Source organism: Triturus cristatus, chromosome 2_1 (genome assembly GCF_964204655.1).
Source record: "Triturus cristatus chromosome 2_1, aTriCri1.1, whole genome shotgun sequence".
NCBI lineage: Eukaryota > Metazoa > Chordata > Amphibia > Caudata > Salamandridae > Triturus > Triturus cristatus.
Window position 1 is genome coordinate 63,387,570 of NC_140581.1, and position 135,697 is coordinate 63,523,266.

Here is a 135,697-nt window from a genome sequence, read left to right on the forward strand (position 1 = left end):
AACACTACCCCAGCATGACTCCTTACACTACCCAAACACCACTGCACCACCTTTAAATGTTATACCGGTCATTGCACTTTGCACATTAAGTCCTTTTCCATTGATAGACTGGTGAAGTTTTTTACTGTGTTTTGAAGTTCTATTAATTACTGTTTTTATGCTAAGGTTCTGTTTTTAAAATGTTTTGCTGTGTAACTTTGAGGTGATCTTTTAATAGATATTTTTATATCTAAAATAAAGTAAAGCATAACCAGATAACCACTGCACAACCCTAAACCCTAAAACAGTACTGCAGCACGACTCCCTACACTACTCAAACATCACAGCACTGCCCAAAACCATAAACACTACCCCAGCACGACTCCTTACACTATCCAAACACCACTGCACTACCCTTAACCCTAAAACACTACCCCGAGCATGACCCCCTTCAGTAGCCAAACTCCACTGCACTACCCTAAACCCTAAAACACTACCCACAGCACTATAACCTACACTACGAAAACACTGCTGCACTACAGTAAACCCTAAAACACTACTCCAGCATGACACCCTACATGACACAAACACCACTGCACTGCCCTAAACCTTAAAACACTACCCCCTACACTACACAAACACCACTGCATTACCCAACACCCTAAAACACCGCCCCCAGCATGACCCCCTACAGTACTCAAACACCACTGCACTATCCTAAACCCTAAAACACTACCCCAGTACAACCACCTAAACTACACAAGCACCACTGCACTAACCAAACCCTAAAACACTACCCCAGCATGACTCCTTACACTACCCAAACACCACTGCACAACCCTAAACCCTAAAACACTACTGCAGCACGACTCCCTACACTACTTAAACATCACAGCACTGCCCAAAACCATAAACACTACCCCAGCACGACTCCTTACACTATCCAAACACCACTGCACTACCCTTAACACTAAAACACTACCCCGAGCATGACCCCTTCAGTAGCCAAACTCCACAGCACTACCCTAAACCCTAAAACACTAACCCCAGCACTATAACCTACACTACGAAAACACTGCTGCACTACAGTAAACCCTAAAACACTACCCCAGCATGACACCCTACATGACGCAAACTCCACTGCAGTACCCTAAACCCTAAAACACCACACCGAGCACAACCCCTGCACTACACAAACACCACTGCACTACCCTAAACCCTAAAATGCTACCCCCAGCACGACCCCCTACAATACACAAACACCACTGCATTACCCTAAACCCTGAAACACTACCCCTAGCACGACCCCCTATATTACCCAAACACCACTGCAATACGCATAAACCCTTAAACACTACCCCCAGCACGACACCCTATACTACACAAACACCACTGCACTGCCCTAAAACCTAAATCTTCCCCCAGGACGGCCCCCTACACTACACAAACACTACTGCACTACCCTAAACCCTAAAACACTACCCCCAGCACGACTCCCTATACTACACAACCACCACTGCACTGCACTAAACCCGAAAACAATATCCCCAGCAATACCCCCTACATTACAAAAACCACACATCACTACTCTAAACCCTAAAACACTACCCCCAGCAATACCCCTACACTACACAAACACCACTGCACTACCCTAAACCCTAAAACAACACCCCAGCACGTCCCCCTACCCTACCCAAACACCACTGCACTACCCTAAACCCTATAACACGCCCCCCTACACTACACAAACACCTCTGCACTACCCTAAACCCTAAAACACTACCCCAGCATGACCCCCTTCAGTAGACAAACTCCACTGCACTACCCTAAACCCTAAAACACTACCCCCAGCACTATACCCTACACTACCCAAACACTGCTGCACTACACTAAACCCTAAAACGCTACCCCAGCACGACCCCCTACAATACACAAACACCACTGCATTACCCTAAACCCTGAAACACTAACCCTAGCACAACCCCCTATATTACCCAAACACCACTGCAATACGCATAAACCCTTAAACACTACCCCAAGCACGACATTCTATACTACACAAACACCACTGCACTACCCTAAAACCTAAATCTTCCCCCAGGACGATCCCCTACACTACAAAAACACCACTGCACTACCCTAATCCCTAAAACACAACCCCCAGCAAGACGCCCTTCACTACACAACCACAACTGCACTACACTAAACCCTAAATCACTCTCCCCGGCACTACCCCCTACATTCCAAAAACAACACATCACTACTCTAAACCCTAAAACACTACCCCCAGCAATACCCCTATACTACACAAACACCACTGCACTACCCTAAACCCTAAAACACTACCCCAGCACGTCCCCCTACCCTACCCAAACACCACTACACTACACTAAACCCTAAAACATGCCCCACTACACTACACAAACACCACTGCACTACCCTAAACCCTAAAACACTACCCCCAGGAAGACGCCCTACACTACCCAAAGACCACTGCACTATCCTAAGCCCTAAAACATGACTCCCTATATGACACAAACACCACTGCACTACCCTAAACCCTAAAACACTACCCCCAGCACAACCCCCTACACTACACAAACACCACTGCACTACCCTAAACCCTAAAACACTACCTCCTACACTACACAAACACGACTGCACAATCCTAAACCCTAAAACACTACCCACAGCACAAATACCTAAACTACACAACCACCACTGCATTAACCTAAACCCTAAAGCACTACCCCCAGCACGTCTCCCTACACTACCCAAACATCACTGCACTACCCAAAACCCTAAAACACTACCCCCAGCACGACCCCCTACAATACACAAACACCACTGCATTACCCTAAACCCTGAAACACTACCCCTAGCACGACCCCCTATATTACCCAAACACCACTGCAATACGCATAAACCCTAAAACACTACCCCCAGCACGACTCCCTATACTACAGAACCACCACTGCACTACACTAAACCCTAAAACACTATCCCATCCCCAGCACTACCCCCTACATTACAAAAACAACACATCACTACTCTAAACCTTAAAACACTACCCCCAGCAATACCCCTACACTACACAAATACCACTCCACTACCCTAAACCCTAAAACACTACCCCAGCACGTCCCCCTACCCTACCCAAACACCACTGCACTACCCTAAACCGTAAAACACGCCCCCTACACTACACAAACACCTCTGCACTACCCTAAACCCTAAAACACTACCCCCAGCATGACCCCCTTTAGTAGACAAACTCCACTGCACTATCCTAAACCCTAAAACACTACCCCCAGCACTATACTCTGCACTACCCAAACACTGCTGCACTACACTAAACCCTAAAACACTAACCCATCATGACACCCTACATGACACAAACACCACTGCAGTACCCTAAACCCTAAAACACTACACCGAGCACAACCCCTACACTACACAAACACCACTGCACTACCCTAAACCCTAAAACGCTACCCCCAGCACGACCCCCTACAATACACAAACACCACTGAATTAGCCTAAACCCTGAAACACTACCCCTAGCAGGAACCTCTATATTACCCAAACACCACTGCAATACGCATAAACCCTTAAACACTACCCCCAGCACGACACCCTATTCTACACAAACACCACTGCGCTACCCTAATCCCTAAAACACAACCCCCAGCACGACGCCCTTCACTACACAACCACCACTGCACTACACTAAACCCTAAAACACTACCCTAGCACGTCCCCCTACCCTACCCAAACACCACTGCACTACCCTAAACTGTAAAACACGCCCCCTACACTACACAAACACCTCTGCACTACCCTAAACCCTAAAACACTACCCCCAGCATGACCCCCTTCAGTAGACAAACTCCACTGCACTACCCTAAACCCTAAAACACTACCCCCAGCACTATACTCTACACTACCCAAACACTGCTGCACTACACTAAACCCTAAAACACTAACCCAGCATGACACCCTACATGACACAAACACCACTGCAGTACCCTAAAACAGTACACCGAGCACAAACCATACACTACACAAACACCACTGCACTACCCTAAACCCTAAAACGCTACCCCTGGCACGACCCCCTACAATACACAAACACCACTGCATTAGCCTAAACCCTGAAACACTACCCCTAGCAGGAACCCCTATATTACCCAAATACTACTGCAATACGCATAAACCCTTAAACACTACCTCCAGCATGACACCCTATTCAACACAAACACCACTGCACTACCCTAAACCCTATAACACGCCCCCCTACACTACACAAACACCTCTGCACTACCCTAAACCCTAAAACACTACCCCAGCATGACCCCCTTCAGTAGACAAACTCCACTGCACTACCCTAAACCCTAAAACACTACCCCCAGCACTATACCCTACACTACCCAAACACTGCTGCACTACACTAAACCCTAAAACGCTACCCCCAGCACGACCCCCTACAATACACAAACACCACTGCATTACCCTAAACCCTGAAACACTAACCCTAGCACAACCCCATATATTACCCAAACACCACTGCAATACGCATAAACCCTTAAACACTACCCCCAGCACGACACCCTATACTACACAAACACCACTGCACTACCCTAAAACCTAAATCTTCCCCCAGGACGATCCCCTACACTACAAAAACACCACTGCACTACCCTAATCCCTAAAACACAACCCCCAGCACGACGCCCTTCACTACACAACCACAACTACACTACACTAAACCCTAAAACACTATCCCCGGCACTACCCCCTACATTCCAAAAACAACACATCACTACTCTAAACCCTAAAACACTACCCCCAGCAATACCCCTACACTACACAAACACCACTGCACTACCCTTCACCCTAAAACACTACCCCAGCACGTCCCCCTACCCTACCCAAACACCACTACACTACACTAAACCCTAAAACATGCCCCCCTACACTACACAAACACCACTACACTACCCTAAACCCTAAAACACTACCCCTAGGAAGACCCCCTACACTACCCAAAGACCACTGCACTATCCTAAGCCCTAAAACATGACTCCCTATATGACACAAACACCACTGCACTACCCTAAACCCTAAAACACTACCCCCAGCACAACCCCCTACACTACACAAACACCACTGCACTACCCTAAACCCTAAAACACTACCTCCTACACTACACAAACACGACTGCCCTATCCTAAACCCTAAAACACTACCCACAGCACAAATACCTAAACTACACAACCACCACTGCATTAACCTAAACCCTAAAGCACTACCCCCAGCACGTCTCCCTACACTACCCAAACATCACTGCACTACCCAAAACCCTAAAACACTACCCCCAGCACGACCCCCTACAATACACAAACACCACTGCATTACCCTAAACCCTGAAACACTACCCCTAGCACGACCCCCTATATTACCCAAACACCACTGCAATACGTATAAACCCTTAAACACTACCCCCAGCACGACACCCTATACTACACAAACACCACTGCACTACCCTAAAACCTAAATCTTCGACAGGACGGCCCCTACACTACACAAACACCACTGCACTACCCTAAACCCTAAAACACTACCCCCAGCACGACTCCCTATACTACAGAACTACCACTGCACTACACTAAACCCTAAAACACTATCCCCAGCACTACCCCCTACATTACAAAAACAACACATCACTACTCTAAACCCTAAAACACTACCCCCAGCAATACCCCTACACTACACAAATACCACTCCACTACCCTAAACCCTAAAACACTACCCCAGCACGTCCCCCTACCCTACCCAAACACCACTGCACTACCCTAAACCGTAAAATACGCCCCCTACACTACACAAACACCTCTGCACTACCCTAAACCCTAAAACACTACCCCCGGCATGACCCCCTTCAGTAGACAAACTCCACTGCACTATCCTAAACCCTAAAACACTACCCCCAGCACTATACTCTGCACTACCCAAACACTGCTGCACTACACTAAACCCTAAAACACTAACCCAGCATGACACCCTACATGACACAAACACCACTGCAGTACCCTAAACCCTAAAACACTACACCGAGCACAACCCCTACACTACACAAACACCACTGCACTACCCTAAACCCTAAAACGCTACCCCCAGCACGACCCCCTACAATACACAAACACCACTGCATTAGCCTAAACCCTGAAACACTACCCCTAGCAGGAACCCCTATATTACCCAAACACCACTGCAATATGCATAAACCCTTAAACACTACCCCCAGCACGACACCCTATTCTACACAAACACCACTGCGCTACCCTAATCCCTAAAACACAACTCCCAGCACGATGCCCTTCACTACACAACCACCACTGCACTACACTAAACCCTAAAACACTATCCCCAGCACTACCCCTACACTACACAAACACCACTGCACTACCCTAAACCCTAAAACACTACCCCAGCATGTCCCTCTACCCTACCCAAACACCACTGCACTACACTAAACCCTAAATCATGCCCCCTACACTACACAAACACCACTGCACTACCCTAGATCCTAAAACACTACCCCCAGGAAGACCCCCTACACTACCCAAAGACCACTGCACTATCCTAAACCCTAAAACATGACTCCCTATATGACACAAACACCACTGCACTACCCTAAACCCTAAAACACTACCCCCAGCTTAACCCCCTACACTACACAAACACCACTGCTCTACCCTAAACCATAAAACACTACCTCCTACACTACACAAACACCACTGCATTACCCTAAACCCTAAAACACCACCCCTAGTATGACACCCTACAATACTAAAAACACAACTGCACTATCCTAAACCCTAAAACACTACCCCCAGCAAAAAATACATAAACTACACAACCACCACTGCATTAACCTGAACCCTAAAGCACTACCCCCAGCACGTCTCCCTACACTACCCAAACATCACTGCACTACCCAAAACCCTAAAACACTACCCGCAGCACGACTCCTTACACTACCCAAACACCACTGCACTACCCTAAACCATAAAACACTACCCCAGCACGACTCCCTACTCTACCCAAACACCACTGCACTACCCTAAACCCTAAAACACTACTCCAGCACGACTCCCTACACTACCCAAACACCACTGCACTACCCTAAACCCTAAAACACTACCCCCAGCATGACCCCCTTCACTAGTCAAACTCCACTGCACTGCCCTAAACCCTAAAACACTACCCCCAGCACTATACTCTGAACTACCCAAACACCAATGCACTACACTAAACCACAGAACACTACCCCAGCATGACCCCCTACACTACACAAACACCACTGCACTACCATAAACCCTAAAACACTACCCCCAGCATACCAAAACCCATTCTCTGCTACTCCAAAACAATTCAATACAGCATCCATTTTAGATACAGCATCCATTTTAGAATTCACTTCAGCTTGCCCAGGATCAGCCAGTTCACGTATCTCCTCAAGTTGCACAAGTTTTTGGTCAGTTACACCCACACATTTTTGTGGTTAAGCCGATTCTGAAAAAGGGCCCACCAGCCTTCTCTTTTCATAGATTGTCACATATTTCAGCTCCCTCCAAGATTGTCTGTTCATGACGCACGCACCACTCCCTTATCTCTCAGGCACACCAGCTCCCCCACCCTCTGATAAACAAAAACCCAAGCTGTTTCCTTGAAAAGTACGTGTGTGTCTGTGTTTTGCTTATGTGCCTTGAGCAATGCTAATTTGCAACGTCTTTCTGCTGTGGACTTTGAGGGCTCCTCCCAATGACTTGCAATGTACTGTGAAATGTATATAAACTGTATTCAGTGAATAAAGTGTCAGACCACTCCTGACCCTTCAAGAGGTAAAGAAGCTCTCCCTGAACTCGAGTTAATGAATAAAGGCCCATTTAACTCTTACACCACGGACTCCTCAGTTCATTATTTCATTTATATTGATAATTTATAGAAATTCAGACCTGGTAATTAATTTATTTACCACATTAACTGGTGCCCGAAACAGGGACGCTCCCCCTTCCCCACACGCCGGAGATCTAGGTCCAGTCCTTGCCCCTTCCAGACCTCCCGACGGACTCTCAAGTGCACAAGAAGCGGGGTATTCCTGCTGACTCCCTCGCGGTGAGGAGGAGACAGACTGAGACTGAACATCCACATGAGGCGGTGAGGAAGATTGGCGGAGCGTTCCAACCCAGAGCCCGACCAGTGAACTTGTCGAGTCCGAGGTTTCCAGAGTCCCGTTGTTCCTCATTCCACTGCGCAGCGCTCCAGTCCGATGACCAGGTCTTCAAGTTCTGCTTCTCGGTGAGTACTACTGGGAATGTATAAAGACGTGTTCTGTGATAGAACACGGTAAAGTTGCACTGATTCTTCAGTGTATAAAGATATCAAATATACTGTTTTCGTAATTTTCATCTTTATAAGGCCTAGTTAAAAACAAAAAACTTTAAAATGCCTTGATTTTCTAATTAGCGCGGGGATGCCTTCGGGTCACCAGGCGCTCTACAAATCGTTAAATAAATAAATAAATAAATAAATTACGAGGATTAAGTACCAATAAAAAATTATTAGAACAGGCCGTTCCGGTCCCACCTAGAGATACACCTGGACATTTCATGTATACTAAACAAGATCTAGAACTCAGACTTAGGTGGCCCCTACAGGTACATGGCACATGGAGTGTATTATGGCAGTAGAAGAACAGTTGTGGAAAAAGAAAGTAAGGCCTACACAAAAGAAGGCAATTGAATTATGGCGCAAGGAAGCGCACAGAAGGTATCAGAAAGAATAAACAAAAGTTGAAAAGGGTAAGAGAATGTCGGAACAGGCTAAGGAAAAGAAATTACAGGAGGAAGGCGAGAGAGTTATTACTGAACAACAAGAAAGAGAAAAAAATGCACTTTTTGAAGGGATTTATCCCGTTCTACCTACTGAAACAATGAGCGAGGACACAGATCTGGAGAAAAAGATAGGAAAGGTAAAAATAACTCAAACAGAGGATTTCGTGTCCTCTTACTTAATAGAAAGTCCCCCGCCTTATGTGATTCAACAACAAGTCCTGCAACAAAGGCCACCAGTACCGATAGGTGGCCAAATAGCCACCGCTCCTCCCCCAGAAGATGTTAAAGACAGGACAGAGGATAAAATCGATATCCTGCTTTTAGAATGTCCCTATGATGAATGCCCCGGGGAGGGTAGAATGGCCATAATACCTTATAGATTGAGTCAGGCCCTGGAAACACTCCAGAAAATTCCCAACAGCAAACCCCAATTGGACGCAGTTTGCGAATTCGTCCGGACGGGTAAAAATGAACAGGCATTGTTAACAACGATAGCAAATAGAAAAATAGTGACCAAACAGACCATGTTACAATTTGCGGTGACCTGTTTCTTAAGGATATTGGACTCCAGTAATAACAAGGTGCCTAACCATTTGTTGGACCTAAGTGACTCACTTGAACGGTCCAAGTTCACTAAACACAAACAGCTAGATAAATTGGTAGTACGATTGATAACGGGCATCCATACTATCCATCAAGATAGGGAAGGACAGGAGAACGTCTCGGAAGAGACGAGTGAGGAATAAGAGGAAGGGAGAACTACTGTCGTAGGACTGGCCCGTAGCCATCGCTGTCCCGGATTCCCTCCCCCTCCCCCTCCCCCTCACTGCTCAACTGAATCCAAAAATGCTAGAACGGACACCGTTTCCAATAAAATGTTCCAGTGCACTGTCCAGTCATGAGAGCGCTGGCTTGAGGACGACCCACCCTTCACCCCACACGAAAAAGAAATAGCACGATCAGCTACTGATTGGATTGCCCAGCACCAACTTTATGACCCTGATATAATAGGACAGATCTTCCTCTCCCTCTCCCTGTCTGATCAAAGAATAGCGGGTATGTTCATGTTACAGCATTTGGCAACACTATATGAAAAAAGATGTCCCCCACCAAGGACAATATATCACTTATTACGTGACTGTGCAGACGGTTTTTGGTCCACAAGGGATGAAGAATTCATTACTAAAGTTTTGGATCTGAGACAACGTTATGTACAGTTCGAAACTGAAATGTCCGGTATAAGGACTTATGACAAGGGACAATATCCCCTGCGAGAAGTACACCCAAGGGCAGGCGCGGCTGGCGTTTTTGAGCGGGTACACATATACACCCCTCTTACGAAGTTAGAGATATTGGAAATGAAGAAAATAGTACCACCGCATGAAAGGGATCCCGCAGGGTTCCATAAAGAAATAAGGGACATTCTGAGTCTATGAAATTATACTTTCCCGGATATAAAAATATTACTGAAGGTTCTCCTTCCCGAAGGGATATACGAAAAATTGATGGAAAAAGATTGGAACTTAGATGGGGGAGCAGCTATAAATTGGACAGCACTGGGAAATGAGGATCAAGCCCGCCAACCAGGGGATGGGTTGGGACCCCTAATACGCGCATTCCCCGATGTCCTTATGCAAGTATTACCCAAATTATTAACGACGAAGGAAGAGGATTGGGACGCAATATCAGCGTGTAAACAAAAGTTAGATGAAGAAATAGGAGATTATTTTGTAAGACTACAGAAATGTTTCGCCATTTACAGCGGCCTCTCCTCAGGCAGTGATGCATACCAACGTCTTTTTGTAGCAAAATTTGTAAAAAATGCCCTTCACCCAATAGAACACAGTCCAAAAAGTTGAGAGTACCTGGCAAGCAAATACCTCTCAACAGATGTAACAAATGCTACAGTATCACCACAATAGAATTAAAGAAGAAGAAGAACAAGATAAAAGGCGTGTCAAGGACACCAAAATGAAAGCCCTGGTAGCCCAGACAACAACTGTATCCAATACAGGGAAAAATAACAAATCCACTGAAAAAGGGTCATGTAATTATTGCAAGAAACCTGGCCAGTTCGTCAGGGAGTGTCCCGTATTAAAACACAATATAGCAACAGGAAAAACGCAAGCCCGTCCTTATGCCTCTCGAAATAATGAGGCCCCAGCCCCTACGGCCCAGGCCCGACCCCCTGATAACGCCCCCACACAAACTCAAATGTACCAGCGCAATGATGAAATATACCCCGAATATCCTGAATACTCATGAAAGGGCCTAGAGCAGAGGTCTTCAAACTTTTGGATGCCGAGACCCCCCTGTCAAAAAATTTCAGGCATGAGGACCCCCTCCTTCAGAAATTTCTAGAACTTAATACTCCTCATAATTGGTGCTCCCTGTTTTCCATTTTCACAGATTTTTACAGATAACTACAGACAGAAATCATTGTATATCCTGTCTGTATCTACTTTTGAAAGTGGAAAAATGCTGATAATTGGCTTCTTTTGGGTGACTATGCTGAGTTTATTGACTTTCAGGCCAGTAGTTGCACACATTGCCAGCATAGGGAGTTATAAAGCTCACTGAGATTTGCTTAAATTAATTGTTGCATTTCTCAACAGGTATTTGTGCTATCATGCCAATTGTTTGATGTGTGTATTATATTATTTTGGCAGTGTAATTTGCTAAACCGCGACAGGCATGAAAGTATGAGTGCACGTCTATCTGTTAAGTAAATGTGGAAATATACGGGTTATCATATCTATTCACAAAACAAAATAAATATGGATAAATACAGACAGCAAGAGACTGGTTTGAGGAGAAAATGTTTCTCAGCAATTCTTTTTAAGCATGGCCCACTCTCCTACTACCCTCCTTTAGCCTCACTGCTGCAGGTGAAACCTGCCTCCTAGTCCTTACTTTCTCTGTCTCAGGGTTGCTACCCTCAGAGATCAGGACCTGGACCACAGCCCACAAGGCAACCACAGACAATGCAGTATCTAGGATAGACTCACCAACCCATCTCTGTTTCTCAGGGTCCATGCCAACTGCCACTGCTTCTTGCCCTCCCCAGGTTTCATTCTGCCCCATCAATAAAAATTGGGATGCAAACCACCACCTGCTTACTCCTCATGGACAACCTCCATACTACCAGGGGGTGCTATGGAGCAGACCACCCAGTCCTGCCTCTTCAGTGTCACACCTTACTTACCTTTTCCAGGGAACCACATTGCATCCCTCTTTACCGAGAGGCCAGGCTCTGAAGCCAGTCTTAGAGCGCCGCAAAGAACCCTAGTTTGCATAGGGACGCTATATTACACTATGCTACCAGGTCACTATGGATCTAGATCTCAGAATAAAGGCCAAACACCATGGCATTTATTTACTAAAGTATATATTGGAGGGTGCATAACAATGCAATAAAGCATACAGGCCTTTCAAAAGTAAGTAGATTGACACTAACGTTTGTGTAGCCTTTCAGAGTGCAAGCGCCCATGCAAAACATTAGTAAAAGAGGGTCCATGCATCCACTCTCAGGCTTTCATTTTTACAAATTATTGTTAACAGGTGCAGCAATCCAACTGATCTTAAACATTGGAGGACTACCATTCCCAGAAAGCAATACTTTGTTCAAATAAACAGGCAGAACAGGAAACACAGTGTTCCTCTCTACAGAGAGACCAGGTTCTACAGGAGGTTTGAGGCAAATTAAAAAATGGTTAATTCCACCTGTTCTCCAGAAAACCACTAATGTCAAAACATAGTATCCCTGGTTAATAGGTTGGATAATAATGGAAGGGAGACCTTGTAGAACAGAGCCAGGGCATGGCAGTCCCACTGGAGGGGTGAGAGGGCAGCACTCACCCAAGAGAGCCCCAGTGTGGGAGAGACATCCCTTACTCACAACAGAGGGAGACCTTGTGGCACAGAGCGCAAGGCCTTGCCATGCCAGATGGAGGATGAGAGAACAGGACCCACCGAGAGACCCCAACTGTGGAAGACACCGGAGGGAGACCTTGTGGAATAGAGAGTTAGGCCCTGGCAGACCCATTGGAGGGGTGAGAGGGCAGGACCCACCTGAGAGAGCTCCAGTGTGGGAGAGACACTCCTTACTCAGAACAGAAGGATAGACCTTGTCTAAGACAGAGCTAGGTCTTGACCACTGGAGAGATGAGGGGACAGGACCCACATGATCCTGATGGAGGGAATTGCACTTATATAGCGAAACAGAGAGCCATGCCTGCCCTGGACATGATGGCAGCGGGGGGAGTGGGAAGACAGGTGTAGAGAAAACAAAAACGGACGTGATGAAGCCACCTGAAGGATTTTAAGGGAGAGGAGATAGGAAGAGAGACAGGAAGTTTGACAAGGAGGTGAGGGCGTAATACACCCCCCACACCCCTGCCATGGACAATCTTCCAAACAGAAATACAGCGAAGGGACCACCTGGGCTTTTTATGGTGGTAGCTGCACATTTGACATTATATGGGTGACGTCAGCAGCAGGACAAAAGTGAAAGAAAAGAAATGAGATTAAAAGACAAAGATGTGTGTAAGGAGAGATGAGGTTTCAAGCAGAGGATGGAAGAGAATGGGAATGTGTGAAAATTGTACTTTAACATAGAAACACAGTATCAGCTCATGTACTAATAACATATTTAGAGAATGTTTAAATAGTCATGAAACACAGTGCAGAGTTTTTGGTGATATCAAGCAAAGTATAAAAGATCTGAAAGCACAGCCAAGGCATGTCGGCAGGTGCCTGGCTGAACCTATGAGAAATGCTATCCAGCCTGCGTTCACTATTCCAACCTCGTGTTATTGTTGTGTGACTTACTTTAGCAGAGGAATCCCAAAGACAGCAGTGGGGAAAGGGTGGGTGTAAATTTTTGGAGTTAAGAATGTGTGTGTGCGCGTGCGTGTATGCTTGTGTGTAGGTCTGAGGGGTAAAAAGCCAGGGAATGGTGGAGGAGGTGGGGCAGAGGCAACCTACTTACAAGTTACAGGAAGTTCCGGTTGCCGCGGAAACCAGGAAACAGCCACGGGATCGTATTTCAGAGGCAGCGGCGAAGAAGAAGCACGAAAAGGACACCAGCTGCTGGAAAAACACAGCAGCAGCAAGTACAACAAGGAAGTCCAGGAGATGCAGCAGGAGTGCAAGGCAGCAGCAATGACAAAAACATTGAAGCACTCCAGATGCTTCGCCAGAGCATATTTATGGCCCCAGTTCCCGGCATTTCCTGATGTTAAATCTGCAATTTTTCTGATTGGAGGACAATCACCGATGACGCTGTATGCTTTCACGATGTCCTCCAATCAGAAAGCGCCTGAAGATGCCACTATTTGGAATCCAAAACGAAGAGCAAACGTTTTGGATTGCAGCTTCAGGCAGTTCCAGGCAAAAGTGCGATGGGAATGCGCGACCCCCTTTCTAGGACTCCACGCCCCCCCTGGGGGTTGCGCCCCACAGATTAAAGACCCCTGCTCTAGAGGTACTCAGAAAGAAATAATTCAGGGATACCTGTGTGAAATCATTTACGAACTCTCTCCACTTTTTCATTATTTGATAGTCAGCACATGGATGCACCTTCGCCCACTGCTCACTTTTCTCTTCCGCTATCCCTCTCTATCCATGTGCTTATCACGCCTCCTGTATCCTCTCTCCATCCCTGGTTTTGTCTTTCTTTGTCCTGATTGATCTCCCTGTTTCCTCTCACCTTCAGTCTCGCTCTCTCTTTCTCCCCGTTTCTGTTCCTCCCACTCTTTCATTCATATAAACACTTGGGCCTAAAATATCTTTGTGGTTAATACAAGAAAAAATTGAAATACAAGGAGTAATGAAGAAAGATATTAGATGGAAACAAGAACGGGGAGAGAAAGTAAGAATGGACTTGATTTAGGGGAGAGAGAAACTATTTAATAGCAAAGGACACGATATGTGATCTAAAAACACTGGCAGCGTTGCTTGCTTGTGAGGCACCCGATCTCAATAAAACATCTGCTCTCGTTAGTTGTGTATTTGTCAAGGTTTTACTGTAACTACTGGCAGTGTACATGCCATATAAATCCTGTTTGTTAGTGCCTCCAAATCCAGACATGCCAACACTCCAGATTCAGGCGGGAGACTACCGATTTCAAGGCTAGTCTCCCGCTCCCGATTCCTGCAAGCAAAAACCCGATTCCTCGGGGTTTCAGCTGACAGGGCTTGGTATTGTGTAACATGCTAATTCTTCCAGCAATAGTCAGAGTGGCGCGACAGGGGCTCTAGAAGGGGTGAAGTACCAACATAGCCTCGTAAGCAAGTAAATGGTCTTTTAAAGACCTGTGAAGTCTTTAAAACCGTTTCCAGGGCTGTGTGTGTGCCCTGGAAACGGTTTCAGCCCAAGCTACCAGGGGGGGGGGGGGGTGTATGCACTGCCAGCAAAATGCTAGGCCAGTGCCAAACACTTGCATCACCCTCTCTCTGCCTACCAATGCGCTCCATGCTTCTGAAAGTTAAGAAAAAACACGTGCATTTCAAATGTCCGATCCTGCAGCAGCACACTTCCAAAGCCCATACATGACAGAAACCCGATTCACGGCCCCATTCTCCCGATTTTTTTTTTTTAAATCTCCCACTTTGCTTTTCTGAAATGTTCGCATGTATGTCCAAATCAAATAATTGTGAAAGAGAAACATTGTTCTCTAAAGAAAATCCTATTATCTAACACAAAGTTCCGGTTGCCGCGGAAACCAGGAAACAGCCAAGGGATCCTATTTCAAAGGCAGCCACGAAGAAGCACGAAAAGGACACCAGCTGCTGGAAAAACACAGCAGCAGCAAGGACAACGAGGAAGTCCAGGAAATGCAGCAGGAGTGCAAGGCAGCAGCAGCAACAACAAACATTGAAGCACTTCAGACGCTTCGCCAGAGCAGTTCCCGGCCGGCATTTCCTGATGTTAAATCTGCAATTTCTCTGATTGGAGGACAATCACCGATGACGCTGTATGCTTTCACGGTGTCCTCCAATCAGAGAGCGCCTGAAGCTGCCACTATTCGGAATCCAAAACAAAGAGCGAACGTTTTGGAATACAGCTTCAGGCAGTTCCAGGCGAAAGTGCGATGGGAATGCGCGACCCCCTTTCTGGGACTCCACGCCCCCCCTGGGGGTCGCGCCCCACAGATTGAAGACCCCTGGCCTATAGAGAGAAAAAGACTTGCCCCTGATCCCTGTCACGGTGGACCAACGTGGCCCCTATGTACAAGCACACATTCTGGGGCAGGACAGAAAATTCCTCCTTGACACAGGGGACAGTAGGACAACAATAACTCGAGTTAATGAATAAAGGCCCATTTAACTCTTACACCACGGACTCCTCAGTTCATTATTTCATTTATATTGATAATTTATAGAAATTCAGACCTGGTAATTAATGTATTTACCACAGCACAACCCCCTATACTACACAAACACCACTGCACTACCCTAAACTCTAAAACACTACCCCTAGCACGACCCCCTATGTTACCCAAACACCACTGCAATACGCATGAACCCTAAAACACTACCCCCAGCATGACCCCTATACTACACAAACACCACTGCTCTACCATAAAACTTGAATATTCCCCCAGGACGACCCCCTGCACTACACAAACACCACTGCACTACCCTAATCCCTAAAACACTACCCCCAGCACAACCCTCAACACTACACAAACACCACTGTACTAGAATAAACCCTAAAACACTACCCCAGCATGACCCCCTACACTACCCATACACCACTGCACTACCCTAAACCCTAAAACACAACCACCAGCACAACCCCCTACACTTCCCATACACCACTGCACTACCCTAAACCCTAAAACAATACCCCCATCACGACCCCCTACACTATACAAACACCACTGCACTACCTAAACCCTAAAACAATACCCCCAGCACGACACTCTGCACTACACAAAAACCTCTGCACTACCGTCAACTCTAAAACACTACCTCTAGTACGACTCCTACACTACCCAAACACCAGTGCACTACTCTAAGCCCTAAATCTACTGCCAGCATGACCCCTATATTACCCATACACCAATGCAATACCCTAAACCCTAAAACACTATCCCAGCATGACCCCCTACACTACACAAACACCACTGCACTACCCTAAACCCTAAAACACTACCCCCAGGAAGACCCCCTACACTACCCAAAGACCACTGCACTATCCTAAACCCTAAAATATGACTCCCTATATGACACAAACACCACTGCACTACCCTAAAGTCTAAAACACTACCCCCAGCACAACCCACTACACTACACAAACACCAATGCTCTACCCTAAACCCTAAAACACTACCTCCTACACTACACAAACACCACTGCATTACCCTAAACCCTAAAACACCACCCCCAGTATGACACCCTACACTACTAAAAACACAACTGCACTATCCTAAACCTTAAAACACTACCCCCAGCACAAATACCTAAACTACACAACCACCACTGCATGAACCTAAACCCTAAAGCACTACCCCCAGCACGTCTCCCTACACTGCCCAAACATCACTGCACTACCCAAAACCCTAAAACACTACCCGCAGCACGACTCTTTACACTACCCAAACACCACTGCACTACCCTAAACCATAAAACACTACCCCAGCACGACTCCCTACTCTACCCAAACACCACTGCACTACCCTAAACCCTAAAACACTACCCCAGCACGGCCCCTACCCAACTCAAACACCACTGCAGTATGCTAAACCCTTAAACACTACACCGAGCACAACCCCTACACTACACAAATACCACTGCACTGCTCTAAGCCCTAAAACACTACCCCCAGCACAACCCCCTATATTACCCAAACACCACTGCTATACGCATAAACCCTAAAACACTACCCCCAGGACAACCCCTTACACTATACAAATACCACTGCACTACCCTAAACCCTAAAACACTACCCCCAGCACGACACCCTACACTACACAAACAACACTGCACTACACTAAACCCTAAAACACTACCCCCGGCACAATTCCGTACATTACAAAGACACCACTGCACTACCCTAAACCCTAAAACACTACACCCAGCATGACCCCCACACTACAAAAACACCACTACACTACCCTAAACCCTAAAAAAAAAAACAGCACGACCCCCTACACTACCCAAACCCTACAGCACTACCCTAAACCCTCCCCCAGCATAAGCCCCTACACTACACAAACGCCACTGCACTACCTAAACCCTAAAACACTACCCCCAGCACGAACCCCTACACTACACAAACACCACTGCACTACCATAAACCCTAAAACACTACCCCAGCACAATCCCCTACACTACACAAACACCACTGCACTGCCCTAAACCCAAACACTACACCCAGCATGACCCCTACACTACACAAATACCACTGCACTACCCTAAACTCTAAAACACTACCCCCAGCACTATACCCTACACTACCCAAACACCACTTCACTACCCTAAACCCTTAAAAACTACCCCAGCATGACCCCCTACCCAACAAAACACCAATGCAGTACGCTAAACCCTTTAACACTACACCGAACACAGCACCTACACTACACAAACACCACTGCACTACCCTAAACCCTAAAACCCTACCCCAGCACAACCCCCTATACTACACAACCACTGCACTACCCTATCCCTAAAACACTACCCCTAGCACGACCCCCTATATTACCCAAACACCACTGCAATACGCATAAACCCTAAGGGCCCGATTCACAGAACTAACTTAAGACAAAATCCTAAACTTACTACCATTTTGGTATTCACAGAAGGCACTTACTCATTTTGGTATTCACAGAAGGCACTTACTCATTTCGGTATTCACAGAAGTTAGGAGTCCTAACTTTAGGACTCCTAAATGCCTTCTGTGAATACCGAAAGTCTTAAAATTAGGATTTTTCTCAGTTTAGTAGTAGTATAGTTAGGACTCCTAACTTTAGGACTCCTAAATGCCTTCTGTGAATACAGAAAGTCTTAAAATTAGGATTTTTCTCAATTTAGTAGTCCTAAATTTAGGACTCCTAACTTTAGGACTCCTAAATGCCTTCTGTGAATACCGAAAGCCTTAAAATTAGGATTTTTCTCAGTTTAGTAGTAGTATAGTTAGGACTCCTAACTTTAGGACTCCTAAATGCCTTCTGTGAATACTGAAAGTCTTAAAATTAGGATTTTTCTCAATTTAGTAGTCCTAAATTTAGACTTAGGACTACTAAATTGAGAAAAATCCTAATTTTAAGACTTTCGGTATTCACAGAAGGCATTTAGGAGTCCTAAAGTTAGGAGTCCTAACTATACTACTACTAAACTGAGAAAAATCCTAATTTTAAGACTTTTGGTATTCACTCCTAACTTCTGTGAATACCGAAATGAGTAAGTGCCTTCTGTGAATACCAAAAAGAGTAAGTGCCTTCTGTGAATACCAAAATGGTAGTAAGTTTAGGATTTTGTCTTAAGTTAGTTCTGTGAATCGGGCCCTTAATCACTACCCCCATCACGATCCCCTATACTACACAAACACCACTGCTCTACCATAAAACTTAAATCTTCCCCCAGAACGACCCCCTACACAACACAAACACCACTGCACTACCCTAAACTGTAAAACACTACCCCCAGCACGACCCTCAACACTACACAAACACCACTGCACTACCCTAAATCCTAAAACACAACCCCCAGCATGACCCCCTATTCTACCCATACACCACTGCACTACCCTAAACCCTAAAACACAACCCCCATCACAACACCCTACACTACCCAAACACCACTGCACTACCCTAAACCCTAAACCTTCACCCAGCATAACCCCCTATACTACACAAACACCACTGCACTACCTAAACCCTAAAACACTACCCCCAGCATGACCCCCTGCACTACACAAACACCTCTGCACTACCGTCAACTCTCAAACACTACCTCTAGCACGACCCCTACACTACCCAAACACCACTGCACCACCCTAAACCCTAAATCTACCCCCAGCACGACCCCTATATTACCCAAACACCACTGCAATACCCTAAACCCTAAAACACTACCCCAGCGCGACCCCCTACACTACAAAAACACCACTGCACTACACTAAACCCTAAAATAATAATAATAATAATCCACATTTGTAAAGCGAGAACAATCACCCGTAACGGTCTCTAGGTGCTGGGGGCCGTCGGGAAGATTAAGCAAGCTATTGCCCAGAGTCACATGGTGCTGGGCTAATCTGCCGCCGGCACCGGGGATCGAACCGTGATCCCCAGATGCCGGAGTCAGTCACCCTGGCCGCGGTGCCACACCTCTTCCCCTACACTACACAAACACCACTGCTCTGCCCTAAACCCTAAAACACTACCCCCTACACTACACAAACACCACTGCATTACCCAAAACCCTAAAACACCGCACCCAGCATGACCCCCTACACTATTCAAACACCACTGCACTATCCTAAACCCTAAAACACTACCCCAGCACAACCACCTAAACTACACAAGCACCACTGCACTAACCAAACCCTAAAACACTACCCCAGCATGACTCATTACACTACCCAAACACCACTGCACAACCCGAAACCCTAAAATACTACTACAGCACGACTGCCTACAATACCCAAACATCACAGCACTGCCCAAAACCCTAAAACACTACCCCAGCATGACTCCTTACACTACCCAAACACCACTGCACTACCCTAAACCCTAAAACACTACCCCCAGCATGACCCCCTTCAGTAGCCAAACTCCACTGCACTACCCTAAACCCTAAAACACTACCCCCAGCACTATACCCTACACTACACAAACACTGCTGCACTACATTAAACCCTAAAACACTACCCCAGCATGACACCCTACACTACCCAAACCCTACAGCACTACCCTAAACCCTCCCCCAGCATAAGCCCCTACACTACACAAACGCCACTGCACTACCTAAACCCTAAAACACTACCCCCAGCACGAACCCCTACACTACACAAACACCACTGCACTACCATAAACCCTAAAACACTACCCCAGCACAATCCGCCAACACTACACAAACACCACTGCACTGCTCTAAACCCAAACACTACACCCAGCATGACCCCCTACACTACACAAATACCACTGCACTACCCTAAACCCTAAAACACTACCCCCACCACTATACCCTACCTTACCCAAACACCACTTCACTACCCTAAACCCTAAAAAACTACCCCAGCATGACCCCCTACCCAACAAAACACCAATGCAGTACGCTAAACCCTTTAACACTACACCGAACACAGTACCTACACTACACAAACACCACTGCACTACCCTAAACCCTAAAACACTACCCCAGCACAACCCCCTATACTACACAACCACTGCACTACCCTATCCCTAAAACACCATCCCTAGCACGACCCCCTATATTACCCAAACACCACTGCAATACGCATAAACCCTAAATCACTACCCCCATCACGATCCCCTATACTACACAAACACCACTGCTCTACCATAAAACTTAAATCTTCCCCCAGAACGACCCCCTACACAACACAAACACCACTGCACTACCCTAAACTGTAAAACACTACCCCCAGCACGACCCTCAATACTACACAAACACCACTGCACTACCCTAAATCCTAAAACACAACCCCCAGCATGACCCCCTATACTACCCATACACCACTGCACTACCCTAAACCCTAAAACACAACCCCCATCACAACACCCTACACTACCCAAACACCACTGCACTACCCTAAACCCTAAACCTTCACCCAGCATAACCCCCTATACTACACAAACACCACTGCACTACCTAAACCCTAAAACACTACCCCCAGCATGACCACCTGCACTACACAAACACCTCTGCACTACCGTCAACTCTCAAACACTACCTCTAGCACGACCCCTACACTACCCAAACACCACTGCACCACCCTTTCAGTTTAAAGAAAGGTTTATTGGATATAGAAAGGAAATATAACAATTCAAAATACATCATATAATATAATATAAATCCAAAATTGGTTATAAAACAAGAGAGGTGAAAGAAAGGAAGGGAAAGAAAGAAAAGAAAGAAAGGAAAGGAGAAGCGGGAAAAAGAGGGAGATCATATGATAAACACTGGTATCATAACTAGAATACAGCATGTAAACATTTCGGCGAATGATAAAAATAGCATGAATAACAAACGTACATTGTATATTAAAGTATTAACAGTAAATAGACTAAGACTTTTCTATTAATTTCACGGAGGCTTGGATACTTCTTCATTACAAGGAGTATGCAAAGGTATAGCACAAGCAGAAGTATTTAGGAAATTAGTGACTGGTAACCATAACAAATCTCGTTTAATAGCCAAAGCAATTGGGTAAACATAAGCTCGGTCTAATCTATGGTTATAGCAGACGCCGTACCACCAGGCCTGAAATGAAATGTTAGAGGCATTTTTCCACGATTTTGTAATTTGTTGAAATGCAACGGCCAAAAGTAAGTCCACAATAGAAGTGGAAGAGCTGAAAGAAGACCATACCTCTGAGATACTACCTAGGAAAATATGAACATGAGAAAAAGGGATACCACTGCACCACCCTAAACCCTAAATCTACCCCCAGCACGACCCCTATATTACCCAAACACCACTGCAATACCCTAAACCCTAAAACCCTACCCCAGCACGACCCCCTACACTACACAAACAGCACTGCACTACCCTAAACCCTAAAACACTACCCCAGCGCGACCCCCTACACTACAAAAACACCACTGCACTACACTAAACCCTAAAATAATAATAATAATAATCCACATTTGTAAAGCGAGAACAATCACCCGTAACGGTCTCTAGGCGCTGGGGGCCGTCGGGAAGATTAAGCAAGCTATTGCCCAGAGTCACATGGTGCTGGGCTAATCTGCCGCCGGCACCGGGGATCGAACCGTGATCCCCAGATGCCGGAGTCAGTCGCCCTGGCCGCGGTGCCACACCTCTTCCCCTACTCTACACAAACACCACTGCACTGCCCTAAACCCTAAAACACTACCCCCTACACTACACAAACACCACTGCATTACCCAAAACCCTAAAACACCGCCCCCAGCATGACCCCCTACACTACTCAAACACCACTGCACTATCCTAAACCCTAAAACACTACCCCAGCACAACCACCTAAACTACACAAGCACCACTGCACTAACCAAACCCTAAAACACTACCCCAGCATGACTCCTTACACAACCCAAACACCACTGCACAACCCGAAACCCTAAAATACTACTACAGCACGACTCCCTACAATACCCAAACATCACAGCACTGCCCAAAACCCTAAAACACTACCCCAGCACGACTCCTTACACTACCCAAACACCACTGCACTACCCTAAACCCTAAAACACTACCCCCAGCATGACCCCCTTCAGTAGCCAAACTCCACTGCACTACCCTAAACCCTAAAACACTACCCCCAGCACTATACCCTACACTACGCAAACACTGCTGCACTACATTAAACCCTAAAACACTACCCCAGCATGACACCCTACATGACACAAACTCCACTGCATTACCCTAAACCCTAAAACACCACACCGAGCACAACCCCTACACTACACAAACACCGCTGCACTACCCTAAACTCTAAAACACTACCCCCAGCACAACCCCCTACAATACACAAACACCACTGCATTACCCTAAACCCTGAAACACTACCTGCAGCACGACACCCTATACTACACAAACACCACTGCACTACCCTAAAACCTAAATCTTCCCCAGGACGGCCCCCTACACTACACAAACACCACTGCACTACCCTAAACCCTAAAACACTACCCCCAGCATGACTCCCTATACTACAGAACCACCACTGCACTACACTAAACCCTAAAACACTATCCCCAGTACTACCCCCTACATTACAAAAACAACACATCACTACTCTAAACCCTAAAACACTACTCCCAGCAATACCCCTACACTACACAAATACCACTCCACTACCCTAAACCCTAAACCCTAAAACACTAACCTAGCACTTCCCCCTACCCTACCCAAACACCACTGCACTACCCTAAACTGTAAAACACGCCCCCTACACTACACAAACACCTCTGCACTACCCTAAACCCTAAAACACTACCCCCTGCATGACCCCCTTCAGTAGACAAACTCCACTGCACTACCCTAAACCCTAAAACACTACCCCCAGCACTATACTCTACACTACCCAAACACTGCTGCACTACACTAAACCCTAAAACACTAACCCAGCATGACACCCTACATGACACAAACACCACTGCAGTACCCTAAAACAGTACACCGAGCACAACCCATACACTACACAAACACCACTGCACTACCCTAAACCCTAAAACGCTACCCCTGGCACGACCCCCTACAATACACAAACACCACTGCATTAGCCTAAACCCTGAAACACTACCCCTAACAGGAACCCCTATATTACCCAAAAACTACTGCAATACGCATAAACCCTTAAACACTACCTCCAGCATGACACCCTATTCAACACAAACACCACTGCACTACCCTAAAACCTAAATCTTCTCCCAGGATGATCCCCTACACTACAAAAACACCACTGTGCTACCCTAATCCCTAAAACACAACCCCCAGCACGACGCCCTTCACTACAAAACCCCCACTGCACTATACTAAACCCTAAAACACTATCCCCAGCACTACCCCCTACATTACAAAAACAACACATTAATACTCTAAACCCTAAAACACAACCCCCAGCAAATCCCCTACACTACACAAACACCACTGCACTACCCTAAACCGTAAAACACTACCCCAGCACGTCCCCCTACCCTACCCAAACACCACTGCACTACACTAAACCATAAAACATGCCCCCCTACACTACACAAACACCACTGCACTACCCTAAACCCCAAAACACTACCCCCAGGAAGACCCCCTACACTACCCAAAGACCACTGCACTATCCAAAACCCTAAAACATGACTCCCTATATGACACAAACACCACTGCACTACCCTAAAGTCTATAACACTACCCCCAGCACAACCCCCTACACTACAGAAACACCACTGCTCTACCCTAAACCCTAAAACACTACCTCCTACACTACACAAACACCACTGCATTACCCTAAACCCTAAAACACCAACCCCAGTATGACACCCTACACTACTAAAAACACAACTGCACTATCCTTAACCTTAAAACACTACCCCGAGCACAAATACCTAAACTACACAACCACCACTGCATTAACCTAAACCCTAAAGCACTACCCCCAGCACATCTCCCTACACTACCCAAACATCACTGCACTACCCAAAACCCTAAAACACTACCCGCAGCACGACTCCTTACACTACCCAAACACCACTGCACTACCCTAAACCATACAACACTACCCCAGCACGACTCCCTACTCTACCCAAACACCACTGCACTACCCTAAACCCTAAAATACTACCCCAGCACGGCCCCTACCCAACTCAAACCCCACTGCAGTATGCTAAACCCTTAAACACTACACCGAGCACAACCCCTACACTACACAAACACCACTGCACTGCCCTAAGCCCTAAAACACTACCCCCAGCACAACCCCCTATATTACCCAAACACCACTGCTATACGCATAAACCCTAAAACACTACCCCAGGACGACCCCTTACACTACACAAATACCACTGCACTACCCTAAACCCTAAAACACTACCCCCAGTACGACACCCTACACTACACAAACAACACTGCACTACACTAAACCCTAAAACACTACCCCCGGCACAATTCCGTACATTACAAAAACACAACTGCACTACCCTAAACCCTAAAACACTACACCCAGCATGACCCCTACACTACACAAACACCACTGCACTGCCCTAAACCCTAAAACATTACACCTAGCACGACCCCCTATATTATCCAAACACCACTGCAGTACCCATAAACCCTAAAAAACTACCCCCAGCACGACCTCCTATACTACATAAACACCACTGCACTACCCTAAAACCTAAATCTTCTCCCAGGACGACCCCCTACACTACACATACACCACTGCACTACCCTAAACCCTAAAACACTACCCCCAGCACGACACCCTACGCTACACAAACACCACTGCACTACACTAAACCCTAAAATAATAATAATAATAATCCACATTTGTAAAGCTAGAACAATCACCCGTAACGGTCTCTAGGCGCTGGGGGCCGTCGGGAAGATTAAGCAAGCTATTGCCCAGAGTCACATGGTGCTGGGCTAATCTGCCGCCGGCACCGGGGATCGAACCGTGATCCCCAGATGCCGGAGTCAGTCGCCCTGGCCGTGGTGCCACACCTCTTACCCTACACTACACAAACACCACTGCACAGCCCTAAACCCTAAAACACTACCCCCTACACTACACAAACACCACTGCATTACCCAAAACCCTAAAACACCGCCCCCAGCATGACCCCCTACACTACTCAAACACCCCTGCACTTTCCTAAACCCTAAAACACTACCCCAGCACAACCACCTAAACTACCCAAACACCACTGCACAACCCAAAACCCTAAAATACTACTCCAGCACGACTCCCTACAATACCCAAACATCACAGCACTGCCCAAAACACTAAAACACTACCCCAGCACGACTCCTTACACTACCCAAACACCACTGCACTACCCTAAACCCTAAAGCACTACCCCCAGCATGACCCCCTTCAGTAGCCAAACTCCACTGCACTACCCTAAACCCTAAAACACTACCCCCAGCACTATACCCTACACTACGCAAACACTGCTGCACTACATTAAACCCTAAAACACTACCCCAGCATGACACCCTACATGACACAAACTCCACTGCAGTACCCTAAACCCTAAAACACCACACCGAGCACAACCCCTACACTACACAAACAACGCTGCACTACCCTAAACCCTAAAACGCTACCCCCAGCACGACCCCCTACAATACACAAACACCACTGCACTACCCTAAACCCTAAAACACTACCCCAGCACGACTCACTATACTACAGAACCACCACTGCACTACACTAAACCCTAAAACACTATCCCCAGCACTACCCCCTACATTACAAAAACAACACATCACTACTCTAACCCCTAAAACACTACTCCCAGCAATACCCCTACACTACACAAATACCACTCCACTACCCTAAACCCTAAAACACTACCCTAGCACGTCCCCCTACCCTACCCAAACACCACTGCACTACCCTAAACTGTAAAACACGCCCCCCTACACTACACAAACACCTCTGCACTACCCTAAACCCTAAAACACTACCCCCAGCATGACCCCCTTCAGTAGACAAACTCCACTGCACTACCCTAAACCCTAAAACACTACCCCCAGCACTATACTCTACACTACCCAAACACTGCTGCACTACACTAAACCCTAAAACACTAACCCAGCATGACACCCTACATGACACAAACACCACTGCAGTACCCTAAAACAGTACACCGAGCACAAACCATACACTACACAAACACCACTGCACTACCCTAAACCCTAAAACGCTACCCCCAGCACGACCCCCTACAATACACAAACACCACTGCATTAGCCTAAACCCTGAAACACTACCCCTAGCAGGAACCCCTATATTACCCAAAAAACCACTGCAATACGCATAAACCCTTAAACACTACCCCCAGCATGACACCCTATTCTACACAAACACCACTGCACTACCCTAAAACCTAAATCTTCCCCAGGATGATCCCCTACACTACAAAAACACCACTGCGCTACCCTAATCCCTAAAACACAACCCCCAGCACTACCCCCTACATTACAAAAACAACACATCAATACTCTAAACCCTAAAGCACTACCCCCAGCAAAACCCCTACACTACACAAACACCACTGCACTACCCTAAACCGTAAAACACTACCCCAGCATGTCCCCCTACCCTACCCAAACACCACTGCACTACACTAAACCCTAAAACATACCCCCCTACACTACACAAACACCACTGCACTACTATAAACCCTAAAACACTACCCCCAGGAAGACCCCCTACACTACCCAAAGACCACTGCACTATCCTAAACCCTAAAACATGACTCCCTATATGACACAAACACCACTGCACTACCCTAAAGTCTAAAACACTACCCCCAGCACAACCCACTAAACTACACAAACACCACTGCTCTACCCTAAACCCTAAAACACTACCTCCTACACTACACAAACACCACTGCATTACCCTAAACCCTAAAACACCACCCCCAGTATGACACCCTACACTACTAAAAACACAACTGCACTATCCTAAACCTTAAAACACTACCCCCAGCACAAATACCTAAACTACACAACCACCACTGCATTAACTTAAACCCTAAAGCACTACCCCCAGCACGTCTCCCTACACTGCCCAAACATCACTGCCCTACCCAAAACCCTAAAACACTACCCGCAGCACGACTCTTTACACTACCCAAACACCACTGCACTACCCTAAACCATAAAACACTACCCCAGCACGACTCCCTACTCTACCCAAACACCACTGCACTACCCTAAACCCTAAAACACTACCCCAGCACGGCCCCTACCCAACTCAAACACCACTGCAGTATGCTAAACCCTTAAACACTACACCGAGCACAACCCCTACACTACACAAATACCACTGCACTGCTCTAAGCCCTAAAACACTACCCCCATCACAACCCCCTATATTACCCAAACACCACTGCTATACGCATAAACCCTAAAACACTACCCCCAGGACAACCCCTTACACTACACAAATACCACTGCACTACCCTAAACCCTAAAACACTACCCCCAGCACGACACCCTACACTACACAAACAACACTGCACTACACTAAACCCTAAAACACTACCCCCGGCACAATTCCGTACATTACAAAAACACCACTGCACTACCCTAAACCCTAAAACACTACACCCAGCATGACCCCCACACTACAAAAACACCACTGCACTACCCTAAACCCTAAAAAAAAAACCAGCATGACCCCCTACACTACCCAAACCCTACAGCACTACCCTAAACCCTCCCCCAGCATAAGCCCCTACACTACACAAACGCCACTGCACTACCTAAACCATAAAACACTACCCCCAGCACGAACCCCTACACTACACAAACAGCACTGCACTACCATAAACCCTAAAACACTACCCCAGCACAATCCCCTACACTACACAAACACCACTGCACTGCCCTAAACCCAAACACTACACCCAGCATGACCCCCTACACTACACAAATACCACTGCACTACCCTAAACCCTAAAACACTACCCCCAGCACTATACCCTACACTACCCAAACACCACTTCACTACCCTAAACCCTAAAAAACTACCCCAGCATGACCCCCTACCCAACAAAACACCAATGCAGTACGCTAAACCCTTTAACACTACACCGAACACAGCACCTACACTACACAAACACCACTGCACTACCCTAAACCCTAAAACACTACCCCAGCACAACCCCCTATACTACACAACCACTGCACTACCCTATCCCTAAAACACTACCCCTAGCACGACCCCCTATATTACCCAAACACCACTGCAATACGCATAAACCCTAAATCACTACCCCCATCACGATCCCCTATACTACACACACACCACTGCTCTACCATAAAACTTAAATCTTCCCCCAGAACGACCCCCTACACAACACAAACACCACTGCACTACCCTAAACTGTAAAACACTACCCCCAGCACAACCCTCAACACTACACAAACACCACTGCACTACCCTAAATCCTAAAACACAACCCCCAGCATGACCCCCTATACTACCCATACACCACTGCACTACCCTAAACCCTAAAACACAACCCCCATCACAACACCCTACACTACCCAAACACCACTGCTCTACCCTAAACCCTAAACCTTCACCCAGCATAACCCCCTATACTACACAAACACCACTGCACTACCTAAACCCTAAAACACTACCCCAGCATGACCCCCTGCACTACACAAACACCTCTGCACTACCGTCAACTCTCAAACACTACCTCTAGCACGACCCCTACAATACCCAAACACCACTGCACCACCCTAAACCCTAAATCTACCCCCAGCACGACCCCTATATTACCCAAACACCACTGCAATACCCTAAACCCTAAAACCCTACCCCAGCACGACCCCCTACACTACACAAACAGCACTGCACTATCCTAAACCCTAAAACACTACCCCAGCGCGACCCCCTACACTACAAAAACACCACTGCACTACCATAAACCCTAAAACACTACCCCCAGCACAACCCATTACACTACACAAACACCACTGCACTGCCATAAACACTAAAACACTACACCCAGCACGACCCCAAACACTACACAAACACCACTGCACGACGCTAAACCCTAAATCTACCCCAACACGAACCCCTATACTACCAAAACACCAATGCACTACCCTAAATCCTAAATCTACCCCAGCACGACCCCTATATTACCCAAACACCACTGCAATAAACTAAACCCTAAAACACTACCCCCAGCACAACCCCCTACACTATACAAACACCACTGCACTACCCTAAACCATAAAACACTACCCCAGCACTATCCCCTACACTACCCAAACACCACTGCACTACCCTACACCCTAAAACACTACCCCAGCATGACACCCTACAAGACACAAACACCACTGCAGTACGCTTAACCGTAAAACACTTATCCGAGCACAAACCCTACACACCACAAAAACCACTGCAATACCCATAAACCCTAAAACACTACCACTAGCACAACCCCCTATATTACCCAAACACCACTGCACTACCCTAAAAACCCTATAACACTACCCCCAGCACGACCTCCTTTACTACATAAACACCATTGCACTACCCTAAAACCTAAATCTTCCACCAGGACGACCCCCTACACTACACAAACACCACTGCACTACCCTAAACCCTAAAACACTACTCCAGCACGACTCCCTACACTATCCATACACCACTGCACTACCCTAAACCCTAAAACACTATACCAAGCATGAACCCCTTCACTAGCCAAACTCCACTGCACTACCCTAAACCCTAAAAGACTACCCCAGCACTATACCCTACACTACCCAAACACTACTGCACTACACTAAACCCTAAAACACTACCCCAGCATGACACCCTACATGACACAAACAGCACTGCAGTACCCTAAACCCTAAAACACTACACTGAGCACAACCCCTACACTACACAAACACCACTGCACTACCCTAAACCCTAAAACGCTACCCCCAGCACGACCCCCTACAATACACAAACACCACTGCATTACCCTAATCCTAAAAACACTACCCCTAGCACGACCCCCTATATTACCCAAACACCACTGCAATACATATAAACCCTAAAACACTACCCCCAGCATAACAAACCCTATACTACACAAACACCACAGCACTATCCTAAAACCTAATTTTTCCCCCAGGACGACCCCCTACACTACACAAACACCACTGCACTACCCTAAACCCTAAAACACTACCCCCAGCACGACCCCCTATACTACACACACAACACTGCACTACACTAAACCCTTAAACACTACCCCCAGCACAATTCCATACATTACAAAAACACCACATCACTACTCTAAACCCTAAAACACTACCCCCAGCAATAGCCCTACAGTACCCAAAGACCACTGCACTATAATAAACCTTAAAACATGACTCCCTATAAGACACAAACACCACTGCACTACCCTAAACCCTAAAACACTACCCCCTACACTACACAAACACCACTGCATTACCCTAAACCCTAAAACACCACCCCCAGTGTGACACCCTACACTACTACAAACACCACTGCACTATCCTGAACCCTAAAACAGTACCCCCAGCACAAATACCTAAACTACACAAGCACCACTGCACTAACCTAAACCCTAAAACACTACCCCCAGCACGTCTCCCTACACTACCCAAATATCACTGCACTACACAAAACCCTAAAACACTCTCCGCAGCACGACTCCTTACACTGCCCAAAAACCACTGCACTACCCTAAACCCTAAAACACTACCCCATCATGACCCCCTACCCAACCCCAACACCACTGCAGTACGCTAAACTCTTAAACACTACACCGAGCACAACCCCTACACTACACAAACACCACTTCACTGCCCTAAACCCTAAAATACTACCCCCAGCACAACCCCCCTATATTACCCAAACACCACTGCAATACGCTTAAACCCTAAAACACTACCCCCAGCACGACCCTGTTAGACCTGGCACCATTGGCGTGGGTCACCCTTCCATTTTTGTCTGTGCCTCAATGTGTTTTTGTGTTGATGTTAGCTGCTCAGGGCACTGTGCCACTGCCATCCAGTGCCACAGTGCAAGTGCTCCCTATGGTAAAATGTATTATGTGAATTGACTTCCACGTTTGGTTTATTTGGTTTACTATCAGTCCCTAGTAGAGTGCACCAGGGGTGCCAAGGGCTCGTATATCCAAATGCTGCTAGTGGGCTTGCAGCACTGGTTGTGCCACCCACCGAAGCAGCGGGGTAAAATGTGTCTAGGGTCTGCCACTGCAGAACCTGCGCGCGGTCTGGTACCGTCGCGCTGACTGAGCAAGTGTCCCCACTTACCAGTCCCTAAACCTTCCCTTAACTACATGTTAGTCACCCCTCTGGTAGGCCTGAGCGCAGGGTGCATTGTAGGTGTAAGGTAGGACATGCCCTGATGTGGGTGGCATGTCTTAATAGTGAATTACAGCCATTTTCGTTTTTCACTATTGAAGGCTACCTGCTCTCCATAGGCCAGAATGGGCTGCTGGGATCGCTACACGCTGTGACCCCAGTGGACTCAGAGAGCATGGTAGAAAGTCATGTTTAGTATGCCTGAACTCAGGATAATAAAATACGTCTTTTAGTAAGGGTTATTTTAATATCCTGGGTTTGCAAATGCTACTTTTAGAAAGTTAGCCTTTGCGTGCCTAACCATCTCAGTCTGCCTCTGCTGTGTGTGTGTGTTCTGCCTAGCAACAGTACAGGAGCAGGGCTGGGGGATTCCAGGAGACAGGTTGGCTGCCAGGTGGTGGGTAGGGAGATTACCCCAGGATGGGTGGGAGGAGTGCACCCTGACTCTTGAATAGACCTGTGCTCTGCCATCACAAAGCCGGCGCCGCCCCCTGTGGAGCGGCTGATGTCTCTGCCCTGCTGCTGAAAGGAACAAGCCAAGTCACCACCACAGGGTGCTCCAAAACTGGACTGAGCCAGGCCCAGGCCCCCTGGCGCTAAAGAACAAAAGAATCCCTGTATAAAAGTAGGAGCCTGGCTCCTAAGAAATCAGATCCAGATTGAACCACGAAGGAACTCTGCCTGACTAGAAGGACCTGGAAGAAGCTGAAGGAGGAGTAACTTTCCCTGACCTGAGGGACTGGCCTGCAGTAGGTGCCTTGCTAAGGAAGGAGAGGAAAAAAGACTGAAAGAGACTTTTGCACTTTGTTCTTCAACTATCTCCAAGGGCTTGGAAGAAGAGCTTGCCCCCTGAACTGAACCCCAGGACCAGTGGGTTCACCGTGTCTCCGCTCGTCTGAGAATTCGAGCCGTGTGCTTTCTCCCGCCGGAGTGCCCTGCGCACCTTCGCATCCCTCCTAGGGCCGTGACACCCAGAAGCCTGGCCGCCTCCACTCGCCGAGAGCCCCGCTCTACCTGAGTCGCTCTGGACCCATCGAGTCTGGCCGTCCCGCTTCCCTGTCACCTGCCTGCTACTGGAGCGCGCTTGGTGCCCTCTCGCCCTCCCGCCGGATTTCTAGTGGGGAAGTGAAATCCAGCCTCGGACGGCCGCCCGTACGTCGTAACGTATCCGGCCGCCCCGCTTCACCTCCCAGCCGGAGTCTGACCGTGCCGCCCTCCGCAGTGACCTCCCGCACAGTCCGTGTCGGAGGCCCTGGGCCGCACCTGTCTACCGAAAGCCGCCCGCTGAATTCTTGATCCGGAAGACCCACGAGGTGCAGAACCTGCATCTCTCCTGAAGACTCGTCCAAGCACACCGCACGTTCCCAGGTACGGTGAACTCTCTATCGGACTCGGGGTCCGCAACGTTCTGATTTCCCCGTATCACTGTACCCTGGGTGCACTGCGCATCATCGTGACTGGACCGACTCAACCGAGCCCTGTGAAGCGCTCGTGATCGAATAAGTTACCAAAGACAAGAACAGTGCCTAATTATCATCTTGTGGCTTCCATTTCGCAACCGTTATTGATGGTCTTGTACATGCCTGCGTAACAAAGAATCTTTTATATAAAGCATCCGTATTTTTGATACAACTTACGCCTGGTGTCCGTTTGTGGGGGATCATTGTGGTTTACTGTGTGTGATCATAAATGCTTAACTGACTAGCGCCCTGAAGTTTAGCCCTGACTGCTCGCGCCACACTACCTATAGGGTGAGCAGGGGTTGTTCTGAAGGGGTAACTCTCTCGCCCTGAATAGAAGAAGGGACCACTGCTTGTCACAAGTACCTACCTGTGCCAACTAGGGGTTCCCCATTCTAACATTGGTGGCAGCGGTGGGATTTCGAATTTGCATTTATGATTTACATACAGTGAATTATTGATCACCACGTAGAGCAGACCTAGAACGCAGCCACAGATTGAGTGACAGTTGTTGCTAAAGAAAAATCTCCACCTTAAGGAACCATGCCTAGCTCAGTCAACGGAGGCGGAGCGCCCTCTGTATTCTCTGGAGTAGATGACATCGATTGGGAGCCCGAGGCACTGAGGAAGTGCACAAATGATGTCCTGAAGGGATATCTCTCCAAGTACAGAATCAAGCAAAGTGGACTAAGCAACAAGGATCAGTACGTGACAGCACTGAGAGCCTGGCACGAATCAAAGTTCCCAGAGAATGCCCGGGAGGTGATACCCCCCGAAGGTGTGTTTGAGCCTAGCAGAGGCCTGTCGCCAGAGGAGTTGGCCGACAGGAGTGCCGCCCGAGCACACGAGGTGGAGATGGCAAAACTGCAAATGGAGAGAGAAAGGCAGAAACTGGCCATGGAGCATGAGGTAAAAATGAGGGAGTTGGATCTCAAGGCCAGGAGTTTAGACAACTCACCCTCTGGTGGCAGCAATTCAACAGAGTCAAGGGTGCACATTCCTAAAGATGTAGTCAAAGAATATTATAAGCAGGATGATATTGGGCAGTGGTTTAGGGCCTATGAAGTAGCCATGTCCTCCCACCGGGTCCCTGAGAAGGATTGGGGAGCGGGGTTGTGGGGAAGGTTCCTGAGTGAGGGGCGGGACACACTGCTAGACCTCCCCTCTGATGTCCACACATCCTATCCACACATGAAGGAGGCTCTTATGACAAGGTATGGGTTGACTCCTGAATTGTACAGACAGAGATTTAGGGATTGCACCAAGAAACCTGGTACCACTTATGTAGAATATGTGACCTTTTTTTGCAGAGCGCTGGATGGTTGGGTAAAGGGTAGCAAGGTGGATGATTACCAAGGGCTGTTTGATTTAATCGCATGGGAGCACTTGTCGGATAATTGTTTTCCTGAGCTACGCCAACACCTGATCGATAGCAAGCTGTCCAACCCGAGGAAGCTTGCTGAGGAGGCGGACCGCTGGATCAGCACCAGGGTCCACAAGGGTCCCGTGGGAGGCCCCGCCAAAGGTGTTCAGGGTCCCCAGCAGAAGAGTGGGGGGGACAAGGGTAAACAGAGGGAGTTCTACCAAGGGCCCCAACGTAATTCCCAAGGGAACCAAGGGAAAGGTTCTCAGCCACCCCCACCCCCGAAGCAGACCGGGGCCCCGACAGGTAACCCTGTTCAAAGAGGGCCCCTCAGATGTTACAAGTGTAACAACCTGGGGCACATTTCCGTGGATCCCAAGTGCCCCCTGTATGGTAAACCAGCACCCTCTGGTGCTCCACCCCCCAAGCAGGTGAATAGTGTAGCCTTGGGGAGGGAGATAGACGTCCAAGGGGCGGGGGATCCCGTACAGATGACCCTAGTCTCATTAGGAGACCGTGCGATGGTCGCTGAGGCCCAGCTGCCCCCCAATACTCAAAAGTATGGGCAGTGGGTGACCATAAATGGCAAAAGGGTGGGGGCTCTTAGAGATACTGGAGCCAGTGTGACTGCTGTCAAGCAGCACCTGGTGTCTCAAGAGCAGGTTGTCCCGCACGCATTCTGCCGTGTTGTCAACGCTGACAACACAGAGAGTCAGTGTCCAATGGCTCAGGTTCCCTTTGAGTGGGGGGGGGTCTCTGGTACTCTGCAAGTGGCTGTGAGAGAGGCCATGCCTGTTGATTGTCTCCTAGGTAACGATTTGGAGAGCTCCCCTTGGGAAAAGGTGGAGAAGACGACTCACCTGCGGATGGTGGGCTTGCCTGATTGGGCGTGTGTGACCACCCGGTCGATGGCAGCCGGTAGGGGTGTTGAAGGAACCCTGGAGCCTGAGGGAGAGGCCCAGGAACCGGCCTTAGAGAGAGGGCAAGGGAGGCACGGGAATCCGGCTCCTGACGTTCCCCCGGCCCAGGAGGAAGCAGACCTTGAGGGGGATGCCCTGGAGCCTACCGGGGAACAGATAGCCGAACTGGGGGACCTGCCTGAGCTGACCCATTGGCAGCAAGAAGGAGGCCCCACCAGGGAGGAATTCTGCAGGGAGCAGAAAGAGTGCCCCTCTCTAGAGGGTATGCGGCAGCAGGCTGCAGCCCAGGCCAATGGTGATCAGTCCGGAACTCACTTGATCTACTGGGAGAACGACCTCCTATACTCCGAGCCTAAGGTTGCTGAACCTGGGTCAGCCCGTGCGCTGGTGGTACCCCAGAGGTTCAGAGCCTTCCTACTGGGGCTGGCTCACGACGTACCGTTAGCAGGACATTTGGGGCAGGACAAGACCTTTGAAAGGCTTGTCACCCACTTTTATTGGCCCCAAATGCGCAGGAGTTCTGACACTCACTGCAGGACATGCCAGACTTGCCAGGCAAGTGGCAAGAGTGGAAGGAAGCTGAGAGCTCCACTCCAACCTTTCCCTGTGGTCAGTACCCCATTCCAGCGGGTGGGGATTGACATTGTGGGGCCACTGGACCCCAAGACAGCCATGGGCAACAGGTTTATCCTGGTCTTGGTGGACCATGCCACCCGGTACCCTGAAGCCATCCCTCTGAGGACAGTGACGGCCCCCGTGGTGGGACGGGCACTGATGGGAATTTTCTCACGAGTAGGATTCCCTCTAGAGGTGGTGTCTGACAGGGGGACCAACTTCATATCGAAATATATGAAGTCCCTTTGGCAAGAGTGTGGTGTAACCTACAAGTTCACCACACCTTACCATCCCCAAGGAAACGGGTTGGTTGAGCGCTTCAACCGAACCCTGAAGGGCATGATTATGGGTCTCGAGGAACCCATGAGGCGTAAGTGGGACGTCCTCTTACCATGCCTTCTCTTTGCGTACCGCGAGGTGCCACAAAAGTCTCTAGGGTTCAGTCCCTTTGAGCTTTTGTATGGCCACCCAGTACGAGGACCTCTTAGTCTGGTCAAGGAAGGCTGGGAGCAATCTCCCAGGAAACCTCCCCAGAATGTATACAGCTACATGCTGGCTTTCCGGAACCAGACTAGGCGTTTCAGGCAACTTGCTGAGGCAAACCTGGAAGCCAGCCAGGAGGAAATGAAGCGGTGGTACGACCAGAATGCCACTCTGGTTGAGCTTCAACCTGGCCAAAAAGTGTGGGTCCTGGCCCCTGTGGAGCCTTGTGCACTCCAGGACAAGTGGACAGGACCCTTTGAGATTGTGGAGCGCAAGAGTTCTGTCACCTACTTGGTGGACTTGCGGTCTCCGAGGAACCCCTTAAGGGTCCTACATGTCAATCGACTGAAGCCCCACTTGGAGAGGTCCGAAGTGGGCATGCTCTTGGCCACCGATGATGGGATGGAAGAGGAGTCCGAGCCTCTTCCTGACCTCTTGGTAGCCTCAGAGCGAGACGGGTCAGTGGATGGAGTTAACCTCTCACCCACCCTGACCCCTGAGCAACAGGGTGACTGCCGCCAGCTGCTGGGGCAGTTTCCCGACCTGTTCTCCCTGGTTCCCGGTATCACAAATTGGTGCGTCCATGACGTGGATACGGGAGACAGCTTACCTGTGAAGCACAAGGCCTACCGGGTAACTGACAGGGTCAGGGCCTGCATCAAAGAGGAGGTCTCGAAGATGCTTGCCCTAGGGGTGGTTGAGTCCTCCAGCAGTCCTTGGGCCAGCCCAGTGGTCTTGGTCCCAAAGGCTGCAGCGCCGGGTGCCACGCCCGAACTCCGGTTCTGTGTGGACTACCGAGGACTCAACTCAGTCACGCGGACTGACGCGCACCCCATCCCCAGAGCTGATGAGCTCATCGATCGGTTAGGGGCTGCACGGTACCTCAGCACGTTTGACTTAACGTCTGGGTACTGGCAGATCGCCTTGACTGATGGGGCCAAAGAGAGGTCCGCATTCTCTACGCCAGATGGGCATTACCAGTTCCGGGTGATGCCCTTTGGGATGAAGAATGCCCCTGCCACCTTCCAGAGGTTGGTCAACCAGGTGTTGGCTGGGCTGACCGAGTTCAGCGCCGCCTACCTGGACGACATCGCAGTGTTCAGCGGCACATGGGAAGAACACCTGCAACATCTCTGGGAAGTGTTGATGGCGCTGCGCAAAGCAGGCCTCACGATCAAGGCAAGCAAGTGTCAGATCGGGCAGGGGTCAGTGGTGTACTTGGGACACCAAGTGGGGAGCGGCCAGGTGGCGCCCCTCCAACCCAAAGTTGAAACCATCCTGGCTTGGGAGCCCCCAAAGACCCAGACGGAGGTGAGGGCCTTTTTAGGACTCACCGGGTACTACAGGAGGTTTGTCAAGGGGTATGGCAGCATCGTTGCCCCCTTGACAGAGCTGACTTCGAAGAAGCAGCCCAGAAAAGTGATATGGACTGACACCTGTCAGAAAGCCTTCGACACCCTGAAAACTGCCATGTGCACGGCGCCCGTGCTCTTGGCTCCTGACTTCTCCAAAGAGTTCCTGGTGCAGACGGATGCATCAGAGCATGGTGTAGGGGCTGTTCTCTCACAGATCACTGAGGAGGGCTTTGACCAACCCGTAGCCTTTATTAGCAGGAGGCTACTTCCCCGGGAACAAAGGTGGAGTGCGATAGAACGAGAAGCATTTGCTGTGGTCTGGGCGCTGAAGAAGCTAAGACCCTACTTGTTTGGGTCTCACTTCCGGGTTCAGACCGACCACAGGCCCCTCAGATGGTTGATGCAAATGAGGGGTGAGAACCCAAAACTGTTGAGGTGGTCCATCTCCCTACAGGGTATGGACTTTACGGTGGAGCATCGCCCTGGCACAGATCACGCCAATGCTGACGGTCTGTCCAGGTTTTTCCGCCTTAGTGATGCAGAACTCCCTGGGGTAGGGTAGTTCTCCCCACTTTTCAGCTGGAGGGGACACGTGTTAGACCTGGCACCATTGGCGTGGGTCACCCTTCCATTTTTGTCTGTGCCTCAATGTGTTTTTGTGTTGATGTTAGCTGCTCAGGGCACTGTGCCACTGCCATCCAGTGCCACAGTGCAAGTGCTCCCTATGGTAAAATGTATTATGTGAATTGACTTCCACGTTTGGTTTATTTGGTTTACTATCAGTCCCTAGTAGAGTGCACCAGGGGTGCCAAGGGCTCGTATATCCAAATGCTGCTAGTGGGCTTGCAGCACTGGTTGTGCCACCCACCGAAGCAGCGGGGTAAAATGTGTCTAGGGTCTGCCACTGCAGAACCTGCGCGCGGTCTGGTACCGTCGCGCTGACTGAGCAAGTGTCCCCACTTACCAGTCCCTAAACCTTCCCTTAACTACATGTTAGTCACCCCTCTGGTAGGCCTGAGCGCAGGGTGCATTGTAGGTGTAAGGTAGGACATGCCCTGATGTGGGTGGCATGTCTTAATAGTGAATTACAGCCATTTTCGTTTTTCACTATTGAAGGCTACCTGCTCTCCATAGGCCAGAATGGGCTGCTGGGATCGCTACACGCTGTGACCCCAGTGGACTCAGAGAGCATGGTAGAAAGTCATGTTTAGTATGCCTGAACTCAGGATAATAAAATACGTCTTTTAGTAAGGGTTATTTTAATATCCTGGGTTTGCAAATGCTACTTTTAGAAAGTTAGCCTTTGCGTGCCTAACCATCTCAGTCTGCCTCTGCTGTGTGTGTGTGTTCTGCCTAGCAACAGTACAGGAGCAGGGCTGGGGGATTCCAGGAGACAGGTTGGCTGCCAGGTGGTGGGTAGGGAGATTACCCCAGGATGGGTGGGAGGAGTGCACCCTGACTCTTGAATAGACCTGTGCTCTGCCATCACAAAGCCGGCGCCGCCCCCTGTGGAGCGGCTGATGTCTCTGCCCTGCTGCTGAAAGGAACAAGCCAAGTCACCACCACAGGGTGCTCCAAAACTGGACTGAGCCAGGCCCAGGCCCCCTGGCGCTAAAGAACAAAAGAATCCCTGTATAAAAGTAGGAGCCTGGCTCCTAAGAAATCAGATCCAGATTGAACCACGAAGGAACTCTGCCTGACTAGAAGGACCTGGAAGAAGCTGAAGGAGGAGTAACTTTCCCTGACCTGAGGGACTGGCCTGCAGTAGGTGCCTTGCTAAGGAAGGAGAGGAAAAAAGACTGAAAGAGACTTTTGCACTTTGTTCTTCAACTATCTCCAAGGGCTTGGAAGAAGAGCTTGCCCCCTGAACTGAACCCCAGGACCAGTGGGTTCACCGTGTCTCCGCTCGTCTGAGAATTCGAGCCGTGTGCTTTCTCCCGCCGGAGTGCCCTGCGCACCTTCGCATCCCTCCTAGGGCCGTGACACCCAGAAGCCTGGCCGCCTCCACTCGCCGAGAGCCCCGCTCTACCTGAGTCGCTCTGGACCCATCGAGTCTGGCCGTCCCGCTTCCCTGTCACCTGCCTGCTACTGGAGCGCGCTTGGTGCCCTCTCGCCCTCCCGCCGGATTTCTAGTGGGGAAGTGAAATCCAGCCTCGGACGGCCGCCCGTACGTCGTAACGTATCCGGCCGCCCCGCTTCACCTCCCAGCCGGAGTCTGACCGTGCCGCCCTCCGCAGTGACCTCCCGCACAGTCCGTGTCGGAGGCCCTGGGCCGCACCTGTCTACCGAAAGCCGCCCGCTGAATTCTTGATCCGGAAGACCCACGAGGTGCAGAACCTGCATCTCTCCTGAAGACTCGTCCAAGCACACCGCACGTTCCCAGGTACGGTGAACTCTCTATCGGACTCGGGGTCCGCAACGTTCTGATTTCCCCGTATCACTGTACCCTGGGTGCACTGCGCATCATCGTGACTGGACCGACTCAACCGAGCCCTGTGAAGCGCTCGTGATCGAATAAGTTACCAAAGACAAGAACAGTGCCTAATTATCATCTTGTGGCTTCCATTTCGCAACCGTTATTGATGGTCTTGTACATGCCTGCGTAACAAAGAATCTTTTATATAAAGCATCCGTATTTTTGATACAACTTACGCCTGGTGTCCGTTTGTGGGGGATCATTGTGGTTTACTGTGTGTGATCATAAATGCTTAACTGACTAGCGCCCTGAAGTTTAGCCCTGACTGCTCGCGCCACACTACCTATAGGGTGAGCAGGGGTTGTTCTGAAGGGGTAACTCTCTCGCCCTGAATAGAAGAAGGGACCACTGCTTGTCACAAGTACCTACCTGTGCCAACTAGGGGTTCCCCATTCTAACAGACCCCCTATACTAAACAAACACCACTGCTCTACCATAAAACTTAAATCTTCCCCCAGGATGACCCCCTACACTACACAAACACCACTGCACTACCTTAAATCCTAAAAAACTACCCCCAGCACGACCCCATACACTACACACACAACACTGCACTACACTAAACCCTTAAACACTACCCCCAGCACAATTCCATACATTACAAAAACACCACATCACTACTCTAAACCCTAAAACACTACCCCCAGCAATAGCCCTACTTTACCCAAACACCACTGCACTACCCTAAACCCTAAAACACTACCCCAGCACATCCCCTTACCCTATCCAAACACTACTGCACTACTCTAATCCCTAAATCACTACCCCCTATACTACACAAACACCACTGCACTACCCCAAACCTTAAATCATTGCCCCAGCACGACTCCCTACTCTACCCAAAGACCACTGCGCTATCCTAAACCCTAAAACATCACCCCCTACACTACACAAACACCACTGCGCTACCCTAAACCCTAAAAGACTACCCCCAGCACGACCCCTATACAACCCAAACACGACTACACTACCCTAAACCTTAAAACACTAACTCCAGCACTAAGCCTACACTACCCAAACACCACTGCACAACATTAAACCCTAAAACACTACATCCAGCACATCCCCTACACTACCCAAACATCACTGCACTACCCAAAACCCTAAAACACTACGCGCAGCACGACTCCTTACACTACCCAAACACCACTGCACTACCCTAAACCCTAAATAACTACCCCAGCATGACTCCCTACTCTACCCAAACACCACTGCACTACCCTAAACCCTAAAACACTACCCCAGCACAACCACCTAAACTACACAAGCACCACTGCACTAACCAAACCCTAAAACACTACCCCCAGCATGACTCTTAACACTACGTAAACATCACAACCCTACCCAAAACCCTAAAACAGTACCCCCAGCACAACACCTTACACTACCCAAACACCACTGCACTACCTAAACCCTAAAACACTACTCCAGCATGACTCCCTACACTACCCAAACACCACTGCACTACCCTATACCCTAAAACACTACCCCCAGCATGACCCCCTTCACTATCCAAACTCCAAAGCTCTACCCTAAACCCTAAAACAATACCCCTACACTATACTCTACACTACCCAAACACCACTGCACTACACTAAACCATAAAACGCTACTCCCAGCATGACAACCTACAATACACAAACACCACTGCACTACACTAAACCCTAAAACACAACCCCATATTCTACACAAACACCAGTGCACTACCCTAAACCATAAAACTCTACCATCAGCACAACCCCTAAACTACCTAAACACTGTTGCACTACCCTAAATCCTAAAACACTACCCAAAGCATGACCCCCTACACTACCCAAAGACCACTGCACTATCCTAAACCCTAAAAAATGACCCCTACACTAAACAAACACCACTGCACTACCCTAAAGCCTAAAACACTACCCTCAGCACAACCCCCTAATCTACACAAACACCACTGCACTACCCTAAACCCTAAAACACTACAACCAGCACGACCCCCTACACTACACACACACCACTGCACTACCCTATTCCCTATATCTACCCCCAGCATGAACCCCTATACTACCCAAACACCACTGCACTACCCTAAATCCTAAATCTACCCAGCAAGACCCCTATATAACCCGAACACCACTGCAATACCCTAAACCCTAAAACACTACCCCCAGCATGAACTCCTACAGTACACAAACACCACTGCACTACCCTAAACCCTAAAAAACTAACCCAACATGACCCCCTACAGTGCACAAACACTACTGCGCTACCCTAAACCCTAAAACAGTACCCCCAGCAATACCCCTACACTACCCAAACACGACTGCGCTACCCTAAACCCTAAATCTACCCCCAACACGAACCCCTATACTACCCAAACACCACTGCACTACCATAAACCCTAAAACACTACCCCCAGCACAACCCCCTACACCACACAAACACCAGTCCACCGCCCTAAACCCTGAAACACTACACCCAACACGACCCCAAACACTACACAAACACCACTGCACTGCCCTAAACCCTGAAACACTACAGCCAGCACGACCCCCTACACTACAAAAATACCACAGGACTACCCTAAACCCTAAAACACTACCCCAGCATGAACTCCTACAGTACACATACACCACTGCACTACCCTAAACCCTAAACAACTACACACAGCAATACCCCTACACTACCCACACACCACTGCACTACCCTAAATCCTAAATCTACCCCCAGCACGACCCCTACAATACACAAACAACACTGCACTACCATATTCCCAAAAACACTACACCCAGCACTACCCCAAACACTACAAAAACACCACTGCACTACGCTAAACCCTAAATATACCCCAACACGAACCCCTATACTACCCAAACACCACTGCACTACCCTAAATCCTAAATCTACCCCAGCACCACCCCTGTATTTCCCAAACACCACTGCAATATCCTAAACTCTAAAACACTAACCCTAGCACGACCCCCTACACTACACAAACACCAATGCACTACCATAAACCCTAAAACACTACCCCCAGAATGACCCCCTACACTACCCAAACTCCACTGCACTACCCTTAACCATAAAACACTACCCCCAGCACTATCCCCTACACTACCCAAACACCACTGCACTACCCTCAACCCTAAAACAGTTCCCCAGCATGACCCCCTACAAGACACAAACACCACTGCAGTACCCTAAACCGTAAAACACTACACCGGGCACAACCCCTACACTGCACAAACACCACTGCACTACCCTAAACCCTAAAACACTACCCCCAGCAAGACCCCCTACACTACACAAAAACTACTGCACTACCCTAAACCCTAAAACACTACCCCAGCACGACCCCCTATATTACCCAAACACCACTGCAATACCCATAAACCCTAAAACACTACCCCCAGCACAACCCTCTATACTACAAAAACATCACTGCACTACCCTAAAACCTAAATCTTCCCCCAGGACGACCCCCCACACTACACAAACACCACTGCACTACCCTAAACCCTAAAACACTGACCCAGCACGACCCCCTACACTACCCAAGCACTACTGCACTGCACTAAACCCTAATACACTACACCCAGTACTACCCCCTACATTATAAAAATACCACAACACTACTCTAAACCCTAAAACACTACCCCATCAATACCCCTACACTACCCAAACACCACTACACTACCCTAAACCCTAAAACACTACACCCAGCATGACACCCTACACTAAAAAACACCACAGCACTACCCTAAACCCTAAAACACTACCCCAAGAATGACCCACTACACTTCCCAAACACCACTGCACTACCCTAAACCCTAAAACACTACCCCATCACGACCCCCTACACTACCCTAAACCCTGAATCTTCCCCCAGCATAACCCCCTACACTACACAAACACCACTGCAGTGCCCTAAACCCTAAAACACTACCTCTCGCACGACCCCTACACTACCCAAACACCACTTCACTACCCTAAACCCTAAATCTACCCCAGCACGACCCCTATATTGCCCAAACACCACTGCAATACCCTAAACCCTAAAACACTACCCCCAGCATCAACCCCTACACTACTTAAACTCCACTGCACTACCATAAACCCTAAAACACTACCCCCAGCACTATACCCTACACTATCCAAACACCACTGCACTACCCTAAACCCTAAATCTAACCCCAGCACGACCCCTATATTACCCAAACACCACTGCAATAACCTAAACCCTAAAACACTACCCCAGTATGACCCCCTACACTACACAAACACCACTGCACTACACTTAACCCTAAAAAACTACCCCAGCACGACCCCTTACACTACACAAACAAAACTACACTACCCTAAACCCTAAAACACTACCCCGAGCACAACCCCCTACACTACACAAACACCCTGCACTACCCTAAACCCTAAAACACTATACCCAGAAGGACCCCATACACTACCCAAACTCCACTGTACTACCCTAAACCACTACACCCAGCACTATACCCTACACTACCCAAACACTACTGCACTACTCTAAACCCTAAAACACTACCCCAGCATGACCCCCTACATGACACAAACACCACTGCAGTACCCTCAACCCTAAAACACTACACCAAGCACAACCCCTACACTACACAAAAACCACTGCACTGTCCTAAACCATAAAACACTTCCCCCAGTACAAGCCCCTATACTACACAAACACCACTGCAGTACCCTAAAACCTAAATCTTTCCCCAGGACGATCCCCTACACTACAAAAACACCACTGCACTACCCTAAACCCTAAAACACAACCCCCAGCACGACTCCTTACACTACACACACACTACTGCACTACCCTAAGCCCTTAAACACTACCCCCAGCAAGACCCCTACACTACACAAACACCACTGCACTACACTAAACCCTAAAACACTACACCCAGCACTACCCCCTACACCACATCACTACTCTAAACCATAAGACACTACCCCAGCAATACCCCTACACTACCCAAACACCACTGCACTTACCTAAACCATAAAGCACTACTCCCAGCATGACCCCTACACTACCCAAAGGCCACTGCACTATCCTAAACACGTAAACATGACCCCCTATACTACACAAACACCACTGCACTACCCTAAAACCTAAAACACTACCCCCAGCACAACCCCCTACAAGACACAAACAGCACTGCAGTACGCTTAACCGTAAAACACTAATACGAGCACAACCCCTACACTACAAAAAAACCACTGCAATACCCATAAACCCTAAAACACTACCCCAGCATGACCCCCTACACTACACAAACACCACTGCACTACCCTAAACCCTAAAACACTACTCCCAGCATGACCCCCTACACTACCCACACTTCACTGCACTGCCCTTAACCATAAAACACTACCCACAGCACTATCCCTTACACTACCCAAACACCACTGCACTACCCTAAACCCTAAAACACTACCCCAGCACGACCCCCTACACTACACAAACATCACTGCACTACCCTCAACCCTAAAACACTACCACTAGCACGACCCCCTATATTTCCCAAACACCACTGCAATACCCATAAACCCTAAAACACTACCCCCAGCACGACCTCCTTTACTACATAAACACTACTGCACTACCCTAAAACCTAAATCTTCCACCAGGACGACCCCCTACACTACGCAAACACCACTGCACTACCCAAAACACTAAAACACTACTCGAGCACGACTCCCTACACTACCCAAACACCACAGCACTACCCTAAACCCTAAAACACTACACCAAGCATGAACCCCTTCACTCGCCAAACTCCACTGCACTACCCTAAACCCTAAAACACTACCCCCTGCACTATACCCTACACTACCCAAACACTACTGCACTACACTAAACCCTAAAACACTACCCCAGCATGACACCCTACATGAAACAAACAGCACTGCAGTACCCTAAACCCTAAAACACTACACTGAGCACAACCCCTACACTACACAAACACCACTGAACTACCCTAAACCCTAAAATGCTACCCCCAGCATGACCCCCTACAATACACAAACACCACTGCTTTACCCTAAACCCAAAAACACTACCCCTAGCACGACCCACTATATTACCCAAACACCACTGCACTACCCTAAATGCTAAAACACACCCCCTACACTACACAAACACCACTGCACTACCCAAACCCTAAAACACTACCCCCAGGAAGACCCCCTACAATACCCAAAGACCACTGCACTATAATAAACCCTAAAACATGACTCCCTATATGACACAAACAACACTGCACTACCCTAAACCCTAAAACACTACCCCCAGCACAACCCCCTACTCCACACAAAAACCACTGCACTACCCTAAACCCTAAAACACTACCCCCTACACTACACAAACACCACTGCATTACCCTAAACCCTAAAACAGCACCCCCAGTGTTACACCCTACACTACTAAAAACACCACTGCACTATCCTAAACCCTAAAACAGTACCCCCAGCACAAATACCTAAACTACACAAGCACCACTGCACTAACCTAAACCCTAAAACACTACCCCAGCACGTCTCCCTACACTACCCAAATATCACTGCACTACCCAAAACCCTAAAACACTACCCGCAGCACGACTCCTTACACTGCCGAAACACCACTGCACTACCCTAAACCCTAAAACACTACCCCAGCATGACCCCCTACACCACTGCAGTACACTAAACTTTTAACCACTACACCGAGCACAACCCCTACACTACACAAACACCACTATACTGCCCTAAACCCTAAAACACTACCCCCAGCACAACCCCCTATATTACCCAAACACCACTGCAATACGCATAAACCCTAAAACACTACCCCCAGCACGACCCCCTATACTAAACAAACACCACTGCACAACCCTAAATCCTAAAAAAACTACCCCCAGCACGACCCCTACTCTACCCAAATACCACTGCACTACCCTAAACCCTAAAACACTACCCCAGCACATCCCCCTACCCTATCCAAACACCACTGCACTACTCTAATCCCTAAAACACTACCCCCTATACTACACAAACACCAATGCACTAACCCAAACCCTAAAACACTGCACCAGCATGACTCACTACACTACCCAAAGACCACTGCGCTATCCTAAACCCTAAAACATGACCCCCTACACTACACAAACACCACTGCGATACCCTAAACCCTAAAAGACTACCCCCAGCACAAACCCCTATACAACCCAAACACGACTACACTATCCTAAACCTTAAAACACTACCTCCAGCACTAAGCCTACACTACCCAAACACCACTGCACAACATTAAACCCTAACACACTACATCCAGCACAACCCCCTACACCACCCAAACATCACTGCACTACCCAAAACCCTAAAACGCTACCCGCAGCACGACTCCTTACTCTACCCAAAAACCACTGCACTAACCTAAACCCTAAATGACTACCCCAGCACGACTCCCTACTCTACCAAAACACCACTGCACTAACCTAAACCCTAAAACACTACCCCCAGCATTACCACCTACCCTAGCCAAACTCCACTGCACTACCCTAAACCCTAAAACACTACCCCCAGCACTATACCCTACACTACCCAAAAAACACTGCACTACCCTAAACCCTAAAACACTACCCCAGCACAACCACCTAAACTACACAAGCACCACTGCACTAACCAAACCCTAAAACACTACCCCTAGCACGACTCCCAACACTACGTAAACATCACAGCCCTACCCAAAACCCTAAAACACTACCCCCGCCCAACACCTTACACGATCCAAACAACACTGCTACCCTAAACCCTAAAACACTATTCCAGCACGACTCCCTACACTACCCAAATACCACTGCAATACCCTAAACCCTAAAACACTACCTCCAGCATGACCCCCTTCACTAGCCAAACTCCACTGCTCTACCCTAAACCCTAAAACACTACCCCCAGCATTATACTCTACACTACCCAAACACCACTGAACTACACTAAACCCTAAAACACTACCCCAGCATGACCTCCTACATGACACAAACACAACTGCAGTACCCTAAATCCTAAAACACTACACTGAGCACAACCCCTACACTACACAAACACCACTGCACTACCTAAACCATAAAACGCTACTCCCAGCATAACACCCTACAATACACAAACACCACTGCACTACCCTAAACCCTAATCCTTCCCTCAGCATCACCCTATATTACCCAAAGACCACTGCAATACGCATGAACCCTAAAACACTACCCCCAGCACGACCCCCTATACTACACAAACACCACTGCACTACCCTAAAACCTAAATCTTCCCCCAGGATGACCCCCTACCCTACACAAACACCACTGCACTACCCTAAACCCTAAAACACTGCCCCCAGCACGACCCCCTACACTACACAAACACAACTGCACTACTCTAAACCCTAAAACACTATCTCCAGCAATACCCCAATACAACACAAACACCACTGCACTAGCCTAAACCCTAAAACACTACTCCCAGCATGACCCCCAATACTACAAAAACACCACTAAACCTTAAACCCTAAAACACAACCCCCAGCATGACCCCCTACACTACCCAAACACGACTGCACTACCCTAAACCCTAAAACACTACCCCATCACAACCCCCTGTACTACACAAACACCACTGCATTACCTAAGCCCTAAAACACTACCCCAAGCACGACCCCCTGCAATACACAAACACCTCTGCACTAACCTAAACCCTGAAACACTACCTCTAGCACGTCCCCTACACTACCCAAACACCACTGCACTACCCTAAACCCTAAATCTACCCCAGCACGACCCCTGTATTACCCAGACACCACTGCAATACCCTAAAAACCAAAACACTACCCCAGCATGACTCCCTACACTACACAAACACCACTGCACTACCCTAAACCCTAAAACACTACCCCAGCATGACTCCCATACACTACACAAACACCACTGCACTACCCTAAACCCTAAAACACTACCCTCAGCACAACCCCCTACACTACACAAACACCACTGCACTACACTAAACCCTAAAACACTACCCCAGCATGACTCCCCTACACTATACAAACACCACTGCACTACCCTAAACCCTAAAACAGTACACCCAGCACGACCCCATACACTACACACACCACTGCACTACCCTAAACCCTATATCTACCCCCAGCATGAACCCCTATACTACCCAAACACCACTGCACTACCCTAAATCCTAAAACACTACACCCAGCATGAACTCCTACAGTACACAAACACCACTGCACTAACTAAACCCTAAAAAACTAACCCAGCATGACCCCCTACAGTACACAAACACTACTGCGCTACCCTAAACCCTAAAACACTACCCCCAGCAATACCCCTACACTATCCAAACACCACTGCGCTACCCTAAACCCTAAATCTACCCCAACATGAACCCCTATACTACCCAAACACCACTGCATTACCATAAACCCTAAAACACTACCCCCAGCACAACCCCCTACACTACACAAACACCACTGCACTGCCCTAAACCCTGAAACACTACACGCAGCACGACCCCAAACACTACACAAACACCACTGCACTGCCCTAAACCCTGAAACACTACACCCAGCACGACCCCAAACACTACACAAACACCACTGCACTACGCTAAACCCTAAATCAACCCCCACCAGGAACGCCTATACTACCCACACACCACTGCACTACCCTAAATGCTAAATCTACCCCCAGCACGACCCCTATATTACCCAAACACCACTGCAATACCCTAAACCCTAAAACACTACCCCAGCACGACCCCCTACACTACACAAACACCACTGCACTACCCTAAACCATAAAACACTACCCAAGCGCGACCCCCTACAATACACAAACACCACTGCACTAACATAAACCCTAAAACACTACCCCCAGCACAACCCCCTACACTACACAAACACCACTGCACTGCCCTAAACCCTAAAACACTACACCCAGCACTATCCCAAACACTACAAAAAAACCACTGCACTACGCTAAACCCTAAATCTACCCCAACACGAACCCCTATACTACCCAAACACCACTGCACTACCCTAAATCCTAAATCTACCCCCAGCACCACCCCTATATTACCCAAACACCACTGCAATATCCTAAACTCTAAAACACTACCCCAGCACGACCCCCTACACTACACAAACACCACTGCACTACCCTAAACCCTAAAACACTAACCCCAGCATGACCCCCTACAAGACACAAACACCACTGCAGTACCCTAAACCGTAAAACACTACACCGGGCACAACCCCTACACTGCACAAAAAACACTGCACTACCCTAAACCGTAAAACACTACCCCCAGCACGACCCCCTACACTACACAAAAACCACTGCACTACCCTAAACCCTAAAACATTACCCGTAGCACGACCCCCTATATTACCCAAACACCACTGCAATACCCATAAACCCTAAAACACTACCCCCAGCAGATCCCTCTATACTACAAAAACATCACTACACTACCCTAAAACCTAAATCTTCCCCCAGGACGAGCCCCCACACTACACAAACACCACTGCACTACCCTAAACCCTAAAACACTGACCCAGCACGACCCCCTACACTACCCAAGCACTACTGCACTACACTAAACCCTAAAACACTACACCCAGTACTACCCCCTACATTATAAAAACACAACAACACTACTCTAAACCCTAAAACACTACCCCATCAATACCCCTACACTACTCAAACACCACTACACTACCCTAAACCCTAAAGCACTACCCCAAGAATGACCCACTACACTTCCCAAACACCACTGCACTACCCTAAACCCTAAAACACTACCCCATCACGACCCCCTACACTACCCTAAAACCGAAACCTTCCCCCAGCATAACCCCCTACACTACACAAACTCCACTGCACTACCCTAAACCCTAAGACACTACCCCCAGCACTATACCCTACACTACCCAAACACTACTGCACCACACTAAAGCCTAAAACACTACCCCAGCATGACACCGTACATGACAAAAACAGCACTGCAGTACCCTAAACCCTAAAACACTACACTGAGCACAGCCCCTACACTACACAAACACCACTGCACTACCCTAAACCGTAAAATGCTACCCCCAGCACGACCCCCTACAATACACAAACACCACTGCATTACTCTAAACCCAAAAACTCTACCCCTAGCACGACCCCTATATTACCCAAACACCACTGCAATACATATAAACCCTAAAACACTACCCCCAGCATGACACCCTATACTACACAAACACCACTGCACTATCCTAAAACCTGAATTTTCCCCCAGCACGACCCTCTGCACTACACAAAAACCTCTGCACTACCGTCAACTCTAAAACACAACCTCTAGTACGACCCCTACACTACCCAAACACCAGTGCACTACTCTAAGCCCTAAATCTACTGCCAGCATGACCCCTATATCACCCAAACACCAATGCAATACCCTAAACCCTAAAACACTATCCCAGCATGACCCCCTACACTACACAAACACCACTGCACTACCCTAAACCATAAATAACTACTCCCAGCATGACCCCCTACACTACCCAAACTTCACTGCACTACCCTTAACCATAAAACACTACCCCAGCACTATCCCCTACACTACACAAACACCAATGCAATACCCTAAACCCTAAAACACTATCCCAGCATGACCCCCTACACTACACAAACAACACTGCACTACCATAAACCCTAAAACACTACACCCAGCACTATCCCAAACACTACAAAAACACCACTGCACTACGCTAAACCCTAAATCAACCCCAACATGAACCCCTATACTACCCAAACACCACTGCACTACCCTAAATCCTAAATCTACCCCCAGCACCACCCCTATATTACTCAAACACCACTGCAATATCCTAAACTCTAAAACACTACCCCAGCACGACCCCCTACACTACACAAACACCACTGCACTACCCTAAACCCTAAAACACTAACCCCAGCATGACCCCCTACAAGACACAAACACCACTGCAGTACCCTAAACCCTAAAACACGCCCCCCTACACTACACAAACACCACTGCACTACCCTCAACCCTAAAACACGCCCCCCTACACTACACAAACACCACTGCACTACCCTAAACCCTAAAACACTACCCCCAGGAAGACCCCCTACAGAACCCAAAGACCACTGCACTATAATAAACCTTAAAACATGACTCCCTATAAGACACAAACACCACTGCACTACCCTAAACCCTAAAACACTACCCCCTACACTACACAAACACCACTGCACTAACCTAAACCCTGAAACACTACCTCTAGCACGTCCACTACACTACCCAAACACCACTGCAATACCCTAAAACCTAAAACACTACCCCAGCATGACTCCCTACACTACACAAAAAACACTGCACTACCCTAAACCCTAAAACACTACCCCAGCATGACTCCCTTACACTACACAAACACCACTGCACTACCCTAAACTCTAAAACACTACCCTCAGCACCACCCCCTACACTACACAACCACCACTGCACTACCCTAAACCCTAAAACACTACCCCAGCATGACCCCCTACATGACACAAACACAACTGCAGTACCCTAAACCCTAAAACACTACCCCTAGCACGACCCCCTATATTACCCAAACACCACTGCAATACCCATAAACCCTAAAACACTACCCCCAGAACAACCCTCTATACTACAAAAACATCACTGCACTACCCTAAAACCAAAATCTTCCCCCAGGACTAGCCCCCACACTACACAAACACCACTGCACTTCCCTAAACCCTAAAACACTGACCCAGCACGACCCCCTACACTACCCAAGCACTACTGCACTACACTAAACCCTAAAACACTACGCCCAGTACTACCTCCTACATTATAAAAACACAAAAACACTACTCTATACCCTAAAACACTACCCCATCAATACCCCTACACTACTCAAACACCACTGCACTACCCTAAACCCTAAAACACTACCCCATCACGACCCCCTACACTACCCTAAACCCTAAACCTTCCCCCAGCATAACCCCCTACACTACACAAACTCCACTGCACTACCCTAAACCCTAAAACACTACCCCCAGCACTACACCCTACACTACCCAAACACAACTGCACTACACTAAAGCCTAAAACACTACCCCAGCATGACACCGTACATGACACAAACAGCACTGCAGTACCCTAAATCCTAAAACACTACACTGAGCACAACCCCTACACTACACAAACACCACTGCATTACCCTAAACCCAAAAACACTACCCCTAGCACGACTCCTATATTACCCAAACACCACTGCAATACATATAAACCCTAAAACACTACCCCCAGCATGACACCATATACTACACAAACACCACTGCACTATCCTAAAACCTAAATTTTCCCCCAGGACGACCCCCTACACTACACAAACACCACTGCACTACCCTAAACCCTAAAACACTACCCCCAGCACGACCCCCTATACTACACAACCACCACTGCACTACTCTAAACCCTAAAACACTACCCCCAGCACGACCCCCTACAATACAAAAACACCACATCACTACTCTAAACCCTAAAACACTACCCCCAGCAATACCCCTACACTACACAAACACCACTGCACTACCCTAAACCCTAAACCACAACCCCAGCACGTCCCCCTAGCCTACCCAAACACCACTGCACTACCCTAAACCCTAAAACACGCCCCCTACACTACACAAACACCACTGCACTACCCTAAACCCTAAAACACTACCCCCAGGATGACCCCCTACACTACCCAAAGACCACTGCAGTATAATAAACCCTAAAACATGACTCCCTATATGACACAAACACCACTGCACTAACCTAAACCCTAAAACACTACATACAGCACAACACCCTACACTACACAAACACCACTGCACTACCCTAAACTCTAAAACACTACCCCCACACTACACAAACACCACTGCATTCCCCTAAGCCCTAAAACACCACACCCAGCATGACCCCCTACACTACCCAAACACTACTGCACTATCCTAAACCCTAAAACACTACCGCAGCACAACCACATAAACTACACAAGCACCACTGCACTAACCAAACCCTAAAACACTACCCCCAGCACGACTCCCTACACTACCCAAACATCACAGCACTACACAAAACCCTAAAACACTACCCCCCAACTTGACTCCTTACTCTACCCAAATACCACTGCATATACCCTAAAACACTACTCCAGCACAAATTCCTAAACTACCCAAACACCACTGCACTACCCTACACCCTAAAACACAACACCCAGCATGACCCCCTTCACTTGCCAAACTCCAATGCACTATCATAAACCCTAAAAAAAAAAAACCAGCACTATACCCTACACTACTCAAACACCACTGCAGTACCCTAAACCCTAAAACACTACAACGAGCACAACCCCTACACTACACAAAAACCACTGCACTACCCTAAACCCTAAAACACTACCCCTAGAACGACCTCCTATACTACACAGACACCACTGCACTACCCTAAAACATAAATCTTCCCCCAGTGCGATCCCCTACACAACACAAACTCCACTGCACTACCCTAAACCCTAAAACACAACCCCCAGCACGACGCCCTTCACTACACAAACGCCACTGCACTACACTAAACCCTAAAACACTACCCCCAGCACTGCCCATTACATTACAAAAACACCACATCACTTCTCTAAACCCTAAAACACTACCCCCAGCAATACTCCTACCCTACCTATCACCACTGCACTACCCCAAACCCTAAAACACTACACCCAGCACGACCCCTACACTACAAAAACACCACTGCACTACCCTAAACCCTAAAACATTACCCCCAGCATGACCCCCTACACTTCCCAAACACCACTGCTCTCCCCTAAACCCTAAACCTTCCCCAGCATAACCCCCTATACTACACAAACACTACTGCACTACCATAAACCCAAAATCTACCCCCAGCACGACCCCTATATTACTCCAACACCACTGCAACACCCCAAACCCTCAAAACTACCCCAGCACGACCCCCTACACTACACAAACACCAGTGCACTACCATAAACCCTAAAACACTACCCCAGCACGACCCCCTACACTACACAAACACCACTGCACTACACTAAACCCTACAACACTACCCCCAGCACAATCCCCTACACTACACAAACACCAATGCACTACCCTAAACCCTAAAACACAACCGACATCACGAACCCCTACAATACCTAAACACCACAGCACTACCCTAAAGCCTAAACCTTCCCCCAGCATAACCCCCTACACTACACAAACACCTCTGCACTACCTTAAACCTTAAAACACAATCTCTAGTACAACCCCTACACTACCCAAACACCACTGCACTACCCTAAACCCTAAATCTACCCCCAGAACGACCCCTATATTACCCAAACACCATTGCAATACCCTAAACCCTAAAACTCTACCCCCAGCACAACCCCCTACACTACACAAACACCACTGCACTACCCTAAACCCTAAAACACTACCCTAACATGACTCCCCTACACTACACAAACACCACTGCACTACCCTAAACCCTAAAACACTACCCTCAGCACAACCCCCTACACTACACAAACACCACTGCACTACCCTAAACCCTAAAACACTACCCCAGCATGACTCCCCTACACTACACAAACACCACTGCACTACCCTAAACCCTAAAACACTACACCCAGCATAACCCCATACACTACACACACACCACTGCACTACCCTAAACCCTATATCTACCCCCAGCGTGAACCCCTATACTACCCAAACACCACTGCACTACCCTAAATCCTAAATCTACCCCCAGCAAGACCACTATATAACCCAAACACCACTGCACTACCCTAAACCCTAAAAAACTAACCCAGCATGACCCCCTACAGTACACAAACACTACTGCGCTACCCTAAACCCTAAAACACTACCCCCAGCAAAACCCCTACACTATCCAAACACCACTGCGCAACCCTAAACCCTAAATCTACCCACAACACGAACCCCTATACTACCCAAACACCACTGCATTACCATAAACCCTAAAACATTACCCCCAGCACAACCCCCTACACTACACAAACACCACTGCACTGCCCTAAACCCTGAAACACTACACCCAGCATGACCCCAAACACCACACAAACACCACTGCACTGCCCTAAACCCTGAAACACTACACCCAGCACGACCCCCTACACTACAAAAATACCACAGGACTACCCTAAACCCTTAAACACTATCCCAGCGCGACTCCCTACACTACACAAACACCACTGGACTACTATAAACCCTAAGAGACTACCCCCAGCACAACCCCGTGTACTACACAAACACCACTGCACTGCCCTAAACCCTGTAACACTACACCCAGCACGACCCCAAACACTACACAAACACCACTGCACTACGCTAAACCCTAAATCAACCCCCAACACGAACGCCTATACTACCCACACACCACTACACTACCCTAAATCCAAAATCTACCCCCAGCATGACCCCTATATTACCCAATCACCACTGCAATACCCTAAACCCTAAAACACTACCCCTAGCACGACCCCCTATATTACACAAACACCACTGCAATACCCATAAACCCTAAAACACTACCCCCAGCACAACCCTCTATACTACAAAAACATCACTGCACTACCCTAAAACCTAAATCGTCCCCCAGGATGACCCCCCACACTACACAAACACCACTGCACTACCCTAAACCCTAAAACACTGACCCAGCACGACCCCCTACACTACCCAAGCACTACTGCACTACACTAAACCCTAAAACACTACACCCAGTACTACCCCCTACATTATAAAAACACCACAACACTACTCTAAACCCTAAAACACTACCCCATCAATACCCCTACACTACCCAAACACCACTACACTACCCTAAACCCTAAAACACTACACCAAGCATAACTCCCTACACTAAAAAACACCACTGCACTACCCTAAACCCTAAAACACTACCCCAAGAATGACCCACTACACTTCCCAAACACCACTGCACTACCCTAAACCCTAAAGCACTACCCCATCACGACCCCCTACACTACCCTAAACCTTCCCCCAGCATAACCCCCTACACTACACAAACTCCACTGCACTACCCTAAACCCTAAGACACTGACCCAGCACGACCCCCTACACTACCCAAGCACTACTGCACTACACTAAACCCTAAAACACTATACCCAGTACTACCCCCTACATTATAAAAACACAACAACACTACTCTAAACCCTAACACACTATCCCATCAATACCCCTACACTACCCAAACACCACTACACTACCCTAAACCCTAAAACAGTACACCAAGCATGACTCCCTACACTAAAAAACACCACTGCACTACCCTAAACCCTAAAACACTACCCCATCACGACCCCCTACACTACCCTAAACCTTCCCCCAGCATAACTCCCTACACTACACAAACTCCACTGCACTACCCTAAAACCCTACCCCCAGCACTATACCCTACACTACCCAAACACTACTGCAGTGCCCTAAACCCTAAAACACTACACTGAGCACAACCCCTACACTACACAAACACCACTGCACTCCCCTAAACCCTAAAACGCTACCCCCAGCATGACCCCCTACAATACACAAACACCACTGCATTTCCCTAAACACAAAAACAGTACCCCTAGCACGACCCCCTATATTACCCAAACACCTCTGCAATACATATAAACCCTAAAACACTACCCCCAGCATGACACCCTATACTACACAAACACCACTGCACTATCCTAAAACCTAAATTTTCCCCCAGGACGGCCCCCTACACTACACAAACACCAATGCACTACCCTAAACCCTAAAACACTACCCCCAGCACGACCCCCTATACTACACAACCACCACTGCACTACTCTAAACCCTAAAACACTACCGCCAGCACGACCCCCTACAATACAAAAACACCACATCACTACTCTAAACCCTAAAACGCTACCCCCAGCAATACCCCTACACTACACAACCACCACTGCACTACCCTAAACCCTAAAACACAACCCCAGCACGTCCCCCTAGCCTACCCAAACACAACTGCACTACCCTAAACTCTAAAACACGCCCCCCTATACTACACAAACACCACTGCACTACCCTAAACCCTAAAACACTATCCCCAGGATGACCCCCTACACTAACCAAAGACCACTGCAATATAATAAACCCTAAAACATGACTCCCTATATGACACAAACACCACTGCACTACCCTAAACCCTAAAACACTACATACAGCACAACCCCCTACACTACACAAACACCACTGCACTACCCTAAACCCTAAAACACTACCCTCACACTACACAAACACCACTGCATTCCCCTAAGCCCTAAACACCACACCCAGCATGACCCCCTACACTACCCAAACACCACTGCACTATCCTAAACCCTAAAACACTACCGCAGCACAACCACATAAACTACACAAGCACCACTGCACTAACCAAACCCTAAAACACTACCCCCAGCACGACTCCCTACACTACCCAAACATCACAGCACTACACAAAACCCTAAAACACTACCCCCAGCTTGACTCCTTACTCTATCCAAATACCACTGCACTACCCTATACCCTAAAATACTACTCCAGCACAAATCCCTAAACTACCCAAACACTACTGCACTACCCTACACCCTTAAACACTACACCCAGCATGACCCCCTTCACTTGCCAAACTCCACTGCACTATCCTAAACCCTAAATAACAACCCCCAGCACTATACCCTACACTACTCAAACACCACTGCACTAAACTAAACCCTAAAACACTACCCCAGCCTGACCCCCTACACGACACAACCACCACTGCAGTACCCTAAACCCTAAAACACTACAACGAGCACAACCCCTACACTACACAAACACCACTGCACTACCCTAAATCCTAAAATACTACCCCTAGAACGATCTCCTATACTACACAAACACCACTGCACTACCCTAAAATATAAATCTTCCCCCAGTGCGATCCCCTACACGACACAAACACCACTGCACTACCCTAAACCCTAAAACACTACCCCAGCACTGCCCATTACATTACAAAAACACCACATCACTTCTCTAAACCCTAAAACACTACCCCCAGCAATACTCCTACCCTACCTATCACCACTGCACTACCCCAAACCCTAAAACACTACACCCAGCACGACCCCTACACTACAAAAACACCACTGCAGTACCCTAAACCCTAAAACATTACCCCCAGCATGACCCCCTACACTTCCCAAACACCACTGCTCTCCCCTAAACCCTAAACCTTCCCCAGCATAACCCCCTATACTACACAAACACTACTGCACTACCATAAACCCAAAATCTACCCCCAGCACGACCCCTATATTACTCCAACACCACTGCAACACCCCAAACCCTAAAAAACTACCCCAGCACGACCCCCTACACTACACAAATACCAGTGCACTACCATAAACCCTAAAACACTACCCCAGCACAACCCCTACACTACACAAACACCACTGCACTACACAAAACCCTAAAACACTACCCCCAGCACAATCCCCTACACTACACAAACACCAATGCACTACCCTAAACCCTAAAACACAACCGACATCACGAACCCCTACACTACCTAAACACCACAGCACTACCCTAAAGCCTAAACCTTCCCCTAGCATAACCCCCTACACTACACAAACACCACTGCACTACCTAAATCCTAAAACACTACCCCTAGCACGACCCCCTGCAATACACAAACACCTCTGCACTACCTTAAACCCTAAAACACAATCTCTAGCACAACCCATACACTACCCAAACACCACTGCTCTACCCTAAACCCTAAATCTACCCCCAGAACGACCCCTATATTACCCAAACACCATTGCAATAACCTAAACCCTAAAACTCTACCCCAGCACAGCCCCCTACACTACACAAACACCACTGCACTACCCTAAACCCTAAAACACTACACCCAGCACAACACCATACACTACACAAACACCACTGCACTACCCTAAACCCTAAATATACCCCAGCACGACCCCCTACACTACATAAACACAACTGCACTACCCTAAACCCAAAAACACTACCCCCAGCACGACCCACTACATTTCCCAAACAGCACTGCACTACCCTAAACCCTAAAACACTACCCCCATCACGACCCCATACACTACAGAAAAACACCACTGCACTACCCTAAACCCTAAACCTTCCCCCAGCATAACCCCCTATACTACACAAACACCACTGCACTACCTAAACCCTAAAACACTACCCCCAGCATGACACCCTGCACTACACAAACACCTCTGCAGTTCCCTAAACCCTAAAACACTACCTCTAGCATGACCCCTACACTACCCAAATACCACTACACCACCCTAAACCCTAAATCTACCCCCAGCAAGACCCCTATATTACCCAAACACCACAGCAATACCCTATACCCTAAAACACTACCCCGGCACATCCCCTACACTACACAAACACCACTGTACTACCCTAAACCCTAAAACACTACCCCAGCACATCCCCCTACACTACACAAACACCATTGCACTACCCTAAACCCTAAAACACTACACCCAGCACAACCCACTTCACTACACAAACACCAATGCACTACCCAAAACCCTAAAACACTACACCTAGCACGACCCCATACACTACACAAACACCACTGTACTACCTTAAACCCTAAATCTACACCCAGCGCGACCCCCTACACTACAAAAACCCCATTGCACTACCCTAAACTGCAAAACACTACACTCAGCACAATCCCCTGCACTACACAAACACTACTGCACTACCCCAAACCCTAAAACACTACCCCTGGCACGACCCCCAAAACTACACAAACACCACTGCACTACCCTAAACCCTAAAAAACTACCCCCAGTATGACCCCTTATTCTACCCAAACACCACTGCACTACCCTAACCCTAAATCACTACCACAAGCACTATCCCCTACACTACCCAAACACCACTGCACTACAATAAACCCTAAAACACTAACCCAGTATGACCCCCTACACGACACATACTCCACTGCAGTACCCTAAACCACTACACCAAGCACAACCCCTTCACTTCAGAAAAACCACTGCACTACCCTAAACCCTAAAACACTACCCCCAACACGACCCCCTACACTACACAATCACCACTGCACTACCCTAAACCCTAAAACACTACCCCTAGCACGACCCCCTATATTACCCAAACAGCACTGAAATACCCATAAACCCTAAAACTCTACCCCCTGCACGACCCTCTATACTACACAAACATCACTGCACTACCCTAAAACCTAAATCTTCCCCCAGGACGACCCCGTACACTACACAAACACCACTGCACTACCCTAAAACACTGACCCAGCACGACCCCCTAGACTACACAAGCACTACTGCACTACACTAAACCCTAAAACACTACCCACTACATTATAAAAACATCACATCACTACTCTAAACCCTAAAACACTACCCTATCAATACCCCTACACTACCCAAACACCACTACACTACCCTAAACCCTAAAACACTACCCCAGCATGACCCCCTACACGACACAAACACCACTGCAGTACCCTCAACCCTAAAACACTACATCAAGCACAACCCTTACACTACACAAAAACCACTGCACTGCCCTAAACCATAAAACACTACTCCCAGTACGACCCCCTATACTACACAAACACCACTGCACTACCCTAAAACCTAAATCTTCCCCAGGACGATCCCCTACACTACAAAAACACCACTGCACTACCCTAAACCCTAAAACACATCCCCCAGCACGACTCTCTACACTACACAAACACCAATGCACTACCCTAAACCCTTAAACACTACCCCCAGTACAACCCCCAACACTACACAAACACCACTACACTACACTAAACCCTAAAATAATACACCCCGCACTACCCCTACATTACAAAACCACCACATCACTACTCTCAACCCTAAGACACAACCCCAGCAATACCCCTACACAACCCAACACCACTGCACTTACCTAAACCCTAAAACACTACTCCCAGGATGACCACCTACACTACCCAAAGACCACTGCACTATCCTAAACCCTAAAACATGACCCCCTATACTACACAAACACCACTGCACTACCCTAAAACCTAAAACACTACCCCCAGCACGACCCCCTACACTACACAAACACCACTGCACTACCCTAAACCCTAAAACACTACCCCTACACTACATAAACACCACTGCATTCCCCTAAGCCCTAAAACACCACACCCAGCATAACCCCTACACTACCCAAACACCACTGCACTATCCTAAACCCGCACAACCACCGAAACGAAGGCAAAAGGACTGCTGCTTTGTGATTATACACCTGCTTCTGAAATTGTACATGTCATACGGCAAGTTAGAGAATTTTAGAAAACAGCAATAAAAAGACTCATGGCATAGGGGACAACCTTATATTAATTGCTATTAGAGTATTAGTGGGAGTCCCCCTGGGTAGAGGATTCTGGTATGATATCTGGTGGGTCCTGAGGAAGGTGGTGTCTATTTACACCTCAAGCCACCGAAACGTGTTGACCATTCCTATTCAGATTCTGCTTTAGGCAGTAGCTTCAAATGGTCGAGGAGACCAAAAATAATCTTATGTCTCCCACTCTCCTGACATACATAATTATGAATGCGGTATGGATGTAGTTGAACGGGTGTGTAAGTATGAAAGTGTGTTGGTAGGTTGTTGTCTCTCTACCTGGGGTTTTATGATGTTGATATATGACAATGTTGTTGTTGTGAAAGCAGTTTCAACGTGGAGTACATATCATTGGATAAACGTTTTCAACTCAACCACACCTGCAACTTGAATTTGGATGGCACTGTTCAAACTTAAAACAATTGTGAACTTTTAACTTGCATGTGCCGTTAAATGTTTGAGAAAATGTTGCCAAAAAATATGGTTAAGTTTAAAAAGATTGATGAAGTTTTAACCTGCACGTGTAGTAGAATGTTCTAGAAAGTGTGTTGATAGAATACTTTGCACTTCTTTTTTTTTTTAAGTATCTTTATTGATTTTCATTCTACAATAACATTGCCCCCACCCCTCCTCCCCCCCTCCCCTCTAATTCAAACAAAGTCCAATATTCAGAGTTTCCCAAGACACATGAAGCATATGAACCTGTGAGGAGTATTGATGCACACATTTAGTAGAATGAAGAAAGAAAAACAATATCTCTGGTTTGTTAAATATTTCCCTTTTGAATTTTTTTTTTAATAGATCTAGATAAAGTTAGACATCCATTGTATCAGTGGATCCCATATCAGCATGCCTCTTTTGTACTTATTACGCCCTTTTCTTCTATATATGGCTACCTCCAGACTGCATGTTGCTAATAAGCGGGCCCTCCATTGTTGGAACGTCGAAGGGTTTGGATCCAGCCAAACTGAGGCTATGCATAGCCTCAGGAAGGCCATAGCTACAAATATCAAACCATGCATACATTTTGGACGAACACAATCTGTCGTACCCAACAATATTTCCTCTGTGGATATATATATAGCTATTCCAGAAATTTCTGATAAAAAATCTGAAATTTCCCTAATTATATTTGACAGAGCATTACAGGAGGCAAACATATGAACACTATCAGCCTCAAATAATGGGCAGCGTGGGCATGTGGTACCTTTCCCGGTCCCCCACTTTGCAATTTTCTTCGGAGTATAATACGATGAAAAAAATGTTTTATAATACTGAGCTTGCAGTTTAGCTGACATGAAACAGGACTGTGACATTTCGAAGGATCGAGAAGGGGTTTGAGATAATACAGCTAGTTTTGTCTGCCATGTCTCGATCTGTTTCTCCATATCGTCAGAGCCCAATGAATTAAAAAATTCATATATCTCACCAATAGTTAGAGAGGACTTTTTACAAATCCGGTCCATGATTTGCGTAGAGTGGAATTTTTCCCTAGCCCCCCCCTTTGTTAACAAAAAGTTCCTGACCTGTAGGTATTTGAAAAAATCTATATGACAGAAGTCATAGTCTCTACGTAGTTCTTCGAAGGTTTTCAGACCTAATCTATTAAAGAAACAGCCAAGCTGTAATATCCCTATTTGTATCCACCGATTCATACACCTGTCATCAAATATCTCAGGGAGATCGCTATTTTTAGATATAGGGGTATAGTATGAGTATCGTCCGAAGCCCAGCAATTTACGAGAACAGCTCCATACCTTATAAATCCCATGGATGCTCTTGAATTTTATTTTCTTAAAGTAATTATCATTCATATGTCGCCAAAAGCATCCTTCAGAGCCCCTTCCTAGTATGAGTGTTTGTGGGGTAGGTAAGCTATTACCAATGGGCTCTAAAGAAATAAGTGCTGAGCAGTATCTCAAAACCGTGGCCCAATAATAGAATTTAAAATTAGGCATTGCCATACCCCCTTTATCCTTTGGGAGAGTGATGTATTTTAGAGCCCAGCGTGGATTTTTATAGCCCCATAGAAATTTGGAAAACATAGAATCGATAGACCTGAATAGTTAAGGTGGAAATTCTAAACAAATGGCCCTAAAAAATATAAAAATCTGGGAAGATACAGCATTTTAATCACATTGGATCTTCCTCCTATCGTTAGATGTAGGTTGTTAAGACGTATCAGTTCTTTTTTTGTACGTTGGATCAGAGGCTCTACATTGTCCTTAACTATGTTGTCCACATCTGCCGATATACTAACTCCAAGATACGTAGCTTTGTTGGTAACCCTGACATCATTCATCTTGATCTTGTCATTGAGAATAATCTGCGTTTTGGTCTGATTTAATTTATAGCCAGAGACTGCTCCAAAAAGTAGAGCCTCTTTTTCTATAGCAGCAATTGCTTTGCTTGGGTTGCTAGTAACTATGGCGATGTCGTCTGTGAAGGCTAGAGTTTTAGTCTCGAATTCTTGTACCCATATTGGGGGGATTAATATATTTTGCTCTAGCCTGCGAATGAACGGGTCAATATGTATCGCAAAAAGAAGAGGAGAACACGGACACCCCTGCCTTGTCACCCGTGTGATGGTTATTTTATCTGACAACATCCCATTTATTACTACCCTAGCGATAGGTTCGACATAGAGCATTTGTGTTGCCTTGATGAATCGCTGACTAATCCCATAGTGTAACATTGTGATCCAGAGGTATTCCCAAGAGACCCTATCAAAAGCTTTTTCGGCGTCGAGTAAAATGAGCGCCATAGGGTCTCCTGTCGCCAGAGTAAAGTCAAAAAGAGATATTACCCTTTGAACGTGGTCAATTGTGGATCTCCCGGGGATGAACCCGTGTTGTCGTTCTGATACAATCTTGTGTATAATGGGTGCTAGTCAGTTTGCTAAAAGTTTAGAAAATATGTTAGAATCACCGTTGATCAATGTAATGGGGCGATAGGACCCAGGTTCTAAAGGATTTTTGTTTTTTATTAGGAAAACTACGATTTTTGCAGATGACCATGAAGCTGGTGGTCTTCCACCCTTGAAAATATGAATGAACAGTTGCTGCATAATATCTTTTAATTGTATTGAAAATTTGACATAAAATTCTGTTGGGATACCGTCCATGCCAGCGGCTTTCCCTGTGGTGAGGCTTGTCATAGATGAAAGAATTTCCTCCCAAAATGGGGTACCATCTAAGCTTTTCTGGTCATCTTTTCCCAAACCTGTTGGTGCATTTAAATTTAAATACGTCTCTGAGCTACTCGTTTGGCTCTCTATAGTTTCGTAGAGATTCTGATAACATTTTTGGAATGCCATTCTAATCTCGAAAGATTCAGTTTTAAGGCCAGTTTCTGGGTCTAAAATCTCTTTAACAAGGTTAGCTGAATGTTCTTCTCTGGTACGTATCGCCAGCTGGTGGCCAACCTGTTCGCTCCACTCATAAATTTTCTCCTTATGGGCTGTGGCTTTGGCAACTACCTTTTCTGTTAAAACAACGATAATCTGGTTTTTGGCGGCCGCAACCCGGTTTAATTCGTTCTCAGGTGTACCTCCCTCCTGGATAACCTTAGTCAGCTCCTCTTCCGCCCTGCCCAAGTTACCCTGGAGTGTTGCCCTTTTAGTTATAGCTTCCTTATTAGAACGGAAAGAAAACTGCATTGTCTCCCCTCTAATACCAGCTTTTAAGGCGTCCCAGACCACATCAATTGTAGTGCTACCAACGTTGACCTCTAGAAAACCTGTTATCCATTCTGTCATATGTTGGCAGAATTTCTCATTCCCCAAGAATGCTCTCTTGAAAGTCCATGTCTTCAGCTTGTTTAGCCCCTTATCAAAGCTTAGAACAAGAGGATTATGGTCCGATAGGATTCTGGGTGTTTTTACAATTATACTGCCAGACCACAAAGCACTAGACATAAGTATATAATCTAGCCGGACAAGCCGAGAGTGTGGGTATGAATAGTATGTAAATCCCGGGTCCCCGGGATGCCCCTTCGGCCAGCAATCGACTAAGCCGTGTAAAGCACACACATTTTTTAGAGCCTGGAAAACTTTCGATTTCCGCCCTGAATATCTGAAATCTGGATCTGACAGCCACTCCCCTGGTAAATGTATATTAAGGTCACCACAGACGATTAGGGGAAGAGGCCACTGAGATAGTTCGTTAGCCATCAGGGACAACACATCAGGGTCGTCACTAACACTGCCATAGATAGTATCATTTTACTTCTTCCGGAGTCGTAATGACACTCTGCAATAGCCCAACGACTGAATTTGTCTGCTAGTGTACGTGTGAACTGGAGATCTCCCCCTTTAGCCAAAATTGCCACCCCCCTTACTCGTGCCCCTTGTGTTGAGGCTGTAATCAGTTGGTACCCTAGTGTTTTGAGCAAATAATGTTGTGACCCCTCTACATGTGTCTCTTGTAGACATAGGATACTAGCGTCAATCCCCTGTAGCCCTACCATTACTCTCTGCCTTTTCTTGATGTCATTAAGGCCACAAATATTTATAGTGGCAATTTTCAATTTAGCCATAATACTATTTGATCAGGTGATCCGCGCCAAAGAACGATAATCTCCCCTGTTGCATACCAAGTTTCACAACAACTAACATAGATATTCTTAGTCTATTCTTATATTGACTCCTCCACCCTCTAGTTGTCACATAATCGTTGTGTCTGAAACTCCCCCTTTCCCCCCCGTACCCCTGTCCCCACCCAAACCCCCTCCCCCACCCTCCCACCAAAATTTAGGCAACCAGGCTCAATCCTGAGCCTGTGTGATAGCGTCTGAACAGACCTCACCCACCCTCCACATTCCCCATCACCAAGCCGTCGATACCAACAGCTATCTCTTATCTCTTCGCTACTCCACTTCCCCTCTTTCCCTCTCCCTGCTCCTCATCATCCCATCCCTCACATTGTCACATGCCGAAAGAGGAGAAGAATAGTAGGGGGACGAAACATTGATAAATCTAGTAGGAGAACCCAGCTATAGACCAATTTGGATAACCCGAAAGAAAAAGGGGGAAAAGATATGTTCAATGAGAATTAGTATTCATACAACTAAGTGGGCCCTGCTTTGCCACTTGTTATCTCCTTAAGTAGTTGTTCAGCTTGGATTTCTGAGGTGAAAAACCAGGTCCAGCCTTGCGAAATAACCTTCAGTTTGGCAGGATTTTGAAGGAAAACGGCAGCACCAGCTTTTTGAAATGGTGTGATCAGCTGCCGGAGTCGCCAACGCCTTTCTACTGTTGCGTGCGCAAAGTCTGGCTTGGCAAAGAACGAAAAATTATCCCAGGTCCGTTTTTTATTGGGTCTAGCCAGATCATATATTGCTTGACGGAGCAAAAAATTCCCAAAATAGATCAGAATGACTCTGGGATAAGACTGGTTATTCTGTGGGCGTTTAGGTACAGACATTGGGAATCTATGCATCCTCTGGATCTCCTTTTCCCAGACCCAGTGTGCTAGTTCCGGGAAATGCATTTTTAAACAGATTGATAATAAATGCGCGAATGTCGTTTCCCTCGCTGTTCTCTGGAATCCCTAAGATCCTAAGGTTGTTCCGTTGTTGGCGATTCTCCGCCTCCTCGAGTTTCCACATGATATCTTTTATCGCATCTTCTTGAGATGTTACCTGAGTCTTTAACATATCGACAGTAGATTCCAGGACCTCTGTCCGATTTTCCACCATAGACATTCTTTCTGCTATTTCAGTGCAGGTTTTCCCAATTTTACGTACCGACCCCTGCAATTTTTCCCCATCACTCGAGCATGGCGGTTTTCAGTTTTGACCTCATTTTGAAATGTATTTAATTTTTGTAGAATCATTGTTAGTGTAGGCTCGGGGGAAGGCACAGAGTTTCTAGAAGCCTCCAGACCCCCGGGAGTTCCCCCATGTAATAGCACAAGGGAATGCACATGTGCATCTGAATAATCCCATTTAAGTTCTTTCTCATCCTCTATTCCATCTTGAATATGAGTAGCTTTCTTGCCTTCAGAAAGTCTCTTAGATTTCCTGTAGGTTCTTCGGCTCTCCTGTTGGCTACATTGCTCGTAGAGGTGTCCGCACAACCATCATCTCCGCTGCCACTTTGTGACTCGATGGAGTCTGAATTGACAGATTCCTCATTCAGAGAGAAAAAGTTCTCCGTGGGGTCGGGTGATAGATAGCCCAAGTCTGTGGTTTCTGCAAGGCGACCCCCCCTCACAACTGTCTCAGAAATGGCCTGTGCATCAATTTCTTTAATACCGTTAGCTTTAGCTTTAGTTTTAGCATTAGCACTAACAAAAAGGGTAGATGTTCCCACACAGTCCACACGGTCCACATTCTCTTGCTGGATAGTTGTAGGGGAATTAGCCATAGCCATGACCAGCAACATATTCTCGTTATTATCCCCCCAGGAGGCTCGCTTTTCTCCCAGTGAATCTTCATCTAGCAGGGCTCCCTCTACCCTCTCAGCACTAGCTGCGATATTAGTTAAATAAGTATCGTCCTTGGGTATCTCGCACCTTTGCTCACCCTCTTTATTAATGTCTTTTTTTGTAAACATGCTACTGATTACCGGTTGCTTTCTGGCTGGTCCGCCGGCTGATATGCTGTTTTCTGTGTGGATATTATAGCTTTTCCCATTCTTAGTACCATTCTTTTGGAGGCTCTTACCCGTGCCAAGTTTCTTGACTCCAATGTCCGATTTCGTTTCCAAAGCCGGGTGCCCCCCTAGAGCGCTTGCAGGAATCGAGGAGCGCGTCTTGCTGCGAGCTCCTCGCGCCGTCGCCATTCCTTCGTTCTCCCTTCGGAGTACAACCGTAGCTGCTACGTTACTAGGCAACCCTAGCTGGCGTCCTACAGAGCTCCAACCAGATAGCGCTGACAGTAGCAGCCGTGCGAGTGCCTCCCAATGCGAATGGCAGGTTCGGCTCAGCCATGAACCAGTCTCTCGTTTCACCCTCGGCCCCTGAAGACTTCTCGATCCACACAGGGAATCAGCGTTACCGGGACGCATCTTGAGCAGCGCCCGTCATTACAGCCATCCGCGAGCCGGGCGAACTGGGCGAAGCGATGGAGAGAGGTGGAGGTGAGTTCAGAGACCACTCACTCAGCAGCCATCTTGCGAGCTCAGAATACTTTGCACTTCTGACTTGTATGTGTTATTGAATATTTTTTAAAAAACTGTTTCTATGGAAAATTAAAAAGAAACCAAGGGAGAGAAGTTTTGAAACCTAAAAGAATCAAGGAACTGTTCTAATTTGTTCTTTACATGTATTTATGTGTGGAGCAACACAATTATGGACAGAAGGACACCAGGAAGAGGAAGAAGCAGGGAGTGGGGGGACGGGGGGGGGGGGGGAACGGGGGAGATGGGCAGAATAGTAGGCCTGGGCTAAAATTTCGTTCCGGTCGCGGAAATTGCGATAATTTGACATTTTTGCGTCCAGCGGAAAGTGCGAAAATGTCAAAATTTCCGCATTCCGCAGCTTAGCGATAATTTGTTTCTTGCTCACGCTGTGAAATAATACATTCTCGCGTGTGCGCGATCGCCTTACCTGAATCCCCGCGTTCGCCGACAAGTTTTCCCGATCCGGTCGCGTTCTCCATGAGATGTTGGATTGTTGGTAGCCATTTGCGCTATCTCGCGACAGTTCGCGCCCGCAGTGACGTCATGCTACGCGCGATCACGTCTTTCTTCTCGCGATCATGCACCACGAGACAACTGAAAACAAGATTGCCGCGCCCGCGAGCAGCCACATGTTGGTGAGCCGCGACCATGCAGAAAATACCGCAAACGGGCGGGAACAATCTTCCGCATCTTCGCGATATTTCCGCGTGTTTGCGGAGATTTTTAACATTTTCGCGATAATTTGCGAAAGTGAATTTCGCAAATTCTGCCCACCCCTACAGAATAGCAGACATGCACAATTAAGTATAGCACAAGTACAGAGAAACAATGGCCCAAAATAAACACATCAACAAGGAGCACAAGTCACACAACTCGCCAACATCACACCAGTGAATGAGCATAGAAGTGAAACCATGCTGCATTCATAGAGGATGTGTACAAAGGCGGGTCGTTGATGTTGTGGGATGTCTGCGACCGTGGTCATCATGGATGAGATGCCCAGCACGTGGCACATGGGCGAGTTTACTGTCTGTTATGTTGCAAACAGCTGATCCTCCCTTCCATGAGCTCCCACAGTTTTGTACGGTGCACTGTTGTATCTCGTCACACTTGTAAGGCACACCATTGTAATGCCTATTTGCGCATGTGCTACTGCATTCCAACTACACCATCACAGTGCCGTTTGGAGGTAGTGCATGCCACTTTACAAAATAGACTGCTGCAGCCGTTGTGGCAGGCCACACCAAAACACAGAGACACACTTACTGCACTTCCAGTACATGGAGATGTTGGAGACACCCCGCTCTCGTTGTCACATAGGCACACCCCTGCACTGACCTGTGTACTCCGGACCAGCACACGCCGGTTTTGCATGCAGGAGGATACGTCCTTAGCTACATGTCCAGGCTCACTGCCAACGCTGAGGTGATAACACACTGTGATGTTGCAGGGCTGGTGCCTATCATGCTAACACAATGACCAGAGGGACACACTTGCTCAGATGCGGGTTTGGGGGGCGTTGGCAGTCCCGGAGTAGTTCCAAAGAGTCTTGTGGCCCTCATGGGTATTCCTGTATCATGCTCATTTATTCTATGGCACCTGTGGGTGTTCTGGTGTGGCACTTGGCTGTGTTCTCTTTCAATGCTGCAGGTAGTCGTCCTACTTAACACCATCAGAAAGCAGGTGTAAAATCCCTGGTGCTAACGTGGCTTATCACAGGAATTTGTTTCGCATTGCAGTTGGTGTGAAAGTTGTGATGCGATTCTTTGCGTGTACATGACAATGTACGAACTGGGCAGTGTATCTTATCAAGATCCAGCCCCTGACGCCCGATTCCCAATCAATATAAATACAATGAGGTTTCGTAAATCATTTTGTGTGTACACTGTGAGTGCAGCCACTACATCAGTGCAATTCAATACAGGATTTTAGTATTGAGAATAAATCGCAAAGGTGCACCTCATATCTTTTTGCACAGGAACGGCTAGTCTGCATTTCATTATCAGCACTTTAATGGAAGTAAATTTGAGATAAATCTAACACACTATTCAGAAGTTGGTGGAAACTGCAGACGTCACCAGTATTCCCACGTTAAGTCCTCCAAAATTTAAGACCATGGTGGACTTCATCAAATAACAGTAATAAGAACAAGAAAGAGTTACACAGCAGTTTAGAAAACAACCAGAAACGTTATTAATTTTTTTTTCAAACTTTATTTTTTTATTAACATATATGAACGATAAAGTCATAAACGAAATTTATCAAAGAAAATATAAAATAACAAGGTGGAACATTGCTGTGGGGACCATGGATGTGGACGACAGAGCCTGGAAGATAAATAAGGACGTGTGTAATGCGCATATCAAAGGAGAGAGACATAGAGAAAAAGAAAAAAAAGCTAGAGAGAAAAAGAGAGGGAAGGAAAGAAAGGGAGTGAGAAAGGGAGAAGGATGGACGACAGTTAGAGAGATAGAATTAAAAGAAGGAAGAGGGGAAGAGAGAGGGGGCGAGAGGGAGAGGGGGAGAGAGAGAGAGAGAGAGGGAGTGGGAGTGGAGAGAGAGAGAGAGAGACACTGCCGCCCCTGCGCATCCATGAGCAAATAACTACCCGGTGCCACCGGAGTGTGCAGCAGTGGGCACTCCACGTGCCCGTCAAAACTCCACGCATCCCAGATATGTCACTGAGTCATGAATGGCGGAGACCACATCAGGTTCTCCGCGAATCTTACAGATGTCGCTAAGTCCTGAGTCATGAATGGTGGAGACCACATCATCTTCTCCATGGCCCGGCAGATCTCACACATGTCACTGAGTCCTGAGTCATCAATGGCGGAGACAACATCAGCTTCTCCGTGGCCCAGCAGATCTCACACATGTCGCTGAGTCCTGAGTCATCAATGGCGGAGACCAGATCAGCTTTTGGGGCCACTAAGCCTGTGGAAGTTAAGTTCGTGCCACATGGTGGTAGGCCCCTGATGGCCATATGAGTTTTGGGTGGCACTAACCCTGTGCATCTGAAGTCTGCGCCAAGGGGTGATAGGCCCCTGAGGGCTATACAGATTAGGGTACGAATAACCTTCTGTGCAAGTTTTGAAAGACTCTTTGGGCCCGATTCACAGAACTAACTTAAGACAAAATGCTAAACTTACTACCATTTTGGTATTCACAGAAGGCACTTACTCATTTTTGTATTCACAAGTCCAGAAGTTAGGAGTCCTAACTTTAGGACTCCCAAATGCCTTCTGTGAATACCGAAAGTCTTAAAATTAGGATTTTTCTCAGTTTAGAAGTAGTAAAGTTAGGAGTCGTAACTTTACTACTAAACTGAGAAAAATCCTAATTTTAAGACTTTCAGTATTCATAGAAGGCATTTAGGAGTCCTAAAGTTAGGACTCCTAACTTCTGTGAATACCGAAATGAGTAAGTGTCTTCTGTGAATACCAAAACAAGTAAGTGCCTTCTGTGAATACCAAAATGGTAGTAAGTTTAGGATTTTGTCTTAAGTTAGTTCTGTGAATCGGGCCCTTTATGGTTGAGACACGTGGAGAGTCCGACATCTAGTCAGCACCGGCAATAAAGGATGTGACGTTGTTGATCTATTATATTTTGTGGTCACATGGCCTGTGACGCATGTGCCAGACGGGTGTGGTATGTGTGCAAACCTGCTCTCTGGGAGTGGGCAGGAGATCTGGAGAGCTAAACCACTGACCTGCACACCAACAGTGAATACGCCTGCGACAGGTAGCTATGTGGGGCCATCGTCGGAATGTAATCTGAGTGGCGTGGCGTAAGACAGAACAGGGCAGGGATAGCTACAATGCCGCGGACGACTCGTAGTAGTGCATCTGTGAGTGGACTGGACGGGCCGCAGCTGTCCCTCTGCGAGCCTGCGTGCGCACTGTTCATAACTCACACTACATAAGTATTGAAAAATCATTTTGTGATTCAGTCCGTCAGCTGGCATTTGTCCGAGGTATTTGTGAAAACATATCGGAGTTCATTCTGTGATAGAACCCCTTTGACACTGCCTCTCCCCACATCAGCAGGTAACGCACCCTCTTCCCACATTACCATCATACCTCCATAACCTTCTTGTGTCCGGAAGTGTCCCTGTGTGGTTGGACAAAGAATAGTCTTAGACATGTATAGATTTACATATAAAAAAACTGTATTTAAAGAAAAGAACAACATATAAGACTGAAGGGACTCTGGTGCTGTGGTCGCTGCCTCGAAGTTAGGGTGACTGCCATTCAGGATTCAGGACACAGTTACACATGTGGGATCGGTTTGTGTTAAAGAGGGTTAGTGGCACGACGTACTGTTGGCCTTGCATATGGAAATATGCCTCATTGATCAGATTGAGTCTGATGCTATGGTTGCTGCCACGGACTTGGGGTGAGTGCCATTCAGGACCCAGGACACAGTTACACATGTGGGATCGGCTTGTGTTAAAGAGGGCTAGTGGGACTAGGTGTCGCCTACCTTGCATATCGAAATATGCCTCACAAATCGAAGGGAGTATGTTGTGCGGTTGCTGCCTCAGACTTGGGCTCACTGCCATTCAGGACTCAGGACACAGTTGCACATGTGGGATCGGCTTCTGTTTAAGAGGGTTTGTGGCACCAGAAGTATAGAGAGTGTATGAGCCTGTGATGATGCTTGGTGTGGACAGGCCGCACTGGGAGAAATGTGTCTTGGCTATAGGACTGCGCCATGTGGAATCACGACTGTATCTGAATTGTGAGGCCTGCTGATCATAGTGTAGACCAGAGGTAGCGGTGAGCAAGGGCCCACAGTTACGTGCATACATTGGTGGCGTCACCGGCATGCGTAGTGCAGGTTCAGTGGCACCACTTGTCGCCAGCCTTCAATATGAAAATTCTCCTCACTAATCGAAGGTAGTGTGGTGATGTGGTCGCTGCCATGAAGTTTTGGCTCACAGCATATGGAAATATGTCTAACTGATCAAAGAGAGTTTACTGCTGTGGTGGCTACCATGGACTTGGGGTCACTGCCATTCAGGACTCAGGACACAGTTACGCATGTGGGATTGGCTTGTGTTGGACAGTGTTAGTTGGCACCACATGTCCAAAATTCAAATTGCGAGGTCTGCTACCCCCAGTGTACGCTGCTGAGTGTTCATTTGTACTTGAAAATTAATTTTGTGATTGTACTAAAGCTATAACTTATATAAAAAAAAATCAAGAAGAAAGGATACTAAAAGGATATTATGTAGATTTGAGACCTGTTATAGTTACTTGTCTAGTGGACTCTGTAGTTAATGAATGAAGAAATAATTTCCATTGGGAGCCCTAGTGAGTGCAGTGTAGGCATATGATGAAAAGATGAAATAAGTATAGAATACACTGACAAAGTGTTGTATTTTCTGAGTACAATCTTGTTGTTAGAAATTAGCATTCAAAAATGGAATTGGGAGCTGTACTGCCTGCAGTGTAGACTGCTATTCCATTTTAGTTTTCATTTGAAGATTAATTTCGTCATTGTAGTAAAGCTATAACTGATATAAAAAAAAAGGTCTTGAAGCAAGGATACTAAAAGGATAATATGTAGGGTGTAGGTCTGTGATACTTGCTTGCCTACAGGAGTCTGTAGTTGCATATGGAAGTACCCCTCACTGATCAAAGGGAGTGTGGTGGTACGGAGTTGGGGTCACTGCCATTCAGGACTCAGGACACAGTTACACATGTGGGATCGGCTTGTGTTGAACAGAGTTATTGGCACCACGTGTCTCCGCCGTTGCATATGGAAATATGTCTAACTGATCAAAGAGAGTATGCTGCTGTGGTTGCTGCCTATGGACTTGGGGTCACTGCCATTCAGGACTCACTAACACATGTGGGATCGACTTGTGTAAAAGAGGGTTAGTGGGACTACGTGTTGCTGGCCTTGCATATCAAAATATGCCTCAGTGATCGAAGGGAGTGTGGTGCTGTGGTCACTGCCACAGACTTGGGATAATTGCCATTCAGGACTCAGGACACAGTTACACATGTGGGATTGACTTGTGTTGAATAGGGTTAGTGGTAGTACATCTACATTCCTAGTTTGAATTTTATAATGAATATGGCAGCAATAAATATAAACATAGTTGGGATTTTCACCAGAAACTACTTTAAACTTTGTTATTTCTTTTTCAAACTTCACTACAGTATTATCGTGCATTTGTTGAACAACACCTAGACATATCCAACTGTTATTTTCTGTACAGTTCTCTTGACTAGCAAAGAAACGTAAGTCTACATCATCACAGATTTGTTTTATAACATTTGTATTAAAACTCGATTTCGTGCCGCAGGAAAACCTACACTTATCCAGATGGTTCCTGTTGACTTTGAATATAAACTTGCAGATATCTATCGAAACGAACATTGGTAGGATCCAATTTCTCTGAATTGTGAGTCGTGCTGTCCATAGTGTAGATCAAAGGCAGTAGTCGGTACAGACATACGTCTGCGGTGCTGTGCCTCTAGGTTCACAGGGGCCCTGTGCCGAGGAGGCCGGCAGTTATGGTGGCTGCCTCGTGCCAGGGTGAGGGCTGCCGTTCTGACAGACTTGTTGGTCTTCCCACAAGTTAACCACGCCTAGGGCCTGGTCTATTTATTCATACTCCTATGCTGGAGTGGCATACATTGGAGCAGCTCACTCCACTTCCGCTTCCAGGGGGGTCAACACAGCTACATGACCGAGATCTTCTCCACTGCCTGAGGTAACATGGTTGCATCAACTGTGCACTACACTACAAGTATCAATAGTATTTCTCAAGATAGAGAGGTATGTGCTTTGCCTATTGAGGTCTGTGCAGCACATGAGCGTTACACTTGGCATTGCGTGCTTTATCAGTGATGGGTGACTTGCCTCCTTCATATACAGTTGGTTGATCATCTCCCAACATTCAGCTATTGTGTGGCTGAGGAGCATAGCGTTTTGGGAAGGTCCGTTGTTCTGTTTTGTGCTGCCTTGGTGGTATTAGGGGGGTGGTCCGGGGGGGAGGATCTGGTGGTGGAGGGGCTGGGTGTTGTGACGTTGTTGGGTGATGGAGCTGCATGATCAGTGGCTGTATCATGTGTTGGTCCTTAGATGTGGCTATGAGTTGGGTCAAAATAACGGGGTAGATAGTCGACCTCCTTACACCAGTTAAAGGTTGATGTTAATTTGTTACTGCTAACTCGGCTTATCGCCTGCTTTTTGGATCGCATTGCAGATTTGGCTGGTTGAAAATATGGGGAAGTGGTGTGTTCGTGTTTTGCATGGGAACGCTTACTGTGCATTTCATTAACATTAGATGTGACTCTTGTTTGTGGTGATTTTGTTAGTGTAAGGTATTGATGGAAGATTGGTGAGATTTGCAGTTTTCACCAAGTTGAGAGTGGGATGATAATTAAAAAACACAGAAAAAAGTTTGGTTTAATGAACGTTATAAATAGAAATTAGCATTTAAAAAACCTTTGAAATTCACTGAAAAAAACATAGGTTTCAGGCACGTTATAGTTAGAGATTAGCATTTAAAATCCTTTGAAATTCAATGATAAAAACATAGGTTTCAGGGACGTCATAGTTAGGAATTAGCATTTAAAACAACCTTAGAAACTCACTGAAAAAACCATAGTTTCAGGGACGTTATAGTTAGTTAGACATTTGACTCATCGAAACCCAGAGAAATTCACCTGTTATAGTTAGTTGAGCTAACTATAACTCGCGCCCCCGCAATGCACTGCTGATGATGTCACATATTACATCACTCATGACATGGTCAGTGACATCACTGTTGACGTCTCAAATGAAATCACTGATGACATCACTGATGACATCAGCCACTTGAAAATCAAATGCACCTGATCAGACCCTAATATAACACTTGGTACACCCAGTCTAAAATACAGACTTTAATTTTCGAAACCGTGAACACACCAATACCAGTTAGTGCATATCCACTCTCTAATTTGTAGGTCTACACACATCCATTCATTCACCTATACACTCACTCATACATACAGTCAGCCATCAATACAGCATTATCATATCCAGTTGCATATCTATACAGACACTCACACACTGCATCTCATTCCTAGAGTTATTCACACACCTAGTCAGTAATGGAAATAATCAATAACACTTTCATTTACTCACCTTTACAGTTATACACATACCACATCACTTATTTAAACATATACTAACACATACTTACACTCTAATACAATAACTAATACAAGGACACACTGGTCCATACAGGCACTCTCACAATCACTCATTTTCACATATAGTCATTTATATAGTCCAACACTCATATATACTTCCTTTCACATATGGAGTTACTCACATGTACCACTGAGGCATCCATTCACTCACCGAGACACCCATACACACACCCATGCAGCCATACAGACCTTCACAGATACAGACTTGAACACATATACCTAGTGAATTAGCCACTCACACATCTATGCAGAGAGTCACAAACACAGACACTCAGGTACTCATACAGGTACTCAGACAAGCAATGAATAGCTCATATAGATCCTCATTTAGTTGCTAACCAAACCATGGAACTGCTTACACACCAACTAACAACCTGAACTGTGTGAAAGTCTATATCAGTCGTTAACACATGCATTAAGCAAGACACAATTAATTAGACACTTATACAGTTAGACACACACCTACTTAATCATCCATCCTGAGTCTTATACACTCATTCATTCTTCAATACATCTTGGCATATATATATTTATAAAACATATTTAAACGTTAAAGAAACACACATTCACTGGATGATGTCATCAGTGATGTCATCAGTGATGTTATTTGAGATGTCATCAGTGATGTCACTAACCATGTCATGAGTGATGTAATATGAGATGTCATCAGCTGTACATTGCGGGGGCGCGAGTTGTAGTTAGCTCAACTAACTATAACAGGTGAATTTCTCTGGTTTTCTGTGAGTCAAATGTTCAACTAACTATAACATCCCTGAAACCTATTGTTTTTTCATTGAATTTCTAAGGTATTTTTAAATGCTAATTCCTAACAATAACGTCCCTGAAACCTATGGTTTTTTCAGTGAATATATATATATATATATTCACTGAAAAAAACATAGGTTTCAGGCCTGGTATAGTTAGGAATTAGCATTTAAAAAACCTTAGAAATTCTCTGAAAAAACAATAGGTTTTAGGGGTGTTATAGTTAGCTGGACATTTCACTCGAACAAAACCATTGAAATTCCTCCGATATAGTTAGTTGTACTAACTACATCTCACCCGCCCGCAATCCACTGCTGATGATGTCACATATTAAATCATTCATGACATGGTCAGTGACATCACTGATGACATCTCAAATGACATCACTGATGACATCACTGAAGACATCATCCAGAGAATGTGGTTTGGTTCGTTATTTAAATATGTATTATACATATAGCAATTTGAATTGAAGAATGAGTGGATCTATAAATAGAAATATCTGGGTGAAGGATTTAGTAGCAGTGTGATTGACTGTTTACTTGACTAATTTATAGTGTCTCACTAAACATATTGGATAGTGACTAAACTGTGTGAATATCGGTATCACTTTGTCAGTTGTTGTGCAAACTGCTGCACTAGTTGGTTACTAGCTACGTGAAAGTCTATAATATTTATTGATTAGTTAACTGACTATTTGTATGGGAGAGTGAATGTGTGTGTGGTTCGGTGGGGGGGTGTGACTGCCCAAAGATGTGTGAATAGTTGATTCAGTAGGTATATGAAGTTAAAACTACATGTTATAACAGTTGTTTGGGTGAGTGAATATCTTTATGGGTGTGGCGATGAGCAAATATATGTCTCAATGGTACATGTCCAAAAAACTATAAGTATATGTGTCAGTTGTTGTATATAAATAAGTATACATAAGACACAGTGATTGTATGAGTGACCGTATGATAACTGTATAGTTGCATTAGTGATTTTAAAACACACTAAGTATGTGCTAATATCTATATGAATAGATGAAGTGGTGTTTTTATAAGTGTATAGCTAAGTAAAAGTAAGTATGATCCATTGTTTGCAAAAGTGAGTAGGATGACTTCATAAGTGATTAGGATGTGTATAAGTATATTTGATAGTGTTCTATTGATCATTGACAGCATGTATGAGTGAATCTATAGGTAAGTGATTAGATGTGTGTATAGATCTAGGAATCACTGAGTGGGTATTTAGAAACTTGCATTGGTGTGTCAATGGTTTTAAATCTGGCACTCTTTATTTTACAGTGAGTGATGAAAGGTTATACTAGTGTATGATGAGGTGTATCTGATAGTCACGTGGATGATGTCATCAGTGATGTCATCAGTGATGTCATTTGAGATGTCATCAGTGATGTCACTGACCATGTCATGAATGATGTAATATATGACATCATCAGCAGTGGATTGCGGGCGTGCGAGATGTAGTTAGTACCACTAAAAATATCGGAGGAATTTCAATGGTTTTGTTCGAGTGAAATGACCAGCTAATTATAACACCCTAAAACCTTTGTTTTTTCAGAGAATTTCTAAGGTTTTTTAAATGCTAATTCCTAACTATATCAGGCCTGAAACCTATGGTTTTGTCAGTGAACTTCGCAGGTTTTTTAAATGCGAATTCCTAACTATATCAGGCCTGAAACCTATGGTTTGTTCAGTGAATTTGAAAGGTTATTTAAATGCTAATTCCTAACTATATCAGGCCAGAAACCTATGTTTTTTTCAGTGAATTTCAAAGGTTTTGTATATGACAATTTTTTATGTATTAATTGTTATGCTGATTTACTACATTGTTTAAACTGTTTATTTTTAGATATATTATTTTTTTAATTACAATATACATTACAATACAACATATACTTTCTCAGAATGAATTACTTTAGTTTAAATACTTTGTAAATAGGCAATAGACTTTTAAGTACAGTAGTTACAATTGTTGCAATGGGCAACACAATTTCAAACACAAAGCAACATCGAGCTCAAAGTGAATTTCTAGTCAAATGCAATTAGTTACTTTATGGATTACTTTTCTAACCACAGGACTGGATGCTAGATTCAGTCCTTGGACATCTCCTGTAAACATTGAGTAAAAGCGTTTTGGTTACAGTAGTGATTTTTAAGGATTATGATTGTATTTTAAAAGTTGACACTGAAAATTCAGTTTGCATGTAAGTACTGTTATTGTTACTTTTTCTTACTCAGTGGTGGATCCTGGATCCAGCACAGGTGAATCTCCTGTAAACAGTTGAATGTGTTTAAGTCATACAGATGATTTTTTAGGAATATTTATAGTTTGTGAAAATAGACACTTAGAAACTTTTCTGCTGAAAACCACACAATGGATTCCGATGGAAAGAAATACAAGTTACTGGTAAGTACGCTTAGAATTACTTTTCAGGGTCAGTGCTGGGCTAGAAAACGCAGCCCTGGGTTCTCTCCTGAAAACAGGTGAGTAAATTGGAATTCGTAGTTCGGCTGATTTTAGAGAAATGTTTGTATGTTTCAAAAATGGACTCTTAGAAACTTTTCTGCTGAAAACCACACAATGGATTCCTATAGAAGGAAATACAAGTTACTTGTAAGTACGCTTAGAATTACTTTTCAGGGTCAGTGCTGGTCTAAAAGATGCAGCACTGGGTTCTCTCCTGATAACAAGCGAGTATATCGGAATTCGTAGTTCGGCTGATTTTAGAGGAATATTTGTACAATGGTAAAGGAAGGGGGCGGGGCCTGAGGTGACGTGTGCAAACACGCCCTGTGGTGCGTTTTAAGTTGGGGGATTAAGTGTCCTTGATGGCCAACTTGCCCACCAGGTACCTCCAGTATGCGCCAGGCAGCTGCGTTGCAGAGAGGAGTTCAAAGGACACGTCCCTTCTTACAACACTCTGCAACGCAGCTCTGTGGGGCTTACTGGAGGTACCTGGTGGGCTAGTTGGCCATCAAGGACACTTTAAAAAACATGGGGAGCAGCTAACATGCTGCTCCCCATGTGGAAAAGCAATCTGCTTTGCTTCAATAAGGCAAAGCAGTTTGCAATGGCAGGGTGGGAGCCACGAGGCTCCCGCCCTGCAATTGCAAATAGCAGTGTCCCGGGGGTGAGCACCCCGGGACACTGCAGGAGTGGCGGTCCCCACGGCCAATACAAGGCTCCAGAAGGGAGGCCGCATGGCCCCCCTCCAACATGTACAAGTTGCCCCGGGGGGCGGTCCTTGGGGCTGGGGGGGATTGGGACCCCCCCACACTTTTTTCTTTAAGTATGCCCCCAGGATTTGGACCCCGGGGGCAAATTAGAATATTTACCGCGGGAGGCCGCGCTGAATTTTTTTGTTATTTTCGGCCGAATTTTGGGTCCTTTTGGCACCCCCTGAGCAGGCCTAGGTAGTTAGGGTGTTTCTACCCTACCCCCTTGTCGCGTTTTTCGTGATTGTTATTTAGGTTTCTTGTGCCTCGGTTCTACCAAGGCACAAGATGGCTGCCAACACTTCATGATCTGGAGTGTTGACAGCCAATTAGAATACAGCTCGTGCACGGCGGGGTGTGCGCTGGGTGCGGGGAGGGTGCGCGGATCCTCCGAGGCCATAGATATATCTATCTTTTTAACTCTAATTTTCTCAGGAACTACTGAACGGATTTACACCATTTAAGCAAAAAGCACGAGTCTGAACTGAGGACTACCTCTTTGCCATAATTTAGTGTAATTCCGTTCAGCAGTTCGGGCTGTAGGTGTGTCAACAGGTCCTATGGGAAAATGCATGGTGAAAATGCGTTTTGGGACCCCCTTTTTTCTCGGCCGCCGCTTGACAAATCATCGTGAAATTTTCAGGATAGGAGCGGGCCGGAGCTGCCCAAAAGTTTGGAAAATTTCGCGAAGATTCGTCAATCGGCGCCAACGTTCTTCCAAATAGAATGTTGTGGATTTCCTATGGAAAATAGGTCCTAATTATATCTACCTACTATATATTTATATATGCAGAAGTGCAGAGATTGCCTCAGGCAATGTCTGCACTTCCGCAGTGTATGTGGCGAACAGAGACAACACAAATCCTGCGAATTAGGCACTGTTGTTATTTTTATTGGGGCTTCAAATCTGACGCGTTTCGGACGAGAACTTCCTTGCTCACAGATAGCCAGGCAGAGCCCACCATTTTTTTAAAATATGCTTTGTGACAACCATGTGATCAGTGAACATAAAAGAAATACTACAAACATTGGTGTTTTTTGAAAAACGGTAAGACAGTTTCTTATACATAAAGAAAATTATTTCTGCTTCATGCTTGGTTAAATGTTCTGCAAAAAAAGAGAGATTACCAGAAATATATAACCCATTGACAATTGGCATTGAAATAGCACCATCCTAATGCAAATGATATAAAAATATATACATTGCTCATTGTGGTAAACAAAGAAGTTGTCATATATAAATAGTAACTTACCTCTAAGATGCCACTGCTTGAATCTTTGACTTCATTGAAAATATTTTTTTTTATTTTTTTCAGGAGTTGCGATTTCTCCAGCTGATGAAACACAGCAGAGGCATGGATTCCACTCGACTCTGTTCCTTTCTTCTAACCGTGATCACAGGTTAGTGAACTCACATGACATATTTCACACAAATGTGCATTAGTACACTATAAATTCTCACCAGAGGGATTAAATACCAGGTCATTAATCATATTATATGGAGAAGTAAGATAGACAGTCCATCCCTATGCATCAAGGACCTTTGCAAAGCTCCACCCAACCACTCATTTTCTCTTGTGCAGCCATTATAAATGGCATTCATGCATTTGTTTATGCTAAAATGATTTATTCAATCTTTGAACAAATTTGAACAAATATAAGAGTTGAAAAATTGTCAGTGGCAAATTCACTGTTTAAATATATCAATATACATGGGGCTTATTTTTTAGAGGGTTGTGTCACGTTTGCACCATGCAACATGGTACATGTGTGAGGCAACCCTAAAAGTCATACGTTTGAAACCACTCAAGGCCACTTTTTGTGGACCTGAGTGGCTACAGAAATCTAGAGTAACGCAACACAGTGCAAATTGCTGCTTTGCGTTACACTGCCCTGGGTGGGCCTTCCATGGGCATTGCATGGGTGTTCCCATGCAACTACCATGGATTTTGATGCATCCTCAGATTTTCACTTTCAAACCTGGGGATGTGCCAAAATCTTACACCCCGTAACGAGAAGAAATATATCTATTTCCCATTGTTTCTTTCTCTTTCTATGTGTGCAGCATTTTGCAGCAAACATAGATTGATACATCTGCCTCCCTGGATTGTTTATCAACATTAAGGTGTCCCTTCCTGCGCCCAAACAATCCTGCATGCAACACAGGCCCCCTTGCACCATGGTGCAAGGGTGCCTGCATTGGTACTAGTCTGCCAAGAGGGGGCAAGGGAAAGCACAATAATTCACCATATTGCCTTAAATAGAGCACTTTCCCACCATTTGCATTTCACAGTGTAGTGCAGCAAGGTGACTTGCTGCCCTGCACTGCGTCACAAGCTCATAAGATGACTTCCTCTGCTTGAACTAGTAATGCACCTGGAAAGTTGTACCATCCTTGCATTTCCTTATGTATTATTTTTAATTCATAGACCATATACCCTGAGATGACATTTACCCAGAGTATAATTGTACACAGTGCTGATTTACTCACTGGAGAAATTTCCCCCAATTAAATCTTTTACTAAAAACTGGAATACTGATAGAGACAACAAATGCCTTCATTGTCCATCTAGTGAGGAATCCCTTTCACATATCTTGCTTGTGTGTCCAGTTTATTTAAATCCCTGAAGGAAATGGCTTTCACCTGCATGTGGACTTTTGTGGACTAGAGGTAATATTGTAGCAATGAGAATTTTAATAACTGATTGCAGTCTCCCGATTGCATGTTCTGTAGGCAAGTTTTTGGGACGGATTTGGCCCATCAGACAGTGACTGAACACCAATCGAATGCTATGAGTTTATATAAATGTTCAAATATTTTTAATATTTTAAATGTATTTACATTGGATTTTTAATGTATAATGTGCCACTTATTTTTGTACATGACTATTATATCATATTTCAACATTAGTGTGGTATAATGCTTTATATATCATTAATTTTAACTTTGTTTATATTGCTAACTTGCTTTTATGAGCTTGTTATCAAAATACATCTAACTGAATCGAATTGAATAAGATTTAGGGCCATTTTTCCAAAGAATTGTTGCAAAAGAGCACAGTAAGCAATGTTGATGCACTGCATTGTCTAAACATGAGAGATTACAATTATTGCTGTTGGACATGGCCCATTTCAGGGGATTTCCCTAGCCTTTTAGCTTTTTTTTCTCCTGTTTCTTGCTGATTCTCTTTTCATGGCCTTGGGACTTTGGACACTTTCCCACTGTATTGCAGTGTGAAAGTGTGCATGCTCTTCCTATGCATGCTAGGAAGGGGTGCTTACCTGATTGGTTTAGGTACTGTGAGTACACAGTAAAAAAGCTATACCACATACCCAGGGTAGGTTCTGCATTGGCTACTAGTAGGCCAGAGCACTGATTTTGCCACCCACAAGAACTGCCTTTCAAATATGTTGTAGACCTGTCTTTGTGGGTGAGCAGTTGTGCTTAGGCTCAGAGTGGTATTTCTAACTTGCTTGCCACCCCTAAGTGGTCCTTCCACTGCCACTAGAGCAACTATAGGGGAAGCCCTGAGGGCGGAGCAATTGGCAAGCTAAATACAGGGCAGGTACACATTCCATGCCCAGGTAGTGAAGAAACTCATACGTGGGTTTCCACACACTAGTAGGGCGTCTCTTCCCATGGGACACCACTGGGGTTTTGCTGATTCTCTTTTAGTGGCCGTGGGGCTCTGGGAACTTTCCCACTTTAAATGCAGTGTGAAAGTGTGTGTGTGTGCCCTTCTTACACATGTTAGGAAGTGGTGATGACATGGTGTTTTTCCATGCCTCCCAGGATTGCGTTAAATAGGGTACAGAGGTAAGGATCCCAAATCTTTGGCTGATCCCTAAAAAGGTCGCCAGGGAGTTTATCTAAGCCGGGAGCTTTTCCCGTAGCCAATTTCCCTATGGCAATGTAAACCTCCTCTGGTGTAAATTCCAGTTCATCAAACTCAGCAACTGGCAGAGTGTATAACTGTATGCTGTCTAAGCCAGTAGCTGCTGCATATAAGGTCTTGAAATGGAGTTCCCAGACCCCTGCCTCAATGTTGGGTTCAATCGCAGATCTGGGCTCACCTGACCCCGTACTGACTATTGCCCAGAATCTACGTGCGTCTTTCATGTCTAGGGAGGAGGAGAGATTTGACCATCTTTCCAAGTCCCACTCTTTCTTAGCATGATTCATTGTTTCTTTATATAATAACCTTAAAGAGCGGATTTTTGGTTTGTCTCTCCCATCTTTTACAGCCCCCATGAGCTTCGTTTTTACCTTCCTGCAAGAGACATTATACCAGGAAGATACAGGCACCCTACTCTTCCTGCTAAGGCTAAGCGGGTTAAAGAATTGCAAAAGACAGTCTACCAAATCCTGATGCACGGTCAACATGTTTCCAGGAAAATCTAGTGCCAAGGGCTGAACCATTATATCACTGGCCTTCATAAGGAGTGGTAAAATTGCACTATATAATTTAGATAGTGCATCTTGAGAAGCCACCAGTTTCCCTCACTTGACCCTGCGTCTATTATTGGTGGTTATCAACCCATCTACCATATCTGGGGCAACTTCATTCTCATTAGCCCTTGGGCATGGGAAGTCCATCCTCAACCTCAATGCATTATGGTCGCTGTCTGCCCTTGATATCACCTCAAAGTCAACAACCTTTGACCATAGGCATGTCTCCACCATAACATAATCCAATCGTGATTCTTGATCTCTCTTATTAAAGGTGCACTTTGAGGGGATATCAGAGGGCATCTGACCATTGCAGGCCCTAATTGAGTTGTTTAGTGTTAGGGTCATGATCTGCATGGCCAGTGGGGACCAGGACTTTGCAAAGGGAGACTGGCATGGCGGGATTCCCCAATATTCGTCCTCCCCCATTGCGCTATTGCACTTATGCTCTGATTAGCATTTTTAAACCACTGGCCAATCCTGAGGGGAACTTTAACTACCACTAGAGCACCTCTGGGGAAAGTCTTAAGGGGTGAAGTGAGTGGAAGACAAAAGGAAGGGTAGGTACACATGTGTTTCCTGCACAGGTAGTGAAGAATACCCATGTGTGTTTTCACTACCTATGAGGTTTGTTCTTTCCATAATTTAACACAGGGAATGGTTGAAATGACCTCAGGCTGCAACAAAGTATTGTGGTGGAGTAGCCTCATAATGTTTTCTATCAGAGGATTCACAATGACAAACCCTCTCCTCTAATAAAGGTGAATTTGTCATTTGTGCATTCCCCAGGGACAGCTACAAACAGTGGGCATGCAACTAGAATGACAGACCTCTGCAATTTGAGATCTGGCTGGATAGATTGCAGGGATAGGTTTTGATACTTGGCCTCTGTGAGCCAGTGTATGGCCCTACTGAAGATTAAGATTTGCATTCCACAGCCTCATTGCAAAGGGAAACCCCCTGAACTACCCACATGGGACCGGAGAAAGGGGAACTGCTTGTTGTACACTTCCAGAGGACTCTGTTGTACACAAAGATGATTACTGCCTTTGGAAGGGGCTGTGTACCTTTCCTGAATAGTGGCTCGCCTGAACTGATTACATTGTGTCACCCTGAAGTGTGCTCTCAGAGTGCTTGTTGGCTTGCCCCCTGTTTTGTCTCGGGGACATCAGAGATTTCCCACAAGGAACCCACACCATCTAATTATGACAACTGGAGAGCGGTGCCATCTTAAGTGCCCTCTTTGTCTGCTGGATCCCAACTAGTGGTGCGGCATGAGCTTGCCACTAAGAATTGTGTCTGGAGGTCAGACTGCCTTGTGTGGAGCCCCCGAAGTTGTGACTGCAACTAAGGTGTGTGGTTAATTGATCATGGGGACCTAAACATGCATAAGAGTCTTGTTGGTGGTGAGCAGATTCACCAGTTACGGTCTTCAGCGTAGCCTGCTTCGTAAATTGTGCAGCATCTCTCTTGTGTGGTAACCAAGCATCATGCTCATTGCATGCGGTGTCCAATTCATAGGATTCAACCCACGGAGGTGAAGGCATACCTGTTTTAGTGCCTTATTCTACCTCATGCGGCCCTACTAGACTTTCACCTTTGTGTGTGTTACCAGAGATGTCTGGTGCAACCCGCATCAATGCTCCCCAGATGTTGTGTCTCACTTCCAGGGATGTACTGATAGTGCGACTCTTCTTTGTGTGTGATCGGAACTGTCTGGTGTGACTCATATCAACATGCACCATGCCCTCCTGGTGCCCAAATTTGCTTGGGTGCTACTTGAATCAACGTGTGTCTGATGGGGTGTCTCCTTCCAAGGGGCTCCCCTGCTTCATCCTCCATTCATCAATTGTATATTTTTTGCTCTCAGTGCAGCAGACCAACTGCCCTCTCCTCACCATTCCTGATGACTTCATGTTGCTAGATAGTATTGCCCATATCGGGCCTTGGTAGTGAGAGTGGCTAGGCTGAAGGAACACTCCAGCGAGCAATTGGAAGTAGGTCAGGCGACTCTGCGACACCCTATTTGTTGACTGCATTCTAATTAGCCATCAGGGCAAAGGAAAAACCTTTCTTTTCCCCTGATGCCTCTTTTGTTTAAATACCACCCTCCCCCAAGGAGAAACACACCTCCTCTTCTCTCCAGCATGCTGGAAGCATTGGCTTCCAGCGCGTTGGGAAACAACTAATGATGTCAGCGCGACGTCTTTGATGTTGTGGAGGGAGGGGCGGGGGAGGCAGGGGAAGGGCTTCCCCTGCCTTCCCCAGTGGGGGCATGTAGATGGGCGGCCCACGGGGGGAGCACCAGTGCTTCCCCTGTGGGTGGGTGCTACGACAGGTGGGAGCCGTCCTCCGCACATGCCCACTGTGATGTCGGATGGCTCCCGGCCATCCGGCGCACAGAAAGGGTTAATTTTAGTGAACAATAGAAATACTATATTATTTCCAGCTTAAATTCCCATGATAAGCAAAGACCACTGAGTAAGGTGGCAAAGTAGCCCTGCTCCAGCAATTCAAATTTTTAACACAGTTGTCAACCAAAATCGGAAGGTTATGTTATGTTATGCACATTTGTAGAGTGCACTATCACCTGGGAGGGTATCTTGACATTGTGCAGGTTTGTGTCTAGCTAAACCTAGAGCCTAGTGGAATTCAAGGAGTGATGTGGGAGAAGGCTCAACCACCAGATCTGTTTTTCTATACACATTATATGTCTGTACGTAAGAGTCTGGACAAGTGGTGGTGTCTGAAAGATTTGTGAAAGTAGTTGTCATTGTTAAAGTATGCTGGGCAAGTGTTACATAGTGCCATAAAAGTGTGGATGAGGAGTTTGTATTGTGCTTGCTTGTGTATGGGATGCTGGTGGAGTTTCTTCGGGTGTGATATGAGTGTGTCATGTGAGATTGAGAGTGATTCTGGCCAGGGAGTTCTGAATGGTCTGCAGCATTCAGGTGAGATTTTTGTTGATCTTATCATAGATGTTGTTGCCTTGTCCAGCTTGCTTATGACAAGGGTGTACAAGATGGTTATCTGGGTGATGATTATGTCTGAACTGCATTCTGTTTGCGGAGTTTGCAGAGTTTTCTGCACTCCACGCTCTGGGGAGCTCATGGCTTGCAGAAAACTCAGCTCCACGTACTTCAGGGGAGTATTTTCCCCGCTCGCTCTTCCCAATGGTAACTTGGAGAGCACAAGCTGCAGCTCAGGTAGGATTTCTACTCGAGCAGCAGGAAGATCAGCGCGAACGACAGTACACGATCACTCCGCCACTTGAAGAACTCCACATAGTTTTTTTGTCACTTTGCGGAGTTCATAGAATTCCTCATAATCCTCCCATGCATGGTGCTGATTGGGACCCATTTGAAAATCTTCCTCAGCATCTTCATGGTATGAAGCTTGAGAAGATGATGGTAGTTATGTTGAGTTTGATGTTGATGACAATTCTGAGGTTCTAATCCTGGGTGGTAGTGATGGTTGCCATTCAGTCTTAGTTCTGTTGGCCACCAGGTGGAGTCTCATGGTGAAGTGATGTTCCCAAAGATCACAATTTTGGCCTTGGCTTTGTTAAGCTTCAGTCAGCTGGTCTTCGTCCACTGGGCAATAGCAGTCAATCAGGCATTGAACTTGATTAGGGTATTGGTAGTATTGCCTGTGAGAGAGAGCATGAGTTGTGTGTTGTCAGTGTAGGAAAGGACATTGATGTCATGAGAGCAGATGATGCTGGCTCAAGGGATCATGTATGCATTGTAGGGGATTTGGGCTCAGGGAGAATTCTTGCGGAACTCTGCAGATGAGTTTTCAGGCATCTAGAGTGAACAGTGCCAGGCTGACTGATTGTGTTCTTCCAGTCGGAAAGGAGCAGATCCAAAGCAATGTTGTGTAGGCGTTAGATGAGGATGCAGATGAGGTGGAAACTGTGTCAAACAGTGGAGCGGATACCAACTCTTTAATAAGCACTCCAAACGCTCACTTCATGTGGTACCATTCCCCATCTCAATCAGTGACTATAACACTATGCCTGAACATGACTGAATATCAGGAATTGCAATACAGAACATGAAGAAGCAATGATCTAGGACTTCTATCTATACAGCTAGAGATAGTCCACAGAACTTGTTACAATCCTCCGTATGGAGAGTACTCTACAAGTGTATTGAATATATTTTCATTTTATTGCGATTAAGCACACAATTATTTGAAACAAGCTTTGGTTTAGAATTTGAGACTAAAGAGACACCCCCATGTGATCAGGACAACAAACTGAGTAATATACAATATTTTGATATTTGAGAGCTTACATGTAGATGGGTGAGGCTGTACTTATAATTTCACACTTTGACTCCTAGAGTCATTCACATAAAAATGATTTATTTAGGACATAGCCTATAGTTGTTACTAGATGCATCAGCCTACTAATTCATTCTCTTATCCTCCTGCTTTTGGGAATCTATATAGTCATATGGTTAAGGGGATCAAACAAATCTCCTGACAAAAAGAAAATATACCACAAAGTCTCTAAAAGCAGTACAGTTTCCTGAAATTGGTGTATCACAAGTTTTGCTGGAGTTACTAACTGAACATGATACACTGCTAAAGTGTGGAAATGATGAGGTGTGTTTCTGATGTGAATGTTGGTTACAGTGCTCATAGGTCATGCTGATAGATTACAAGATAATATTGTAGTTAGAACCAATAGGTGATTTTCTCTGATTAGGATCCTGTGTCTTGTCATGATTTACAGTACTGTTTTCATCAGGGCAAAGATCATGTGATGTCTCTTCCAGTGATGCAATGGTTATGATATTGAATGATTTTGAACAAGAAAATATCCACTGTGTGCACTTACAAATTGGGGGTGAAGGACTGGCGCATAGGGTGCTGAATCACAAGCGTATGTATCTGAATGTCATTGTCTGCATCTTTTTTTTAAAACTCTGTCACAAAGAAATTGTCAAAAAAGACAAATGTGATAGTTAATCTGCTCAGGCTTATTTAATTGTTGGAAACTTGCTCCATTTTAAAATAGCATATGAGATTAATGCATCTGCTGATGATACCGTTTGTGTCCCATGCATGTTATGTGTCATGAAATTAATAACATATATCTGGTGTTTAATGCCATTGTTGGTAAAATCAGTATACAGTCTGATCACCACTTTGACTCATCACAAAATTGAATAAACAATTATTGAACCTGCTGAAACAAACATCATTTAGTATACAGGTCACAGATTTGCATTGTATGCACATAGCTTAGCAGGTTACTGACTCTGTAGCACAAACTCTGATGTGACACAAGTTCCATCAGTTATTGATTTTTTGGACTGGCATCTAGGAGCTACATTTAAATAGGAAATCATAACTTTAGAGACTTCCTGTTTTTTCTCAATGTTTTGTTATTCCAATGTTGCTAACGTGAATTCCTCTGGAGAGTTATAAAAATGTAGTAGTACATTTTTAGCTGACATCTTTACACGGCATCCAAAACTTTAATATTAAGCTTAGACAATGCAAATCATGCCGCCTTCATAGTTTTATCTGACAGTCTCAAAGTGCATGCATAACTGTTCATACCAAACCTAGAAAACTCAAAACCTGCCTCCAAATCACAGTATATATCGTGATTATCTGTGAAACGAGTAGCTGATTGTGTTTGCTTCCTGACATTGAGATGTTAAAGACATTAAAGCCAAGAATTATGGGCAGATGTATCAATACTAGGATTATTTTTTTCCTAATTGCAATTCCTCCAAATCTCAATTAGGAAATTGGTATTCCTTATGTATGAAACTCCTTTGAGTTTATTAGTGATTCCTAGTGAGTCCCAAAAGGACCTACCACATACATATTAAAGAAGTAGGTCACAATTAGAATCCTATTAGGAATCGTGGCCATCACAGGGATGGTGGTCTGCTAGGGTCAACAGACCACCATGTCTGTGATTGCTTTTCAATAAAACATTTTTTTTTAAATGCAGCCCGTTCATCTTAACGAAAAATAGGATGCGTTTAAAAGAAGAAAAAAAAAATTGCAGATTTATTTTTAAGAACTTAAACATATTTTTTCCATTTTCAATGGGTAAGGGGTTCGCAAATGGTTTGCCTTTAAGGAGTTAGTAAATATGAATGATTTGTGGTTGTAATTCAGTCGTAAAACATTCATCCATCACATTTAGATTCCATATTTCGAAGGGATGCCTTTAAACACACCCCTTCCAAATACTGAATTGAAAACACAAATTACGATTCAGTAACTTGTTATTTGCTGTCACAAAGGTCCCAATTTTATATTTCTGACTGTAAAAATGCTTTACACATATTTTTCCCTAAGACTCAAACAAGTTGTGCTGACCTCTTAATTGAAAAACTCACAAGATGATGGAAGGAATGTTGCACATTGGCAAAACATTCACCCCCAGTCACAGATCTGGGTTTAATCCATCGATATTTTGCTCATTACGCCACCCCAGTTCAGACATGGCCATATGCAAATCAGTCTTGACCCTGTGCCTCATGGGAACAGTCCAGCCCGAACTGCCAAACCATGTCTTCCCTGGACCCGAATCAAGCATCCTAGGACCAGTTTCGGGTTTTCACCCCTCTTCAGACAGGATAGCTTGACTCCAGTGGCGTAGTGAGCACGGGACCCACGTCTAGGCATACGCTTCCCACATAGGGCGAACAGCAAAACACACAAGATGATGGACGGAATGTTGCATATTGGCAAAACATTCACCCCCAGTCACAGATCTGGGTTTAATCCATCGATATTTGGCTCACTACGCCACCCCAGTTCAGACATGGCCATATGCAAATCAGTCTTGACCCTGTGCCTCATGGGAACAGTCCAGCTCAAACTGCCAAACCATGTCTTCCCTGGACTGGAATCAAGCATCCTAGGACTGGTTTTGGGGTTTCACCCCTCTTCAGCCAGGATAGCTTGACTCCAGCGGCGTAGTGAGCACGGGACCCACGTCTGGGAATTCCCTTCCCACATAGGGCGAACAGCAAAACACACAAGATGATGGACGGAATGTTGCACATTGGCAAAACATTAACCCCCAGTCACAGATCTGGGTTTAATCCATCGATATTTTGCTCACTACACCACCCCAGTTCAGACATGGCCATATGCAAATCAGTCTTGACCCTGTGCCTCATGGGAACAGTCCAGCCCAAACTGCCAAACCATGTGTTCCCTGGACCGGAATCAAGCATGCTAGGACCGGTTTTGGGGTTTCACCCCTCTTCAGCCAGGATTGCTTGACTCCAGCGGCGTAGTGAGCACAGGGTCAAGACTGATTTGCATATGGCTGGATTCAAACTGGAATGGCATGGTGAGCAAAAAAACGATGGATTTAGGCCCAGATGTCTGTACTGGGGTGAATGTATGACATTGTTCTGCATTCTGTCCATCAACTGTTGTTTTTGCATTTGTCACCCCGAGTGGGAAGGGTATGCCCAGACGTGGGTCCCTTGCTCTCCATGCCACTGGAATCAAGCTATCCTGGCTGAAGAGGGGTGAAACCCCGAAACCGGTCCTAGGATGCTTGGTTCCAGTCCAGGGAGGACCTGGCTTGGCAGTTCTGGCTGGACTGTTCCCATGGGGCACAGGGTCAAGACTGATTTGCATATGGCTGGGTTCAAACTGGAACGGCATGGTGAGCAAAAACACGATGGATTTAGGCCCAACTCTCTGTACTGGGGTGAATGTATGACATCGTTCTGCATTCTGTCCATCAACTGTTGTTTTTGCATTTGTCACCCCCTGTGGGAAGGGTATGCCCAAACGTGGGTCCCTTGCTCTCCATGCCACTGGAATCAAGCTATCCTGGCTGAAGAAGGGTGAAACCCTGAAACCGGTCCTAGGATGCTTGGTTCCAGTCCAGGGAGGACCTGGCTTGGCAGTTCGGGCTTGACTGTTCCCATGGGGCACAGGGTCAAGGCTGATTTGCATATGGCTGGTTTCAAACTGGAACGCATGGTGAGCAAAAAAACGATTGATTTAGGCCCAGAACTCTGAACTGGGGTGAATGTATGACACAGTTCTGCATTCTGTCTATCAACTGTTGTTTATGCATTTGTCACCCCGAGTGGGAAGGGTATGCCCAGACGTGGGTCCCTTGCTCTCCATGCCACTGGAATCAAGCTATCCTGGCTGAAGAGGGGTGAAACCCCGAAACCGGTCCTAGGATGCTTGGATCCAGTCCAGGAAGGACCTGGCTTGGCAGTTCGGGCTGGACTGTTCCCATGGGGCACAGGGTCAAGACTGGTTTGCATATGACTGGGTTCAAACTGGAACGGCATGGTGAGCAAAAAAACGATGGATTTAGGCCCAGATCTCTGTACTGGGATGAATGTATGACATTGTTCTGCATTCTTTCCATCAACTGTTGTTTTTGCAATTGACCTCTTACTTGAGGCATTAATGCGGGGCTAGCTGGAATTGAAATCAAGAGGCCCTCCTCATCTCCTGCTGGTTAATGCTCTGAAAGAAAAGCACAAAAGGTGCCGATCTGCTGAGAGTGCCTTGGTGTTGGCATCAGAACAAAGTTGGTGCATTTCAGTGGGGGTAACCGGATCTGGCTTGCAATTGCTGCCAGATGCAGGATCCAGATTGCTTCCCTCCATTTTCAGCACTGTTTCAAAGTAACCCTTGGCGTAGTTTGCAAAGTAGCGCTACGTGTAGCTACGCGTAGTGCACTGTGCAAGATGCTGTTCGCACTGATTGCACAGTGCCGGATACTTGTCCACACTGTGCAATTAGTGCAAACTGCATCTTGCACGGTGCAAGCGGTCGTTTTCTGCCGCTCGAGTAGATTTCTACTCAAGCGGCAGCTTTCTCACCGCAGACTGGTAGTTTCTCATTGCGACCGGTCGCGAGCATACGCAACCACTCGCAATGAGAAACCTGACCTCCCCGCGTTGAGAAGCTCCCAGGGAGGTTGATTTTCCACGCTCGCAATCGGCAACTTGATGTTGCTGATCGCGAACGAGGAAAAAGTCTCGCTGGGATGTCATTTTGCTTGCTCGCGGTCGCAAAGTTGACATTGAGGACCGCGAGCAAGCAAAAAATTACCGCTGTACTACGCTACGCTACGCGTGTTTGCACTGTGCTACGTGCAATTTGCGTAGTGTGAAGTAGCGCAAACTTCACAAACTACGCGAACGTAGGGTAGTGCTTTGCCCAGACTTTTCTCAAAGCCCAAAATGTCTTAGCTTTGTTAATTTAAAAATAATTAGTCCCTTTTTTTATTTCTAACATCCTTCCTATTAAAAAATAGTGGATAACGTAACTGCCTCCTCCTGATCTCTAACCTTTATTCTTTTCTGCTCTCCTTTAAGGTACAATGTTTCTGCTTGACATTCTGGGTGCCATTCCTGTTACAAAAGAGAGTTATGAACAGGCTGTTCTGCCGCCCTTTGAGGAGGGCTTAAATTCATTGTCGTCTGTTGCTGAAACATTGCTGACCACCACCGACATTCCACAAGTCATTCAAAATGTTCGCCAGCTCCTAGAGTCGTCCCACAAAAGTATGTCAAAGGCGGAGCAGTCAGCCCTGGCACAAGTGAAAGCATTGAGTGCTGATCTGGAAAATCACCTAAACAAGATAAACCATCTGAATGATGAACAGAAGGTTCTACAAGTTGAGGAACAAGGTCTTAAAGACCAACTCTCTAGACAGGAAGGGCAGGAGTCCCTCGCCAGACAACAACTACAAGCAGAACAAAATGCTGTCAAGATGGCACATGATGCTGTAAATAGAGCATATCAAGCAAAGCAGGCTGCAGAGGCAGACAGGAACAAGGGCATTGGCATGCTATTTATCCCTTTCGCTGGACCATTTTTAGGTATTTATTAATCTTGGCTCCTATTGAATGTCATAAAAGAAATAACCCACATTCATATCACATAGTCCCTACAAAACACAGGTAAACAACTAGGGCCAGATTTAGAAAGAATTTATGCAAGACAGGGCAGCAAAAAAAGTTGCTGCGCTATTTTGTGTAATCTGGTAAGAGCTGTACTGTGCCATATCTATAAAGGATTGGCACAATAATGCTTTTTACATGTGCTGGTGTAAATCCTGCACCCATGCATCAAAGAAGGCCCCAAGGGTAAGTGACTGGTGGGCTGGATAGTTATGTGCAGAAAGAATTTCCTTCCTGCACATAAGCTAGGCTTTAATTCAATTTCCTCTGTTTATTGGTGCTGAAAGAATGCAGCACACATGCAGAGAGAAAGAAACATAAAAATAGTTTTCTCATTATGCCAGCCTCAGGGAGCTGTAAGTCCATGTATACAAATCTTGATAGATATAAATTTGCTTCATAATCCATGGGTGGATGCACAGTAATGCCCATGCACTATCAATTGAACATTCCTTTGATATAAATGAATGCAAGTAAAAGTGATGTACTGCATTGAGTCACTTTTGGTTATATCCCAAAACAGCATTTGTGTTGATTTATAAATGCCATCCTGGAATTTGATTTGGGTCTATGTTTGAAAAGTAACACAAACTAAATGCAAAATGTGTGCAAATCTGGGCCATGGTTTCTAGCACACACATTCACATAGACAAGTACATCATTCTGGAAGACATATTCACAGAAACTCACCATGCTCACACACATATATACATATAAAGAGGCTCATCCAGAAAGACATAACTCACAAAACACATATCCACGCACAGAAAAACACACACACACACATAGTGGACACACACCATCTCTCCAGACATATCTGCAGAAAAACATCAAGGTCCACGGTGATGGAAGGCAACACAAGCTTTTAATGTGGATTTAGCAAGCTATGCAAACCCAACTTGAGTGGCTTTGTATGGCTAAACTTCAATCAGTGCCTTGCATTACTATGAATTGAAAAGGCATTCCATGGGTTCAGCTATGACACATATTCTTTAAGGTCAGTAAACCTGGGATTGCATCAGAATGTTCCACTTTCCCAAGTGAGGTTTGACGAGGAAAACATGTATTTATTTCTCTTTGCTGTTTCTGTTTTAGTTGTGCTGTACTTTCCCGCACACATAGAAAGACGAAAGCACCTCTAAGGATTGTTTTAGGGCAGGAAGGTTACCCTTTTGGCACCCAAAAATCCTACCTAGAATGCAGGCACCCTTGCACTATGCTGCAAAGGTACAGAACATTGTTTCTTCAGAGCGTCAAAAGACATTTGAGAGCTCAATGTCCAGTTTACCTTTTTGGCCATTATTTTGTAGGCCAGGTCTGTGAGAGTGCCACCATCATGACATAATCCTTCACAAACCTCCAGTAGTACCTAATTGAGCCAAGGAAGGTCCCAACTTAAGTCTGACTTGTTGGAGCTACCCAATCCAGAATACACTGGACCTTGGGCTGTAAGAGTTGAACCTGGCCTCCATCAACAAGGTGACCCAGGTATATAACCTCCCCCTGCCCTATCTGGCACTGACTTGCCTTGATAGTAAGGCCTGCTTTTTCACAGAGCCACCAATACTTTTTTTAGGTGAATTAGGTGATTTGGGCAGGTGGTGCTAAAGACAGCAATACCGTCAAGATAGGTTGCACTCTGGGATTCTAAGCCAGCCATCACTTTGTTCACCAGCCCCTGAAAAGTGGCAGGTGCATTTATCAGTCCAAATGGCATTACAGTAAACTGGTAACACCCATCTGGGGATGAAAAAGCAGATTTCTCTTTTGCTCCTGGAGTCAGGTCTATCTGCCAGTACCCTAATGTGAGGTCAAAGTTATTTGGCCACGCCCAACCTGTCAATTAATTTGTCACCTTAGGAATTGGTTGTGTATCATCTTGGACACAGCATTGAGACCTATAGAGTCCACACAGAACCTCATTTCTTTCTTACCACCTTGGATATAAGATTTGGGGAACAGGATAACTGAACTGGCCCAGGGGCTCTCAGGTGGCTCTATGACCTCAATTATGATGCTCTCTTTCTCATTACTGCCCTTAATTTAATTTTATTATTTTACAGGTAGGCTCTCACCAGTGCCCACGTCATGGGTACATCAGCTAGTCTGATCAAGGGTCAAAGAGAAGAGCTCAGCAAACTGATTTAGTACTTGCCTGCAATCATTCTGCTGATGGGCAGTGAGGGTGTCTGACAGGACTACTCCTTATACTAACCCATTTTGTGCGGTGTTGGACAGGAGGTCAGGGAGAGGTTAATTCTCTGCTTCTTGATCCTCATCTGCAACCATGAGCATGGTCAAATATGCCCTGTTATAATAGGGTTTAAGGCGATTCATGTGGATGACCCTCCTGGGGTTCCTGCAAGAGCCAAGGTCTACCAAGTAGGTGACCTCCCCTTTTCTTTCTAGGATGTGATAGGCCCCACTCCACGTATCTCATCTTGGAGGGCACTTGGTGCTAAAAGTTCTAACACCCATACCTCCTGCCTTGGCTGGAACTCCACCATATCAGCCTTTTGGTTATACCATCGCTCTGGAACTCCTGTGTGGCCTCAAGCTTTTGGTTTGCTTTTTCCATGTATTCAGCCATCTGAGAGCAGAGGTGGAGTACATTGTCTACTATGTCCTGTTTGGGTTTGATGAGAGCCTTTTCCCATCCTTCCTTCACATGGCAAAATGGTTCCCAAACAGGATAACCTAACAGAAGTGTGAAAAGAAAGAAGCCCACTCCTTTCTGTTGCACTTCCCTGTAGGAAAAAAAGTAGGCATGGCAGTAAAACATCCTATCTCCTTCTGAGCTTTTCAGGGAGTCAACCAAGCATAACTTACATGGTCTTGATGAATTTTCCAACAAGGTCATTACACTGTGGGTGGTAGGGGGTGGTGAACTTATAAGTCATGCCATATTCCTTCCACATGTGTTTTAAGTAACCAGACATGAAGTTGGTATCTTTGTCTGACACCATCTCCTTAGGGAATCCCACCCTGGTAAAGACACCAATGAGGGCTCTAGCCACCGCAGCGGCAGTGTTAGTCTGTGATGGCATGATCCACTACCACCAGAATATATTGATTCCCTGATGCTATGGGAGATTCAAGAGGATCAATAATATCAATCCCTACCCTTTCAAAGGGAACACTAACCACTGGGAGTGGGATTAATGGGGCCTTTGGGTGCCTACCTGTCTTTACACTGGCTTGACATATAGGGCAGGAGTTGCAGAACTCCTTCACCTTCTGGTGCATCTCTGGTCAGTAAAAGTGGCTGGCAAGGCTACTCTATGTTTTGGTCTGACCAAGGTGTCTAGCTAGTACAATATGGAAAGACCAACATGAGAAGGAACTCCCTAAACATCTGAGGCACTACCACTTGCCAAATGGCACCGGGCTGTGGGTCTCAGGCCTCAGTGTAAAGGGTCCCCTTCTCTCTCACCAGGTTTTGTGGGCCCCAATGACATCACCACTTTCCTGTGCAGCAGCCTGCTGTGGCAGGCTTTCAAGAGTGGGACCAGTCCTTTTCCCATGGCTCAGATCTTCCCCAGAGGGGTCCCTTGGGCCCAAGAGCTTGGTTTGGTAAGGCTCCAATTCCTGTGGCTTCTCCCTGAGTAGAGAGGTCAGATGTCTGTTCAGAAACTGGCTCCCAAGTCTTCCTGCCTTTTTCTCTTGGAGGGCTGGGCCATTCTTCCAGACACCAACACCTATTTTTCACTCTAATCTCTTCTCTGTGCTCAGGTTTTTGCACATGCCCAGTATGTGATTCCAAGGATTCTGTCATGGATCCTTAGTTCAGTCTCAGATCATGATAAGGTCTCTAAATCATTACTAAGAAAACATTTAACTGGGAGTGTCAGAGAGATTGCCACCTATTGCTTACCAGCAACAAACCCCAGTCAAAGAACACAATTGCCATGGGATGGTATGTTATCACATTATCAATGTTAGTGACTGGATAGGACCTTTCAGGTATGTACTGATAAGGGGACACTAGATTCTGAGTCAGGATGGGGACACTAGCACCTGTGTCTCTCAATCTGGCCACCCTAACCCCATTAACAAAAGGATACTGTCTGTATTTTTGCATGTTATTGGGCCAGACAGCTCATGTGGTTAAGTCCACACCCCCCATGAGAGTCACGTCAGTGAGCTCTCTGACATGGTCAGGGACTTCCTGATATCCTATCTGGAGACTGACCTCTGCTTTTACTTCAGGGAGACTAGAGGCATTGTTCATGTTTTTTCAGCCAGGGTCTCCAGTTTGGTGCCCTAAGACCAAAGGTTCTGACATAAAGCCTTCTTGGGATCCCACTTCTTCACCTGGTACACCCTTTGGCTGTGAAGAGTCGCATGGCCTACCCTTCTGAACAGAGTTTTTGAGAACTTACCAAGACTCTTTGATTTTAGGATTATCCTCTTTCCCTGGGATGGGGAGGCTTTTGGGACTCTTTCTTTTGGTCACCCCACCAGTGGTAGTTCTAATCACCCTAGTTTTGAAACGGTGGCCTGCCTTTTTCCCCAACTCTAGAGGAGAAAGTCATCCTAGGTCTAAGCAGATGCTGGTGTAACTTCTCATTGTAACAATTACTGAAAAATGCTCCTTCATAAATGAATAGTAAAGTCCTTTGTAGTCTTTCACGTTTATACATGTAACCAACCATCTAGTGTTTTTACTGAAAAGTTCACAAATTCAACCCAGGACTGACACTGAGTTGTTCAAGACTCCCAGAAACTTATTCTATACTCTTCAGTGGTAAATCAAAAGCCCTATGTCATCACCATCTGGATATGAGAGGTCAGCTCCTTTGGGGAGTTTTAGGTTAAAATATTTATCGCTCTCCCCCTATTTACTTGTATGCTGCCACCAGAGACAGGTCATTGGCCCATTTGTTTCCTTCATCTTTTGATTCCAAAGAGCTGGTTTTATAAACTCAGTCTCTTGGCCAATCTTTGTAACTAGAGGTCCTCTTCTAAGGGAACCTCAGCTGTTTTTGAAGGGTATGGTTCACATTCACTCTCAGTATCATTATCAGTGATAATGCCATCATCCTCAGACTGGGTTACCACATTTGGGTGATCTTTCTCAAACTGAGATATCAGTTGTTTGAGATATTTGGTCTTGGGACTTTTGCCCATTCTGATACAGTAGAGCTTGCAGATGGTTCTACATTGTTCAGGTCCACGTAAGGGGTCAGGTCGACCTCCTGACCCTGGTTACTAGTTTCAGGCATTTTTTCACTACAGTTCTGACCTTTTTAGAGATGTGCAAAAAATTACTAAAATACTTTTTTGTAGGAAAGAAGTATCTACTTTCATCGTTACCCCAACTTTTTGCTGATGTTCTACTGTTTTTCTGACTAGTCTGACATGGATCCTGCTAATCAGCACCCCAGTTGCTGTGCTTCCTCCTTAAATTGCTGGGCCACGCCCGTGCAGGAGAAGGTAGGACAATAGGTTACCTGTCAGAGGGAGGTGTAACCACCTCCCAGACATGATTCATTGTATTAGTCCAGGGTGGGGGCACTTGCCAGCACCACATAGTCAGCTGAAAGGGCACATTTGGTGCTCTGCTTGCATGCTCCAGTTCAAATCAGCTCAAGGAGCCATTGGCTCCCAATCTGGTGTGAAACTGTACGAAGGACATGGAAGTATCCTCACCACTGTCCAGCCCTTTCCTGAGGGTAGTTAAGGGCTTATCTGTGGGCGGGACCCTAGATTTGTTATGGGATTCGATTCAGATGCAACTCCACTTCTTTGACCATCTGGACATCCTGACCGAGTCATGCTGACTGTTCACATCGACCTCTGTCTACTCCAGACCTCGTCGACCTGCAAACCCGCTGCATTATCAGTGTCCATGTTCCATACAGGTTCCATCCTGGGGACATCTAAAGACATCCAAAGGAATCTCCGTTGGAGTGAAGGAGTCACTCCCTTGCATCCGCAGGCACCGCAACACAATCGACCGGCCTGCCGAACTTGGGTTCCCATGGACTCCAAAAGGCTTAGCAATATAGGTGGTAGTTCTGCATTCCCTCGAGGCCTTAGCTGTTCTTTCATCAAGTTGTGGACCACATCCCTCATAGTACCCCAAACAACCGAACTCCTGTGCACTGTGTTGATCTATCGCTTCATCTCACTGTAACCGCACTTGTGTCAACAGAATCGGACACATCAAAAGGTTCTGCCAACAAGTCTATTCCTGCTATAACAGACCCACGCCAATGTGATTGGTTGAAACTGATGGATTCTGTTGTCTTCAGTGTCTTGGGCAGAGCTACTGATTTGGTGTATTCATACTTGAAGCTCTTCATCAACTGACCTGTTTTATTGAACTTGAGTGGCATTCATCTTCCGTGCCTCCTGGTCACCCCAGAGTGGCATAGACTCTGTCCCCTCTGCTTTCGGGTACTTTCTGACACAAACCCGCCTCTGAGTACCAACAGACTCTTTCATCCTTCTGCAACAGTGGCCTTTTCCTGAAATCCTCGATTGTGCCCAACAGTGGTTGTAGGTATCTTGATTCTGAGGGTATCCGTGGGTGGGGTGATTTCTCAAACTTCTGTCCTCCACGGGGTGTCTTTAGGGTCCACTGGGAAGGGTCCTTGCTCTCCAAGACTGCAACTGCGACGTACCCATTGAAAGGTATTGAGTACGGGGTTGTGTATGTTCTTTACACAAGACTGTCGTGGGGTGATTAGATTCTCAACTGGGATAGTATTTTGGGTCCCCAACTCGGCTACATCACCTGGGTCCCGCCTATGCTACTCTTGTGGTTTGCATTCCACTATATTGGTACATCCTCATGGGGACCACTGTGTATTGGTGCTGTTTACTGTTCTATTTTGAAGTATTGTGTGCCTTGTCATTATACATCCGGCTAGGAAATATTGTAGAATGTTAGTAAGTGACTGTAATAAATATCTGTTATTATAACTACACTGTGTGGTTCTTTTTCACTTAGTTTGTAATAAAGGTTAGATACTGGTGAACTGAGCTGCTTTACACTCCTCCTAGACTTAGCCTGACAGCTGTTCTCCACAGCTACCACTTTAAGAGCCTTTCTAAGGTTGTCTAAACCACTAAAATCACCATAAGGGTTGCCTAGATTAGAGCAGGGTGCTACACTTACATAAGTGAGCATCATATACTAAGCCAGCCTGCTATATTTGTCTTAACTAAAGTACAGATTTGTAAATTTCTAAAAGTTTGTTTCAGGGACTTAACCAAGGCCCTAGCAGTTTATTTTATAGAGTTTGAAAAAATAAGATTATCTAAAGGCAACTTTGGGAATTACTTGTATGTTCACTCATTGACATAGCAGTCTAAAAAATGCAAAGTTGTGTACACCATCGCTGATCCACCATTGTAAGATACCACCTCTCTGTACAGTTTAGTAAAATAAAGTACGCTATCTAGAGAGTGTGAGATATTCCGAGAGGAAGATAGAGGAAACAAGCAGATAATACTAACTCTCTTTTTGTGGTAGTGTGGGTGACCAATTATTCTTATCAGAGGACAGTGTTAAGTATTTGTTGTACTCACGGAGGCAATAAATGGGACACACACTGAAGAATACATTCAATACTAATTTTGTATAAAATCAGATTCTTTATCTATGTTTGTAAGAAGCAAGACTTCAAACAGGAAACATACGTTATACGGTTATACATATTAAATACTTTGTTGTCTTTTAATTATGGAGAGAAATGCAGGGCAGATCAAAATATGCAGTAATTTCAGTATCTAGGCGCTCGGCGATCCATACCATCAGATATCCAAAATTGTGGTCATCTGAGAAAGCTATGGAAGAGCATAGCTTGAATGGAGTTAAGTAGATTGCCAACACAGTTACCATTACAGTCAACGGCATCAAGTCACTGTAGAGCTGTGGATGCTGAACACCCCCAACCAGGCGTTCGCTGTTGCAGGGTGGCTAGTGTAGATATGGATGGCAGAGGACCGCTGCTTGGATGCCCTTACAGTCACTGGAAGGAGGGCTCCACCAAGGCGTTTTGAAATTCAAAGGCAGCAGACAGGCCACAGGTGTGATGCAGAGCAGACCATCATAGAGTAGGCGGTGATGCCAATGTTGCTACTAAATGCCGTCAAAGTCACTGGCAAGAGGATACAGGCTCTCAGGTACAGGGCTGCTTTCAGCATTGGTCATCATCACCAAGGTTATGGAGGCGTACAGAGGTCAATTCCTCTGGGTTGGGAAACCAATGGACCTCGGAAGCCACAGCTTTTCTTTACCAGTGTTGAGTCGCATTGAAATGGTGTGTGCTGGTCCTCTATCATGGCAGTTTTTTTACTGGCAGATGCCAGGGACAAGAGCTGCTAGCCCAAGGGAGGTTCTTGCCAATTTACGAAGTCTGTGGAGATCTGCAGTTTCTTTGGCGACCATGCAGGCTTCAGGAAGAAGATCAGGTCCCAGTTGTTGAGTCTGGTTTCATTTGGCTGGGTTTGTGCTGGTTACTTATGCAGCAGGGCTCAGTTCCTTGCCCGCCGGCAGTCTTCTTTTATTGTCTTTTTTAAGTCCATTGAATCTGAAGTCAAGTTCTTGGGGAGCCACTTAAATACTGAGTTGAGGGGCATTTTTAGGGGAGGGCTGGAAGTAGCTAATGAGCTGCCTAACAGTAGGGTGCCTATATCCTCTTTGTGTTCACCTCACATGGGGGCCAGCATACCCTGACTCCTAATAGGCCACTATCAAAAAGACGGATAGAGAAAAGTGGGGTCTACCTCTCCTACCCCACTTGAGGGGTGGTACAGTGTGAAGGTAGATCCACCTGCTACTTTACTTAATTTCCCTGTCAGTCCACCCATCAAAAGTGGAGCAGGACTAGGGGAGTTACCATCGGCTTCTAACAGCAGATGGCTGGGGCAGGGTTCAAAGCAGGCATGTCTCACTTCTGCTGAGGCAGATCCTGCAGGGCGAAAGTTGTGACCAGCAACACCCAAAGTGGGCATTGTTTCTCGATCTGGAGAAGTCTGGATCTCTACCAAGGGGCCCAGAAACATTTGTGGTGATGACAGGCTGGTTAAAACTAGACCGGGACAACACCAGTATTTGGTAGGTTTCAGGGGACCCTCTAGTACAGTCTCTTGTGTTAATTTATCAATAAATCCAATACTGGCATCAGTAAGGATTTATGAGGTCAAGACGCTTTGTACCAAACATCTTAGAAATCAGTGAAATCATCATGGAGGTAGAAAGCTTGTGTTGACGTGTATCCAGCCCATGTATTCTTTGTCTTCCCTGGCAGAAACAACACCCAGAATAGACTGTATGTTAAGGCACATGTCAGATCATGCTGATTTGTCCTCAAATAGGATATAGTGCACTCTGTCCTAGGGTTGAAGGCCTGCAGTAGGAGTGATTTACTTATGCCGTGTGTGGGTGGCATGACACACAGGGATGTGAGCCATGTCACCTCTTTAGTTTGTCCTGCAGCTGAACATTCAGCCTGCGATAAAAGCGCCGCCTGGTCTGGGTGAAGGGTCCATAGGGGGCCGTCTTCTGTCTCCATGCCCTGGGTACTAGGAGTACCATTTACTGGGGCTTACAGCAGAGACATACGGTGTGCCAGCCTTTGAACCATCTTAGGGAAAAGGGATCTGTCACTGGGAGCCTGATTAGCAGGGACCCAGTGAACTTTCAGTTTGAAATCACATCAGACAGTAGGTGAGATCTGGGGGTCTAACCATGTCAAAAGAGGCACTTTACTACATAAATGTACCACCCATGTCTCTGCAGGTTATGTTTTGCTCCCTATGAATCCATTCAAAATCAACAAATACATTTAGGAAAAGGTTCAGCTCGGCCATGACAAGTATGGTCTAAAATCAAGAGCGCTGAATGGGGTTCACTCAAGAACACCTCGACGGCTGCCCTGCACACATCATTTACAGCGGGTTTCAAATGAATCAGAGATGCAGTGTCATTTGAATTGTTTTCCTTATAAGAACAAGTAGTGTGTGGAAATTGAGAGTTTGATTCTGCAGAATTTCATTAAAATTCTGCAAGATTCCGTGGAATTCGAATGGGGCAGAGTGGGAATGTGGCACTATTTTCTTAATGCAAGATATACCCTCACATCTAAACAATGGAGGCAAGGAGGCATTTTGCGCTAAGACTTGCTACACTGCATTGCATACCGCTTGGCACCCTTACAGTGCTTCCTGCAGAGTGTGTACGAGTGTTGAGGGGTGTGCACTGCGTGCCAGTGGCTTCTAAACAGGGCCACAACTGGGAGCAGTTCCTCTATGTTAAAAAAAGACTGTGGATTTATCAACAAAGAGAGATTGCTCCATCCTTCCTGCCCGGCTTAGAAATCTCCGCAGCGCATCCCTTCGGTGTCCTTTCATACCCTGCAGTAATCGGTGTTTTTTTAAACTTTAATCTGCAGTGGTTTTTAACCATAGAGAGGCTGCCCCCTCTTCCTGCCCAGTTCAGATGTGTTCCCCCAGCAGAGCGGCAGCATTTATCGGTATTTACGCATAACAGGAGCAACGCAGAGTTACCAAACATTTGCACATGTCTAATGTTAATAGTTAGCATGTTATGATAGTGGTAAAATATGAAATCCTTTTAAAAAGGTGCCTCAAATTCAGATTTTAAAAATGTGCAGTGATGTGCTTTGCCCACTGGTAATGATCTCTTAATTGATATGTATTCGCAAACTTCAGTGTATCAGTGTGCCAGTAAACATGTGTTATATGTATTCACAAACTTCAGTGTATCAGTGTGCCAGTAAACATGTGTTATATGTATTCGCAAACTTCAGTGTAACAGTGTGCCAGTAAACATGTGTTATATGTATTCGCAAACTTCAGTGTAACAGTGTGCCAGTAAACATGTGTTATATGTATTCGCAAACTTCAGTGGAACAGTGTGCCAGTAAACATGCGTTTTTTTTCTCCATTTTTGTTAGGTGGTTTCGCGATAAGTAATGCAAACACAGCAATAGAAAACGCAGAGAGGGAAGCGGGAGCCGCGAGAGCGATGAGAGCGGAACACCAGAAGACGGTGGACAGGTATTCCTCTCAGCTTCTGAACTATGGGAATGAAATCCGCTCCAAAAAACAGGCCATTGCCGCCGACTCCGCTAAAATCCAAGGCCTGCAGCGGGACCTGACCGCGGAAAGGGCGCTCTATCAAACGCTCCAAAAATTCCTCGTCACGCTGAGGAAATGCACCAGTTTGCTGAGCACCGTGGCCGGCAAGACCAGTGCGGCCAACATGAGCCTGCTGCTCAGCGAAGTGCTGGACGGGCTGCTGGGCGTCTTGGATGAAATCGTGGTGACTGTTTCTCCGTTGGTTAAAAGTGATACCGAGTACTCCCTCCTGTTCTCTGTCAGATTGCCAACCATCATACAGAAGCTGCAAGCGGCTAACAGCAGGCTGAAGAAAGCGGCAGCGTCCTAAGGCAGGGCGTCCTAAAGCGGGGCGTCCCAAGGCGGGGCGTCCCTATAGCCATCCCTGCCATCTGCTGCTTTTCATGCGTTTTGCTCTGCAACACCTCTGGGGGGAGCTCTCGCATCTCCTAAGCTTCTCTCCTTAATTGTGAATGTGCTCCTAGCTGACCAGGGCCTCCAGCACAGCATCAACTCACTGCCAGGCCCACCTCGAATAGTGCAACCCCATTAACCTTGTCTTCAGTCAATGAATCCAGAACATCCTACAGCACATCAACAGCACTAACCCTGCTTCATCTCTTGCAACCGCACCTTGCCCAAAAATCCAACAACAATAAATCTTCAAATTCCTATCTCACCATCACATTCACATGCACTCCTCAAAGGCGCGTCTTGTAAAGGGCGGTGCTGAAAGCCTTCCTGCGGCGCCCCCCTGCGGCAAAGAGAAAGAACAGGATCGTGTGTTATCAATTGGAGACAGCACTTTCCTGTCTTCTTACCCTGCACTCCGGCTAAATTGAGCTCAGAGGATTCTACACTGGACCCTGATGACCTCACCAACTTTCAGACCATCAGTTACATTTCATTCATCTGCCAACTCATTAGATCTGGCTGATACTGCATCCGTTGTTAGACCTTATGCAATCAACATAAAAAACAGACTTTAAGGAACACTTACTTGAGAGGCTTTGACTCTGTGCTTTTACAATAAAAACATCTTGCCCTACACACAGCTGTGATAATTTCGTTTATGTAGCCAGTGATCCAAGCTTAAACGTTCATTGGCGCACACATGACATTGCCTTGGACAATGGTATAAGTTACGGTGTTTGTTTTTCTTTGGCAGCAGCACAGATGGTTTTTTTACCATTACACTTCAAACTGCTGTTTTGTGATGGAGACCCAGGGCTTCACTAATCCACATGGACTTTGTTTCTGGCAAATGTACACTCAATACAGCAGCACTGAGAAGTTTATAGCGGCAAGCCAGTGATTATAACTATAGGCCTGACCTGCCTATGATTAAATGTTATGATGAAGGCACTGGGCCTGACACATTTATTTGGAAAAACATGTTTTTAGGTCGATAGACATTTCTGTTTGGAATATTATTAGCCTATTTTAAAGCTACAGATATGTATGCTGTAATATGGATTTTCACATATTTGCCATAACATCAATGGTTGTTGTGGGGTCACCCAGAGTAACAAATCGTGGATATAGAAGGCTTACTGTGTCTGAATACTTAGTAGCCCGTATTCGGACAAGCAGTGTTTTGTATACCTTTCCAATTTTATGACTGAGTGTCGGATTGTTGTCTTGCGAAAAAACTTAGTCTCAAAACTGTAAGCCTTAGATGGTGACAAGCTATACACCGGTTTGGCGCACCGGAAATGTTATGTCCGATGACTTACGTCTGGTGTTCTCATTATGAAACATTATGACAAGTGCAGCTTATTAATTGTGAAAAGCATGTGTTAAAGCCAGAAAGCTTTTTATAGATGGTTATTACACGGTGTTAAAGGCTATAGGCAGATTTATATTTACATGTAATCTCACAGATTAACGTAGTGGCCAAGGATTGTTGCGTTGGCCACACACTCTGGCAAAAGTTGAGGTGATGATACTTGATAGACCCTATCGAGAGGGATGGTTTATTCTTTTGCATCTGTATTTCATTTGTAATTTTATATATGTATGCATGATGGTTGCAGGTTCATGAGCTCTTGAATAAGCCTGTCATGGGGAAGGTGTTAAGCAATCATAAAAGGCAAAGGTGAACCCCATTTCAGATTTCATAGGCTTCATCTATCTATCATTAATCAATACAATGTACTCACCGGCCTAACTTATACATTGTGAAAAGCATGTGTTAAAGACGATAAGTATCGATTGGTATTATACTGTTAGATTCACAGGTTTAGTAGTAGGAAACGGATTTAGTGTTGGCGATCCAACGAGCAAAGTCTTTGAATTCAATGGTCCTTGTTAGGCTCCCTTTGGATTGTTGGCCTGAGTATGCAAGATGAGAAACCAGAAAAGTAACAATGAAGTATTTTATTCCAAATGTTATTTTTAATCTTGTATTACCTGAAAATAGTGTGACGGTTTTTATTAACGTATTACAATCAAATTAAATTGAAATTGAATTGAAGATGCAGTTCAAAAGAACATTTCGCTCCCATCTGCAAGAGTTTTTCCTTTAAGTACAACAAAAATGTGAATGGTGTGTGTCAGACCTGTCAGCCCTAGGGTGGTCTTACCCCATTTTTTTCCTTTTCGCCTCTTTTTGCCACCGTCTTTTGTTGGACCTAGGCTTCTGGGCGCCTTACCACTGCCAAACAGTGCTGAGGTGCAGGTGCTCTCCCCTAATAATATGGCTGCCACAGGCCCCTGCTACTGCGGAGTACATACACGCTAGTTAGGATCAGGTTGGGACATACTGTTACTGTATCCTTGCTGTCCCGCCTTTTTGTCACATAGACAGACATGGTAGAAGCCCCTGGAACCTTCCAGCCCAGGGAGGAGTTATACTTTGCTGCCTTTCAGGAGGGTCACCTGACCTAGGGGTATAAGAGGAAAGGAGGGAAACCTAATTAGTCAGTTGGGGTACCACTGGACCTGGGGGAACCTCTGCCGTAGTAAAGGCTGTTGGGCCTAGGGGGGAACCTACACTACTGAGACTGACAGAACTTAGGCCCTGATGTACCCAAGATAGCTGAGGGACTCTGCCAGCCTGCTAACCTTGCCCAGTGAGCGGGGAACCCAGGAAACCAACTCCAGTGTGTCGCAGGGAGCCATCCTGCCTCTTGGGCCTGGCAACTCTACCTCTACCCTCTCCTCTAAGATACTGCAACCCAGATACTGTAACCAAGCTACTACAACCGAGATACTACAACCAAGACCCTGCAACCAAGATACTACAACCCCCTCCGCTGGGACTGTGAAGCGCTGAGAGCCCTGTGAGCGCTGCTGCTACTGGGGGGTCACCAGGTAAAGCGCTGTGCTTCCAAGCACTCGACCTCCACACTTTGCACCCTGTTGCTAGAGCTGTGCCCCATAGCACTATATTGCAGTACCGGCTGCTCGGGGGAGCGCTGTACAGCGGGCTCCTACTGCTCTCCCTCCGCGCAGAGAGAACGTACGCGGTCTGCCAAAATCATCGCTGCGGCCTCTGCGGTCTGAATTGAGCCAGCGCTGTGCCCAGGATCACCACCGCAGCCCCTGCGCTGTGATTTAAAGGGGCGCTGTGACCGTACTCACCGCCGCAGCCTCGGGGGTGATGAAGGAGGGAAGCTGAGGCCCAAATCACCGCTCCTGACCAGGCGCCGCGTAAGTGAACGCCGCAATTGCTGTCAAGGCCACGCTAGGCCTGTCGATTGAGGGAAGGTGTTGCCCACTAACCGGGGCACCGGCCACGTCATCGGCCGCACCCCCCCCTAAGGCTGCACTAGGATTGGCTCAACGGGCTCGAGGCCTACGGAGGCCAGGGGCCTTTCTCCAGCCGCATGGAGGGGCTCCAGGGGACAGAGGAGAGTCTTGCCGCCCCTCTGGAAGGGAGCCCTGTAATTCCACCATCGAAGCCAGCGTGCCGAACCGCCTCCCCCTGGTCGAAGCCCCCACATGCAGTAAGGATCGGGATGTCCGGGGAGGAGACGTCCGGCACTACTTGTGGCCTGGAATCCCCCGCCGAGACAGAGTGGTGAGTGAGGGGGACCAGGGGACGGCACACCCGTACAGCATAGCTCTGAGCATAACTGCGAGGAGCAGATGCCCTAGTGTACTTCCACCTCTGACTGCTCCCTCTGTGATTAAGTGCAGGAGGCCAGGCCCTAAATCGGAAATAGATCTGGCCTGGTAACCGATGGCTATTACTTGCCCAAATTAGCCTGAATACCTGGGTGGGTTAAGGTTGTGTACTGCAGGAATTGTTATTCATGTGTCTCAATACCTGTCTAGAGGTTATACTCCTGCTATGTGCCGGACTGAGTTAAAGAAAGAAAATGTTTCCCATGTTAATTGAATACCTGCATTAAGATCCTAATTGATTGGATGTACCGGAATGAACTTAAGCCTATGTGTTAACATGCAATCCATTACCTACAGTGATACCTGCTTTTAGAAAGGTTATTGCTACTGCCTTTTTACTGGCATGCAGTTCTACTGCTCTGATGCACTTGACTGAATTTACTCATGTCTTAGAGTGAAATGAATTTACTGTTGCCCTGAGATTATCTGCCCTATTCACTCTCTCTGACCTAAAGTGGATAAAGAGTCTTCTTCTATAAATCAGCCTGGTGTGGTGTCTCTTCATTGCGTGCGCATTACTGAGTCAGTGTGAGTGTGTACTGCACAACTGCTTAACACATTGCCTTTGGGTGCCTTCCTGCCTCGCGTCAAGCTACAGTGTCGGAATCGGTGGCCCCGATTCTAACAGTGTGGCTTTGGAGGATATGGATGATGAAGAACTACGTCAGGCTTGAGTTGGCATGGTAACACGCCAATGATTAAATTATTGGCTTGAATGTTCATAATGAAATTTCTGAAATATTGATTGTGAAAAGCATATGCTAAAGTACCCTTGATCTTAGGGATAGATCTCTATTAAAACCCACAGAAAGATAGTTTGTTACATGGAATCGCGCAAGTTACAGGTAAAGGTTGTGGTGCTGCTCACCCCCTCGACAAACAGTGATATGGAAGCGCTGCTCTTGTAAGCCCCCCTTAGGAGATATAGTATTTTGCTTTGTCAACTGTTATTTAGTGACTCATTGTTGGCTTGTGGAAAATGTAAGCTCTGTACATGAGTCCCCAGTTGTTCATAGTGAGAAGCCAATGATAACAGTTAAAGGCCTGACAGGTTCACCAGGAGGGAAAAAATCCAGTCACATACTTTAGATCTGTTTATTTAGGAAATCATATGTTAAAGTCAGTACACATTTAACTTTAACAGCAGTTTTCTATTTCTCTGTATTAAAGCCCACAGGTAGGTTTTTTGCTATATGAAATGGGTCTATGGCAATGTTCCAGCGCCATCATTTATTCTGAGGAAGACACAAGTGAAGCCGGCAGAGCTCCTTCTCTGGTGCATTTCATGTGCGACATCTAAGCATGAAGTGGATTCCCCCAATGCACAGCTGAAGCCAGTTTTACTCCGGAAGGCATTGTATAATATCAATTTCTCTGTAGCTCTAGGAACATTTCCACACTTTGGAAGGATCAGCATGGGTGGCAGGTTTTCTGTTTTCAGTAAATCTAGGATTGCATCAAATTTCAATGTGGATGCATAGGAATATTCATGCTTCACATGGATGCCCAGGAACATCCACTCTTCACCCGTCCAATGCCTACTACTATGAAACGTAAAGCAAAGCGGCACAAGCCGGTGTGCTGCATTACATTAATTTACAAAGCCATGAATATCGCCCCTTGCTTTGTAAATCTTACTCAAGCCTTTACCGTTTTGACGCAAGGACAAGGCAAAGGCTTAGTTAATCGGGGCTCTGTTTTGAATCCTGGACCTTGTCTCAACATCCTGCAAATCTGGACAAGTCTCTCAACCTTCCCATGGATGTACACGTCGTTCTATTGCAAAGTGTAACAATGCCCTCAGGTCAGGTCCACCCAGTATGAAACTGAGAAAACAATACTGCAATGATTCCAACCTGAAAGACATCCACTAACCTTGATAGGGAACAGGGAAGACTTCTAATTCTGACCCCAATAGTCTGAAGAAATTTAGGGGCATATCACCAACAAACTGCGATAAACATCGCAGAGCACACATAGTGGGAATTTGTATAACGCCGGCTATCGACGGAATTAATCGCCGGGATAACACGTTATTATCAACGCCTATCTCCACAGCGATAAAAATTCCGGCGATAGCGGTGTAATGAGGGAACATCACTGGTAATCCAGTGATGCAACTGCAGTGCTAAGGGAATCCTTGTTAATAGGGAGATGTGGACTTAGGCTTAGCATCCCCCTCCCATTATAAATATAGCTAAGTCTGACATTTTGCAGATGTTAGCTGCTGGCGATAACCGCAGTTAGCGACAATTTTTATGTTGCTATGGGTATCAGGGTCCAGCTTGATGATACCGCGATGTGCAGTTAGCGACTTTTCCAGGGTTGGAATGCCTAGGGAACGCCTACTTTGCATGTTATTAGCGAATACTATTGCTGCCATGCAAAGCGGCAGTGACACGGGCGCAATTGCCAGTAAGCCGTCGCTAACAGCTGTTAGCGACAGCTTGCTGATAGGGCGATAAAAATATCACCGCTTTAGCGGCAAAAAGTGCCGCTAAAGTGGCGATATTGCCCTTGATGATATGCCCCTTAGAATTTTTCAGACACTAACTTGTATTTTTCCAATGCATTAGAATCTGAGAGCATCAGTATGATGCACTGCACATGGCCACTTTCCTAAAATAAACACATGGACATCTACCTTATTTAATGATCCAATACATCCAAATTGAATGTGGCACCTCTGTTTCTCTTGTCATGTAATTTATGCCTCTTGATGATGATGCCATTGAGTTTCTTCACAGAATATCTGCGCTCCATGTGACAAGCACTTTTCTGTCTTATGAGTGACTGTATACTAATGTGTTTTATCATAACCAATTTTGTCTGTTCTGTCTGTGAATAAAAATAGCACATTAACCCACAGTGTGCCTTGACTCATAAGTCATAGTTGCTTGACTCAGACTCAGTGCCGCTCCTTGTTAGCCCATAATTCTTCTCGTGTCGATGCACTGCAGAGCATTCATTCTGTCAACAGGAGCAGCATGAGAACCATAGCCAAACAATAAAGATATTATTTTGGTAGTGTGAAATCGGGCTGTTATGTTCCTCTGCAACTCGAAAGTGGAACATGCATTACACAATAAAACAAAAAATCTGTTTTTATTTTTATTGTTTAAAGTGCATGGCTACAGGGATTATTGCAACAACTGTAACAAGCCAATTTGTTTTTTATACTAGGATTTAAGTTTCTCATACAGTATAATGATACTGAAACCGCGGTTTTAAGAAATGACAGCTATGTGCGTGTGTGTGTGTGTGTATGTGTTTGTGTTTCTATCCTTGTGGGGACTTGGGTGTGATAACATACTCACACTGTGTGGATTTGATTGCGCTATAGGGACCTGTACTCTAGTTCCCACAATACATCTTGAAAATTAGTTCAAGAACATCTGTGTCAATTTTATTTGCATCTTTTTTGTTTTCAGATTGCCTTGTGAGGACCTGAGTTTCATCAAGTGTGTTTTTATTTTTGCTCAACTCTGCCCCTGTAGACAGGAGATGGTACTGCAGTCAGAAACACACTACGCTCATCAGATATACATGCTAGCAGCAGAAAGAGCAGACTTTTCAAAGGCTGCATAATCCTGTATTTATCCAAATATTTGTAATTAAAACTAACCTTTTTTCTATATATTAAAATAAAAGTTTATTTAGATGAATCTATTGAATTTAGACCATTTGTGTCTAAAATTATTTGTGGTTATAAAAATATTGCTAAAGGCAATTGGGGTCGGTTTCACTATTTCTATTTTCTCCTTATCTGCGATTGCACTGCACTAAAATAGTACATTAACTGATCTGATAATTTTTTACAAAAAAAAATTGAGGAATCAATGCCTGTTGTTACATTTCAATACTTGTACCAGGAATTCTGAGTCTTTATGTTGCTTTGCCTTTGTTTGCATACTAATATGCACTATGGAATACATTCTTTTAGATGATGGTTAGTTGAGTGAGTGACTAGTGTTGCATTGTGCTAAGAGATATGTTCTTCGAGACAGTGAACAGAAGCAATGTTATGCCCACAGCACAGGGAAGTACGTTAGTGACAGAAGATGAATGTTCTTAAACAATTCGTGTATTTCTCAGAAGATATGTACACAATTATTGTGATAATATTTATTTTTAGTGATTTAAAACCCAGAATAAAATCCAGGCGACAGAGTGTGCACCAAAAACTTTGTGATGAGGGACATTGTGAGATGTGAGATCTGGCACAGTGTGAAGTTGTCTGATACCTTTACAGTAGGTCATCTTTCCTAGTGAAGACTGAGTTAAACAGAATGTTTGAGTTCCTGCCTTTATATATTTATATTGTGAAAGTAATGGGTTTCTTTTAAAGGTGCCTGTTTCATTAGATGCACTCCCAAGACATACAAATAATAGCCCGTGGGCTCAAACAATTTATCACTGAATAAAAGAGCTGATATCTGAAAAATTTCAGGTTTTTAATGCTTTGTTGTGATCCATTGGATGCCAAATATAAAAATCCACAATACCCATATTCTTTGCTTGGACGCACAACTGTTGCTGATTACCCATTTTCTCAAATAGCATCCAGTTTCATACCCCACCCAATGCATTTTGGGTACTCCTTAATCAGGATTAACTACAAACAAAACAATGTTCTGAACATTAGTACAGATCAAGAGTACCACCTGCAACTTGCAGCACGTGCTCATATCCCAAATCACCTCCATTAACCCCTTCTGTGCCACGCCCTTTCCCCCTCCTGTGCCGGGCGTTTCATTAGTGGGTGGGGTCCATGACGAGACTATCTCGTCATGGGCACAGAAGAGGTTAAAAAAAAAAGTGCATGCACCGTTTGACTGTGTGCACATGCAGATCACCACAGTGCCTTATAAACAAATACACATGTTTGTCTATCCCACACCTAAAAGTAATTGTATTGATAGAGACACCCAATATAGGCAACTGTCAGCCCTTAGATCACCGAATGCAGTTTTGCGGCAAAATGAATTCCTAACACGTGGAAGCATTGACACCAAAACGCGCCTCCTTTTTGAAACAGAGTGCTTAAAGCTACAATAACTCAGAAGTGTGTCAGCAATTAAACAGTGTGAATGATTGCTTGCTGTGATTCTGATTTTCATTTTCCTGCCATGCCACATGGGCACTTTATACTGTACTCAATGTTTGCAGTATTGATGTTTGCTGAATGATTGGTGATCTTTTGACCCTAGGCCTAAACAGCAATGGTTCCTGAACCATGTGGCAGCTCAACATGTGGCAATTGCAAGACCCCCTAAGCACTGAAAACTTAAAACAAGAGCTGCTTACAAACTTTGAATGTAACTTTGAGCACTAGGTGGCCTTGCCCAGGACACTGTGGATGGCAGAAAAGGCGGTAATGTGAGGACGAGTGAAAGCATTCCTTGTTGGCCAAGGAAAAACAAGCTCCAAAAAGGATAGCATATCTAGAATTTGTCCAGTTCCATTGAGAACAGGAGCACTCCTGGCTGCACAATGAGCACACTATAATCTAATTAGAGGTGAGCCAGACCTCGCTGTGTCAGGCATGCCTTTCAGTACTGGTTTGCAACATAAGCAAAGCTAATCCCAGAGATACAGAATTCAATTTGTGCCCTGCATTTTTACAAACATCTCATCTGCGTTCACTGCCTACTTTCCCACTTTATATGCTAGACAACATCAGACCACAAAACCATGCACCCCTCTCACAGCTGGCATTCCCCTCCGAAAACTGTCACCTATGGACAGAGAAGTACTGGGCCAACCTATCAATGCCAACGTAATTTCATGGCCATCACAGCCATTCAATTGGGTAAGAGGACAGGGCCAGATAGCCTTCCCTTCCATTACTATTCCAAATTCAGATCAGCCCTCTCCCCCAGCAGAGAGATGGTGCCGAAGGGCAACTTCCCCTCAGAACTGGCCCTCACCACCATTGTAGTCTTTAGGACCCTCAATTACCACGATCAATGCAGGTTCATGCCTCTGCGTGGTATGCAACACTGTATTCACTGTTGCAGGCCATGCTGGCCAACTACCATATGCTCTGGAATCCCGCCACACTCTTGCTTTTTTTAATTTGAGAAGGCATTTGAGTCTTACGATGGGAGTTTATTTTCTAGGTTCTGCAACAAATGGGTTTCGGACCCAACTTCTTGTCATATGCTAAGGTCCTCTATGCTCAACTTCACGCACAAGTGTGAGTAAATTGAGTCCTTTCAGCCCAATTCCCCATTGGATGAGGGATTCAGCAAGGCTGCCCACGCTCACCACTACTGTTTGCCTCTGCAATTGAGCCCCTACTGCATGGATTCATGGTGATGTGCAGCATTAATTTTTCCATTGGGCAGGTGACTTTGAGGAAAGGATTGCTCTATTTCTGGATGAGATCTCCTCTTTATGGGTGCTCACATATTTCTGGTTCCTGTCTCCTCCAGATCCTGCATCTATATTAGAGGGTCTCTGTGTCAACTGGACCAAATCACAGCTGGTTCCCCTCAGGGGAGGTGCATCAATAATCAACGGGCACTCCCAGCTCTCAATCCAATGTCTTAATGTTAAAGATCTTTGCGTCCACATCGCTTTTGAACCAAACTAGACATTGAGCTTCAACCTCTACCCCCTGGACCTGGAAATTCACAAGAACATGGCCACATGGATCAATTTACCACTTAACGTCTTGGGGCGAGTGACTCGCCTTTAAATGATGATCATGTCTCAACTTTTATATGTTTTGCTGTAGGAAATTCATCTTTTTGCCCTGCTCACCCCCAATTTTTGACTGATACTAGTGTTTACTGACTCTGAATGTGCCCTGGGCTCTGCTAACCAGGCCCACGGCAAATGCAGGTATATGGTAATTGCATGTCCCTAGCATATGGTAGGGCATGGTAGGGCATGTAGATTTTGAGTACCATGAGAGCTTTTCACAATTAAGTGTGCACTGCTGTGGTATCTAGTGTCATATTGAAGTCAGCCCTGCCTTACAGGCTGGTTTTGAAATAAAACTATTACCAAAATCGACTTTGGAATTAAAAGTAACTCCAAAGTCTTAAATGTCCTTTTTATCACATATAAGTCACTCCAATGGCTCCCTTAGGTGCCCCATGTGTGGGGTGCATTTTTATGGAAATCTGGGATATTAAACAAAATATGTTTTATATGTCCAGGTGAGGGAAAACACCGAAATGTATTTTTCTCCACTGTAGTGCTGCTATCTCTATAGGCTAACATAGGCAGGCTTTATTAAACTTTAATAAAGTCTTACTTTTGACAGGAGTAAGCTAGCAACATAATTCAAGTATCAAAATATTAGTTACACTAAATCCAACAACTTGTCAAGGGCGGATTTATTATAATGATTGTCCTTGGACTGAACAAGAGAGGACTGCACCTGCTGCACTATTAAGGCTCCACAACAGAAAGACAATGCCTGTCTTGAAAGATAAGCAGTGGTCTCCCTGAGGAACGACAGGAACAAAAGTGCTGGAAGAAGCCACCTGCAATATCCACTTCAAGAATTTTTTTTATTTATTTATTTGTAAAGCGTGACATTCATCCCACATGGGATATCACGGCGCTAGTTGTAGCAGAGAATTGAGGAGTCAGGTTAGGATTAGTTGAGGCAAACAGCATTTCTAGGGAAATAGATATGTTTTGAGTTTCTTCCTGAACGCCATGTATTCTTCAGTTAGTCTTAGCTCCAGCGGAAGCTCATTCCAATGAAGTGCTGTAAGGTGCGAAAAAGTGCGTCCACCTGTCCTGCTTTTACTTATTCTCTTGGTCCCAGCTAGTGGTGAGGAGCTTGACCTTAGGCATAAGGGTGGCACATAGAACTTGATTCTATTCTGTAGAATCTTGGGGCCTGTGTGATGGAGTGCCCTATGAGCGTGTCCTAAGAGTTTAAAACGTGCTCTTTGGCGCATAGGCAGCCAGTGGAGTTGTTTCAGGCATTTTGTCGCAGACCTGTATCTGTTCTCATTGCACACAAGTCTAGCCGCTGCATTCTGTATGACCTGCAGACTTTTGAAAAGATAATTTGGCATGCCGGCAAAGAGTGCATTTCCGTAAACCCGCCTGCTAACAAGCAATGCCTGCGTAATGGTCCTCCTACTTTCCAGAGGGATCCAGAGAAATAGTCTCTTTAGGAGCTTCAGGGTAGCGAAACTTCTACCACATAGGGTCCGCACGTGGTCCTTCATCGATAAAGTATTATCGATGATCACACCCAGGTTTTTGACACACTGTTTTGAAGCTGGCGCCGTTCCAAAAGAGAGGGGCCATCAGGATGTATCCCAAATGTGATTGGCTCCGCCGAGAAGCTGGATTTCTGATTTGGCTGCATTGAGCTTTAAACAGTGCTCTGACATCCAGTTTGCCATCTCGGTCAGACAATTATTGAGTTTGGCTCAGGTGTCATCATGCTCATTTGCGATGGCTATTGTAAGTTGGGTATCGTCCGCATAGGAGCAAATTCTGAAGCCCCACTTCATGCCAATTTTTGCCAAAGATGAAACATAGGTGTTAAAAATGTAGGGCTCAGGGATGCTCCCTGCGGACCTCCACAGTTGAGGTTTTTTGGGGTGGAGGAAAAAGAACCCAACTGTACAGTTTGGGTTCTATTTCATAAAAATGAACTCAGCCATTGAAGGGCCTTAGCATATATCCCCTTTTCATGCAGCTTTTCCAGTAAAAGTTGGTGAGAGACTGTGTTGAAAGCCGCCGACAAGTCTAACAGGATCAGGGCTACAGCCTTTCCCTGGTCCAGCAATGTCCTAATATTGTTTAAGACAGCCAGGAGAGTTGTCTCCATACTGTTGGTGGCCCTGAAACCTGTCTGTGTGAGGTCCAGCAACTCATTTGATTGTAAATAATGAGTTAGCTGTCTATTGAAAAGTTTATCCAGAACCTTGGAAAGATAGGGAAGTTGGGAAATTGGCCTGTAGTTGGCTGGATTGTTTATATCAGATCCTATCTTTTCAGTAAGGGAGTTACTAGAGCTTGTTTCGAACTGTTGGTTACAACTCCAGATGGCCATTTTCCCCTGGATTGCACCTGGATTGACCAGATTCATTATAGGAGTTGGAGTCTTAGACCCCAAGAGGCAAACAAGAGCTTCTGAACTCTTGGCTGGTGCTTTGAACCCTTTCTGACCTTCAGAGAAACTTTTAGAAGTAGTCCCCAGTGTCAGCCATCTTGCCAGTATATTTCTACTCACTGTCAGGCAACTATGGTTCCTGGTGGGTTGGTTGGCTGGGTGAGGAGAGTGTGTGTATGGCAGAGCCTGATGGGAGTTTTAGTAATAGCAACCAGTCCTCCCTCAACAAAGCACAACCAGTTCATCTGGGCCTGTGGCTACCTGACAGTGAGTGGAAATGGACTAGCAAAATGGATGACACTTGGTACTGATGCTTTGAGCCCAAGGCCATATTGGGAGTTGGGGTAAAGTCAGACACCAGGCACCAGTGTCAGACATCTGAATAGTCCTTTTCAACACACTCTCAGGAAAGCACAGTTCTGGGTAGCCTTTTTTGGATGAGTGGGAATCTGTGTGCAGGACATAGCCTGATGGGAGTTGTAGTAATGGCAAACAATCCTCCTGCCACCCAGCACAAACAGCCCACCTTGAACCATGGCTGCCTGACAATGAGTGGAAATGTAGGCCCAAAATGGCTGACACTTGAAACTGATGTTTGGAGCACAAGACCTTAATTGAAGTTGTGGTTAAGTCAGACACCAGAGTCAGCCATCTTGCTAATAAACCACTCTTCCTGGTGGCATGGTTAAGCAGGTTGGGAAGAGTGTGTGTATGGCAGAGCATGGTGTGAGACATAGCCATTGCGAATAATCTACCTCTCACCCATCCCAAACAGCCTACCTGGAACCCTGATTTCCTGACAGTGAGTTGGAATGTACTGGCAAGATATCTGACACTGTGGACTTGTGTTTGGAGCACAAGGCAATGATGGGAGTTGTGGTCAATTCAGACACCGTCAAGCAGCTGGTGCTGCTGATGACCATCCAAACCTCTTCTGGGTAATTAATACCTAGAGGGTTACCAGGGAGAAATGGGCAGGTCATACAAATCCTCTGAAACATCCGACATCTCCAGGCTGAAAAAAACCAACATATAGGCCGGTTTAATGACCAAATGTAAGACATTACTGGGGTGCTGCGTGATATTGGTTTCAGCCTCTGACAGATCGCTGCTCACCAAAGCACACCTCCATGTGAGCCCACTAATTCTGTTGCTACTACATCTGCACAAGCCACAGGGGGGATGTTGAGTCAAATGTAGAGCCCCCAGTACTCCAGGAACCTGCAGCTATGGTTCTCCCACCCAAATGTGGAGCGGGGCATCCCAGGAAACATCTGTGAGAGTCAAATGACAATGCACCACCCCCAGGAAGTTAAAATGTGCCATTGATATCATCCATTGTGCCAAGCGTTCATTTTATTGACTGTCAAAAATAACTGTCCCACATCTGATGGAGGGTCAAAGTGGGACTTTCGACTTGAATAAATGTGGCAAGTCTCTGTTGGATTTCATTAGCAAACACTATCAACTCAAATCTGTACTTTATTTTTTGCTATGAGCACACCCCAATTGTGTGGCTTCAAATGTGCACTATCTTTTCAAAATAAACCAATTTACACAGCAATACTTGCTCATGTTGCGACTTTGATTTCAAAATGCACATATTGTCAACACTCTCTAATCATAATGATGAAAGTGGCAACAACCTAGGGAGTCAATTACTTGTAGGTAGTATACTAAGTGCCCTTGAGTAAATAAATTTTTGCACAGCATGATATTTAAACACAACAAAGGTTTTCAGAAACACTGTAGTACACATATTCACTGGAAGTCAATTGTCTACTTAGCTACCACTGCTTGCCAGCCCAGTCAACAACAATCATTGTTTGTCAACTAGTTCTTCATAGTCAAACTTTGATTTGAACATGTTTGGATGTGTGAAATCAGACAAGGCACACCTCAATGTGGAGCATATTTTTATTTGCCAATTCCAACATGGTGTGTGATCAAAAATAGGATTATGTCACACACTACTGAAAGAGATTAATAACAAAAGCACGAGACTATCAGGTCTGAATTATGTGCATGCCAGGGAGTTCAGCAAAATGTCCATGTTTGTGTCTGTCAGAGCATCATCTGTCTGGTGAGGTCACAACTCTGCAAGTCCACTCTGTAGATGACATGTCAATGTACCCTGCTAAACCAAAAGCATAGAGAATAGAGTTTAGCAATCAGAAATAAGGTAGCATAAGTCAGAGAAGTATGAAAGCTCAACCACAGCAATGTCATTCTTAACACTAGCTAGGCTTCTCTGAAACACTGTCAATGGCCCAGTCATTGATCCTTCATCGATGGCAAACTGCTGGTCTCCTTTGTCCACAATCACTGGTATTTCCTTACATATTGCTATGTTGTGTATATAGCAAGCCACGATTATCTGGCTCACCTTTCCTGAGGCATATTTGAGGGCTCCTCCTGTCTTATCCTGACAGTGGCATCTTGACTTCAGGAGGCCAAAAGTCAGCTCCACTATCTGCCTGGCACGGCCTTGAGCCTCATTAAAGCGCACTTTTGCTGGGGTGACTGCACTCCGCAGTGGTGTCAGTAACCAAGACTGGTTTGGGTATCCAGAGTCTCCTACATTGAACACAGAAACAATTCAGCTGTCAAACAACATCTCACTATGTGAAATACTACCAAAATACACTACAACATTCATATACAACATCACATACCGACAAGCCAGGCCCAGTCAGGTTGCAGTTGACTTATCAAATGGGGATGATGCTGTTATGCAGGACATATGCGACATGTGCAGATCCAGGGAAACGGGCACAGATGCATGAAATGCACATGTCAGCCAAACACACCACCTGGACAATAATGAAGTGGTAATGTTTCCTGTTGGAATACACTTGTTTATTTTGCAATACACTGTGGTGGGATCAACGCAACATGAGTGCCATCAATAGATCCAATTACATGGGGTGTCCATCCTAATGCATCACAAATACCCTTAATGTCAGACAATTCTCCAGGTTTAGGAAACTTGATGTAGTGGTCCATGTAAGGGCCAATGCCTGCAACACATCTGGAAAAACAATACTGAATATGGGCTGGAACGCTCCACCCTATGTTGCCATTGTGTACTGTAATGTTCCCATGGCAAATAAATGCAATGGTGCCATCACCTTCACCTTGGGGGTTTTTGCTGTTAGATAAGTGCCCTTTGGCCACAAGTGAGGTGACAACTGCTGGCATTGTTGCCCTTGTGAGATGGTACTTCTTGATGATGTCTCGCTCTTCCAATGTTTGTAGGTATGGAAATGTCCAGTACACAGGAGGTTGTCTGCGGCATCCTCTGCGATAGCTATGTGTAGAATGTATACACAGTTAATGTTAATTCACAACGTACCAAGCAACATGCACTTAGAACAACAGCAAAGAAAAAAATGACCACACCTAAAACTATGTGTCGCTGAAAATACACATTTCAATGAACAATGTTAAACTTAGATACATATCACAATATACAGGTCATTGCTAAACATGTTTGAAAGGTTTGGTGACACAGCAGTTAGAGTGCAGTTGTATAATCTTCACTAGTGTCTGTTAATGTTCCTTTAAAGCAAGCAGGATTGATTTCTCAACTCACAAGCCAAGAAACCTAGATTTATGTATGAGTGAACAATTATATGGTTCATCTGTAAACACAATAGGCTCATGTAATACATGAAATGTGGGACACCACATACATATTGTGTAACACAATGTACATTGATCACACTAATATCACAGTGTGGACACAGTAATGTTGTCATGTCTGCATTACACAATTACATGCACAAAACAGTTACAATGTAGAAGCACCAGACAATGCAGTTGAATACTCAAGTGTAGCACTCAAAGATACCATATCAGAGCTAAGTGAATGTGTCTGCTTAATGTCACGGTGCAGTAATTCCTCTGGGAATGTAGTATCCAGGGCTTGGAACCCACACTACCTTTCCAGTCTCACATCACACAGATTGTGCACAGGGTTACAATGTCCTGTAATGCAGTGACTAGGTGAAGACTCTACTTGAAATGCACCAAAAATGCATTTTTACTGTGATCAAGCCTAAGAGGCAATATGGAGTAGGTTCCTTTCCTGCTGTGATTAGCCTCCCAATCAGTGTGGCATGTGCCCTTCAAAGTTAGGCCATCATAGGAGTGTGAGCATTTCAGTTAGATGTCCCTTTCACCAGAAAATGCTGCATCCAGCCATGGAGTATCACAAACTCACAACATTTACAAAAGTGTTTGCCATGCCCCCCGATTATTCAAAGGTTGCGGTAGGCATATCATAACTGAATCGAGCACAGCCATAGGCTGTTAGTTGTTATGGCGAGAGTCACAGGTCTCGGACTGTGTCCGCATTGCGAGTAAACCAACGCAGTAAACTCCAAATTGTTCTGCATCAAAGTCACTTGCTGTCCGATAATCATTTTTTAACCCTGAGGTAGGAGTGTTGTCTGTAAGCAATGGAATGCATTGTACGTTTTTGGAAAGTTGGACCGACACAGACCTACCGCTTTGACCATGTGGACTGAAGATCACCTTTAGATATAAGTCTGCCGGTTCCCTAGAGAGTTTGCTTCCATGCACTAACTGCATGATTCCAGGACTGTGCCATCTCTCTGCTGCTGCCCACATCCTCTGGGAGCGACTATGTCTCACTGTACAGGGCGCAGGGCCTCAGCCTTCACAGCTGAGGAGAACAACCTGCTACTGGACACATTCCTGCCCCTGTGCAAACAGCCCTATGGCACCCCAGAGGAACAGGTGAGTGATGATCAGATAGCAGTTAGTTCACATGTGCAATAACCACACACTTCGGGCATTAGAAAATAGGAATCCTGGAGACAACCATTTAAACAGGATTTTAAAAGTTTCACAGTATGCATATAGCTGTCCTGGGCAAGTACACTGCTGCAGATGTGTATGTACTGGTGTAAACATCATATCGCTGTTCTCATGGGGGTCATCATTGAACACTGGTGAAGTTCACAGAATGCCAATATGCTAACTTTTAGACAGTGTGGGCAAGCTGTTCATGACTTATGTGTACCTGTATTTGTATATGTACATGTTGCATGTGAACTAAGGGACTGTCACCATGTCAACCTTAAAGGTCAACAACCGTCAGAAGGTCTACCTGTGGAGGACCATCACCCAGTAGGTACGCTTTGTAGGGGGTTACCCGTCAGTGCAGTGCCCACTACAGGAAACAGCGGCAGGACTTGAGAGGCTGGACTCAGACGATTGTGATAGTTCAGCTGGTCCTGTCACCTTCAGGCAAGAGGGGCGCATGCCGCACCCCGACCCCCCAATGCATTGCATCCTTGCCTTGGTCTTCACTGACCTGGATTGCAGTTAAGAGCCAGACAGCAGAAAGAAGGGGATGAGTATGAACCTTGTTGCACAACATATTAACCTTTGAATGTGCAAGTATTTACGCCTGCTGCCCTCTTTTAGGTTGTTAGATGTACAAAACCCCTGTTCATGTTGAAAGATTCATATGCACCAGAATACATAGATGCAAGGTTATGCCCCTTTCCTCTGGGACATGTGAGCTAATAATGGTCAGGGTATTGAAAGCAGTGCCATGCTATTGTAATGAGAATGCATGAGAACAACATGTGCATGGAGATAACCCTCAGAACTATGGTAAATGCTCATGATGTGTCAGCATGTTGACAAATGTTCGGGCTGTTCTCTCTGTGGCAACAACAACTCTGTAAACTATGTTGATGTTGGATCACTCAACTGTGAAAGCCCAGGGTATACATCCAGGTAGCAGGTAATATTTATGGTTAGGGCTTGATGAGTAGTGATTGTTCAGTGTGCCAATGTTAGGCCCCGGTAGTCGACGCAGAATCTCAGTTCAGGTGTGGTGCCGGGGGCAGCGGCTTTGGGTACCAGTACAACCGGGCTGGCCCAGGGACTGTCCGAGGGCTCGATGACCCCGATCGTGAGCATTCTGGCTACTTCTTCTTGTATGCAAGCCCGTACCCGATCTGGTACGCGATAGGCCCGGTGTCGGATAGGGGGACTGTCCCCGGTGTCCACGTCGTGCAAGCACCAAGGGGTGACCCCGGGGGTGAGGGAGAACAGTGTAGCGAACTGCAGCAGGAGGTCCCGGCAGCCCTGGCGTTGCTCTGGGGTGAGGGCATCGGAGAGCCGGACCCCGTCCACGGAACCGTCGTTCTCCTGGGCCTTCAGTAGATCCGGGAGGGGTTCGGAGTCTTCCTCTGCCCCACTGTCCGTAGCCATCAGGAGGCTAAGTTCTGAGCGCACAAAGTGTGGTTTGAGTCTGTTGGTGTGGAGGACCCGAAGGGGGTCCCGGGGGGTCCCCATGTCGATGAGGTAAGTGGCGGGGCTTTTGCGCTCGACCACTTTGAAGGGCCCCGTCCACTTATCTTGCAAGGCACATGGTTCGGTGGGGGACATCACCCACACTTGTTGACCAGGTTCGAACTCGACGGAGGAGGCATTGTGATCATACCACCTCTTCATGTCTTCCTGGCTGGCCTCGAGGTTCGCCTTGGCCATCTCCCTGAAGCGCCGAGTCTGGTTGCGTAGGGCCAGGAGGTACTTGAAGACGTCTGGAGGGGTCTTTAGGGGGGCCATCTCCCAACCTTCTTTGACTAGGCTGAGGGGCCCTCGCACAGGGTGCCCGTACAGGAGTTCGAAAGGGCTAAAACCGAGGGATTTCTGGGGAACTTCCCGGTAGGCGAAGAGGAGGCACGGGAGTAGTACATCCCACTGGCGACGGAGGGGCTCTTCCAATCCCCCAATCATCCCCTTGAGAGTGCGGTTGAATCGCTCCACTAGTCCATTCCCTTGGGGGTGATAGGGGGTCGTGAATCTGTAGGTGACCCCGCACTGTTGCCAGAGGGACTTCATGTATTTGGAGATGAAGTTCGTCCCTCGGTCGCTGACGACTTCTCGGGGGAAGCCCACCCGGGAGAAGATCCCCATTAGGGCCCGGCCAACCACCGGAGCGGTCACAGTTCGTAGGGGCACCGCCTCGGGGTAGCGGGTGGCGTGGTCCACCAGTACTAGGATGAACCTGTGTCCTTGCGCCGTGCGGGGGTCCAGGGGCCCCACAATGTCTATCCCTACCCTCTCGAACGGGGTAGTGACCACTGGGAAGGGTTGTAGAGGGGCTTTCAGCTTACGGCCACTCTTCCCGCTGGCTTGGCACGTGGGGCAGGACCGGCAGTGGTTCAGGACGTCATTCCTCATCTTCAGCCAGAAAAAGTGGGTTACTAGGCGACTGTAAGTTTTGTCCTGGCCCAGGTGTCCAGCCAGGGGTACATCGTGGGCCAGGTTGAGCAGAAAGTCTCTGAAGCGGAGAGGTACCACTAGTACTCGACCGGCCCCTAGCTCCGCGATTCTTTGTTCGCTGTATAGCAGGTCGTTATCCCAGTAGACCCAGTGAGTTCCGGTGGAGTCCCCTGCGCTCTGGGCGCTGGCTTGTTGGCGGAGTCCCTCGAGGGAGGGGCAGGTCTTTTGCTCCTGGCGGAACTGTTCCTGGGTGGGCCCCCCTTCTTGACGCCATTGAGCCAGGCCGGGTAAGTCCTGGGGTTGCGTGTCCCCTTCGATCGTTGGTTCCGGGGGGTTGGTCTCGTCGTTGTCTTCTACTGGGGCGACCGGGGGCGGAGGTGCTGGCCATTCCGGTTCTTCGGATCGGGGGACGGCACGGGCGGCCATGGACCGGGTGGTTACGCAGGCCCAGTCCGGGAGGCCCAGCATCCCCAGGTGCTCTCTTCTCTCGACGGTGGCCCACGGGGAACTCTCAAGGTCATTCCCCAGGAGGCAGTCCACGGGGGCATCATCCCGGACCGTCACCTTCAACAGGCCGGAGACCCCTCCCCATTCGAAGGGGACGCAGGCCATTTGACACAGACTTTCGGAGTTGTCGGCTGAGCGGACGGGGCAGAGAATGTTCGGCAGGATCTGCTCGGGCTTCACCAGGTGACAGCGGACGGCCGTCACACTGGCGCCTGTGTCACGTAAGGCCTCGGCCCGATGCCCATTAATGGTCACCCACTGACCGTATTTCCTGGTGTTGGCGGGTAGGGGAGCCCGCGGGACCATGTCTTTTCCCCCTAGACACGCTAGAACCATGGCGGCCGGTTCCCACTCTTGCTGGGCCGGCTCATACTCGTCCTGTTCCTCTGATAGTCGTTCTTCCCCCAGGGCGGCGGCAGCCACCTGGCGGGGCTTGGGTGTTTGGTTCTGCGGGCAGCTCGGGTCATTGGCGTAGTGGCCGACTCGCTGGCATCGGTGGCACGTGACGTTGGCTCGGAACCCAGGACGCATCGGGGGGTTGCCCCGGCCGGTCGGGGGCGGGGTGCTGGTCACGGTTGTTGCCGGGGGGCTGTCTCTCCCTCGCCCCTGGCCTCCTCCTCCTCCCCGGGGACGGTGCTGGCCTTGGTTGCTTCGGTTTTGCTCGTGTGGTCCTCTCCGGCCCACTCGGGTGCTTTCCCATCGATCAGCCTCAGCGGCGAGCTGCCGGGGGTCAGTCAGTTTACTGTCGAGGAGGTGCTGCCTGAGCTCGACGAAACAGTTGTTCGACAGGTGTTCCCATACCATAAGGTTAAAGAGTTGTTCGTAGGTTGTTACCTGGCTCCCCTTGATCCAACCCTCGAAGGCTCGGCTGAAATAGTTGACGTACTCCACCCAAGTTGTACCCGGGATCCGGGTGCAATCTCTGAACCTCTGGCGGTACATCTCAGGTGTGAGGCCGTAGCGGGTGAGGAGGGCAGCCTTCATGTGGTCGTAGGACGACATTTGGTGATCTGGGAGCTGCAGCAGGGCATCGCGGCCTTCGTTGACGAACCTCCCCCATAGTCCGGCTCCCCAATCACTCCGGTCGATCCGGTGGGAGGTCATGGCGATCTCGTAGGCTTTGAACCACTGTTGTATGTCGTCTTCTCGAACATACTCTCGGACAACATCCTTGGGGATGTGGACTTTTTTCTCGGTTGCCCCCGGGGTGTGCGGTCGCTCAGGCATCCCCGGTTCTTTATTCTGTTTCCGAAGTTCTATTTCCGCCAGTTTGCGCTCGTGTTCGAGTGTTATTCTTTTTTCCTCAAGCTCTCTCTGTCTTTGCTTTTCTTCTCGCTCTTCTCGGAGCCGCAGATGCTCTAGATTTATTTTCTGCTCGGCTAACTTGAGTTCACCGTCCATCTTGAGTCGTGCCATTTCCAATTCGTGTAGTCTGGTTCTTTCTCTTTCCTGGATCTCCTCCTGCGAGAGGCCCGTTCCCCGCTCCTCGGGAGCCGTGGCGTTCCCCTCTGGTGCGACACTGTTTTGGTCGGAGGGTCCGGCGATCCCAGTTTCTGTCCATGACTCAAGGGCGTGCTTCAAATCATCTTTGGTACTCAGGCCGGTGGTAGCAATGCCTAGTTCCATGCAGAATTGTTTAAGTTCGCGGTGGCTATATTCTTCCAACTTATCCATTTGGAACTTTTCAGTGGAACCGCTATCTTTGGCTGACATCGTGGTTTTGTCGTGGGGTGAGCTACTCTCTGTACGATTACGCGTTGATTCGGATCCCACCGCTGCCACCAATGTTAGACGGACCGGGAGGGTCGGCCGAGGACAAGGGGAGAGGTCTCCGGGGAGAGCCGTCTCCAGCGATCGTACAGACAAATAACTTCCCCCCCACAGACAGATACCACACAAGGATAAGATTTAGCGTTCTTTATATGCACTTCTTAAGGTACGATGAAATGGTACAAGGAGGTCTGGACTCAGGGGTCCCCTCGATTAAGTCTCTCAAGATAGGAAAAAGGGGTAGCGGGACAGTCTGTTTACCAGTCTGGTAGTTCGGATGATATGGTGGTTAGCTCACAATCCTCGAGCTTGGTGGTTTAGCTGGTACGGGCCGCGGCAGCGCCAGCCGGTCCCGGTGGAGATGGTCGATACACGGTCCGCGGCAGCGCCAGCAGGTCCCGGTGAAGGTGGTCGTTACAACGGTCCGCGGCAGCGCCAGCAGGTCCCGACGAGGATGGATGTTGCAGAAGGCCGCGGCAGCGCCAGCAGGCAGGACGATAGTTCGCAAGGTAGGGCTACGGCAGCGCCAGTAGTCCGTCAAGGCTGAGTTCTCTCGGTGTCTCTCGACTCCAGGATACAACTGCCCCCCTGCTCCGGAGCTGCCCCAGTTATAGGGCAGGCGCCCTTTGATGTCCGGACCCTCGCACTTGGAGGTCGGAGGGTCCGGGATGAAGGTGTCCAGACACCCAGCAGGGGGTGGAGCCAGCGCCTGGGGGAGCTGGAGGCGATCGGCACCTGGCGGGGGAGAGTCCTTGGCGCTTCGTTCTCACATTGACCTGCCAAGTGGTCCGCTCACCTCCTGGGTGGATGGTGGTGCCGGGATGTCGGGGCCGGCCAGGCCCAGGGTTAGGGTCGGATGGAGGCCACGCGGCCTCGTGGCGCAGGGCCCAAGATGGCGGCTTGACCCGGCCGGGGGAGCCGGTGGGGGCTTGGGTCCGTGATACATGGAGGTCCGAGGGCAGGAATTCCGTCGGGAGACGGGGTGCGGGTGATTCTCGTGGGTCACGCCTGGTGGGCCTGGGCTGGGGCCCTGTCATGCGGGGAGGGAGCCAGCCCTTCGTGTGGCCTGTCCAACACCCAGCATTCAATCAATCAGGGTTATGTAGAGCACACTACTCACCCATTAAGGTCTCAGGTTGCAGAGGGGTGGGTATGAGCAGCTCTGTTGGGGTCATTCAAAGAGGCAGGTCTTGAGGTCCTTCCTGAATTGATGCAGTGTCATGCATCTACAGAGGTGAGGGAAGAGATCATTCCACAGCTTGGATGTGAGGTAGGAGAAGAACCTTCCACCTGCTCTTATCCTGTAGAACCATGGGACGATGGCTAGGGAGAGGTCAGCTGAGTGGAGGTTTCTCTTGAGGGTATGGAATGCAGTTGTTGAGGTATTGGGATCCTGTTGTGGAGGGCCTTGTAGGCATGCATGAATGTCTTGTGTCGTATGAAGAGGGTGCTAAAGCATGAGGAGGAGACAGCATTGATCTGGTGATTCATGGTGAGTGATGAGTCTGCATGATTCTGAGGTACATGCATGGTCCGTTGGGGCGGGAGGGTTTCCGAGGGTGGGGAGCTACCAGGAGTGGTCCCATGTGGAGGGGGTGGAGCTGAGGACTTCTGTTTTCACTAAGTTGAGTTTTAGGCAGCTGTTCCTCATCCAGGTTGCGATGGCTTTCATCCCTTCGTGGGAAATGTGCCTGGTAATGTCGGGTTCCTAGGAGAGGAAGAAGGTGAGTTGTGTGTCATTGGCATAGGAGTCGATGTTGAGCCCGTGGGTTCTGATGATGGTTGTGAGGGGGTCCATGTATACGTTGAAAAGGGCGGGGCTGAGGAAGGATCCTTGGGTACTTCACATCTGGTCTCTGTCATTGTGAGAGGAAGTGTGAGAGTCCTATTCTCTGTGTTCTGCTTGTGAGGAATGATCATAACCAGTTTAGGGCATTTGCTTGGAGGCCAGCTTCGTGGAGTCTGCTGGCTAGCGTGTGTGGAAGACGGAGTCGAAGGCTAATGATAGGTTTAGGAGGATAAGGGCTGTCTTTTGGCCTTGGTCAAGGAGGGCACGGATATTGTCTGTGGCATTGAGGAGGGTGGTCTCGATGCTGTGATTGCTGCGAAATCCGTATTAAGAGGTGTCTTGGATGTAGTTGGTTTAGATGAAGAGTGCTAGCTGGGTATTGATGGCTTTTTCAATGACCTTAACTGAGAAAGGGAGCTGTGAGATGGGCCTGAAATTCTTGAGTTCCATCAGGTCTGCGAAGAACTGCTTTAGGAGGGGGTTGACTTCAGCATGCTTCCAGTTGTCGCAGAATGTTGTTGTCTGGAGGGAGCAGTTGATGGTTCGACATATCTCTAGTGTGATGGCTGTGGAAGCCCTGTGGAAGAAGTGCGGTGGGCAGAGGTAGAAGGTGCTTTGGAGTGGATGCTCTTCATGGTCTTTAGGGTGTCTTCTGTTGTGAGTGGGGTCCGGGTAAGAAGGATCTGTTGGGTTGCATCACAGGGGGTGGGGGTTGAGGCAGTGAAGAGGTCCTGGTCATTGAAGTTATCATACTGCATTTTAATCTTGAGGTGAAAGAAGGAGCTAAGTCTGTTGCAGAGGTCCTGGGCAGGAGGGACATCAGTTGTTTCACTGTTGCATTTGGCAAATTCCTATATCCTGGTGAAGAGTTCCTTGGAGTTATGCGCATTAGAGAGGAATCTGTCTTAGAGAAAGTTTTTCCTGGTGTATTTGATGAGTTGGTGGTGTGCTGTGGTGGCTGTTTTGTAGCTGGAGCGTGCTTCCGGAGTTTTGCTGTCATTGGCAGAAGCTCTTGGATTCGTGGAGTGCCGTGGTGAACCAGTTGGCCTTCTCAGAGTGTTACTTTGCGGTGTTCCGGAGGAGAGTGAGTGTGTTGGCGTAGTGGGAGATCCATTGGTGGAGGTTGCTTGCCACGGTGTTGCGTCTGTCATAGTTGGAGTGGAGCGCAGGTGAGGGTGGGGGTGAGGTGTTCTTCAGAGACTTTGTCCCAGATTCTGCAGGGAAGGCAGTGCACATGCTTGTGTGCGGTGTCTTTAGTAAACGAGAAATGGATGCAGTGTTGGTCAGTCTTGAGCAGTTCTGTGATGTGGCTGAAGAAGTTGTTTCCTTCTGCGAAGATGGGGTCAAGTGTGTGTCCAGTTAGTGTCCAGTGTACTTCAATGTATCAGATTGACAAATTTACAGGTTTGGTAACTCATATCACCTGCCACACTGGCCTTTCTCTTGATTGGGTGTAAGATTCCATCCTCTCTATTCTAAAAATTGAGTCCATATTTCTAACTCTGTAAAAGTGATAACACATGCCATTTGGTGACTAACAAAGTAGGGCTCTGTTAGAAACAGGCTTTTGATTGAATGGGGTGCTGTCAGTTTCACATTCTTGCCAGTTCTCATGTGTGTAAATGCTTTTGACAGGTCATACATGATGCTTTGTAAACCATGCTTGGTTGCCTTAACATTAGATTCAGAGATGTCACATGAGCATCATTCGGAAGTGCTTTACAAAAATGAGATGAAAAGCAATAGCATTTAAGCTGTACAAATTGTGCATGAAACAAAAAATAAGTGAGGGACATTCAGACTTGGCCTTTATAAATGTTGACTTCTGTAGTCTTGAGAAAATGGTAGAAAGTGTTGAATACACATTTTCAAGTAAGATGTTCAGGACTAGTAGTTCGTACAGACGATGCATCCAGCTAGCCCACTGGCGTAGTGATCCACATGAATCATGAGGAAGATGAAGTCATTGGACTTCACAGTGTGCTGACCTGTGTTTACGTGGCAAAATGGTGAAGTGTATCCAATGTAGACAATAATCTGAATCATCTTTCTAAGACTGTGCATGAACTACAAGACTGTGGGACATATACCTCTCACCTTAGCTTTTATTACTACTTTAGTGTTTCCACAAACAGAGTTAGACATGTGACCTAACAAACAACTACTTCAGCCACTAGACATGTGAGCAAACTCAATATGATGTGTGTGGTATGGCCTATTTAATGACTACACCAACTTCATCTATGACAATAAAAGTATGTGACCTGTAACACTAGACTTGCTTGTTCCCACGTTGATGAATAGGGATTGCAGAACGGATACCATATTTCAAATAAATTGAGATCTAAACTCCCTTACATTAGATGAGACAGATGTGTTATGATACAAGGTCATCAGCAGTGA

General features: G+C 46.5%; 1 protein-coding gene across 1 annotated transcript; it reads left to right on the forward strand.

Annotated features, from left to right (window-relative positions):
- Positions 1 to 7,862: 7,862 nt before the first annotated feature.
- LOC146863737 (uncharacterized) lies at positions 7,863 to 113,342 on the forward strand. The gene is made up of 4 exons (XM_085627897.1): positions 7,863 to 7,886; positions 84,569 to 84,653; positions 97,047 to 97,553; positions 108,566 to 113,342. The coding sequence occupies exons 2-4, from the start codon at positions 84,590 to 84,592 to the stop codon at positions 109,057 to 109,059; spliced, it is 1,065 nt and encodes a 354-aa protein (XP_085484023.1). The 5' UTR covers positions 7,863 to 7,886; positions 84,569 to 84,589; the 3' UTR covers positions 109,060 to 113,342.
- The last annotated feature ends 22,355 nt before the right edge of the window (positions 113,343 to 135,697 follow it).

Excerpts from the sequence above, each read along its gene's own strand:
- LOC146863737 (XM_085627897.1), top strand. The coding sequence starts at position 84,590 with ATGAAACACAGCAGAGGCATGGATTCCACTCGACTCTGTTCCTTTCTT. Across the intron at positions 84,654-97,046 it reads TCTTCTAACCGTGATCACAG|GTACAATGTTTCTGCTTGAC; the intron begins GTTAGTGAACTC and ends CTCTCCTTTAAG. Across the intron at positions 97,554-108,565 it reads TTTCGCTGGACCATTTTTAG|GTGGTTTCGCGATAAGTAAT; the intron begins GTATTTATTAAT and ends CATTTTTGTTAG.